This window comes from Acartia tonsa, chromosome 3, assembly GCF_053477335.1.
Source record: "Acartia tonsa isolate MP-2025a chromosome 3, ASM5347733v1, whole genome shotgun sequence".
Classification (NCBI taxonomy): Eukaryota; Metazoa; Arthropoda; class Copepoda; order Calanoida; family Acartiidae; genus Acartia; species Acartia tonsa.
The window spans coordinates 35737313-35881491 of record NC_137262.1 but is presented as its reverse complement, the minus strand read 5'-3'; the positions used below and the strand labels follow the sequence as shown (position 1 = coordinate 35881491).

General features: G+C 30.5%; 3 protein-coding genes across 3 annotated transcripts; 2 read left to right on the top strand and 1 right to left on the bottom strand.

Moving 5' to 3' along the window:
• The first annotated feature begins 40655 nt into the window (after positions 1-40655).
• Positions 40656-124542, top strand: LOC145314016 (uncharacterized). Its single transcript, XM_080153743.1, has 14 exons — positions 40656-40900; positions 43039-43102; positions 43947-43998; positions 45936-45989; positions 97570-97599; positions 99331-99441; positions 104434-104540; positions 108694-108850; positions 109039-109146; positions 109531-109608; positions 112618-112667; positions 116341-116412; positions 121933-122010; positions 123553-124542. Exons 1-14 carry the CDS (start codon positions 40810-40812, stop codon positions 123608-123610), a joined length of 1110 nt encoding a protein of 369 aa, XP_080009869.1. The 5' UTR covers positions 40656-40809; the 3' UTR covers positions 123611-124542.
• On the bottom strand, positions 55588-57808 carry LOC145312926 (uncharacterized). The gene is made up of 4 exons (XM_080152135.1): positions 57340-57808; positions 56994-57158; positions 56122-56624; positions 55588-55607 (listed from the first exon to the last, which is right to left on the bottom strand). The coding sequence occupies exons 1-4, from the start codon at positions 57549-57551 to the stop codon at positions 55588-55590; spliced, it is 900 nt and encodes a 299-aa protein (XP_080008261.1). The 5' UTR covers positions 57552-57808.
• A 10914-nt stretch (positions 124543-135456) lies between the features above and the next one.
• Burs (Cuticle-tanning hormone bursicon) lies at positions 135457-141296 on the top strand. Its single transcript, XM_080155268.1, has 5 exons — positions 135457-135525; positions 137897-138021; positions 138503-138628; positions 139197-139250; positions 141125-141296. Exons 1-5 carry the CDS (start codon positions 135468-135470, stop codon positions 141209-141211), a joined length of 450 nt encoding a protein of 149 aa, XP_080011394.1. The 5' UTR covers positions 135457-135467; the 3' UTR covers positions 141212-141296.
• Positions 141297-144179: the final 2883 nt, after the last annotated feature.

The window sequence follows — 144179 nt, the reverse complement described above, 5'->3', positions numbered from 1 at the left end:
TCAACCTAATAATCAACCAATTAAATTCATCAAAGTCCCCAAAGTTGATAAGCCAACGAATAAGAAAACGTTATTTTAAAACTTGGGGACTATTGTAACAAACAGCCCATTGTCTCTTCTCTCTCTCTGGCCAAACTTACATAAATAGATTTTCTCAAGATGAAATATCTCTTCCAGTTGTTTGTATCCCAGACTTAGATGAAGAACAAACTTCGGAGTCAACATGAGGAGCAACATTTTGGCTTATTTTTATAACTTTATAATAAAGTAACAGGATCTGTGTGTGTGTTTCTGCCCGTGTATACCGAAGGATCTTCTTAACCGCTGAACCTATATGGTTCTTCTTTATAACGTATAAGTTCTTGGAAGGTTTAAAACTATTTTTAGGAAGGTTACCACTTTCTACCCGCCCCCCTCCCCCCCCCTCCCTCTCTTACTCTTTCAAGTGCTTCAAGGGGCCTCTAGAGGCGTAGCCGCAAGTGTATATATAACTTTAAAGGCAAATCTAACATAGTTACACATATGATATGAAGCAAAATTTAACCAAAAAAAGATGAAATATGGCCAATATGTCCAAAAGTAGCGCAGCATTAAATTTTTTGGAAAGGCTTAGATGAAACAAGAGCAGTAAAACAGGACAGTTATCAAATTAAGAAAATGTTATAAAATTGTATGAAGTATAAATGAAAGATATTAAAAGATCACGAAACCTTCTACGCTTTAGCGAGACAAGCATAACCTACTTGTAAAGTAGCTGCAATACTAAATATAATGAATAATCTTATGGAATATAATACTAAAGATGAATTTTATGTGAGTGTGTATTTGGTTGGTCCGTTGAATAATCATTTCTAAAGCAATAGAACAAGACACAACTGTCATACTCTAATTACAGAGTAGCCTACCATATAAAGTACTTTGGTTTTTTGGTCTGCAGCTTAAAATTACCAATATCTACTAAACTGATTGAGTTTTCCTTTACACGGAAGCTTCACATAGGTCACAGGATGGCTTTAGACTTTATAAATTCTATTTTATGTCATCTATCTACCCCCTTTTAAAAATATAGCCTCCTGGTAAGAAGGTAGTAAAGTCATGAAGGAGCAAAAAAGTACAAAAAATGTCAAACAATTTCTTTTATTTACAGCACTTTAACCTCACCGTGACATTTGATATTTCCTTTATCTAAGTACTTTTCTTTTTAGAATTTGAGAAGTTTTATTTTGTTAACCGGAGAAGATTGTTGTACTTTTTTATTCTAAATTTTAGAGCTGAAGTAGTCTAAATTTACAAAATTAGATTACTTTAATACTCTCTAAGTGCAGTAATTTTAAATAAATCCTTGCGGAAAACCTGAAGGGAAAAGAAACATGAATACATTTTACTTGAATTTTGACTTTATTTGTTTTAATTATTATTCGGAGGGAGTGGAGCTCCTTAAAATCCCTCTTCTCTATATGAAAATATTAGATATACTAGAGTTGGCTCGATATAATTATCTCCCTATTGGCTAGTTTTCTATATGCATATCTATTTCTCAATAAATCTATTTTCCTCACCCGGCATTACTATCTAAAAGAAAGTAAATATTTAGTAATTTAAATGATTTTTAAAAGATTTTTTTAAATTATATTTTTTTCTTTACATTACCATCACCAAAGGGTTAATGATGATGATTACAATTTTAGTTTAATATTTGAACACACAAAATGTCGCCACAATCGAATTCTTTTAAAACATAGTTTTCTTAAATTTATCATATTATAAATTTAAATTTTCTTTTTTATGATTAGAAATTAAATACATCAATATAAGGTAAATAGCAACATGAAATGAAAAAAATGAATTTATTTTTAATAAAGTAAAATAATGGGTCTTATCGTTCTGGGCAATGAGAGTTTATTATGGATTATTGGAGCACTATAAGTTTTAATCATATATTCCTTGGAAAACTTGAGCTCGTTTATAGACATTTATTTCCTATATAGATCTGACTTGGATCTTGAAGCAATTAAGCAGGCCGTTTTGTACATGTTAAAAATTGGAAGATTTCATTAAATAAAAGTAATCGCAAATATACTTAGTAAATAATACAAAGTAAAAATTCAAATCTGCCTGTTAGAATAGGGAAGGTTTAAATCTGCTTACCTTACATAATGTTTTCGTATTAATGAGAACCGGTTCTAATCCACTGGATATTGATCGGTTTTAAATTGATACAAGAAACAGTTTTTCACCTTCCCAGAACCTATGGAAATCTACACTGTAAAGGAGAATCATATAATTTCAGCGGTTAGTGCGATTCTTTGCTGCATAAAAACAAATTTCTGGACAGACCTTAGTTATACAGTAGTTGCACTACTAAATAAATCGATATATCAATAATTGGATATTGCACCAGATTTTCATGTACTCTAGTTGAGTGATGCTGGCAGCTGGCTGAGATAACAATTCCTTACACCCACACCCTTTATTATATCCTCTCCCATACTGGATGAAATAACTGACCAATAAACGAGGTCCTTATTAGCAAGGTAAATTGACAACAAGTTTTCCAATGTCAATATATCCACGTATATCCTATATCCATTATTAAATGTCTCAAAGAATACTTTAACTTTACAGGCAAAGCAAACAGAATTGAAACCCAAATTTTAACACTTTCCAAACACTTCAAATCTGAATAAACATTTCATCTCAATTCTATATTGGTAAAATTTAAATATTTTCTAATATATTATGAATTGAACTTTTTTTAAAATAAGAATAAACACATCTTTTTAAGTACGTCTTAAATATGTCTATAATAGGCATAATACAAGTTAATGTTTTTATGATAGTTTATTTAAAATTTTCGTTCAGACTTCTAAAAATGTTTAATATTAAATTATGCTCTAGCGGGTATAGATCATCGCCCCCGCAACCCATCTGCCGTACGCTCATATGTAAATGTAATTTGATAAGTTTTGAATATGACAAGAATATGTACTATAATATACAAGGATCTAAAGAGATAAGATAATGACCGAAAAATTGATGTACGTTCCAAATAATAAAACATTCTATTTTAGATTATTGATTGTTACGTTTGGACACTCAACTTAATGAACCAACCAATCAAAATGTATTAAAAGTCCCCAAAGTAGATAAGCCAACAAATAAGAAAACGTTATTATAAAACATTGGGGACTAGTGTACAAAATAGCCCAATGTTCCCACCCTCCCTGACTATCATCACAGAATACTGTCAAATGATAAAATATATCATAACACAAACATAGAGAATTATTTTTTGTAAAGGAAAAAATTATTTCCAAGTTTTTCCATAAATCACAAAAACATCATAAATAATACTTAATATCATATTGAAAAGAATACAATTTTTAGAATAGTATTGCTTCCAAACCGATAAATATCCGCTGGATTGGAACCAGTTAACAGCCATACTGAAAAATCATGTATAGCATCGAATTAGAGACAATTTCTATGAATATTAAAATAAAAAGCATAATATTAATACCAGATTTGTTAGCTCGGGCCTTCAGACCCTTGGGTCTAACAAGACTGGTTTTAATCTTATAGTTTTTCAATTTAATATCCACGGAAAGCTGTCTATAATTCGATGCGATTAATAGCTATTAGTAATTACAATAATTTTCTCGTAGTTCGCTTCACTATTTATAACCGGTTTTTATCAATCGGAAAATCATGTTTTGGTACATAAGTAGTATTTTAATAAATGACGAAAAATAACTAGGCTGTTATTCACTCTTTTTTCGTACTTTAAAACTAAGTATTTTACTGTACAATATGCATAAAATTAATAACATGCACATTGTAATGTTTAATTCGGCTTCGAAGGTCATTTTTTCGTGTAAAATCACAGTAACTCTCTGGATAACTGAGACCATTATTCTATTGTGATTTGATTAATAAGAAGCTGATGAAACCATCCCTGTGAGAGTATAAATACATGGTGTACATGTGTAGTTCATGGATGAGAGATAATAATAGACTACATATCAAGGCTTTACCACTCTTGTCCAAAAGGGTGTTTTTTCAATCTAACAGATTTTTTTTTGGGGGGGTATAGTCCATTTCGTAGCAACGCTCTTAAGGGGCAATTCGTCGTATTTTTACTTTAGCTTTTTATAGGTTATATTAGGTTAGGTTAAGTTAAGTAGGTTAAGTAATTGTCCCGCAGGGTTAGGCAATTGGCCCCGCAGGGGTAGATCTCCCGCGGACGACGGATCGCCCCTCAAGAGGCGTTGCCACAAAAGGGACTATACCCCAATTTTTTATAATAATTTTGAAGAATAAAATTAAATCATATTAAGGTTGAAGTATCTGTTAGCTAACCACTGAATCTTTGGGTTCTTTTTTTAAATTTATTTTAGTCTTGATACCCTTTATTCCCTAGATTCCATGGTTTCAGCCGCTAGTTTATTAATAATTTTTTTTTTGGGTATAGTTCCTTTTGTGGCAACGCACCTTAAGGGGCGATTCTTCGTATTTTTCACCGTGATTTTCTCCCTATTTCTAGCCCCTGTGGGGGGCTCTAACCCTGCATGGCCAATTGCCTAACCCTGTGGGGCAATCACCTAACCCAATATAATCTATCCTAACCTAAAATAAGCTATAAAAAGCCATTTTAACGATACGACGAATCGCTCCTTAAGGGGCATTGCCACGAAAGGGACTATTCCCGTTTTTTTTTGTCACAAACTAAAAAATATAAATATTGTGTTGTACTTTTCATGGAAGCTACTAGTTTCTAATTTAAAGTTCTACTTTAAAAAAAAAATACTTTTGGTAGTAAAGCTTTACAATGTTTTTCTTGGTTGAAAGAATTTAGTCATTTAGCCCCAATTAGATAAAGGCACACACTATTACTTAGTACTAATTATTATCTAAAATTTGTGTTAATAAAATTCTGCATTTATATTAAAAACAAACATAGGAGTTTCAGATTATACATACATTGATCATTTTCCTCCCCTAGGATATAAAACTTAATTAATAAGGTAAGTTCATTAGTCCTTTAAAAAATTTCAGAATTGTGTGACTGTAAGAGTTGGTTGTCTGTGTGATGTTCATTGAGAATTTGTACTAATATCCAACAAAAACAGTTTTTTTTTTTTTTTTTGGGATGGAACTTTTCTTGGTGTAAACGTATGTTAACCGATGAAAAGAAAGAGAAGGAGTTATATTGAGGTTCTTACACACAAGTACATATTACATACCAAGCCAGTTCCCGCATTTAATATTTGATATAATCACATTTACTTTGGCGGCACTAGAAAAAAAATTGTACTGTCATTAAGTGTATATTTATGATGGTAAAAACTATTCTCACATGCACATACGAACAATATCTCACGCTACTCTTATAATACATTAGATGTTCAATTAATTTAGATATTTAGTGTTTTATTTGTTTTATTATAAGCTAGTGGCTTATCCCCTAGCATACAGGGATAGAGAGAGAGCAGAAAATAGATTAAAACCATCTGAATACTTTATTTTAGCAATAAAATATAAAAAAAAAACTAATCCAAAATCATACATAGAATTATGAGCCCAATCGGTTCAATAGTTATTGAGATCTTAAGCTTCTGAAAAAAACCTAACTACATCATGTAATGGATAAGGATATTAATATTCATTATTGGCCTAGGGTAAACATTAACCTTTGGTTTAAAAAAAAAAGGTATTAAGAATATCCACTATTTTAAGTTTCTATTAAACAAAAAAAGTTTATTAAATTTTAGTTTTAGTCGTACATACAAAACTCGAATTTGAAAGGTACATTAAGCAGACATTAAACTCTAAATTATACCGTCCGTCAAAATTTTATAAACACATATCCAAATCGTTGGCTTAAAAACTTTATTTACAAAGTTATAAAAGGGGTAAAGTGTTTATCTTAATTAGATTGGTATTAGGTTATTTTCTATTTTCTTATCCCTTAAGATCCATAGTAGTTTCGCAATTAAAGATAACTATCATCTTTCTATTTTGTATATTTCTTTTATCTAGACATAAATTCTTCCCTAATTCAGATACTGTTACAAATATCTGTGGTACAATTTGTTTGTTTTTTTTACAACAAGGATGTCAACAACCATTTTTAGTGAAATATATTAAAAACATATTATTTAAAGACAAATGACAAAATTGTCCTTTTCTTAAATTAAGTATCAAATGTCTTAGGAAACTCAATTCTATGAATAAATACACAGATGAAATGAATAAGTAGCAAATAAGACATAAACGTCCCAAAGTGAGGATAAGGGGGTGTTTACTTTGAAATCCCTCATTTTACCCCCTTCAAAGGTTTTTAAAAAACATTAGATTAACCCCCACAAACCCCTGGAACCCCAAATTTTACCAACCACAAAATAAAAAGCTTGGACGTCCCTGATAAAAGATTATCATTAACAGATTAATGAACTTTTAACAAAAGCTTACATAATATAATATTATTTATTCTCAATATTAGCTGTTAATCAAGGAATTAATTTAAACAATTGAATAAATCATTTATCCCCCCCCCCCAAAAAAAAAAATGGTATGACTGGTGTTTGATACTTTAACGTATCTTTGCTAAGAGAACAGCTCAGGTTTACATTTTTATTTTTCTTCAGTTTTGCCAGAATATTATTTATTTACGACATGTGTTTTTCTAGATTTATTTTTATTGTTATTACTTCGCCTCTAGTATTACGAAAAAAAAACATGTATATAGTGTATACACTATAAGATAATTGATTTAAAATTTTTTTTTAAAAATAAGTAAAATTAGGAAATAAGTTTTCTGTTTTAAAAGTAAATGTGGAAATGGAAATCAAGTTATTATGCAATTATTTTTACATTTTTTCGAACTAATTAATTTTGTAAAATATATCTAACTAGAGTTTGCACCCTAGCATCTAGGGAAACTACAGGGTGTTTTTTTTTTAATAAGTTAAAAGTATTGCTTAATTTCCTCATTGATGTAGGGCATCATGTATGAGAAAAAAATATTTGGCGATTTTCAACAAATTCTGCCTTAAAAACCGGTTTTTCCAAATTACCTATTTTGGAAGATTTTTGGATCATGACTAATTTAAAGAGTGTGCAAAAATGCGTACATTTTTAAAAATCATATTGCGCGGCTTGTGTTAGTAGCAGAAAAATGTTACGCATACCGTTAGAATTGTCATAAACTCTAGTTTTTGGAAATATATGTAACACATACAGGCTATTTGTAGTATAGAAGCTACATTGGAAAATGTGAGAAATGTTGAAAATTTTAAGTAAGTTGGAACATTTTACCACGTAGCTCCTAAACTATACGTAGCACAGGAATAGTTCTTAAACACCTAAAAACTAGAGTTTATGACGATTCTAACGATATGCATAACATTTTTCGGGTATAGTCCTTTCCACGACATCCCTCCATAAGAAGCGATTCTTCGTATTTTTAAAATGACTTTTTATAGGTTATTTTAGGTTAGGTTAGGTTATATTGTGTTAGGTAATTGCCCCACAGGGTTACGCAATTGGCCCCGCAGGGTTAGAGCCCCCCGCAGGGGCTAGAAATAGGAGAAAAGCTACTGTGAAAAATACGAAGAATCGCTCCTTATGGAGGGATGTCGTGGAAAGGACTATACCCCATTTTTCTACTATTAACACAAGCCGCGCGATTTGATTTTTAAAAATGTACGCATTTTTGCAAACCCTTCAAATTAGTCATGATCCAAAAATCTTCCAAAAATAGGTACTTTGGAAAAACCGGTTTTTAAGGCAGAGTTTGTTGAAAATCACCAAAAAAGATTTTCTCATACAAAATGCCCCACATCAATGAAGAAATTAAGATATAGATTATTAATTTCTGTAAATGGCAAGTGGGTTAAACTATGCAATAATTTTAACTTATTAAAAAAACACCCTGTATATTCAAAGGGGCAGAAATTGGCTAGAAATAGCTTAAAACCTTCAAAAGACTAAAATCTGACAGTTAAAAAGCTTAAAAATAATCCGAGGACTTAAATCTAAAAATAAGATAACCTAAATCCATCATGTAACCTATGTAAAGCTTGGTCAAAATAGAGAACCCAATCAGATCAGTTGTTATTGAGATCTTAAGCTTTAGACAATAAAAACATTTCTACTTTATTTAATAGGATATGCAATCTTTGCTTGAAATTAAAACGTGAATTCCAAGGTAAAATGAAGATCCACACAACAACATGTGTGAAAAATTCTAAAGCAGTTTCAACAATTCAATGTTGGAAACTTTTCAAATTCATATTTAAACATTTGTACCGACATTAGAAGTTGCTTAGATCGCTTTTATACTAAGATGTAGATAGATTTTTGCGAAAGTTTTGTTTATTAGCGGATGGGCCCCTAGAATCTAAGAACTCTGTATTTGCAATGGTAATAAAAATAGCTTAAAACCAATAAAAGACTTCAATGTGAATAATAAGTCAACCTAAAACCATAGCAGGACTTATGTGAAGCTTCCCTTTAATGGAGAACTCAATCGGTTCAGTAGTCTTTTGCTTTATAATTGGATATTCAGCTTTAAATAAGATTGGATTTGCAAAATAAGTCAAATTTCAATATTATATAAAAAATATTTAAAAACCAAGTTTTGACAAAATTTATTCAATGTTGGTCTTTATGGTCTAATGCCTAAAGCCAACCAGCTGTGTTGAAGTTAATAGATAGATACCATAAGGATTTAGAAAATATTAAAATCCAATAGCTCACTATAATGATTTAATTTTTAAAAGATTAGCTTTTGCGTTTTATTAGTTGTTATAAAGAGAGGGGTAGGTTTCTGGTAGAATCCGTAAAGGTGTGTGTTTTAAGGCTTAAAAATAGTAGTAGAACGATAATATTCATTAAATATGTGTATTTCTTATTGAAAAGAACTATAGACAAATTTGTTTTTAAAAGTTAACATAAATTTTTATCGTTCTACTTCTGTTTTTTACTTATAACACATAACCTTTACGGATTTTACCAGAAACTTACCCCTCTCTTTTGCAAGATGGAGGTGTTATTTTACTGTCCGCTGTTTAGAAGCACTATTTAAGTCGTTACTTGCCTTTGTACTTTTTACATTGCATTCATTCTTGATCTACTGGGCGTCAATCATCTTTTATACCTGAATATAAGCAAAGTATATTTTTAGATAATTTGAATTGCAACTGCTTGTGAATTTAGAGTGTTTTTATGAAAACTTCCATTTCTCACTTTAGTATGTTGAAATTATATACATAGTTTATGTTCTTTTTTTATTTCAAGCTTTTCTATATTTAGGATAGGTAAGTCCGTCCATCTGTCCGTAACGGATAGACATGTTGAAATTGTCTTATAATTTAAAACTTTGCATGATGATTCCTGTGAAAGTTAGGTACTGTTCAGGAAACTTAGAAAATCTAAAATCATTACCAAAAAATAATTACATCCATATTTTATAACAATTTCTTTTATGATCTTTTTTTTTGATAATATTCCTAGAATAACAAGGTACAATATTATCAATGAAGCATCTCTGTAATTAAGTATAAAAAATGTAGGTATGTCCAGAATCTTACATTTAATCAACCAATGTATGAACAATTTTGAATAAACTTATAAATTTATATTTTACTTGTTTATCAGGTTCTGACACTCAACAAAAGTTGAAGTTAGTTTTTCCTTCCATCTGAATGTATATTTTAGCTTTTATTAGTCTTATCATCCTTGTTCAATACTAAAATCATTAAAAAAATAAATAATGCTTATAAATAAATTAAAATTATTTGCATAAGTTCTACTAAACCAATGATAACCTTATCATATTATTTGATATATGTTCCATTCAATACTCTTTTCAAAATAATTTCATAAATGATTTCAAAATATCAATTATTAGAATAATTGCATTAAAATGCATGCATGGAACATTTACGTATTTATATCTGTGTACTTAAATAATATGTAAGTACATTACAAATATAATTTGATTTGTATTGTTATAAGCGAAACAACTTCATAATTAGGATATACTCTAAATGTATGTATGTTAAGTTCATGCACCTTTAAGTCAAATAAAGTAAAAAACAGGGATGGAAAGAAATTTTATTCAACTTTGATAACTTTTTAATAAAGTTTTCATATTTATTGGCTTAACAGCTTTGAGTACTTTAAATGAATTTTGATTGGTTGGTTCATTAGGTTGAGTGTTCAAACGTTTCAACCTCAAATTGTAACCTTAGGGGTAATTTTGTGTATCATCATTGAGAATGTACAGCAATTATCGGCTATCATCTTATCTCTTTAGATCCCTTTGTCAAAATGGATTGCAATGTTTATTGAAAAAAAAACAGACACACATTCATAATTTATAAACAAACAACCAACAAAATTACCCTTTTCTTAGATTATGCTTTTCCAATCGATATACTACTACTTTGATTTTGCACCAGTTTTTCCTACACTATAATAAAGTGTTACTCGGAGCTGGATATCGATATCGAAATATTAATGCTCTTCCATCCACCTCATTTTACCCCAACCCCTCCCCTCCTTTGGATGAACAAACTGACCAATAAATGAGGTCCAAATCAACATGCTAACTTTTCCCTGTTTATATATACACGTATATTCTAAACCATTGCTGTTCTTTTGTCTCTAATAACATGTAATCATGTTGTTGCTGCTTTTATTTTTATTGTCCTTGTTATTATTTACAAAGAATAAGCAACATTTTTGGTAGGAAAGCAAAGACAAATAAAAAATGGCAATCAATCAATAGATTTTTGTCTGCCAGTATGTCTTAAAAAGTTTTACCAGTAAATACCAAAGCTAAAGTATGAAAGTACGTTCCCGTTACAACAATAACTTCCTTGTTTGTTGTTTGGGTTTCCAACTAATAAATCATGTTTAGTGATTTACTGACAATATACAACTCTTCAAAAATTCAGATATAGTAATATAATTTTAGAGCAGCTGTTCCTCATATTTCTAAATTGCTTAAAATTGATTTTAAATAATTTCTGAGAAATACATACGTACATAATATGAAATATAGATTAAAAGCAATGAAAATCAGGGATCTAAAGGGATGAGACAATGGCAGATAAATTGATGTCCGTCCACATAAATAATACACAAACTACAATTTGTGAATTACAATTCGAGGTTGAAACGTTTGGATGCTCAACTTAATTAACCAACCAATAAACATTCAACAAAAGTCCCCAAACTTGTGCAGCCAACGAATAAGAAAAAGTTATTATAAAACTCTGGAGACTATTGTAATAAACATAGCAATGTCCCCTCCCTCCCTGAATGGAAATACAAATAATTGATATGGCTTCTGTAAGTACTTTATATCACAACTAGCGGCTTCGCCCCTAGCCTCTAGGGGCTTTGCCCCAAGAGATGACAACAACAAAAAATTCAAAAAAAAATAAGAAGAATTAAAGAAATCTTCTACAAAAGAAATTTTCTACAAAAGAAATCTTCTACAAAAGAATTCTTCTACAAAAGAATATTTCTACAAAAGAATTCTTCTACAAAAAAAAAAAAAAAAAAAAAAAAAAAATGGGGGGAATTTTTTTTGTTTTTGGGAGGGTTGGGGGTGTCCCACCCCCCAAGAAAATAGCTTAAAACCACCACAGGACCAATAGGTATATACCCTGAAGAGTAGAATCCAATCGGTTCAGCGGTTACCGAGATCTTAAGGGACAGACAGACAGACAGACGGACAGACGGACAGACATCAAGCTACTTTGTATTATAGATACGTGTACTTGCATAATGATAGGAAATATGTATGTATGTAGATGAAAGTAAATAGCTGAATTGAATTGCCTTTTTCTTAGAGAATACATACTTTTTCTATTTAGACTGTTTATGTAGTTGGGTGAGTGACAGGTTCAAATCTCGGCCTTAAACTGCGTTTTAATTACAGACGCTACACGTTATAATGTCATATGCGTTATCTAAATAGTGGGCCAAAACAGTTGCAATTCTTTACCATGCACATTAGGACTTCCATACAAGGGTCGTGCAAACAAAGATATTGTTGTCTGAAATAGTTAGACGACAGTGCCTTAAGACATAATGCAAAGGACATATATTGTTATCAATAAGGACGGATCTCAAATATAACCCTGTTGAGAAAAAAAATAAAAGGAATTAATACTTAAAACAAAAAAAAATAATGTACTTCTTGAAGCTAGTAAAAGTGGCTGACTCAGATTATGACGTCAAAAAAATTAACCAATGAAGGGCCACTATAAATTTTACCATTGGCCAATTACAGTGTATACTGGCCTTTCATTGGTTAATTTTTTTTTTTGACATCATAATCTGAGTCAGCCACTTTTACTAGCTTCGTACTTCCTAGAAGTGACAAACAAAATTTCCCCTTCTGTGACAGTAAAGTTTTGATACTGCTAGTTTATAACGACCAATTGATATCTAAATATAAGTCCCTAGAAATTTTACGCCAACAAATAATAATTGTTTTAGATGTAGCAAGGTTTGGCAAAAGACTAAAACTCTATGTATTTAAAATTTCTTTATTTATAGTAAATTTGTACATGACGATTATTTCAATTTCATAGATTTAGAATATGTTCAAAAAAGGACGACATTTATTTCCTTTTTCTGCTTAATTTTATAATATCCTTTCTCCCGTCAATGTCTTCAACTAAAAAAGAATAAAAAAAAAATTTCACTCCCTATAATCAATAGTTGAAAATTGAACACAGCTTTTGGAAACAACGCATACTAACTACAAGGATGACAACATCCATAAAAACGAAGCTCTGAAACGTCAGGACAAATGAACATAAACACCTGAATAAAGTGTCAGAAATTAATAATCAGAACATAAATCTATTAAAGTCGAACAAAACAAAATTTTAAGTAGATATGTTTAAAAACTGCTTAAATACAGGATATTGTTTAAGGACTTATTTACATTTTGAGGACTTGATTATATAGATGCTTCGCTTATAACAATGTACTTTGTTGTCCTTGGAATCAATATTCCAAAAAAAAACAGACCAATCGGATAATTTGCTTCGCTTTCTAACTCGTACCTAACATCTATAGGATTCATTATGCAAAGTTTGATATCAATAGGACAATTCTAACATGCCCAAATTAACGAAAAGAGTTATCCGTTACGGACGGACCCTAATTATAGAAAAGCTTCGCTTTTAAAAATTACGATTGAGATAAAGTGTTTTACAAACTTTTAAAGATTGGTAAATTTTCAATTCAATGCCCTCTTCCTGAATTTATCTATTTAAAATGTATAATGTATAGACTACACAACTGACTAAATTAAACTCGATTATATAAAGTTTAATTTGCAAGTTTTTTAACTGTTACCAAAAAGAATCCAAAATATAACTTACTTGTTCCGTCGGTCCGCCTATCATGCTTTAAAAGACATATATTATTTTATGAATATCAGCTTTGTTATTATTGAAACGTTTTCTTTTTCTTTTATTTTTTTCTATGGCCAAAGAACATCGGGTATATACTAACACTGGCTGTTTGTCCATCAATGATTTTTAGTTTTGCTACTTATGAATGTTGTCATCCTTGTTTTAAAGACAAAGATAAACATTGAATAAAGAAGAAACAATATGCAAAAATATAAATAAATGCATAAACTAACATACAAATGCATGTCTAATGTCTACCTAGCAGGAATCAAAAGACAATGGGCGATAAATTAATGTACATCCCTAATGCTATTACATAAGATTACCCCTTCTGTAGATAACAGTTGGTGGTTGAAACGTATGGACTCTTAATGAACCAAACAATAATATTCTAAGTCCAAAAATTGTTAAGCCAAAGAATTAGAAAACGTTACTATAAAACCTTAGGGGCTAGTGTAATAAACAGTCCAATGTCCCCTCCCTCCCTCTGTCTACCTAGTCTAGGAGATTAAAATTGTTTTAACATGAAAGAGAATTCTAACTCACCTAAATATAGATTGCTAGTTATAATAATGCTGGCAGACACGCCTCTAGCCACAAGGGGATAAAAATACAATTACTTCACAACATATAGAAAATTATAAGAAAAATCACTTTTGTGCTAATTTTCAGTGAGACAATAGACGATAAATTTATGAACATCCCCCATGATGATACACAAAATTTCTTCTTCTGTAGATTACAATTATTGGTAAATACGTTCGGACACTCAACTAAATAATCAACCAATCAAAATTCATTTAAAGTCCTCAAAGTTGTTAAGCCCAAAAATAGGAAAACGTTATTAAAAATTTTTGGGACTAGTGTAATAAACAAACAGCCCATTGTCCCCTTCCATCCTGTAAAGTTTGCCTTAGTACCTATGTTTTTGAACATATGCACAGCACACTATTAAACTTCAGGGAGTAAGGGAGGGGACAATGGATCGAATATTTAATTTTTAGGAGTCTCAGACTTTAGGTGTATGTATTCCGTATAAATTTTCATTAGACACAAAGACACATATTAACAAACACAGCATACCAAATTATAGACATCAAAATTATACATAATTTTAAAAGGTTCCGCGGACTAATAATGTTAATAATTTAACAGAATAATTTTAAGGTTTCCTACAAAATTAATTTTTCAGTTTCAGAACAAAATGTGTAAAAACCAATTTTCATCAAAATTCTCTTAAAAACGCAAAACCCAAACATTTTCCTGTCCCACAACACTTTCCACTTTCCCGCCAATTTCAGCGGTTTTCCCGCGTTTATTTTCTATCGTGTTGTGAGTGGGAGGAGAGACCAGACTCATGAGAAATAGGTACCTATATAATATATACATAAATATATATATATATATATATGTTTTCTCTCTAGCAAACAAGTGTGTGGACCCCCCCAAAACTTTACTAATTTATACACGGAAGACAGGGAAAAAGGGGAAAGGCTGCTATTTCCAAATTCCAATGGCAGTTTAGCCTCTCTGACGGGGAGAGAGTGGCGGTTGTGGGTGGGGGGTTGTCGCAAAGGGAAAGGGTCTGAAGACAGGTGTGTTATAATAGGAAGAGAAGAGATTTATACCCCCCTAAGGGAATTTGTCCCCTTAAACAATGGGGTGACAGGGGAATGGCTAGCAGAATGAGAAAGTGAGAGAGAAAAAAGAGGAATGGCCTCTACTCAAGGATTCTTTAGTTTGTGAATGAGTTCCTTTATGTGTTGATAACATTGTTGAACTAATTTTTGATATTTTTAATTGAATTAAAATTGCTATTCGTTAAAAATGTTTATAATACTGGTATTATAATTTATATTTTGAAATTTAAGCATGTTAATTTTATTCATGACGTCATTGTTTCTATTTATTTATGTGTATACTGCGGTTTGTGGCTATTTTGATTATTAAAAATTACACCTTGATTACATTAGTGTCATGCGAAGTTTCGGGGGGGGGGGGGGAATATAGAAAAAAGGGAATCAAATTATATGGTGGAAAATTTATTAGCATAAAATGCGGGTTTTTCACTTGTTGCAATTTTTATTATTATTGGGGGAAATATAATTTTGCACTATTAGTTTGTTCTATATATTTTTTGCAATGATTAAATTAAGCTCACATTTCTTTAATGTTATTATAGGTTTATATAAAAAAAAGGGTAAATCATTACCTCATTAATCTAATTAAAGATTGTTCAAGAATATAAATTGACATATAAATAAGTTAGTTTTTAACTAGTGTTACGCCTATTAAGACACACTAGAAAAGCCATTTCAGTCTACTGGTTATTAAGATCTTTTGCTACAGACGGACAATAATATTTTTCTTCTTTAGTGTATAGGTTTAAGAATTAGTTTATATAAGACTAGCGGCTACGCCCCTAGAGGCATCTAGGGACACTAAAGGAGAGGATGTAATTGAATCACATAACCCGTTTTTTTATTTACATTTTTTAAAAGTTAAAAAAAAAATTTTTTTTGGTAGGGGGGAAGGGGGGTATTTTTTTCTTTTCTAGGGGGTTGGTAACTTGGTACCCTACCCAAAATAGTTATGAACCTTCCTGGGCCCTATGAAAAGTTACCCTGTTAAGGAGAACCCGATAGGTTCAGTGGTTAGCGAGATCCTTCGGTACAGACAAATAAACAAACAGACACCCTGTTACTTTATTATAAGAATTGCTAAAAAATTGTCTTTCTTCTTGGTAATAAGGGAATTGATGATGTTTTAGAAAAAACTTCGCTGATATGATAATTCCTTAATTTTAGAATAGCTCCGCTTTTAAAAAGTGTATTTATATCGGCAATTCTAATAAGTAAATGCATTGATTTAATTACACTTAAGTAGTTACAAACTTTCTTTAGATAATTTACCTTTAACCAACAATGGACCACAGAGGAAAAAAATACTTCTGAGGTTTATTTTAGGTTAGGTTAGATTAAGTGAGAGGTATGATTTTTAGTGTCTTGCAGGGATCTAACGGGATAAGACAATGGTCGATAAATTGATGTATACCCCCAATTACTCATTCTGTAGAAAAACAATCAGTAGTTGAAACGTTTGAACACTAAGCTTAATGAACTAACCAATTAAATTCAATAAAAGTCCCCTATGGTACTGGAAAATGATATTGAATAGGGTGGGTGTGTGGTTTCATCAGTCCAGTTACAAATTAGGGGGATAATACCAATACTTTAGTTACATAAAAAACTTTCTTGTTATTAAAAGTGATTGTGGCCGAAATATGATTTAGAAGTCAAAGTATCCATAAAAAGTTGATTTTATGTTGTCAGTCCAGGGGCGTCCAAGCTTTTTATTTTGGGGGGGGTAAATTTTTTTTAAGGGGGGGTAATTCGGTTTTGGGGGGGGAGTAAAATACCCCCTCCTAAATGGTTTGGGGTGCCTACGGCACCCCCAGGGTAGGGGTAAATTTTAAATGGGGGAGGTAAAATGAAAAAAATTTTGGGGGTGCCTACGGCACCCCCAAATTCGTTTGGGGGGGGTAATCGCCCCATTACCCCCCCCTTGGTCTGTAACTTCATAACTCCAAAACGGCTAAATCAAATAAGCTTTGAAAATTGGTAGGATTTAATTGAATTTAAAGTTTTTATCATTCCGTAGTTAGGATCATGGAAAGAAAATGAAGTAGCGGGTTTCGTCTCATGTTCATAGTAGCTTTTCTCCCATTTCTATACCGCGCTGGGGCTCTAACCTTGCTGGGTATTATAACTTTTCTATAAGGTGATTTTGTAATAACTAAACATATTTCAAACATTTTGTGTATTTTTGTAACACCTACCAATACCTCCTTTGTTATTCTACTAAAGATAGAATCTAATTATTTAAGTATAGAGTACCACCCAGGTACTAAAGGGATAAGACAATGGCCTATAGATTGGTATACATTCCCGATGACGATATGCAATATTACCCCATCTGGTGATTACAATTAGTGGTTGAAATTTTGGGACACTCATCTTAATGAAGGAACCAATCAAAATTTAATAAAAGTCCCCAAAGTTGTTAATCCAATGATTATTGTTATTATAAATCTTTGGGTACTAGAATGATAAACAGCCTCTCTCCCTGAGTTCTACACTTCCCTGATAAGCTTGTATGCCCCTATTATATCAACATAGTAGTTATAGGTGTCAATTTTAAAACTAAAATTTATCTTAAACAAGGATGACAACATCCCTAAGAGTAAAGATCAACACAAATAAGACATATGTATAAGAACGTTAACAATCATAGAAGGACTGCATTACAGACGATACCAACAATGAAATTAGCTCGATAAGAAATCACGAAACCTACACGTGTTTTCAGCTGTCGTTGGGGGCAACACATAGTAGAATTGACGACCTTTCCTTCTGCCCCCCAAATAATATTTAATTTATTTCGCTTGTTGGCTATACCTCATTCTTGGCTGCATTCTGTTATTAAAGAAACAGAAAAGCTATCTTTTACAGACAACCCGACGGGCCATCCCAATTTATTAAAACAATCTTCGCTTTTAAAAACAATAAGATTTCATGTCAGTCACATGCATTGAGGTTAGCAGGTTTGCTGATTAGGATAATTAGAATAATGATGGTTATTGCATTATTTAGTTCTCAATTCTCTATCCTTTCTAATTAATTTATATTATTAGCAGCGTAGCTATCATATAAGTAGTCTGTATCCGCTTCTGAACGTCTGTTAGAATAATAGCTTTCTGCGTATATAAATATGAAAGTTATAAGATTAAAGTCAGTTTTGTTATCACCGAAAGGCCGTATGCTTTGGCTAACAAAACATGTATTAATTTTATGAATTTTATTTTAATATTCGTAAAAAATTGTCTGTAATACGATGCTGTACATGATTTTTCAGTATGGTTGAGAACCGGCTCTAATCTAGCGAATATTAATCGGTTTCGAAGCCATCCTATTTCTCCCATTCAATACTTTCCCCTAATAACTACTTTTTATTATTTGTAGTTCAGCTACTCTATAACTAAGATCTGTCCGTACGTACCTGTGCTAACTTTCATGTTTTTATTTTACATACGACATACGTAAAATATAATAATTCAAAACTTGATTTTTAATTATTTTATTCTTATAATACAAAAATTAACAGCAACAAAACAAAATATTTTATTTAAATAGTATTTAAACTAAATATAGCTACACTGTAAGCAGGATTATCATGTATGTAGCTTCTTTTAATATAGAATCACTTTTTTTCTTTATCCTATTATATAAAGTAGTAAGCCTTTTCATTTGAAGCGAAGGATCTCGCTAACCTCTGAACCAATATGTTCTTTTAAAGTTACGCTTCTTTAAGGTCTCAGGATCGTTTCTGGAAATTTTTTAAAGTCTTGATATGATTTAAAGTATACATACGCCATAATAATGGTTTGCCTGTATGCATCATTTGTAATAGATTTCCTAATTTGGGTTTTATTTGTTATCTTTTATTTTTACTAATTTCCTTTTTTTATAATTGGATATATTTTCAAAGCTTTTGTTCTGCGTTAATCAATATGAATATTATTGTTCTTGTTCTAACAAAACTTAGACAATTCTACTCTTTAACCTCTGAAATGATTAGATTTATCCTAGCTTTGTATTTGATTAAAATTAATAATACATCGTCTTCTTATGTAACAAGATGAGTTTAAAAGTTCATTTCTGATTTCTTGTGAATTAGTTAATTGAAAAAGTTTTCATTTTATCTGAATGGAAGAATTTTCTAAAGTTAAAATGAAGAAAACGAAAAGTTGATATTTTATCTTTAATTTTAGATCATGCTTAGCGATGCTGTGAGTATTGGTGCAAAAAATATGACGTAACAAAAAAAATTAGCCAATGAGAGGCCGTTATTGACCAATGGTAAAATTTATAGTGGACTCTCATTGGCTAATTATTTTTGTTACGTCATATTTTTTGCACCAATACTCACAGCATCATGCTTAGCAAGTTAGTGGTATAGGTACTATCATTTGATTCTGATTTTCGACTACCTAAATCCTCCACCCTTAATTCTAATTACCTAACATAAATCTAGTTGCAGTGGTGGTCATTAATCTTGCAGGGCTTTTCTATTCCTACTGAATCTAACCTTACTTAAAATAAGCATCAAAATTACATTTTTTCTTAGAATTTTTGTTTGTGGTACAAATACGATAAAAAAAAACTATATTTTAAACTTGAAAATGATAAGGAAAAGTAAAATTTTAAACATGATTTTATGTATATGGTTTTCATCATTTAATTTGATTTTAATATTTTATGTATTCGAAAACAAGCTTAAAACCATCCTAAGACTTAAGTCTGTCTAACAATATGATAGCCTAAAAACATAACAGGTCCTATCAGTTATCCTAAAACATAAAACCAAATCTTTTCAGTAGTTATTGAGGGGCGTCGTAACTCAGTGGTAACGCACTGAGTTACGGTGATGAGAGTTCGGGTTCTAGTCCCCATGTGGCAACTCGAATTTCTCAGTTGAATACATTCACGCAACTTCTCCTGGTTGTGTAAGAAGGGGATTATTGAGTAAGTTTGGATACTTAATAGTCAAGTACATAATATCAGTACTGCCCTTATCCCAAGCTCCTCTGCGGAGAGCGTCATTCATTACGGTGACTTAATTTGGGACACCTGCCATACTCGGCGAGGGTGAGGTAATAATGAGTAGCTCTCATGAGATAGCGGGTCAAGTCATAATGTGCTTGAACGTGGAGCTTGATAGCCCTAGTGGCTATACAAAAGTGTCTCAGCCTACTCCATGACTACTAAGATCCAAACCCTAAGAGACTATGGCTTATCAATCAATCAAAAAGTAGTTATTGAGATCTCAAGCAAAAATACTAACTTCGTTATTCAATAACTAGCGACTACGCCCCAAGAAGGGGCACGTAAGGTCGGAGGGGGAAAATTCGACCTCATCCCATTTTGAATTTGAGTTTCAAAAGAGTAAAAAAAAAATTTGGGAGGGGAGGGGGGTGAAGACACCCTCCCCACAAATAGTTTAAAACCTTTCCAGGACCTATAAGAAGCTTCACTGTAAAGGAGAACAATATCGGTTCAGCTGTTACCGAGATCCTTCGTGACAAACAAAAAACGCTTACTACTTTACATATTAGGATAGGATTGGTATCCAAAATTATTAATCGGAATAATTGGTTTTATTGTATGTTTGTTAGAATCAAATTTAAACATCGCTTATTTATATCTATTATTTTATAAGTTTCAAAACAATGACGTCATACTTACTTTATTTTAATTATGCCTTATCATGCTGTTAACTTTAACGCAATAGAAATCACTCAAATTTGAGCATTTACTTGTATACTGCGCTTATAAAAAGGATATAGAATATTTTTAAGCTTATTTACTCGTAATTTGAAATTAAATCTTTAAGTTTTTTTCAGAATTACCTCATTTATTTTTTTAACCTCTAAAAAGTGAAGAGAACCATATCGGCCCAGCGGTTAGCGAGAGCCTTCGTTACAAAAACACAGTCAGACATACTGTTACTTTAATATTTAGGATTGTTATTAAATTCTTTTTTTTTATTTGGGCATTATGATAATTTTAATAAAGTGCAAATTTGACATCAAATGCTTTGCTGAAGTTAAACTAACATTAATACTCACTTTTTATCAATTACAAAGAAGCTACCAGAATTATTTCGTGTTGTAGAATTAAAACATTCGTACTTGAAAAAAATGTATTACCCCTTTATACTATCGAAGCTACACTATAATTGACTATGTATGTCAGTCCGTAACGCTATGGAGGAAATGTAATTTTCACGCCTATTTTAAAGTCCGTAATTCATTCTACAAAAATATATACATATTTCTATGAAGGTTTCGTGATCTTCTTTTATTCTCCTATTCTAATATCAGTTTTTTTCTTTCTTTTTTTATTCTCTATTTCCTATGAACACTTAACATTTGCAGTATAATTCAATTCATTCCATGACTATTTTGTGCTCATTTTCTTTTTGATGTAATCATCCGTGTTTTCAATCATATAAATGTTTTGCCTAGGGATATAAAGGGATAAGACAATGGACGATAAATTGATGTACATCCCCAATGATGATATTCAAAATTACCACGTCTGTATTTTACAATTAGTGGTTGAAACGTTGAACGTTTTTGAGCCAACTTATAAGAAAACGTTATTATAAAACGTTGGGGACCAGTGTAATTAACAGCCCAAATCCCCCTTACTTCCTGGTTCTGCCCAAGGATATATAGCTAAAAGATTGAGACCTAAATGGAAAGTTTTGCATATAATATTTTGTAATATTTAGAATATTGGAATCCTAGAGGAAATATTTCCTTATGTCCATTATTTATACCATTACAATTGAGCTGACTTAGACTGTTCCATCCTTATTCTGTTAAATTATTTCAATGAACAAGAGAAATACGATTATGTCCCATAGCAGCGAAGTTGTTTAAACATCCATTGAGAGATTTTAAGTTGAGTGACCTTAAATACAGGGAGGGAGGGGACATTGGACTGGTTACTACACTAGTCTCCAATGTTTTAAAATAACGTTTTCTTATTCGTTGGCTTAACGACTTAAATTACTTTTATTGAAATTTTATTCGATGGTTGATTAGGTTGAGTGTTCAAACGTTTCAACCAGTAATTAAAATCTACAGAAGGGGTAGTGTTGTGAATCATCATTGGGGATTTATAACAATCTATCGTCCATTGTCTTATCCCTTCATATCCCTGTTTTTAATATGTATATTGTAAATGTTAGAAACGAATGAGGAAAGGCTAAAAAAATGGAAAAATTATATGTCCTCAAATTATTAGAAAATGACAGAAAGATATACAGCCATCTAACTCTTTTTATCAATAGAGAAAGTTACGGTTGTTTACTGCTTTTGTAAGGCATAAATTAAAAGATATTACTAGTGAAATTTTCAGCTATGTATGTTTAATGATACAAATTTTTAATAAAAACGATTGATCTAATACAAAGTTTCTATACGACTTCTCTTTTTTGCCTTTACTCTCTAAGATAATTTCCGGTTTTCGCAGGAATTAGGTAATAGGTAGAATTATTATATTTCTAGTCATTTGTAAATAGCTGTGAGAAAGTATTTTGAATTTTAATCAAAATTGTGTCACTTAAAAAAGCTAAGAAATTAATACATTAGATATAAAAATAAACATTTTTTGAAACATCTTTATTTTTAAATAATTGACTTCTTTTGTTAGTTCTTTTGTAAAAACTATTTTATATAAAAAGTATTAACGCTACTTGAAAAGTACTTTAGGTCTTTAGGTAATAATAGTTCTTATATCCAAATCCATATATATAATTTTTTCCCCGGTTGTTTTTAACTCTCTTTCTTCTTTCTCTAACACTCTCAATTTTTGGTCGTATATTTTGCTAATTATTTTACACATTTTCGCTATTAATTACATGATAGTTCATCATTTACTTATTCTTTGATCTTGATTTTAGAAAGATATAAATGGTTTGTTGTCATGTAACCTTGCAACACGATGCTTTCAACTCAAATAATTTAGTTTTATCCATTTACATTATATAGATACTTAAATTTTAAAAAATAAAACAAGAATGTCCCATCATTTGGTAGTTGTAGACGGAATAAAAAGTTATCATAGTGATAATGGATGTAGATTGTAGAATATACAATTACACATTGATTAAATTAACGCATATTGAACTTATTATTACAGTAGGGAGGAGGGAATGTGACAAATGGGGTTATCTTTATTTTAGCTGCGAATGTCACTTTGTTAGATGAAAATCTGGTGTAAGCTTCAAGTAGTAATACATCCATTAGTTAAGTGAATCGTCTCAGAAATTTCAAATTTACATCTCTAAAAGTTTAATTTTTTCCATAGCATTGGTATGATATTTTATTGTATTTCAAATTGTACAGTAGGATATATAAATTGGAAGGAATTTTAATGTTAGTGGGAGATTTGAAAACTGCATCAAATTTTAAGGATTTTTTATAAAATTAGTTTTTTGTATAATTCTTTATCTAAAAGCGGAAATTTAAGTTAATTAATTTTGACATCTGTGATTGGTGGATTGTAAACTATCTGCGTTATGATTGGATTAGCTTGAGTGTCGTACATCATTTACCCAATTAGAGGTGAATTATATATCCTACTGTACAGTATGGTTCTAATTGCTTGATTTTTCAAAGTGTACAGTTTGAAATAATTAATTTATTATCATATATTGGCATGTTTTGTCAGTATGGTCTGAATACATTTAATACATGTTGATTATAACAATTTGTCATATGTATTGTATAAATTATACTGTACAATTAAAAGATTTGGTTAGTTTTTAATATTATTATATAAAATTAGCATTGTTTTCCTTTAGACTGAAACTATTTATATGTCCAGAGAAGGTTTATAACTGTATTTTTTTATGGGGGGGGGAGTACCCTTAGAGGCCTCTAGGGACGTTGCCGCAAGTAGTCTATTGGAGCAGCTAGTCTATAACGACTGATATTTAATAAGGAATATGGAAGGGCACAAAATAGCCTAAGACCATACCCAGACTTTTTATAAAAATGTAATAGCCTAAAACCATTCTGGGACCTTCCATATAAAGAAGGACCATATTAGATCAGCGGTTAGCGAGATCCTTCGCTACAAACAAAAAAGCTTACTACTTTATATAATAGAACATGTGTGTGTTATGGTTCGGTATTTCAAAAAAATGTACGTTGTTAAGGTTCAATTTAAGTATTTTATTAGTACGTTATTTTCAATATAAATATTAAAAAGGCAGTGGTTCTGAAACTGTCTATATATTCCTTTTTTATTGTTTAAAACCATATTTACTTCAGTTGTTTTTTTCTTAATTGCTGCACTACTCCTGAACATAAGTAGTTGGATATTATAGAAAAGCTTTGCTTAATTTCATATCAAGCCTTGATATAATTGGTTTTTATTTTTTGTTCCTTACAATAAAGCTTTAGCTTAATATCCAATTAAAAAGAATAAAGTAAAAATAATTATTTGAATACATTGCATACAACAATGTTAAGCTTAAAGTTTATTGGTTTTAAGAAACATATAAACTAACAAATGGTTTTTAAAAACTTTATCTTAATTTGGTTTTACTTTAAGAATTATATTATAGAAAATGTAACAATTATATTTGCTCTGTATTTTTATTTTTGGTGGTTGGGGAACGGCAGTTTTAAACAACTTTTAAAATCTTTTCAGCAATGAAAAAATCAAGGACAAAGGAAGTTCTTTCTGGTCAACAATTCTAGGAAAATCATGAAACCTACTCTGGAAACCTTCTAGGGTAAAGAGCTACAAAGAAGGTGCAACATACTTGTATTTTGTAGTATTGTTCAATTCAGAAAGTATAAATCATAAGCTATCACCAAACCTCAACTGTCTGTTTACAGAATCAAAACAAAGGCTTCTTACTAAACAATTTAGAATTAGGGAGATTTAAAAAATATTTTATAATAATTCCTGAAATTAAAATCTTTACATTTTTTTCTTATTCATGATATTTGTAACTGTTTACAAACTAAAACAAAATATTTTAACAAATTTTTAATCAAAAGCACTTTGATTAACCCCTCGAGGCAGGTTAAAGCAAAAGTTTCAAAATGATTTAATAACTAAAAAATATCTCACTATATGAATCTATAAAAAATGAAATTGGACAAATTCAACACTAACGAATTGGATCTTTACAGAAAAATTGAAAATAATTAGAAAATAATCTAATTTATGCCTAAAGCTTAAAATTAAATTCATTGTTCATTACTTATTAAACAAGGATGACACCATCTATGAGAACAAAGCTCTGAAACGGTAGGACAAATGGACATTAACACTTGTAGAATGTCAGAACTGAATAATCAGAATATAAATGTATAAGAGTCGAAGCAAAATTGTAAGTAAAAACTGCTTGATACAGGATAATGTTTATGGACATACTTACATTTCTAGGACATGATTATAGAGTTGCTTTGCTTATAATAATGTTGTCACAGAATTCACATAAAAATTTGTCCATGTTTAAAATGGACATACGGACATTCTGGTAACGACTATGGAAGTGCTCCGCTTTCTAAATCATACCTACTACAGGAATCACCTGCAAAGTTTTAAAATGATTGGACAATTCTAACATGCCTAATGACTGACCAATCCTAATTAGAAAAGCTTCTCTTTGAAAAAAAAATAACCCTAAAATATAAAATACTAAATTCAATTTGAAGATCGACTTAATCTAAAATAAGCATAAAAAAGCATATATTGGGGCTTTACCACAAAGTTGCCTATCAAGCACTGTTCCCCTCCTTTTAAATTTTTTTTGTTACCTTTGCTATACCAAAAGGAGTTGTTCCCCTTTGATCGTTTTTAATTTGTTTTACATTAATGGTAGGGAAATGGTGGAGCTCTGTGCTCTACAAGGCACTTTGGGAGAAATTACCCATATTTTAAATGATTAAAAAAGTTTGTAAGTTGTAATATTCAGAGAAGATTAGTAGTTTTTAGGTTTAATTATTGCAGTACTTAATAAATCATGATTTCAGGGAAGCTTTTTTATTTTACTTCCCTAATTCGCCACTTTCCTCCAACATGTTTAGCCATTAGATACAAGAAGTTGCCAAGAAAGTCAAAATTAAACTACAACAAATATCATAAAATGTATGATTGTGAAAATACATAGCAATGTAGTTCAGAATTTTATTGCTAGGTGTCGTAAAAACCTTTTTGAATTTAAATTTGTATATGAGATAAATATTTAAACAATCTTAAATATTTTTCAAAGTATTACAGCTATCCACTCTTTAGGATTTTTAATAAATTTATTCACTATTTAACATATAATTTACGAGTAGTTATGTTTTAGATAAAATACCTAAAAGTTGTAAAAAAAAGTTTAAGTCTGCTCATACATCTTTAAACTAAATGTGCAGACAAAGTCTGACAATCCTTATAGCATGGCTTTTAATAAACAGAGCAAAAAGTATTAAAATAATGCTTGAGTTTCTTATCAAATTCTGTGAAAAGTTGCTTTATCTCATCATCAAGTTTAAACTGGAAATCTAAGAAATCAGCTCTAAAGCATTGTTTGCCAGAATCAGGGGCAGTCCGTCTCGTCAACAATTCTTCAATAATTCTTCAACAATTCTTGGAAATCACCAAACCTACCACGGTAATTGTCAGCTGATATAGCAAAAAGAAAGATGCAACTACTTCTATTATGTACTATTGTTCATTTATCTGAGTATAAATCATAAGTTATCACCAAACCTCGTTAGCTTAGAATTTTAGAATTGCCGTCTGCTGGTGGAATCAAAACAAAGATTTCTTTCTAAAGAATTTAGAATTAGGGAGATTAAAAAAATATTTTTAAAAACTTCTTTAAAGTAAAATCTTAAAATTTTTTTCTTAACTGTTTAAAATCAAAAACAAAATATTTCAAAAAATTTTTAACCCTAAACATTTTCAAGCACTTTGTTTAACCCCCTGAAGTAGGTTAACGCAAAAGTTTCAAAATGATTCAATAACTAATTAATATCTCACTTTATGAATCTATAAAAAATGAAATAGGACAAATTCAATCAAAACAATTTGGATCTTTAAAGAAAAATTGAAAATAATTAGAAAATAATCAAACTTATGCCTAAAGCTCAAAATTAAATTCATTTTTCATTATTTATCAAACAAGGATGACAACATCTATAAGAGCAAAGCTCTGATACGATAGGACAAATGGACATGAACACTTATAGAATGTCAGAACTGAATAATCAGAAGTGAAATGTATAAGAGTCGAAGCAAAATTGTTAGTAAACTTTGTTGAAAAACTGCTTAATACAGGATAATGTTTATGGACATACTCACATTTCTAGGACTTGATTATAGAGTTGCTTCGCTTAAAATATTGTACTTTGTTGTCCCAGGAATCAGTATACCAAATAAATAGGATAATTAGATCACATAAAAATTTGTTATTAAAAAGTAAAAAAAATCAACATAATGTTTAAAATGGACATATGGACATTCTGGTAACAATTATAGAGTTGCTACGCTCTCTAAATTGTATCTAACTACTACAGGAATCACATGCAAAGTTTTAAAACAATAGGACAATTCTAATATGCCGCCCTTTTGATCCTTTTCAATTTGTTTTACATTAATGGTAGGGAAAGGGGGGACTCTGTGCTCTACAAGGCACTTTGGGGGAAATTACCCATATCTTAAATGATTCAAATGTTTGTAAGTTGTAATATTCGGAGAAGATTATAAGTTTTTAGGTTTGATTATTGCAGTACTTATTAAATCATGATTTCAGGAAAGCTTTTTTATTTTACTTCCCTAATTCGCCACTTTCCTCCAAAGTGTTTAGCTATTAGAGACAAGAAGTTGCCAAGAAAGTCAAAATTAAACTACTACAAATATTATAAAATGTATTATTGTGAAAATTCATAGCTATGTAGTTCAGAATTTTATTGTTAGGTGTCGTAAAAACCTTTTTGAATTAAAATATGTATATGAGATAAATTTTTAAATAATCTTAAATATTTTTCAAAGTATCACAGCTATTCACTCTTTAGGATTTTTATAAATTTATTCACTCTTTAACATATAATTTACGAGTAGTTTATGATTTAGATAAAATACCTAAATATTGTAAAAAAGCTTTATTTCTACCAATACATCTTTAAACTGGACGTGCAGGCAAACTCTGTCTATCCTTTTAGCATGGCTTTTAGTAAACAAAGCAAAAAGTGTTAAAATAATGCTTGAGTTAATTATCAAATTCTGCCAAAAGTTGCTTTATCTCATCATCAAGTTTAAACTGGAAATCTAAGAAATCAGCTCTAAAGCATTGTTTGCCAGAATAGCCTTCCCTTGTCCCTGGAAAAAATAAGAGGCGAAATTTCGATATCTTTAATAGCACATATATGTATTTCTTTTAAATGCTGTCTTTTTCAATACTGAGGGAAAAATTAGAATCAAATATTTTCTTATTGATTTAGTGCTGGAGCAAGTAATACTAAATCTTGAGTAATATCAGAAATAAAAGGATAATAAAAACTTGTATAAAATAGTATTTTCTTATAATTCTACATAAAAGTCTTTGATTATAATGGGTAAACTAGCAGAAAAAAAGTAAACTTTAACTACTTACTCACCGATCGTTATAAAAGGCAAAAAAGATGGAACTTTTTTCATGTTATTATCCGCGGAAAGCTGTATATAATACGACGAATCACTATTCTAATATTTACCCCTATGAATTTACAATTTTAATGGTTTTTGTAGACAATTACAATTAATTAAAAGTAGCCCTCGCTGACACGTTATCTTTATTGCATAGCAATTAATTAAATTGGTCTTTGGTGACATACTATCGACTAGCCGTGATTCTAATGACAAAATAAATATTTTATTTATCCCCATTATCCTGGTTTAATCCTAAATCAGGTTGGATAAATGGAAATAAATTGCCTACATGTTCCGTAATTTACAGGAAGTTAGGGAAATGTTAATTTTACCAGTACCCAAAGTAACGTGTATGGGGTAACGTGATTTTCTCGGACCCTATTAAAGATTAAAAGCTGTAATTTTTGGTGAAAACTACTTTGATCTCTGCGCATACATTCTGAAATTGTTTTGTCCGTGTCGTTGTCTTTGCTTTCTTATAGTATTAATGTATTTATAAATTTTATACTACTCTATTTATTTGTTTTGTTTTGTTTTTAAATGTATGATTTAAACTTTAAAACCTTCATTATTTCCAAAACCTAAAAAAAACTTCTGTTTCTGTGTGTAAACATTTTACATTCAGATTAACTAGATTGAATTCTAGTAAAATGGAGATAGGTTTCAACCAACAAACAGCATTTATGATTTTTCTATCCAGTCAGTTTATTTTTATATAGAAAAAGAACTCACATTATAAAATATTTTTTTTAGTATTGACATAACGTATTTGATATTTATTAGACGGCTTAAGTCTAACAAATATTAAGTCTATTTTAGATTAGATCTACAAAGAGGAAATTTAATTTTCTCGGTCGCTATTTGAAATAAATGGTTTTGATTTTAGAAAAATATATTCTTCATACTGTCAAAAATCTTCTCTAACTTATTTGCCTGTTCTTCTATAAACCTACAAAGGAACTTCGCTTCTTAGAATTTTTGTTATTCTTACTTATTTATTGTTAGTTAGACTTAAGTAAAGCTTTTAACAAAATCAAAAACAATATCTTGCAAAGGATAAATTATAGAAAGTGCTTAGAAACAATTTCAACTAACAAAAATAACTTTAGAGGAAGTATAAGTCTATTTTAAAAAACCTTAAAATAGTGCGTAGCAGACTATATGCAGGGACATTAAGGGATAAGACAAAGGAGGTTAAATTGACGTTAAACAAATTATCAGAGCTGGATCTTTAAATCATTTTAGTGATGAGCCAGAACGGGGTGAGCCGAATTTCAGCCAATCACAGCGCGGCATATCATAAAATGCTGTGCTCTCATTGCATTTTGGTGGAAAGTTGGCTCAACCCGATCTGGCTCACCATTTAAATGATTTAAAGATTCAGCTTAGCTAAAGAGATTGGACCGAATAATCACACCAACGAAATAGAGAGCACATATATAAATCCTTGAGTTCCATTAAAATTTACATTCCACTGTCCCCTCCTTGCCTGCTCCATACGTCACAAGATGTTAATGAAATTATCTGGGAAGCTATCAACACGGATATGCACACATTCATAATTTTGGGACAAAGAAAAAGAGAGTACATACATAAATCTTTGGGTGCCATTATAATTTCCAGTCCACTGTCCCCTCCCTGTCTGCTTTGTACGTCACAAGATGTTAATGAAATTATCTGGGAAGCTATCAAACGGATATGCACACATTAATAACCTTGGGACATGCGAGATGTGGTCAAGGATGACAACATAAAGAGAGTCAAATAAACAGTTTTTATATAGTTCTAACTAATTGGTGCGCCAATAGCGTTTACGGACTCTGTATTAGAAGATATTAAAACCATCCCAAGTTTTAAATAAAATAAAAAGCCTAAAACCATCCTGGGACTTATATAAAGACTCAGACAAACAAAAACAACCTTACCACTTTATATAATAGGATTGTTTTTAACTTTGAAATCTAAAATGTAAGAATGCCTAAATTATGTCTAAATAAATTAGTTTTCTACATTTATAAAAACATCAGATTAAAATGATACACAATAACTTTTCAAAGACCCAAATAAAAAGTGCATACATATTACAAATACTTCATTAATTTCTAGATAATAAGTAAATAATCCTTGGAGCTGCTAAGATATTTTATTATGACCTTTTTCTGATTACCAGACAATCAACATATCTCAATATGGCCCACAGGGGTTTAGATGGAGAGAGGGAGGGGGAACTGGGAGGCTCAAGGGAACAGGGAAGAGGAAATAATAGGTTTTCTTACAATATAACAAAATTTATGAGCTTTTTTTAAAAAAAACATATGAATAAAACATTTATTTAAGCTAATCTATTCAATTTATATATTTTATTTATTACACTAATTATTATTGGAATGTAAACTAGCAGACGAAAAAGTGTATCAACTACTTGGGGTAGGTAGTTGAATGGATTATACATCTATATTCATAAATTATTGTTCAAATCGTCAAATGATCATATTGATTAGTTTTGTATGTTAACCCAATATATAATATAAAATGAATTAGTATTCTCTACTGGCAGAAGGATTAATATGTTTTGTGCTGTGAAAGAATTCTTTTCACAAAAATAAAGGAATGGGAAAGTAATTTAATTAATATATATATATATATATTACTATTGGTTACACCCTTTTTATTTTAGTTTCACAAAGAAAAAGTAAAAAATATTTTTTGGGAGGGTCATTTTTTATTTGGAGGGTGGAGATACCCTTCCTCAAAATAGTAAAAATACTTTCTGGACCTATAAGAAGCTTCACTGTAAATGAGAACCATATTGGTTCAGTGGTTAGCGATATCCTTCGCTACAGACAAAAAAAGCTTATAATATAATATGACCTTGGAAACATTGTGATAACCTGTAGAGCCTCTAGAGGACAAGATACGCCATTAGACCTTATTTTGGTGTATCTCTAAACTAAATCTTGCTATTTAATGCATAATCACGCGAGCTACATTTAGCCAACTGATCCTAAATGTTAATGGTAATTTATTATTTCATTGAAAAAGTAAAAGAGATTAAAATAAAGTTTAGCTTACTTTTCTTCTGATATTCCCCTTGTTCATTGCACTGTGAGCCAATAAATAACAGTTTTAATAGTTTCCAATGCACTAAAAACTTTTGTACCTAACGTGTAACTTTAGTTTTGGATTTTTTTAGTTAATTTTCTTTTGAACCAAGAGTCTGCTAAATATATTTATAACTGGGCGTTTCTTACTTACATTCGTTTAGTATAATTAAATAATGAAATGTATTGCCATAAAAGTCGTTGCACCTCGTAAAACTGTCTACCATATTTGGAGAATATAGGGCATGGATTTAATATTCAAACCACAATTTTAATGTATATCATACCAGATATCTAATTGGATAAGATAATGGCCATAAATTGATTTACATTCCCAATGCTGAAACACAAAATTACCCCTTTTCCTTAAGACGCTTGGACACTCAACTTAATGAATCAACCAATCAAACTTTATTAAAAGTCCCCAAAGGTTTTAAGCCAAAGAATTTAAAACGTCATTATAAAACTTTTGGGACAAGTGTAATAAGCTCTCTGATGTCATACATGAAATATGTTAAACTTAGGAATTTCGCCCGCATAATATTGTGATCACCATTTGGGTCAATTGGTCAATTGACTTGCCTTTTTTATCGTTTGACCTATGAACAAATTCAGAAGGTATAAAAGTAGTAACTAATTTTATAGCTTCCCCAAAACATTTGATTATGACTATTCTCGATCAAAAGTAATAGAAAACTTGAGCTGAAGTTTTTGCAGTTTTTTTTAAATTTATTATCATATTATTTTTGTCATATAGGAAAATAATAAACATGTAACCTTCCATTGTTGATAGATTTTTCAGCCTGACTTGGCTCATAGTTCCTTTATAGGATTATATTGGATTTTATCCTATTATCCTACACGCAAATGTGTACACAAAAAACAGCAGGGAAAAAGGAATAAGTGTTTGTATATTTCATCCTATTTTTTTACACGCAAATGTGTACACAAAAAACAGCAGGGAAAAAGGAATAAGTGTTTGTATATTTCATTCTATTTTCCTACACGCAAATGTGTACACAAAAAAAACAGCAGGGAAAAAGGAATAAGTGTTTGTATATTTCATCCTATTTTCCTACACCTAAATGTGTACACAAAAAAAACAACAGGGAAAACGGATATTTGTGTGAATACCTATTATCCTACATGCAAATGTGTACAAAAAAATCATCAAGGAGTAAGGTTTATGTGTATATTATACTTTGTGGTACTGAGTTTCACCTGTTTGGGGCCAAGGCATTACCCCGTACTCTAACTATCAATGTTGCATATCTGACATAGAAGTTTTAGTTATTGGAAATATTATAAGTGTGTAATATGAATGTTCCTTTAATCCTGAGAAAGCAGCTTAAACAAACATACCTATACCAATCTATAATACAAAGTAGAACGATGTCTGTCCGTCTGTCTGTCCGTCTGTCCGTCTGTCCGTCTGAAGCTTAAGATCTCGGTAACCACTGAACCGAATGGATTCTACTCTTCAGGGTATATACCTATTGGTCCTGCGGTGGTTTTAAGCTATTTTCTTGGGGGGTGGGACACCCCCAACCCCCCCAAAAACAAAAAAATCCCCCCCATTTTTTTTTTTTTTTTTTTTTTTTTTTTTTTTTGGTGAAGAATTCTTTTGTAGAAATATTCTTTTGAAGAAGAATTCTTTTGTAGAAGATTTCTTTTGTAGAAAATTTCTTTTGTAGAAGATTTCTTTAATTCTTCTTATTTTTTTTTTGAATTTTTTGTTGTTGTCATCTCTTGTGGCAAAGCCCCTAGAGGCTAGGGGCGAAGCCGCTAGTGTTTATATAATTCTCTACAAATATACAAATAATATCTGGACATAACAGGACGAATGATAATTTTCATTCATCTAAAAACGTTTCAACTTTTAGTTAATTCGCTTGTGGAAGAGGAGTGAAGGGGGTCAAGGACGTCTAAGCTTAATGGGTATAAAAATACTAGGTTTCAATCAGGGATATAAAGGAATAAGTCAATGGCCGACAAATTGATTTATATCCCAAATTATTATCCGCAGAAATACCCCTTCTGTATATTATATTTCTGGATGAAACTTTTGGACACTAAACTTAATAAACCAAACTATCCAAATTCGATGAAGACCCCCAAAGGGAAGGGGGGTTGAAATATTGGGTTTCATAGTTTAGATGCAAGAAAAAAACTTCCTTTTTCACCCCCTACTGGTTTTACACATAACCCTATGAAATCTCTGTACACGTCACTTCTATCCTATGATACATTGTAGCTAAGCAACAAATAACCAATATATAATGTGTTTGAATAAGGATAAAAACCTAAATGTAGGAAAAAGGCGGAAAACAGACATTTAATACCAAAAAAAAAAAAATATTAACAAATTTGATATTTCATTAAAACCTTTCTATTAAATACAATTTAAGGCTTTTTGATTTAGATTCGTCTTAAAGGTTTTATGTCTATCTAAGGTCATGCTATAGGAGAATTTGACTGTTACCGAGTAAATTATATTTACTTTGCTCCTATTCATGATAGAAAAATGAATCTTATTTAGAAAAAAATCCTCACCTGTGAACATCTACTGTTCAACTCAATAGGTCCGTCGGTATGTCTGTAAACTTTGCTACTTATTGATGTTAAATTTATTATTCATATCATTTTTCTCTTTCTTTGAAAATGAATAAGTTTTATATATTTATGTGTGCATTTACAAAATTGAAAATCCATTTTCAAAATCGTTCTCTAAATCCGGTGTTTACATGTTTTTGCAAAGAAATGTTGCTTTGGTGATTTTCTCCTCAAACTGCTTAGCGAGCAAACACTACCTCCATATTTTAGAATAAAATGAAAATATGTGGTGGGCAGTTTTTAATGTGTTTTTTTACCCTAGGTTATATTAGGTATTGGATTGTCCCACGTGGATAGGAAATCCTAGGTATAGGCCCTGCAGGTTTAGGGTTTAGGCTTAAAGAATAAAACCCGCCACCATGACCACCCTATTTCAATTAGTTAGGTAAATGGAAGGCTGAAAAGTACGGATGTTTGTCACTATTAACGTCGATGATTTATGTCAACTTCTCTATTTTTCATTTTTGCCATAACGTGCATTATTACTTAATCATAGCACTAAGATTGATAACCTTGTGTTGATTGCCCAACAACAGATTAAACCTTAACATAAATATATTTGGTGTCCATTGCTGTTTTCAAAACTTTTCATTATTATATGAATATTTCCAAATCTCTCTGTTAAACTAAACATATGCATCAACGTCAATCCCAATATATATTCTATTTCCATGGTCATTATAATAAGGTTTAGTCACAGTACTGTAGAAGATTTTTAGAAGAATAAAACTGGTTTGCCTCTAACTTTTATGCAATTCAATCTATTAATTTTCCAGTATGGCTTCGAAACTGATTAATATCTGCTGGATTAGAACCGGTTTTCAATCATGTATACCTCAGTATTTTAACGAATATTTAAATAAAAATCATAAAATAATATCAGTTTTGTTAGCAAGACCCTTCGGCCCCTAAGGGCAAAAAATGGTTATAATCTTAAAATTTTTCATTTTAATATCCGCAGATTATATATGTTTTCAATTCTCCAATACTGAGAAAAATGAATTTGTTGCTGACTCTGAATGATGAATAATCAAAAAAATAATCCTTTTCTACTAAAAGGTTGTCTCAACCGTTTCAACCAATTTTTATTTTTAGCAAGAGCCTTCTTTTCCTGGAAATTATTGGGAGGAAGGAGGGAAAAAACAGCTTAAGAGATATTTTTAAGATATAACGTTATGGGAAGGGGGATTTTTAAAAGATATAATTTTTCTTTAAGGGTTTATCTAAACATTTCTTTTAAGTTAATTTCTTTAAGTTCCTTATTTATGGCATGAGAATTGATTTTACTGTCATTTATACAGTAAAAAATCAGTTTGTCATAAATACATCCATTGCACTGGCAAAAACACATCCACTGTAAATTTGTTGGATGTGTAAATGGCAGTCCTCCTAGAAAAATAAAAAGGAACATAATATGGCTTAATATATAAAGCAGTAAGGTATATTTTGTCTGATGCTTATGATTTCGATAACTGCTAAAGCGATTGAGTTATTTATCTTAGTGAAGCACCACATATATATCTGGTTTTGGGTTCTTTTTTTCGATTTAAGTCTATGGATAGTTTTAGGCTTTTTAGTATTCATTTTTTTTCGAATACAAAACCATTAGATGCTGATATTGAAGCAGTTAGTATTGTTATAAGGTTAGAAAAAAGGGTTGTAAACTTATAACAATGAAGGTACAAAAAAAGCGAGAAAAAATAAAGTTTGGGTATGACTGCGAAAATACTTTTTTCCTCGCTAAGAGATTTTCCTAATCTGAAACATATTATATGATGATTCAGAAAATACATTTTATTTATATTTCATTTTTATTACATTAAAATATGCATAATAATCCTACTAGTTCCTTTTTTTCTATTTATTCACTAATATTGGATAATTTGTTCTTTTAAACGTTGTTTAAGGGGATATGTAGCTCTTATTTTAGGTATAGTCCCTTTCGTGGCAACGCACCTTATTTTTCACAGTAGCTTTTTTCCTCTTTCTAGCCCCTACGGGGCAATTACCTATCCCTATATAGCCTAACCTAACCTAAAATAACCTTTAAAAAGCCATTTTAATACGACGAATCGCCCCTTAAGGTGCGTTGCCACGAAAGGGACTATTCCCCTTATTTCATTATTTTTATCAATGAAGCATAATTAACCTACGGAGATTTTTTAGATATTGTGAAGATAAATAAAATATATGTTTAATAGCTTTTCTCGTATTCATTCGAATCCGGTGGATAGGAACCGGTTCTCATCCATACGAAAAAACTATGTCTAGCATCGTATTATATCCAGCTTTCTACGAATATAAAAATGTACAATCATAAGATTAAAACCAGTTTTTTTTGCCCGTGCCTACGGCACATAGGGGCTTAAAAACTGGTTTTAATCTTATAATTGTACATTCTATATCAGCGGAAAGCCGTTTATAATACGATGCGAGAAATAACTATTCCAATATGGCTTCAACACCGATTAATAACCAATTCTCAGCTGTACTAAAATCATGTATAGCATAGTATTACCGACGATTTTCTACGAATTTAAGACCAGTTTTATAAGCCCAGGCCTTTAGCACATCATGACAAAAAAACTGATTTCAATTTTATAATTTTTCTTTTTAATATCTGCGGAAAGTTGTCTATACTACAATATCTATAATACAAAGTAGAACGATGTCTGTCCGTCTGTCTGTCCGTCTGTCCGTCTGTCCGTCTGAAGCTTAAGATCTCGATAACCGCTGAACCGAATGGGCTCTACTCTTCAGGGAATATACCTACTGGTCCTGTGGTGGTTTTAAGATATTTTCTTGGGGGGTGGGACACCCCCAACCCCCCCCCCCCCAAAAAAAAAAAATCCCCCCCCATTTTTTTTTTTTTTTTTTTTTTTTCAGGAGATTTCCTTGGTCCTTTTACGAATTTCACCTTAATTTTTTTTTGATAACCTCTTGGGGCAAAGCCCCTAGAGACTAGGGGCGAAGCCGCTAGTATAATACAAAGTAGAACGATGTCTGTCCGTCTGTCTGTCCGTCTGAAGCTTAAGATCTCAGTAACCACTGGACCGATTGGGCTCTACTCTTCAGGTAATATACCTACTGGTCCTGTGATGGTTTTAAGCTATTTTCTTGGGGGGTGGGACACCCCTAACCCCCCCCCCCCCCAAAATCAAAAATACCCCCCCCCCCCCGAAAAAAATGTTAAATCTAAAATACGAAAAATTAGGTTGATCAAAACTCTTTGGGCATAGCCCCTAGAGGCTAGGGGCGAATCCGCTAGTATGATAATAAACTATTAAAGTTTAGTCATGTGATTTAAATAGCAGTCAAGAATTTTATGTTTTTTACTAACTGGACTTACAGATAGACAGACAAACGGACGGACAATTATAAAGTAGCTTTGGTACTAAAAAAAAGGAGAATTGCATGTTGTTGTAAGACTAATTAATATCCAATTATTTGATAATAGGGAAAAGATACATTTTTTCTTGATCATATTTTTACATAGACTGTGATTAAGTCAAGTATGATTAAGGCAATAGATAAAAATTGTGATTTATAATATATTTATGTATTTTTTGTTCATATAAACATAATTGTTTTTTTTATTGATTTTAAACCTTTCATGATAATTCCTGTAAAAATAAGGCACTATAGAGAGGCATAGTAACCTTCAAATCATCATTCAATTTGAACTTCGAAGTTACTTTCACTCAAAATGCCTATGGAGCACAGAAACTCCCTCCCTTACTTTTTTAGTAAAATAAAAATCAGTGGGTTTTCTTTTTTTTTCTTTACAAAAGATACAGACAGAATAACTTATTTAATGCCTCAAAGTTGTCACCCCAGTTTTATTTGTCGCAATATACCTTACTCTTTAGCATACAGATTAAAAAGAATTTGTACTTCAAATGAAAATTTTCTGTTAAGATTAAATGAACTCAAAATAAATTTATTAAGCCGTGGTTACAATGCCAAAATTATTGTAAATGCCTTTGACAAACTCAAAAATATTCCACGCAGTAAAACTTTAGAAAAAGTAATTCATCCAAAACAAAATAATAGAGTAATGTTTTCTTTAACTTATGACCCAAGAATTATAAATGTAAATGATAGTATAAAAAAGCACTATGTTATTGCAAATAAGGATCCCAGTTTTAAAATATCTTTTCCGAAAATGCCTATGGTTGGGTACAAAAGAGCACGCAATTTAGGCGATCACTTGATCCGTGCTAAATTGTATCCCATCCATAGGTATGAAATGAGAAATAGAAATGGTTTCTTTAAATGTAGTAAACGAGATATTGGTTGTGATTTGTGTAACCATAGTCAAAACATAACAGAACATGTTGCTAGTCATTCAAAAAAGAAATATCCTATAAAATCTAAAATTAAATGCTCTGATAGTTATATTATTTATTCAATTCAATGTAAAAAATGTGATATGCAATATGTAGGCCAAACTACGACACCTGTGTGTAGACGCTTTAACAGCCACTCATGGGATATCATAAATAAAAAGAATGAGAAACCTGTACCAAAGCATTTTAACAGTAGAAACCACTCTCATTCAGATATGATTTTTACACCTTTTGAAAAATTAAATAAAAAAGATAAAACTTTATTAGATGTTCGTGAAAAATATTGGATTTTGGAAAAAAATACTGTAATCTTTGGATTAAACAGAAATTATTAATTGCCAGTTGCAACCTAAAAAATTTTTTTCTTGTACCTCCTTTTTTTGTCTTTATTATATATAACATTTTTGTAATAGTTATTTAACCCTTTAAACAGATGATTTTCAACAACCACCCAAATTTTGACCATTTTGACCGCCTGTATTGTTATCAAACTAATTTCCCCCCAAAAAACTCATTCTATTCTTGACAATGCACGAAGATACTGCTAAATTTTATGTGAAAAAATGTATATAAATAACCATGTAAGTTGTTTTATTTTATAGAATTTTTTTATTACATATTTTAAATTTACATAGTCCTGTTGTTACTACGCTTTTTGTTGATATAATTGTCCTTGTTTCTTTAAATTTTGACCATTTTGCTAAAATGATTTGTTATGTTATTGTGTATATAACCATTTCTTATACTTTTTTGTGAAAAAATTTAATATTTTTTTAGACCCTGATGATGTTTATGCCAATAAACGAAAAATTTCGGTGCCTGATGTGTTGATTTTTATCCTTGTTGGGGAATAGAATAGTTGGTGCGCGTCCTTTTTATGAATATACTTTTTTTTTCTTTACAGCTTAACACTGTAGTGCCGTAACCTTCGGGGTTACCCTAAACTAGGGTTGGGCCGGATATCCGGCCATTTTCAATATCTGGCAATATATATAATCTTTTATATTTTACTACAAAAATCCCTACTTTTTAAATTTTAAATGGCTGTAATTTTCTTATTTTTGAAGCTAAATTTTTTTTTCTTCAGAAAGTGTTTATTTATTTGAAACTTTTATAGGCAGTCAGTGGCTTAACTGCAGCCGATTTTTATAAAGAAAATTATTTCTGCTATTTCAATATCTGGTTATCCGGCCGGATATCCGGTATCCGGCCAAAAAATAACCCGGCCCAACCCTACCCTAAACCCAATATAATATAATCTAAAGTAAAACATAATAACACCTAGTAAACCCCTCCATGCTTACTTTTAATTTATTTTCAAATTAGGTGGTTGGGGGAAGTCTGTGCTCTTTGAGGCACCTTAAGGAAAAATCCATTTATAAAAAACAAAACTCAATTTATTGTCTGTTTTGATATACCTTAGGATTTCTAGATATTTGTTGAGATGCTACGCTTATATAAAACTGCAATACAACTTATCATTCACATATATGTACAATATACAGAGTTATAACAATACATTCTCTAATTAGATTATTTTTACGGGATATGATTGAAAGATTTTTGCATTGCAGATTTTCTACTGTAATTTGCTAAATGAATAGATAATACTTTGATTTTTTTTAACTTGTTAAATAGTTATCTATTAGAATATTTTATTAAAAGAAAATAAGAACTTGGAGTAGAAACAATCCCATCTTATTTTTGGTAATTTTCACATTTTATTTTTATCCATTCGTCTCAGATTTTTGTATTCAATCATATGTGATTAAAAATCAACAAAATTTTATTATTTTACAAAACTCAAGGGTTTAGTAAATATTTTTATTGTATATCTCTAAGTTTTTTATAGGTCATGTTTTTCTATTATTTTTCAGATTAAAAATGTGAAATAAAGAACGTGATTTTTGCAAAATATGCTGATTTAAAGTTATCTTAAAGAAATTGTGTCAATATGGTTAAAAAAGCAAAAAAAATTCTTATTTGCGCATACTTTATGGCTGTAGCTGCCAAGTGAAAAGCAGCTTTAATGGCAGGTGCTGCGGCGGCGGCAGCTCAGCTCAGGAAAGAAAGAGAAAAATCTAGGAAAACTACCGAGGCAGCTGCGGCTGAAGCTGCAGGTAAAGGTGAAAATATTTTGGTTTAATACAAATGCGCCTTTAAAAATTACGTCAAACTGGCCTACCATTGTTCAGTTGATATGCATACTGGCCTGCCATTGGCAATTAATTCTGTGTATTTGCCTATCATTGTTTATTTGTAATGTATGACGTCATTTTTTACTATAAAGATATCCTGTTTATTTCACTATTAATGTCAAGTAATTGACTTAGCAGGAAAAAGTATTACTTATAAGCGTTAGTTGGAGGGGACATTGGAAGATATGTAAACATATATTTTCTTGTCGAATGCCTAATGAGTTGTATAAAAATCTTGATTGGTTTGTACAATATAGCAGTAAAAGAAGGGGTAATTCTGTTTATTATTATTAGTGTTGACATCAATTTAGCATCTATTGTCTTATCCCTCAAGATCCCTGAGTACTCCACTCAAACACGATACCTTTCTGGTAAAACGTTTTTATATGACTAATAGCATGGAATTGGACATAGGTAGTATATATTTTAACTATTTTTACCTAATCATAGAAAAACAAGGATGACAACATCCATAAGTAGCGAAGCACAAAAAATCGTTGATGGGAATACGTACAAGTAGATTTAAAAGGTTTTTACTAAAATCAAGAATAGATTTATTGGATAAAATAAACATGAAACCTTGTTTTATTTTGTATGATGACAATGGTCAAAGTAAATTATGTTAAAGATGTTCATAACAATGAGAAAAATCATTTTGATACTGATATCCCAAAAAAGTTTGAAAATTGGATAAAAATAAACAAAGATATGGGGAAATATGTAAAACATATAAAATAGCCAAAAACCTGATAAAAGGCAGTCTGGCCGCCACGGTTGTTTTCTTAAAACGACAAAAAATTAATTTTTAAATCCTTAACTTAGAAAATCAGACCATATACACTGAAGATATGGAAAAAAGTGTTAAATATATAAAAATAGCCTAAAACCTGCCAAAAAGGCAGTCTGGCCATCATGATTATTTTCTCTAAAAGACGGGAAATTTAATTTTGATATAAAAAAAAATTTGAAAATCGGACTATAAACACTGAAGATATGGAGAAAAATGCTAAGAATATAAAAAAACAGCCTAAAACCTGCTAAAAGGCAGTCTGGTCGTCATGGTTGTTTTCTTTAAAAGACGGGAATTAAATTTTGATATGTATAACTGAAAAAATGTTGAAAATCGGACCATAAACACTGAAGATATAGAGGAAAATGTGAAAAATATAAAAATAGCCTAAAACCTGCTAAAATGGCAGTCTGGCCTTCATGGTTGTTTCTTTAAACGACGGGAAATTTAATTTTGATGTCTCTAACTGAAAAAATTTTGAAAATCGGACCATAAACACTGAAGATATGGAGAAAAATGTGAAAAATATAAAAATAGCCTAAAACCTGCTAAAAATCGGTCTGACCGCCAATGATGTTTTATAGTCAATTGTGCTCCTTAATGATGGGAATGTTGTCAAAAAATTTCAGAATTCTATCTTTTATAGGAGCTGAGTAAATCCCATTTCCCCCATAGCGTTACGGACTGACGGACTGACGGACTGACTGACGGACTGACGGACGGACGGACAAAGTGAATTACAGAGTAGCTTCGCTACTAATAATTAGTTAAACAAACAATTTTTACAAAAGTTATATTTAATCCAACTTTGCATTACTAAAACTATAAATATGTAGCCATTCATAATGTTATCATTCATTTTTTAGTTTGGCTATAAAATAAATTTCAAGATTTGATAAAGTCTCGCCAGCCGTGCTTGTATACAAGTATGTTATCTAATTAAAATTTCCTCAATTGCTAAGCAAGATAGTCGGATACACATTTTGTTTACATTCCCATTTGCCTAGTTAAGTCAGAACTCCCTATTCAATTCAATTCAATTTAATATTAATATTAATATATTCAAAAAATAAATTGAAAATAGGGGGGGGGGGGAGAGGATAGATTTTTATTTGTTTTCATTTGTTTGTTTATTACTTTAGGTCAGATTTGAATAGGTTATTTCGCTTACTTGGTAGCCCATTATTAAAAATTCATTTCAAAAGTAAGAGGGGCTTCAGTGCTTGATAGGTAATTTTATGGAAAAAAAGCAAATATTATTATTTTTTAGGTGGTTCATTGACACGGGGAGGACAGAATGCATCTCTAACCAAAGCAGACCAGGCTAATCAAAGGTAATTATATTAAATATATAAAATCTATATTTTTCCTTGCATTGTATAGGAGTTTTCGTAGTAAAGATACAAGTGTACGTTTCTTCTTTTGTCCTTTTGTCTGTCTGTCCCCTTTTTACCTACTATAGGATATAGCCATGCTTGTTAAAATAGTTTTGTTTAACAGTTAGGGAGTTGAATCCATTTTTATAGAAGCAGAAATATAATCTATGATTACGGTTTTGACCCTCTAAAAGCGTAATTTACCATTCCACGTTCCCCTCTCTTGGTGATGATATCATCAACGCTGATACGATTTTTAAAATTTACCATTCAACTTGCATTAGAGGCGAAACTGGAATGGTACATTTACGTTTACATATCAGCGTATTCATAAACATTAATTTCCTTATTTAAATCGGCATAATAGAAAAGGTATATTCTAGTCATTATTTTTATTTTACATAAAAAAAATTTAATTATAAATAGTATTTTATACATTCCTACGATTAACATAATTTAAAAAGGCAAAATTGAAATGATAGATTACAAAAATCCCTATCATCACCAAGAGAGGGGAAAGTGGAATGGTAGGTTACGTTTTTTAGAGGGTCAAACCCGTAATCATAGATTATATTTCTGCTTCTATAAAAATCGATTCAACTCCCTAATTGTTTAAACAAATGATTATTTTAAATTATATCACAAAAGTAGCAATCATCAAATATAGAAATAATATACTCGATCAGACCGAGGGACAAATTTAATTACATACGGGACGCTCAATCATACCGTTTGTAACAGACAGACGATCGGACTTTTCAAATTATAGAGCTGCTTTTCTACTAAAAATTATTTTATTTAGGTTTGATTGGAGAAAGGTTGCGGCTCAAAAACCAGTAAATCAACAGACTGAGGTAAAACATTTTAAGTGGAAAAAATTAAATAAACACAAAATTATGTTTAATCATTGATTTACCACCAAAAAGTCAATTATTGTGTTTATAAATACATTAAAAAATGCATGAAAAAATAGTGGGAAAAGTAATCATTGATAATTTAAAAATCGATCAAAAATTCGACAATTATTTTTAATGGAAAAACTAAAAGTATATGATATTTTATGAAGGTCTTTAAATAAATGTTTAAATAGTTATCAACATATATTTATAATCTATGTACACAATGGCTTTAAATTTTAATCTTAATATCTATTGTTGAAAGGAAGGAATAGTTAATCTAAGAAAAATTATTTTATAAAGACAGTTTTCTTTAGATAATATATACTCCCTGATAACTTTAAATGTTTTTATTCTAAAAATACTCAAAATAAAAACTTTAGAATACAGGTCCTGAAACAACGATTTCAATTCATTTGAAGCAATTACAATAATATTATTGAAATAGTTATGTTAGTTTAGTATAATAATTTATGGCTAAAAAAGTGTTATTTCAAAACATACCTAAAGTATAAACACAAGGAGGGAGGGAAAATTCTACAATAGGTTTTGTTATGTGTATGCTTAATTTCATGGTACTTTTTCAAATCTTTATTAGGAAGTACAAACTATTCAGTGTCTTATATTTTCAACTGATAATTATACAAAAATTTGGTTTTATCCCAAAGAAATCTTAAAGATAGATAGATTTAAAAGGGCATTTGGAATCTTTCTCAATCGTTAAAAAAGAACAATTAATGTTTTTATATAGCCACTCGCTAAAACCATAAGGATTAACAGGCTTAGGAAACAGATAGATTTATATGCATCTTTATTTAGCTGTTCTAAAAGTCAATGGTAAACATAAGAATAACAGCACGTTTTGATGTTTGATAGTCTATAACCTCTACTGTTATACAATAATTTTGATATCTGAAAGAACAGCTTATTGTTTGCCTAAATGCATAAGATGGCTTTTAGAACTTCATCAAATGGTGAGCAGAAAATGGTCACAGTTAGATTTAGTACTGTACAGTTTTTTTAATGTCCGAAATTATGAGAATCTACCCACAAAAATATAAAGGGGATTACTCCTTATATGAGCTGACAATGTTAAACAAATGATGTGTATGTCTAGAGGGACAAAGTCCAAAATGACTCAAAGATTAGCCATATGACGTCATAAAATGAGGGAGACGAGAGGAGAAACCCCTAAAATAAAGAGATGGATAATCCCTCATTTGTATGACGTCATATGGCTGATTTTGAGTCATTTTGGGGTTTGTCTCTAGAGGGGGTTAAAATCGGGAAGGCCGACCTTGTCAAAGTTAAAGTTTGTTAAACAGATAAATATAAAAAGTTATGCTAAACTAACATATCTATATTGTTAACTTAAATTATTCTATAAAATTTCTTATCATGCCTTTTTTAAGCAATAATGGCTAATAGAGTAAATTTTCTTGAAAGATCAAAGTCTAAAGCAGGGTTAGGTAGCCGCTGGTAATCTTTCACTATATATAGTACAGAAAATGTTAAATTTATTGGCAGCTGGCTTGCTGCGGCTGGCTAACCCTGCTGTTTTAAAAGAATTTACCTTCTGTTTTAATCTTTCTTTGACACTCTTGAATCAGGAAGGGATGGGACATTGGACTGAAAATTACACTAGTACCCAAACTTTTGTAGCCAATTATCTCAATTATTGGATCAACAACCATGGGTACTTTTCATTGAATTTTGACTGGTTAATTCAAATCTATTGCTGTCCAAACAAGAATTTTAATATTCTGAAAGGGTTATCTTATTTTTAATCATTGGATATTTTTATCTATTTACCGTCCATTGTCTTATCCCTTAAGATCCCTGACTCTTACTACTGCACGACCTAATGAAAATGTGTGTGTGTTTTGTTTGTTCAGAATTATGCGGATGGCGGCCCAGACAGCGGTCATTCTACGGGACAAGCGGAAACGGTGCGCGCATTACCTTTCACACCACGGCAGTGTCCGCCTTAATGTCTATAAGTATCTCCCATCAAAAATAAAAAATAAAACGGGCACCCATAGTTTTACAAACACGTGTTTTAATATGTTGGCTTGAAAACTGGGGGACTTTCATTTAATCTTGATGGGGCCGGGTGGTACAAAATAACAGTGTCCAAACTTTTCTACCAGTAATATATAGGTTGGGGTAATCTGGTTTATCATATTTGTGGATACACAACAATTTATTTTTCATATAGACATTAAGGGGGAACTTATTATTTTCTTCTTTTATTGATAAAAAATCTAACTATTTCATATTCAATTTCTTAAAAGACATTTGTTGAAATGCATGGGTTTTAAACAATAATGTATTTGTGTATAACAATATATTAAATTTAAAGATATATAAGGCTTTTTTATATCTTAAATTTATAGCTTTGTTAAAAACTTTTTTAAAAAGCATATTTGTCTAAAATGTTTAAAAACACAATTGTCTATGTAAAGCTTTAAAATAGCCAAAAAACTTACCATAAAAATAATAAAAATTGCACTTAGTGAGAAAACGCGAAAAGAATCACTAGCCGTCGAGGAGGATTTAGAAAGCGGCCACGCCAGCGGTCAATCGCGGCCACCCAGCGGCCATTCTAGGCCGGCTAGCGGCCGGTCACGGCTAGGGAGCGAAGCTACTCGTACCTCTGCAAAAACTTCTTTTAAACCGGTTAGTTTAGATTAAGGATGTTGATTGGAGTATTGTTGTTGGTATATTTGGTAGGAGGGAGTCAATTTTTAAAAGTTAGTCTACCGATATTTATTATATTATAAGGTAGTTTACTTTAGAAATATTTTACTTGCACTTCTATTCATTTGAACGTTGTAACTAACGAACATATAATGAAATTATAGAGTAGCTACAAAACACAAAAAAGCGAAGTTTTTCTATAATAAGGGTCGGTCAGTCCGTCCACAACGGTTAGCTATTTTCGTTAATTTAGGCAGGTTAGAATTGTCTTATTGATTTCAAATTTTGCATAGTGATTCATGTAGTAGTTAGGTAGGATTTAGAAAGCATTGCAACTCTATAATCGTTACCAGAATGTTCGTACGTCCATTTTAAACATGTTGATTTTCAACTTTTTTAACAGAAAATTTTTATTTTATATTTTTGATTGGACTGTATTTTGGAATACTTTTTCCTAGAACAACATAGTACAATATTATAAGCGGAGCACATCTATAATCAATTTCTAAAAATGTAAGTATGTCCATAAACAATATCCTGTATTTAAGCAGTTTTTCAACAATTTTACTTAAAATTTTGTTACGACTTTTATACATTTATATTCTAATTATTCAGTTCTAACACTCTACAGTGTTAATGTTTGTTTGTCCTACCGTTTCAGAGATTCGCTTTTATGGATGTTGTCATCCTTGTTACTATAGATATTGGTAGACGAACTTTTGTTATAATTTTTATTCTCAAACATCTTTTTTTTGCTTGCCTATTTTTCCTAAATATTACCCTTATATATAACTCTTGCATTTTCTATCGTAACTTTAATGTTGTATCTTTTTATATTTTTTAGGTATATAATTTATTATCAAAGTGTAGTTACTAATTTTTGAAACTCTAATTAAAGATTTATTGAAAAACAAAATACGTCATAAATGTATCGACCTTAACAACAAGTATGATTATATCCATTAGTTTTGTCTGCGGACATATAAATGAAAAATTTTCCAGTATATAACATCGTATTACAGATAATTTTCAACGAACATTGAGATAAAAATCATAGGATTGATACTAGTGTTGTTAAGCCGGGCCTTCGGCCTTAAATTTTTTAATTTCTATATCCGTGTAGACCTTTCTATAATACGCTACGCTCCTCTAAAACCGAAAATACCTATTATTTACCGATATGAATAACAAATTATCTATATGAATATTTAATTTGGAATTCCATGGCCATATAATCCAAATTTAAAATTGAGGACTTATGGATAAGATATTATATATAAGTACCTTTTTTATATAAAAGTAACATAATATCAAACTGTGTGTGTTTGTAGCAAAGGATCTCGCTAACAGCTTAACCAATATGTTTCTCCTTTATATTGAAGATTTTTAATCGGGAAAGGTTTTAAACGATATTTGGAGAAGAAACAACAACCCTCCGTAGAGAAATCAACACTAGAATAGTTATTTCTCGCATCGTATTATAAACAGCTTTCCGCGGATATAGAATGTACAATTATAAGATTAAAACCAGATTTTTTAGCCTTGAGGTGCCGAAGGAACGGGCTAAAAAAACTGGTTTAAATCTTATGATGGTACATTTTTATATTCGTAGAAAGCTGGATATAATACGATGCTAGAGATAGTTTTTTCGTATGGATGAGAACCGGTTCCTATCCACCGGATTCGAATTAATACGAGAAAAAAATATTACCCCTTAATTTTCAAGCAAAACAAAACTCTTGATAAATGAATGTCTAAATAATTAAATTGCGTATAAAAACCCAAATTTTGTCGGGGTTCGATAGTCGCTCTAGTTAATAAGCCACTATTAAAAGCGTAGCTGCATTATAATCATTACCTTTAAAAAGGCCGTGCATCCTTTTTATGCCTGTTGGTATTTAGGCACGAAACATTGGTTGAAATATTTTGTAATATTATTTAATTGTTTTTAAAATGGGGACTCATTGGACAATTAGACACTATATGTTACTAAATTTCACAAGTTATATATTTCATTACGCATATCTAGTAAGTATATTTTTCATTTATATCCAAAGCATATATCAGACAAGCGAAGGCAGCTACCAAACCCTGAAAAGATAATTGTATTGGTTGTGCATTTATAAAAGTGTTGCATATACTTCTTTCCTACATATTTCTCTCCCCAAAAATTATTGTTATGCAAAAATGATACATTGTTTTTTTTTGCATGTGTGGGGAAATTATGCAATTTTAGTTTGGTTAGGTTATAAAATGTTTTAAAGAGGTGATGGGTTCGATTCCAGAGCCCATTTTTCTAATTAGAGTGTGGCTTATGCCAACCGACAACTAAATGAAGTAGGCAATGATAGTTTTAGTTTATAGTATTTTTCAAAACATACTCAAAATCGTAAACGATGGGTGATTTCGTAGAGAAATGTTACTGTTTTCAATATTTTCAAAATACTAAAATAACCCTAATAATATACAAATTCCCCGATATTTTCAAACGACCGGAAATTGAGACTTCACACCTCTGCTAACATTTTCATACGGAGAGAAGGGGTCAACTTATGCTAGATTTGGGATGTATTTGTAAAATACTACATATGTTCACATATCTTTACGGTCAAACATTGTCCAGAAAATCATAAAAATTCCGGAAAATATTAACATACGAATAAGTTTTACGACCTCACTAGAATTTTATGACTTGAATAATATAGGTTTGGTGAATAGTTTTTTTTTATAGCATCACGCAATCTCGTAGCCAGATTATCAAGATAGTTAATCTTAGTTCTTATTGCTAATTTCGCTTGTTTTTTTATTTCCATTTTGGCAGCATTTCATGCTTAATAAACCAACCAATCACAATTAAAGAAAAAAAGTCTCCAAAGTTGTTATTGCTAATTTATCTTTTGACTTTTCTTACATATTTTTTTGTGAATTAATGTTTTATTAAACCTTAATCTAATTATCTATCCATTAGTTTGTCCATATATCTATCTATTAGTTTGTCCGTATATCTATCTATTAGTTTGTCCGTATATCTATCTATTAGTTTGTCCGTATATCTATCTATTAGATTGTCTGTATATCTATCTATTAGATTGTCTGTATATCTATCTATTAGTTTGTCCGTATATCTATCTATTAGTTTGTCCGTATATCTATCTTTTAGTTTGTCTGTATATCTATCTATTAGTTTGTCCGTATATCTATCTATTAGATTGTCTGTATATCTATCTATTAGTTTGTCCGTATATCTATCTTTTAGTTTGTCTGTATATCTATCTATTAGTTTGTCCGTATATCTATCTTGTAGTTCGTCTGTATATCTATCTATTAGATTGTCCGTATATCTATCTATTAGTTTGTCCGTATATCTATCTTTTAGTTTGTCCGTATATCTATCTATTAGTTTGTCTGTATATCTATCTATTAGTTTGTCCGTATATCTATCTTGTAGTTCGTCTGTATATCTATCTATTAGTTTGTCCGTATGTATTATTTTTTAAAAATGTTATGTAACCCCCCCCCCCCCCCCCCAATCATATTTCTTAAAATATCTTATACGTGAGTCACACACAAAGTAGAGAAACAGGTGCACATATATTGTTAATGAATTCTGGCGTGGGGGGGGGGGGGGTTACAATGATGCATCAGATTCAGAAGTAGCTAATATACCAACCAAAGGTTTTTTTATAATATCTATATGTGATACTTAATTTTTCAAAATATTGCTTGACTTTGATGTATCAATGATCAGAAATAGCTATTTATTTATCTAATATACCAAACAAAATTTTTTTTTATAATAATTAATATAATATCTATATCAGTTACTTAAGTTCTCAAATTTAAAATATAGCTTGAATTTTCTAAAGAATAATTCTTACAACATTTCTGTACGAACACCTTGGCTGACCGTAATATCATGTTACCAGTTACTTACCACCACCCCCCCCCCCATATTCCGTGGGTAATCCCCATAAATCATACATTTAAATAAATACAGGAGAAGACTTTATAATAATAATACTCGAGTCCCCTCCCTCCTCTTTACTACTTACTAGTAATATAAATAAAGACATCTTCTTAGCTTTAACTTTACCAATTCCGAGCCTAACCAAGGAGAGCGCAAAATCTGTCGGACGACACGAAACAAACAGACCAATGAGAGTTCGAGTTGGGTGGGTTAGCGGAGATTGTTAAATAACAAATTAGCTGTAATAAATAATAGGTTTATTTCATATTGTTCAAACAAAATTGAAAAAACAAATACAATACATTATTATGATCCTGTTACTTTCAATTGTATTAATAAGTTTATTTCATTTTATTATTCTTTCATACAAAAAATACAATATTTTGCTAAATGATTGATCTCAAAACAATCTTCATCATGGCTTAACTTAAAAAATCCGTGAGGTTTGATTTGGGAACCAGGTTATTGAATCCGAGGAACATAAGTTCCTTAATCAGATGGCCCTTTAGGTTATACCTCCTTTCGCTGAAAAGCAATTTAAGGTGGGAAAATATTCTTTCCACCCTCGAATTGCTTACAGGCAGAAGAATAAGGTTCGCTAAGAGCTCCCTGATTTGTGCTGGGTACTGGTCTTCTTCAAGCATGTTGGCAACTGTTCCATGGATTAGCTCCAGTGTCGCTGATCTGGAACCTCTCTTCTGTGCTCCTTTATCGTTTGTCCATTTTTTATAATAGTCTGTCAGTTTTACGGCATTTTGAACGCGCCATTTTCTGAGTCCTTGATACAGTTCCGATCTCATGACTGCAAGTTCATCAGTTTTCCTCTTTGCTCTTTCCTGTTGTTGTTTTTGTTCATAGGCCAGCTTTCTTTGTTTGAACACAGCTACGAACAGAGGTGATCCAATAACATTATCATCACTGCTTGTAGTCTCAGTCTCCTCCTGGACCTGTTGTTCTCCTGAATCATCCTCGTCCTCCTCGTCGATGCTGGTATCATCTGCTGGTGGCTCTCCTTCATTCTGTTCTTCATCCTCGCCAGAGTCAGACAATTTAGACAACTGGATCCTTAGTAATCTTTCTCCGATGATTGCTGCACACTGGTAGCCACGTTCAAGGATCCATTCTGCATATTCTTTATCAACCAGCTGACTGGGAAGTAGGCCTTCCTGTAAATATAAAGAAATTAATATTTGATATAAATTACATTTAGGAAAAAAAGTAAATTTCTCATACTTCAACATTTTAAGAAAGCCTAAAACTTTATCTCAATTTCCATCTCTCTATTATGACGAGTTTTTGTTGCAATTTTATTATTATTATACCTGCACCATTTCCAGGTTTTTGTTGCAATTTTATTATTATTATATAATTATACCTGCACCATTTCCAGGTAGGTCTTGCTGAAGGGGTGCAGAAACAACAGAGTTGTCCACCCTTCACTATTCAGCATTTTCTCTACCCTCTTCTTCAGATTGGCATACACTGTGGCAGCAAACCTATACATAAAAAAATAAAAAATAAAATACAAATAAATAAAATAAAATATGTTTTTAGATGGTTTTGTTTGTATATTGCTAATCCCCTCCCCTCTAACTACTACTTTGCTTCAATAAAATTTTATTTTTGATAATGATATCTTTATTAGTATGGCGCATTTTTTCAACTAAAATGCATCTTATTTATTATTAGCAAATAGTAAAACCATAAACACAAACCTGTTGTCACACTTCTGCAGGTTATCCAGATGTTCAAAGACCGTCTCCAAATTACTGAACATGCTGGGGATTGTTGCCTCCAGTCCTTGGGCGCTCTTGGTGATTAGTATGTCCACCCTCTCCAGGACAATTCTGATGTCTGCAAGCAAACCATTCTGAATGGCGGATGGCCATTTTACATCTTTGACTGAAACAAAAAAAATACTTTAAATATTATGTCATCACATAATAAAATAATTTTAACTTTTATTTATAATTTTGTGTCACCATCTTTGACTTAAACATAAAAAATACTTGAAATATTATGTCACCACATCAAAGAATAATTTTTATAATTTTGTGTCACCAAATAAACAAAACTTTAAATATTATTATAACAGATAACTTACTTCCTTGTGCTATCAGAGATTGTTTTACTTCTTGTAACAAGTCCTTATTGTTCAACAACTCGAAGTATCTCACGACCACATTCACTCTGCTGCTCCACCTGGTATCCACTGGTTTTATCAGTCTGAAAAAAAAGATAATTAAAATTAAATGATAAATCTAACTACGTTCAAAAGTTGAACACCCCCCCCCCCCCCAATCAGAAAATTCAAAATAAATACTAATAATTAACACTAATAAATAAACAACACTTACATTCTTTGCTTGTATTTTCTATACAGCTTTCTAATTCTCTTGTTGTTTCTCAGCCTGGACACTAGTTTGTTAAGTATATCCATTGCTGCTTTGTAATCCCTGTTCTCCTAGATACATACAAAAACAAATGAAAACAAATATTCCAAAACCCTTACTATTAAATTTATGAAAATAAATATTTCAACAAAACCCTTACTATTAATTTAAATTAAGCAAGCAAAGTACAAAGTACAACTACAAACTCCCAATAATTATTATATTACCTCACACTTTTCGCAGGAATCACCAAGGGCCAGTTCAGTCTGGTGATTTAGACAGGGAAGCTCTACCATAAACCCGTTCAAACGGGCACTTTCTTCTTGTAACTTTTTCGCTGCCTCGATTGCTGACAAAAAAAAACACATGTTAGTAAAAATTGAAATAAAAATGTTGTTTCTGATTAATATATTAATAATTTGTTGTTTAAATTTCAATGAGATGAGGTGTTATTTGTATCATTCTTACCAGCAGCTCTTTCTTGGGCAGCTAGAAAAGTTACGTCATACCAAGGCAATACAGGCTCTTTCTCAGCAGCAGGCTCTTTCTCAGCAGCAGCACTCAAAGTTCCTTCCCCTGCTCCATCATTATCTTCGACTCCTGACTCATTCCCTCCTGTCAGCTGGATGCCTTCAGAAATCAGGGTTTCTAGCTCTTGTCTGCTCAAGCCATGCTCCTTGTTGAGTAGCTCCATAAACTAGGATAAATAAAAATTTGGAAATTTGGAAATTAGTTTAAGATGCTGTGAGTATTGGTGCAAAAAATATGACGTAACAAAAAAAAATTAGCCAATGAGAGGCCGTTATTTAGAAATACTAGTTTTTAAATGTTTTTTAAAAATGATAAAGAAACTATTAAACTAACCTTTAAACAATTAGATGCACTGTCTGTGGTGCATGATAAGAGTTGTTTGTGCTTAAGTCCAAAAAACTCCATGACTCTATTGACAGCGGCAACAATGCTCTTGCCAGTGGAATCAGGCTCTGGCATCTAAAAACATTTATAAAATTTGATTTATGATTATTAATTTAAATATGAATTTTGAAATAATGAAATGATAATAATAGTTTGTAACTTTGTACCTCTTCACAGGTCAATAACACCTCTCTAGGTTCGTTGTTGTTCTTGTCAAGAAAAGTAGCTGAAACTGAAAATAAAAGATAAGTGTAAGTTCGTGTTGTTTGTGTTATATTATATTATATAATATTATATTAATATTAAAAAATCAAATGAATGAATTTATGATGAAATACCTGCAAGAAAATCTACGAATACTGACCCAAAATCTATCGTCAGGTGTACACCTATAACAAAATAAACAAATTATAAAGTTTTATTTTATATATATAAATTCAAATATCAATGGTAACTAACTCCCCTCCCCCCCATTCTTGACACATAAATTCCTGATTAAGCTTTTACCTGTATCTTTCATCTCAGATTTCAAGATCCCAACAAAATTGTTGTAACAGTTTGACACCCAAGCCTTTAGCTGCTCATCAGTTGGTGCTAATTGACGTGTCCCTTGTTCTAGCAGCTTTACTGTAATAAAATAAAAAAATCAAATTACTAACTTTTTAACTATATTAAATATTTGTTACTTCAACAATTTAAAAGTCTTAATAAGTCTTTTTATATTACTTACCTTTCTTTGCAATGACGTGATCCCAAAAGAATAGGAACGGATCCTTCATTTGTTTTAAGGATATCCGACCTTTTGACAGCTTATACACGTAAGAGTGGATGCAATCGAGCGCAGTAACACCCTCTATTACGATGGTATGTTCTTTTATCTCATTTCCTGAAAAAACGATAGCTTTTTTTACAATCGTTAAAGTCTTTTTAATTTGCATTTCAATTTATACAATTTCAATTCTATAAAGTATAAACGATACCTTGGCACCAACCGTTGAACTCTCTAATCTACTTAAAGATGTGTGTTTGTTTGTGTAACGAAAATGTTCTTGATATTTGATAACTGCTGAAGCCTGAACCGATATGGTTCTTCTATAGGGTATCTTCTCATAGGTCCTGGGCAAGTTTGTGACTATTTTGTATATAAAATTTGTAATAATATAATACTTACGTTTCTTTTGGTCAAAATATTTTCTATATTGTCTCTCGCTTGTGTAGGTCTTAACAGCATTGACGCAGGCCTTCGAGATGGTTGGGTGTTTCAGTCTCCAATGGTCCACGCAGCGCCTCACAAGATTGGTATCATCCTTAGTTTCTGCACTAAAGTCTTCTGTTCGCCAATTAGGACACCCTTAAAAATATATATAGATTAATGAATTAAAATTTGGAAAATATATAAAAATCAGTAATATCCTACTCCCCCCCCCCCCTCCTATGAACTATGGCAAAATATTGGTTTGTCTTGTGGGGGGTGGTGGTTATGAAATTTACAAAATTTATAATTAGAATTAATTATCAAATATTGTAATAAATAATACTTACATAGACATTTCAAATAAGGCTGTTTTCCCTCTACTTCCCGTTTGTAGTTACTGAAATAAATAAATAATGTATGTAAATAATGGTATGATACCGAACGAAAGTAATTTGATATTTCAGCAGACTGTGTAACTGTATTTTATTATTATAAAAAGAAATAATAATATTGACTTACTGTCTAATAAACTGGGTATGTATAATATTTTTTGCTGAGGTATCCATCTGCACCCGTTCGTTATTAAATCTCCAGCGGAAGTCTTGATTGGTTGTCTTTGGGATGTCTAAAATATATTAAAAGAAATAAAAATCTAGGAATAGCAAAACATTTATATTTAAATATATATTTAAATTTTGGGGAGGGGGATTTTTTATTTTTTTGGGGGGTGGGGGTACAGACACACAAACACACAGACAAACAGACATCCTGTTACATTAGTATAAGGATGTTAAGACAATAAATCAATTAACACCTACCTTTCATCTTGAATTCACCCTTGGCGGCTTTTTCCTTCTTTTCCTTAAACAGCATTGAATTATTTTTTCGTAGCTTCGGCCTCCCCCCCCTACCTTTAGGTTTGGTGGGGGTTTCCGTTTCTTCAACTTGTGCCTTAGATTTATTAGATTTAGGCTTAGCTGCCTCTGCCTGTATAGGTGTTGAAGTGTTGAAAAACTGAAATTCTTGTCCATTTTCTGTGGGGGTAACGGGCACAGACTGATTCTGAATCTGTGAAATCTCAGCAGGCAGATATTGATCTTCATATCCAAGTTCTTGTGCCAACTCTGCTACCCGTGGTTTCACTTTTTCGTACAGTTTTTTAGATGGGCCTGGAGTACTCTGTACTTCTTCATGTACGGCGGGTAAGCTGGGCTTCTTTGTTGACCTACCAGTACCAGCATTCATCTTGTTAGGCTTAGATTGCTTAGCTGCATGTACGGTGGGTATGCTGGGCTTCTTTGACCTACCAGTACCAGCATTCATCTTCTTATTCTTAGGTGGCTTAGCTGCCTCTGCTGGCACATTTAACTGGGGAATAACAGGGAGCACATATTCATCTTCTGATTCTGACCGCCTAAATAAATAAAAAAATAACATTATTGGCTTTTAAAAAATTTAAACTTAAAGACTAAAGTTTAAAAATTTTAAAAAATAGGGGCGTAGCCGCTAGTGTTATATATCTTATATATTTTTTATTTATATAACATGATATATGTTTGTATGTTATTTGTTTGTTTTCTTTTAAAATCTACAATAAGAGGCCTCTAGGGGCGTAGTCGCTAGTGTTATATCTCTTACCTATATCTTTTATTTATATAACATGAGTGTATAGGTTTAAAAAATATTATTTAAAAAATTAACACTTAGTTTTCTTAGTTTACTTTTAAAATCTACAATAAGAAATTCCCCCTCCTCTTATCTATTCTATACCTCTATCTCTTACCTATATCTTTTATTCGTTGGATACTGTTCTACTTGTTCTTCATGAAGATACTGTTGATGTTCTTCAATTGATCTCTTTACAACTTGGTCTTGATGAACAGTTTCCTCCTCAGGATCCTGCTCAATTTCTTCAACACCAGAAATATTTTGAGATTCCAAAGTCAAACTGAAATGAAATATTGTATGTAATAATAAAATGCGTCTATTTTATTTATTGGCTTTTAAAAAATTATAAATTTCAAAAAATAGTGTTATATATCTTACCTATATTTTTTATTTAAATCTAAAATCTACAATAAGAAATTCCCCCTCCTCTTATCCTCTTATTCTATACCTCTATCTCTTACCTATATCTTTTATTCGTTGGATACTGTTGAGGTAACTGTTCTACTTCTTCTTCATGATGATACTGTTCTGCAATTGATCTCCTTACAACTTGATGAACAGTTTCCTCCCCGGGTTCCTGCTCAATTTCATTTTCTTCTTGAGATTCCAAACTGAAATAAAATATTGTATGTAATAATAAAATGCGTCTATTTTTAAAATTAGAATCTATCATGAAGGAAAATACGTTTTAATTCGTTTATATTCGTAGAAAGAAATAAAGATTTAAGCATAAGAAAAATGCGTCTATTTTTAAAATTAGAACCTATCATGAAGGAAAATACGTTTCAAAACGAAAAAAAAATTTAAAATTAGAATCTATCATGAAGGAAAATACGTTTTAATTCGTTTATATTCGTAGAAAGAAATAACTATTATATAATAATACAGTGTGTGTTTTTTGAGAACTTTTTGAAACCAATTTTATTTTACCCAAACAAAGTCAACTACAGGAAATCCAATTTTTGTCTTTCAATATGATTATGGGTAGAAGATTTAAGCATAAGAAAAATGCGTCTATTTTTGAAATTAGAATCTATCATATAGGAAAATACGTTTCAAATCTAAAAAAAAATTTAAAATTAGAATCTATCATGAAGGAAAATACGTTTTAATTCGTTTATATTCGTTTTTATATTCGTAGAAAGATGAAAGAAATAATAAAGCCATTAATCGTAAAATTCTGGTAAAATTGCTTTCAAAAAAGTTCTCATAAAAAAACACACTGTATAAATAATATTTAATAATAGATTTGCTTATTAGCTTAGTAGATAGAAATAAATGAAATTGATTTATTGTACCTAAGTAATTTCCGGTCAACTCCAGAGGAATTTAATGTTCCAAAATTGGATCTTCTTGTAGTCATCACTCGATAATTTTAAACAAACTAAATGAAAATTTGTAACCACTTACACAAAGTTAAATTAATCATACCTGTGTGCAAAATGTTACGCTCCGTAAGATTAATGAAATCCCCCCATTTTTTAACACTTCAGCATCAAATTTCCAACCCCCCCCCCCCCCAAGAACACTAACCACTTGGTTACCAAATTTCCAGGACCTCCTCTTATTTGAATATATTTAATCTTTTTTCTCCACCCATCATAACGCAATTTTTTTACCGCCATTATGCCCATAAAATAATCACCGCCCCAAGAACCGCCCACAAATTATTTAAGCATCATGTTAAAAATTTATCCTAAGTAAAATTAATCTTACCTCCTCCCCAAGAACCGCCCACAAATTATGTAACCCTTTTATTCAAGCATCCTAAGTAAAATTAATCTTATTCTTACCCACTCCCCAAGTTAAAAATTAATCGTGACCCCCCCCCCCTCATATATATAAACATAATGAAAATGAAATTATAAGAATCCTTGTTACTCTATAATTAAGGTATGTCCATACGTCCCTCCGTTCGAGTCTTTTTACGGAAATACACTATATTGTTATATATAGAAAAAGATTGTTATAAATGTTTTATCACGTATTTTACAATTTTTTTTGTCCATTTTCACCGCTCATTATGAATATGGGCGGAGTGGTAATGCGCGCTCCCCCCCCCCAAAAAAAAAGGGGGAAAAACATAAATATTAGGAGGGGATAGGACAGTGGACAATAATAATAATCTATATTCTATCTTTATATATTTAGAGGTGTAATTTGTAAAAATCTCAAAATTTTTAACATTTTCTCCATGTAACCCCCTAAAATTGGGGTTGGTGTTGTATGTAATAAATATTAGGAGGTAATAGGATATCTGTTTAGCTCCCCCCCCCCCCAAAAAAAAAAAAGGGGGAAAAACATAAATATTAGGAGGGGATAGGACAGTTGACAATAATAATAATCAAAATGACATTTTTCTCCATGTTCTAATCGACTGACAGAAAAAAAACAACAAATCCAATTTGTTCCTACAAAAAAGTATGAAATGAAATTTTTGTGAGATGAATTTTTAGGGTACTTATTGGGTCTTATTGTATTATTTGAAAAATATACAAAGGCAAAGTGATAATATACGCCAAATAATAAAGAAAATTTCCAAGTGAAAACAATATGGAAATATTATGATAATACATAGTATTTGTTTCCTCATCCGCTATTAAATATTAACTAACATAAAATAACTTATCAAATTATACTGTAAAAAAGTATTGGGTGCTAGGTTTAAGTCCTTATGATTTGCAGGTTCAACAAACCGAAAAAAAAAACACACCGCTTGACCCTACATAATATAATCAATCTTTCTCTATGCTGAACTGATAAGAAATAAACAATTTTAAGTTTAGGCAAATTTAGGATTATGTAATTGTAAATTCAATTGTTTAAGTTTTAACGTTTTTCTATTAGCTTAATGCTTCAAAAGACAACCATACATTGTTCCAAATGGTCTATTTATTATTCATAATTTTAGAGCTTCGCTACTTATGTATGTTTTATTAGGTAGACATGTAAGAATTCTCCTAATTTCCCCTTTGAGGAGGGGGGGAGGATTTGATGCTTAATCTGCAGAATTTATTAATTTATTTAAGAGAAACAACGTAATTTCATGTCCCACGGTCCATGGATAAAAAAACAAATATATAATATCGTAACCAACCTGGTAATGGTATGGTAATAATTGGGATGGGGGGGGGGGAGAAACAAGATTAAATTTGGATTTAATACGATGAAATTATAGTAAATAAATTAGCCGTTAGAGGGTAAATATTTCAAATTGTTCTTAAATTTATACTTTCATCATTCATTGGTAAGAAAAGTTAAAAATTATATTTCAAGTTTTAGAAACCTATTTTTAAGAAAAGTTACATTTGAGACGAATTGATTTCACAAAGTATTCGGTAATGTAGAAAACAAACAAAATTGCTTCAAAGTTACATATTGAAAGTTGGAATATATGAATTTTCAGTGATACTATATTCTCTTTATAACACTTTATGAAGGCTTTTTGGCCAATTATATTATAGATTGATGATAATATCTGATAATATCATTTCATATCTTTTAAGTTTTAAAAACATTCTTTCGCAAGGAAGGGAAATTGAAATTTTTTTAAAAAGGGTCAACTAAATAACATGACACGGATATGAAGCAAAATTGTAAGTGAATTAGTTGGAAGACTCTAATTGCAATAAAACCTACTCTTTAGTCTTTTTGAATAAAACAAATATACAAAGTTTTTACTTTTTAATTCGTTCGTTCTTTAAGACAGATAGCTATTTCTTTCATAGTTAAACGGCTCCTCGGGGCTAAAAAAACTGGTTTTAATAATCAAACGATTGTACATTTCTGTTCTGTCTATATATCATAGTTATCATTGAAAACCAAAGAATAAAATAATAGGATGTCTGTTAATCTCCACGGATAAAAAACAAATGAAAAAAATTATATTTGATTTGCAATAAAAACTACTCTTTTTCTGTTCTGTCTACTCTATATATGTCATAGTTATCATTATGAACCAAAAAATAAAATAATAGGATGTCTGTTAATCTCTCTCTACCAAGGATCTCAAATTGAAATCTGAATCTATTTATATTCATTTCTTTTTTTCATGGCTTGGGGGAGGGGGGAGGCGAGGGGTTATTAATTTATTTAAGAGAAACAACGAAATTTCATGTCCCACGGTCCACGGATAAAAAAATATATTTGATTTGCAATAAAAACTACTCTTTCTATGTAAAACAAATATACAAAGTTTTTACTTTTTAATTCGTTCGTTCTTTAAGACAGATAGCTATTTCTTTCATAGTTAAACGGCTCCTCGGGGCTAAAAAATCTGGTTTTAATAATTAAGTTAAAATTAAAACTATAGAAACTATTTTTTGAAGCGAAGCTATTTCTGATTTATTTACATAAAAACTGATTTATTTAAATAAAGCGGAAAGCTGTCTATAATACGATGCGATAAATCTCTATTTTTGAAGCGAAGCTATTTCATAATTAAGTTTTTTTAAAAATCTTTTCTCTTTTTTACCAGAATCATTTTTAAACTTTTAAATTAAATCTAAAAGCTATCCACCAATATAAAAAGTGTATATAATAAGCAGCCGGTTAGTTTAGGCCGTAAATCCAATAATGCGATATAATTATCCGAAGTTCCTAATCCAAACACAAGTATTAACTGATTTTTTTTTGACATGCAACTCTATAATTAAATTAATCGTTACCAGAATCGTTTTGAAAGTGTTAGTGTCTAATAAAATTAAATCTAAAGACTATCCACCAAAAATGAATATAAAAAGCTATTTTGAGTTTCTATCACATTTATTTTTTACAATATCACGCAAAAGTTATTTTTATAATATTTACAATTTAATTTCAATATAGTTATTTAAGTTTCTATTTACAATACAATTACAAATAGTTATATATATAGTTAATGTTAATTAAGTTATTAATAATTACAATATAGTTACTTAATATAGTTACAGTATATACATATTAATTAAATTGCTGTACAATATAAATGGTATTATTTTGCTGCTGAGGCATGGGGATATGCTGTCCATTTATTACAATAAAATAATTGTTGTTGTTGATCGTTATATTATTTTCAACAACATTCCCCACACCTCGCGGTCCTGGAGGTCCTGGAGGGCCTGGAGGGCCTGGAGGTCCGCCCGCTGGTCCTTGTGGTCCTTGTGGTCCAGGTTGGCCTTCTGGTCCTGGTGCTCCGGGTTGCCCCCTTGCCCCACGAAGGCCTCTTTGACCCCTAGGTCCCATTGGACCAACTGGACCTCCAGGGGGTCCTTGCGGACCAACATCACCCCTCGGTCCCCGTGGTCCTGGAACTGCTGCCGCTGGCGGTGGAGGAACTGGTCCCGCTGGCGGTGGAGGAACTGGTCCCGCTGGAGGATCTGGAACTGCTGCCGCTGGAGGAACTGGAACTGCTGGCTGACCACCATGATGTACTATGTGGTCGCCCAGGATATGCAGGTTCCCCGCTATATTTGCGGCAGCGTTTGCTCTTGCTTGACGATTAGCCGCCGCAAGAGCTTGCCTCCTGGTTACAGGCATGTTGATGAATATAAATATGTTGATGAATATAAATATGAATATAAATTTATAAAATGAAGAATAAGATGCTGACTAAATGAATTTGATGCTGACTGGAATAAAGATTAGAATAAACTAAACTTTACTTGACCGGAACTGGGATATTTATATAAATCTCCGCCCCCTTTTCAGGTTAGTTGAGTTACGTTGTGTGAGTTGGTTTCTAAGTTACGAGAGTTACGATGGTTTTAACGTGGTTTTAAGATTTGAATTTTTATGATATAAAATATAAATTTATTAAGTATAACTATATATATAATCGTTTTACGTTAATACGTTAATACAGTTAATTTTGTAAGTATAACTATTACTATATACGGTTTTTTTTACTTCAGTTGAAAGAAATCGTTTTTACTTTCCGGTCATACACTTAAAGCCGGGATTAAATAAGTCTTTACTATATTTGATAACTCTTACTCTTAGTAGAAATTATAATTCAAATTGTACATACATCCTATATCCGTAAAATTGTGTTTAATACTATTTTAATATAATCTTGAAAAAATAATATTTGAAATAGAAATCATTTAAATTTATGAGAAAGAAAAATCTGTAAGAAATATAAATGCAGGTGTTAACTTAAAACCTTATAAAAAGAGGGGAGAATTTCATTAGATTGGTTTAGCCTGGTGGTAATGGTTAGTTAGAAGGAGGGGTGGGGGAGGGAGATAAACAACAAGATTTAATTTCTCACGGAAATACATTTTGATTTTTGTCTGTCTATCTTTTATGTTGCTTCAGAAAATAGATATTTATCGCATCGTATTATAGACATATTATAGACATTTTCGTTTTTATTTATGTAAATAAATCAGAAATAGCTTCGCTTCAAAAGTTAGTTTCTATAGTTTTACTTTTAACATATTATAGACATTTTCGTTTTTATTTATGTAAATAAATCAGAAATAGCTTCGCTTCAAAAAATAGGTTCTATAGTACTTTTACTTTTAACATATTATAGACATTTTCCGTGGATTTTAATTTTTAAAATATATCTTTAGTTTTTTTTTCACAAAGCCGTAATTTGTCGATATAAGTCGATTTAATTTTTTTTATTAAAAAAAATAGATATCATTCTAGAAATCTACATACAAAGAAATAAAAACTTGACTTAAGTACTCGTTTTTATGGTAAATAAAAATATCGTCTGTACTTTCCTAGGAGTTTTATGAAGGCTTTTTGACCAATTATACAAAGATATGATGATAGTAACCAAATTTAGATAATCACTTTAATAATTTTAGTTCTTTCTTTTTGTCTGTCTATCTTTTATTAAATACAAATCGTAAAATTCGGAATAACTATATACGGTTTTTTTGGACTTCAGTTGAAAGAAATCGTTTTTAATTTCCGGTCATACGCTTATAATACGATGTGATAATTTGATAAATATCTATTTTTTGAATTAAATTTATCGCCTGGACAGACATACTTACAAAGCTATGTTCATATATATTTAAGATTTTAGATTAGTTTGTTTCCCTTCAGTATTTTATTTTTTTTGGAGCGAAGCTATTTCATAATTAAGTTTTTTTAAATTTTTATAGACATTTTTCCGTGCATTTTAAATTTGTTTCAATTTTCCCATAATTACTAAAATAAAAGAATAATGTCAGTTGTCTATAATATGATAGGATAAATATCTATTCCAATATGGCTTCTAAATTACATATACGGCACAATGCGATAAATATCTATTTCAAACCGTTGGGTCAGTAATTATATAGAAATAAAAACTTGACTTAAAAGTACTCGTTTTTATGGTAAATAAAATTAACATATCTTCGCTTAATCGCTGTACAATATTTTTTTTTTTTGGGGGGGGGGGGGGGGGCGGGGAGGAAAAATTTATGTCACCTGATTAAGGAAGGGAAACTGGAAGGGTCAACTTAACTGAACTCACATGAGAAATATGAGATCTTCATACAGAACAATAATTTTCTATAATTAGGGTCAGTTTGTCCGTCGACTATTTGTCGACTATTCTGAACTATTTAAGTGTTATTATCCGTTTGTTATACAGTTTCAGAAATCGTTTTAATCTTACAGAACAATAGCTTTTTTATAATTAGGGCTGGTCAATCCGTAAGAAAGCGGATAGCTTTTTTCATTTCTGGTAATGTAGGCATTTGCTTCCTGTATCCGTTTGTCATAAAGTTTCAGTACTAGTTTTTATGGATGTTTTAATCCTTGTTAATATTCCCCAATATACAAGGTATATTGATAAAAGGGTCAACTTAGTCACGTGAACAAGGACAATATACATTTTAACCCCCCCCCCCCCCTTTCATATTCATATTTGACTTGCAACTTTGGATGGAAATATAAATACCCTTTAGGATTTAACTTTCACTTGACCTATACTCCCCCCCCCCCTCGTTTAGCAAAAGTTGACCGATGACATATCATATCATATATTAGGGGAGGGATCTTTTACAACGAGACTTAAATAAATATAAGAAGAGTAAGTATTTAGAAAAAAATAACCTATATAATAGTAATACTAATAGGATACTAGTTCAGATATTTCTTAATCTTAAGCTACTGACCAAAAAAACAAAAATAACAACACGGCACAAATTTTAAATGTTGAATGTGCGTGTGTGCGTCTGTTTTGATCTAGCTGACCTTTACAGGGTAGCTTCTTATAGTTTAATTCGTATATTTATCTTTCTTTTTTGCTTTTAAAAATTTATGTATTTATTAATGTTAAGCTTCAGACAAAAGCCAACAAAAAAAAACTTTTGCTAGAAATATGCGAAGGTTCCGTGATCATATGAACAGGCTATTTTATTTGAGAAATCCACTATTTTTTAAAAAACTCAAATTGCCCAATAAAATCAAACGGTCTAGCTAAGTTTTTGAAAGGGATAATTAGTGATTTACAACGATATCCTGGCCGTATGAAAATGTATAGCTATTTCAATATTTATCAAATACCTATTTAACCCCTTTCTTTCACACGTTTAACCCCCCGTATGAAAATGAGGGAATTTAGCAATATTTGGCACCAATTTTAATATTTTGAAGCCGTAAATTAGTTTTTGAAACTAACGATATGCCTGGAAGTAGGAGACAATGAACTGTAAATTTTACTGGTGTCAAAAGTTTTTAAAATATTGGGTACTTTTCTTAACTTTTGATTGGTTGTATCAAATTAGCACAAATTTCAAGTAGTAAGGTTTGCTTTGTGTGAAGCTTGAGATTTAAATAAATAATGAATTGATTTAGTTCTCCTTTTCAGGAAAGCTTCATATAGGTCCCAGAATGGATCTAAGTTACTTTATTAGGCTTAGGAAGGTTTTAAGCTAGTTTCTGACCATTTCTTACCAACTTCCATACAGAGTACCTAGATGCTAGGGGCGGAACAGCTATTATATGATATTATATTAAATACATATATTCTTTTACCTTAATAATGATAAGTAAGCAAAAATAAACAAACAACTCTCAACTCTGGTTTACTTACCTAACCTTGCCATGTTTGCACTCTATATTTACTTTTCTCTCTGTCCACAAAAAAAATATTTTTTTCTTAAAACAAATTTGACTTTGAAAGAATCTTTAAAGATTATTATAAAGAATTAAACTATAAAAAGATATTTTTATGTTCTTTTTTTCTCTCTCTCTATCTCTCTCTGTCTTTACCTATTTTTCTATCTTTCTATCCACCTATCTATTTATCTATCAATTAATCTATTTACTTTTTTTTCATTTCAAAATTTAATTCATTTTTACATAACCGTCTCTTTCCACCTTAGTTATCTAATTGCATCTTCCATTTCTAGATATATTTCTATATTGAACCTATCTATCTATTCCTGCTTTATTTATATTTAATAACACTATTGTGTTAATAGAGCGTATAAAAGTATTGGCAAAGAATTCTATCTATTATTCTGATCCATGAATATTTTCACTTAACATATTAGGCGCTTTCCTCATTTTTTCTTCTACCATTATTACATTAGAATTTATTTCTTTGCTTACATCAGTTAGAAGTGTGCCTGATCAAACTAAGAATCATCTCTTTATCTTTCCCACCATAACTTATTTCCTTGTATTATGAGGGGAGATCATGCAGGAATTTTACATTTAAATAATTTTTTTAACTTTTTTCTAGTTTGTTTTCTCAAAAAGACCAAGAAACAGGCGTTGGACAATGGCCGTGAAATAAAATATTCAAATTTTTGGTGCAAAAAATCTCCCCTTGATTAATTTTCTCGATATTGTCGAAGGAAGAGTTATGAAGCTTTGTATAGTGCCTATAAAGAATACTAGCCTTCCATTGGTCAATTAAAATGTATTCTGGCTTACCATTGGTAATTTAATCTGTGTATTGGCCTATCATTGGTCATTTGTATTGTATTTGTATTTGCAATTCCCTTCTTACTGTTGTCTTTGTATCTATCTATATAGGCGACATTTTCATGTATGTATTCTTGTCATTCTTGTTTATTTATTATTGATGGCCAATTGTTTTCCTCATTTCTTTGAAGATACATATATATACTTGTCAGATATATCGAGAGTTTTTTACTCTATAATTTACAATGTCAGTCCGTTAGTTAGTCTGTTCAAATATGGGGAAATGTGATTTTCTTATCTGCTATAGATTATAAAATTAATGGCTGATAAAAAAAATTTTACACCAACCAATCAATATTTAATTCATGTATCCAATTTTTAAATTTTTTAGGCATAAACCAGTGTGTTCATAAAACTTTGGGTACCAGTTAAGTGTCCAATCCCTCCAGTTTAATGACAATATTGTATGACTACAGCAAGCGTGTTGACTTCATTTGTAAGCACTGCCCTGTCAAAATATTTGGCATTTTTAAAGGTTTATGTGTCGACCATATGGTATTAATAAAAAGGGGTCTTGGCTCACATAATATGACATTGGTAATACATACTTATTGTCACAGAAACTGACAAACGCATATGCCTAAGTTATAGAGTAGATGTGCTAATTAAAAGGGGTAAACTAATAGAAACATTGGTAATTTGTTGCACTCAATAAGTTTTTATTAAAAACTACTTTTCTAACAAACTTCTTGATATAGCAAAAAAAGATTAGTTTATATAACTGTTTAGTAAAATTTCTTTGATAAACTCAGTTTCCTTTCATTTACCAGGAATCTAAAGGGATAAGACAATCGACAATAAACTGATGTAAATCATCAACGATGATAAACAAAATTATCCCTTCCGTAGTTTACAAGGTTTAGTCACTGCTAGTTTAATCCAACCAATCAAAATTATAAGTACTCAAAGTTGTAAAACTTAAAGTATTTGCAATAAATGTCTAATGTTCCCGCCCTTCAGGATTTTCCACTCTATTTCAGAATATTAGATCAAACAGTTTTCAGTTTTGCCATTTCTTTTCATTTTGTTAATAAAATGTAAAAGGATATTGCAAAAAATCTTCTTTCCATCAAAAAACATTATTAATTTATTTACAAAGGGAGGAGTAGGTTGCGCTAAAAATCCGTAGATGTTGGGAGTTTTAAGTTAAAAAAGTAGTAGAACAATATCAATTTAAATTAACTTTTTTTTTAATTGTCCATAGTTCTTTTCAATAAGAAATAAACCTATTTAGTGAATATTACCGTTCCACTATTATTTTTAAGCCTTAAAACTCACACCCTTACGGATTTTTAGCGCAACCTTCTCCCCCCTTTATTACTTAAAGTTCTAATCTATATTGCGTAAACACCTTCAATTCAGCTGCAACCAACAACTAAAATGATTTTTTAACAGTTTTTCGTGATTTTTTGGGGGGCAACGCTTCGTAGTAATGGCGATCTTTAATTATGCCAGAGAAGAAGAGGGCATTAGACTTTAAATTATGCTGGTACGTAAAGTTTTTACATATATGCTATCTTGTTAAGTTGCTAAAAATTGTAGGGCACTTTTGTGAAATTTGAATTGGTTCAAAATTTTCAATTAATAATTATAATCTACATAAGGAGTAGTAATTTGGGGGATGTAAATATTTGGGAATAAACCCTTTCGTAACAACGCCCCATAGGGGGCGATTCGTCATATTTTTAAAATGGCTATTTATAGGTTATTTTTAGGTTAGGTTGGGTTAGGTGATGCCCCACAGGGTTAGGTAATTGGCCCCGCAGGGTTAGAGCCCCCCGCAGGAGCTAGAAATAAGAGAAAAGCTATTGTGAAAAATACGAAGAATCGTCTCATAAGTTGCGATGTTACCAAAGGGACTATACCTAAATATTTTATTTTGAAAATTGATTTATCCCTTAATATCCCTGATATATACATTCTTTCTGTGAAAAAATGTCTTTACACAATAATAAGATAATCGTATTAGTGCAGCATCTCATTATTACCTAATTTCCAGGAAGGTAGAGAGGGGACAATGGGCTGTTTATTATACTAGTCCCCAAAGTTTTATAATAACGTTTTCTTATTCGTTGGCAGAACAACTTTGGGACTATATGAAATTTTGATTGGTTGGTTCATTAAGCTAAGTGTCCAAACTTTTCAACCAATAATCATAATTTACAGAAAGAAATTTTTGCATCATGATTGGGGATATACATCAATTTATTGGCCATTGTCTTATCCCTTTAGATCCACGCCTTTTCCAGTGATGTAAAGTTAGATAAAATAATTGATAAATATTAAATTCATGTCATTTGTTTCATATAAATATATTTTCTTAATGCATAAGCCTTGCGGTGAGCTGTAACCAACCTAATAACTAGCCTATATTGTAAAAAAAATATTGGAAATATGACTTTAATGGGATTTTTTATGAAATTTAATTACAGGCAATAGCTTTGTATGATACTAATATTATAAATTACCAATATATCTTCATTTGCCTATTCCTGTATCACTCTCTAATCTAAATATAATTCCCCTTTACTAGAAATAAATGAATGTAATGTTATTTACAACTACAGGGTGCCAAATGGAAAAAAACAAGGATGACAACATCCTTTGCGAAGCAAACAAAATGGATGGACATACTGACAAAGTAAGTTATGGAGAAAATGTTTAAAAAGAATGAGAAAGATTATATTCTTTATAAAGATAAAGTATCTTTGTCTTTTAAAGAATGACAAACAAAAAGACGTACAAAGTAAATTGTATACTGGATGCTCATTGTAACAGTATGCAAAATTACAGCTGACTATCTTAAATATAAGCTGGGAAAATTACATTTTTCCAATAGAATTACGGACGGAAGGGCGGACGGTTAGACGAAATGAATTATAAAGTAGCTTAAATACGGTATTCATTAATATAAAGATGTATATAAACAAACAATGAAATAGCCAAACTTCCAATAACCTGATAGTTTGAATTCTTCAACTTGTTGATTTAACTATTATATTGTATTAAAATGAATGTTAAGTGCACAAATTCTTGATTCTAAAATTGCAAATTTAAGGTTAAGTATGGTGAGATTCAACTTTTTGTGCATTCCATGAGTAGTCAAATTTCAGTGATTCAATTGAAATGATTTTTATTGAATCTATTTCACTAAATACAATTATTTTCAAACCTTAAAAGAAACATGACATTTTTTGTTGATAGAGATGGGATTATATTATGTTTATTACACTAGTGCCCAAAGTTTTATGATAACATTTTTTTATTCGTTGGAGACTTTAAATGAATTTTTAATTGTTTGGTTTGTAAATTTAAGTATCCAAACGTTTTAACCGATTAGTGTAATTTACAGAAAGGGATAATTTTGTAAATCATAATTGTTGATGTTCATCAATTTATTGGCTATTGTATTATCCTTTTAGATCCCTAAAATTATTTACTTCATCACAGTTTTTTTTGTGTTTAAAATATAAACAGAAGAAATGCAACTTTGTGTAAGATAAAGCATCTTGGTCCTTAATTCGTGGAGTAAAGTGTGCAGTCATTTATCTTTAGGTAACTTTGAAACATAAATTATGTACAAAGTGCATTTTAGCTAGGGCATTCACACAATTTTGGTTTTGGGGCATCCATCAAAGACTATCATTCTGAACAATTTAATGAATTTTGATTGTTTGGTGAAGGGTAGCCTAAAATGCCAAAAAAAAAGTTATTTATCACATCATATTAAAGATATCTTTACTCGGATATTAAAATGAAAATTATAAAATTAAATCAAGTTTTGTTGGTCCCAAGGGGTGATTGATTTTAATTTTATAATTTGAATTTTAATATTTGTGGAAAATTATCTGTAATATATGATGCCATACACGATTTTTCAGTATGGCTGAGAATCGGTTATAATTTAGTGGATATTATTTGGCTTCGAAACCATAATGGATATATTATTACTTTCCAGGGGAAATGGTAAGGGAGGGGTCAATGGAATTTACTTTAGCTACTTGTCTTCCCATGTGTATGATCAGATTAGATTAAATTAGATTCTAACAGGATTTATTTTGTTTTATCTTGAACATAAAGAAAATTGGAAAACATTTAGTTTATCCACATTCACAATTAGCACATAGTGTGTATTTCCTAACCTAGAATCTCTCAATCATTCTACATATTACATATAATTCCCAGACAGGCCAAAGTGGATAAGTGATTCAGTTTTCTTCCAGCAAATCTCTTCCTTCCTAATATCTTACTTAACCAGACTTTACATTTTGTACTTTTTACTATACAAGATTCTCATTTTTTACTTGCCAAAGAAAATTAGAACAAACAATAACATCAAATATATGTAAATATTTAACTCTAATAGCATCCGAGAAAATATTGTCTTTCCTTTCATGAAGTTCAAAATTACAACTTAGATTATTTAAAAGAATATAAAATCATTTTCTCTTGTATAAAAAAATATAAATCTAGATTGTAAAAAGGACACACAGAAAACTGTCCCGAATTTGTATTAATTTTGAGGAACAAGACCCAGTAACGTCATATTTTTCTTTCCCGAAAAAGGGAAGGGGGAAAGAAAAAAAAGGGAAGGGGGGAAGAAAAAAGAGATGGGAAAAAAGGGGGTTTTCCCCATCTCTTTTGAAGAGATTTTCTTCCCCCTTCCCTTTTTCGGGAAAGAAAAATATGACGTCACTGGAGTCTTGTTCCTCAAAATTAATACAAATTCGGGACAGTTTTCTGTGTGTCGTAAAAAACGAAAGAGTTTTTACATATAATGTTGGAATTACTCCATCCATCTGCCATATCCTATTACCTGTTTATACAGCTTGAGAATGTTTGATGAATAGCCCTTTCATTCCATTTATATTTGTGTATGTATTTTTTCTATTTGCAGTTTATAAGAATAATAAATGTACAAGTATAGATGTATTGTCCAGACAACTATCTGACCCAAATTACTTTCCATTCTTTTGTAGGGAATTGGCTGTGTTTATATTTCCGATGCCATTATACAAAATTGGGACAGGTTTAATGCAATGTGGGCAGAGTTACATTTAGCTCATGTACCTTCTATTCTTTTACTTTAATATAAGAAACAAAATTTATTTTTTAAACTATTGAATTCTATATCCTTTACTTAATTAGAATATTTTCAAACCTTCTTACTATTCATTTTCTAAACATCCTCATTGATACCACTCTCAATTTCTTTTGTAGTATGAAATTTCAATTTATTTCAGTAAAAAGAATAGCTGATGTGAGAAGAATTTCAATATTGTCCTTTGATGGTGTTATTATTATATCAAATTCTTTCATACAAAGAGTTTGAAAATAATAAAAAGAAGGTTTGAATTAAAATATTTTTACAAAAAGTCCTTTAAACGGAATATCTTTCATTTGCTTAATCATTAAGCCTAATTATTTGCTAATTTCACATCCATTATTAAACTTCTTTTATACAATTTAAAAGGAGAAATAGAACTTTTTTTGTGTTTACACATTACACAAAGCTAACAGAGCAAATTGTTTACATTATGTTTTACCAAAATAGAAGAAAAAAAACAATTTCAAATATGAAAATGTTATAATGCACATATTAGCCTTGTTTATTAATTGATTGCAATTTGGCCATGATAACAATAATTTACACCTTTAAAATGAAATTTATATGTGAAGGAAAACTAATCAAAACTAAATTTTGAAATTTTGAGGTATAATTAGAGTTTGTAGTTAATACAAAAATAGTTTTCACAAAATGCAAGGCTAAACGTAGACATGAATTAAAGTTCCATTAAAAGTAAAAATTAATGAAAAATTTAATTGAACATATTTTTTAATGAAAAGAAATTAAATTCTAATTTAAAAGAATATGAATATCTTATATCAACTGACTGTGTCTGCTTGTCAGCACAGTTTCCTGAAGAAAAAGATGGCTGTTGATGAAATTTGATGTCGTGTGAAAAACTAATAAAAAGTTGTTTTATTTAGTAAAAATTATCTTAGCTCTGACCATCATGCATCTTATGATTCTATAAAAAAGGATAAATCTTTATTCTGAAAATGCCATTGTCATAGCTGCCGAATGAAAATAGCTTTGATATTTCTCTTAGATTCTATCTTTAACTTCATTTGTTTAGTGATATTAATAACTTAAAAGTGCATCACTTCTCATTGATAGTGCCTACTTGTTTTCTCACAACTACATGGAATGTGAAGCATTACCAGACATTTTAAAACTTTTGTGTGTGAACCCGGAAATTTATAAAATATGAAAACTTAAAGATGATTGTTGAGTAAAGAGCAAAGTAAAGTTCCATGCCAAATTAATTTTCACAAACTTGGATTGGGATGTCTGAAAGATTGATCTGGTGTATGTGGACATTGTTGTTTCAATTAAAGGAAGATGATAACTTCTATAAAAAAATTTTATTTCTGCTTATTTCTAAGATTGGCTAATTAACCCGTGAGACCTAGTGAGACCTTAAAGTAAGAGAGAAAAACACCCCACTATAGCCATACTGAAAAGTCACATATAGCATTTTTTACAGACAATTTCCTCAGATATTAAAATAAAAAACTATAAGATTAGAACCAGTTTTACTCTTATGATTTTTATTTTAACATTCATGGAAAATTGTCTGTAATACAAGGCTATACATAATTTTTCAGTATGGCTGGGATCTGGTTGTAATATAGTGGATATTAATCGGTTTCGAAGTAAAACTGTACATGTGTTTATTTTTATATTTTCTAGCAAAATGCAAATAACATTATTTGATGGGCACCCTGTATTTTTAAGAACAAATTGACATTGGCCTTGACATGGCGCAAGTCTTAGTAAATGTGTTTACTTCGGGCAAATATGAAAACAAAAGTAATTTTATGTTTTCATTCAATCCAGCAATTTTTTTTTAAAGAAGGTGTATCAACTATTTTTTTTATAGCTAGCCGGATCTTTTAGTAAGTAGTAGATGTAAAATTTTTCATAGAATTCAGATATGCAATCGGTTTTTTTTGTAGACCTCTTATTTTTTAAGTAATTTAAGTTTTAAAAAAAAAATTAAGTTGATTTTAAGGTACTAAAATGCAACAAAAAAAAGAAAGAAAATGGTCATTATGAACAAAAATAGTAAGATCTTTAATTTGACACCTTACTTTTTCAATTCTGTCAGGTAATTATTGAAAAAATCGATTTTTTTAAACCCACGAGAATAAAAACTTTGAACTTACTTTTATTATTTCACAGGTAAAAAAATATGGGTTCATATATACCTTTAGAATCAGAAAAATATTACGAATCCATTGTAAGCAAAATTGAAAAAAAAAGTTTACAATATAGTATATAAACTACAATAAAAGGAATTATATGAAAATATCATATTATATTGTACAGGCAACGTCTTAATTCTTGAATTGAGTATAAAAATGGGAAGGGGGTAAAGAAGGGGTAAAGAGGGAGTAAAAAAGGGAAGACAATAGTGTTGCCTGAACAAAAAATATAATTAGCCAATTGTTTATTTTTTTACTTTTTTTCAATTTTGCTTACAATGGATTCGTAATATTTTTCTGATTCTAAAGGTATATATGAACCCATGTTTTTTATGTCTGTTTGAGAAAATATTTAGGTCTAAAGTTTTTATTAAACCGAGGTTAAAAAAATAGATTTTTTCAATTATTACTCAACAGAATTTTAAAAGTAAGGTGTCAAATTAAAGATCTTACTATTTTTGTTCTTACTGGCCATTTTCTTCTTTTATTTTGTTGCGTTTTAGTACCTTAAAACCGACTTAATTATTTTTTTAAAAAACTTAAATTACTTAAAAAATAAGAGGTCTACAAAAAACCGATTGCATATCTGAATTCTATGAAAAATTTTACATCTACTACTTACTAAAAGAACCGGCTAGCTATAAAAAAAAAGTTGATACACCTTCTTTCGATAAATTAACAATCACTTTAATCTATAGCTATTTTAGTAGTGCGGACTTTAAAAACTTAAATATATATATCTATAAAGAATTTCACATACAGTAATTCATTTAAGGAATATTCAAAATTTTAATAACTTATTTGTCTCTAATTTTAGCCATTTAATTTTAAAGCTAAATTGTGTATACTTAATTTTACTGTATATTACTTTATTATTATTTTTTCAAAATAAGTTTTGTGTTATTACTGTGCTATAAAGGATATACAATGATTGAATATTCTTAAAACTATACTAAACATTTATAAAATTAATACATTTTTTGTGGACACAATTCTAGTCTAAAGAAAGATAAATATAGACATCTTAGTAGTGGTAGTCTGTATACTTTTAATTAACCTAATTATAAAAGATTTTCCTTGCTTATCTAACTAAGTAAACACAACACACAAACTTTATTGTTTTTCTTCAACTTCTCTGCATTTATAATTACAACATTTGAGAGAGGTTTCGTGAATATGAACCATTTTTATAATCTGAATCCCATAGTTATAGAAAAGATTTTTAGTATTTCAATTATGTTAGGCTTTTCCATTTTCCATTTCATAAGGGTGTTGATACCCACACACCCTTATGTCATACTCTTATGGTTGAAATCTAAAACTTAGCATTATCAAAACATACCTTGTATTTTAAGAAACATGAACCTTATTGATGACTTCTTTCAGCTTTTAGTTTAATTTAATTAGAAAAAGGAGGGGAGTAAATTTTTATTGGTACTTTTGGGGGTTGATTCAACCCCCCTGAAATAAAATTTTCTAAAATGTTTAGACTTATTTAATTAAGTGGTTAGAGAGATCCTAATGGACAATTCCAGCTACTTTAGTATATGTATTTATAGTATATACATAGAAAATATTTTCAATTACAATTCAATTCCTATTCTTTAACATTGGTGAATTTTCCATTTAAATTGTTGAATAGACCCCTAGTAAGTTCTCATCCCATGAAGAGAAATAGAAACTGAAAAAGTTTTGGCTGAGCAGAAAGATAGATCTAAACTTCAATCTCACAAAACAGTTAAAATGTTCAAAGCTATTTAGCTAAAAAAGTTTGTTATTATTAGTAATAGTTTGCAATGAGTTTAAAATTTACTCTAATTCAGTAGATTATAATTATTAGAGGAAAATTTTATATACTTTAACCCTGTCCAATAAAATCCTGACCCAACCTTAAAGTTTAAAACTCCAAATCTCAATTAATCTTTATAATAAACTATATGATAGTACTATGTACAATTATTAAAAGTTGAGCTGTCTCTACACAAATTATGCCTGTCTCTGAGGTCTTTCACAGTTAAATATCAAGTCAGATAATGTATTTCATGCTATTGAATGATCAAAATTTAAATAAAATGGCTTTTGTTGCTATTTAATTTTCGGCCAAACCTTAAATTTGTTTAATATTTTTTTTTACATTAAAATTAGCTACCTAATTGCTTTTCATTAGTAATCAACATTAAAGTAACATCTTCACTATTCCTGCATACAATACAATTAGCTGTTTAGTATAACCATCTAATATTCTATCTGTATAAGGAGATGTTTCAAAGTTGTAATCTGATTTCCATACATCTTATCTTACACACTCTGTAGAAAACTTTATTTCTCTACCTATATTTAGCTTTAGAAGCTATAGTAGCCCTGATTCTTTCAAGTTAGGTTATTATGCACATGGATATTGGTTTTGATTATTCTTAAACTAATCGCTAGATTGGTAAGCTTTGCGCAATAACGTCCAAGTTTTTTGACGGTTGTAAAATAAGGGTTTTCAAAGGTTTGAGAGAGATAATCTAATGTATTTTTTAGCATTGGAATGGCTGTAAAATGAGTGGTTTTAAAGTTTGAGGGGGGGGGGGGGCGGAACACCGATTTAATCCTCCAACCTTCCTGTATGGACTTCTATTTCACAATTTAATCATTTTCATGGAAGCCGTTCAATTTTAAGTTTACAACACCCTGGTGTTTTTAAGTATGGCAGGAGTTTCATTTTTAACCATTTCTTAAATTAGAAACGTTGGGTACTTTTAATTTATCATTTCAAGGGCTCGGAAATCGCGTATAAGCCTCATTTAAATCATCATATTGTAACTTTAAAATTCAGCTGGGTGATTAAACCTGTTCCTAAACAGACAATCCAACTTTTCGAATTTTTTTTTATTTGCACACATGCAGGTTTAATTTTGAGGATTAAGCGCTGCTGTCTAGCCCTATCTTTTTCTTTATTTTATCAGTTTTAACAGTTTATGCGGGTTTCTATAAGAATTGTGTCTATTATATTAATTACTCTTTTTAATTGTCAATTTTGTTTTCATATACCTTTTTTTTTCTTTTCTATTCACCCTCTCTATTGAACTTATCTTGTCTCTACATATATTTTTATTTCTTTCTCTGTTTTGTAAAATCAATTTTACAATAAAATGTCATGAACATTTGCTTATTTTTTAGATGATTGAGATTTATGATCAAAGAATAAGATTTAATCATGTCGTATAACCTTGTAGAATGTCATGTATAAAGTAATTTATTAAGATTAAAAAGTTCACAACCACCTGCTTCCAACTTTTAACTATTTTCTTTGTAAAATTCTTTCTAATATTTGACCGAAGTAAGACGACTTTTTAAACAAGGATTTTTTTATGAAAAAAAAAACTAATATTTTATCTACATTTTTATCATTTTTAGCAATAGGGGTTGTTATATGTACGTCTGTTTTTTAAGATACCGATAACCAATATATTATTACAGAACAAGTTTAAATAGAAAAGGTTTAAGGCTATTTCCTAAGTTTTTGTGTGGTTTTAGTTCTCATGACCTAAAAGAAGCTTCAATGTAAATGAGAATCATATTGGTTTAGCTGTTAGCGAATTGCTATGTATTAGACAGTCACACAGACAGATAGACATTCTGTTACTTTTATGTAAGGATTTATAATCTTTTCACATATTAATAAAAAATATAGATTTTCCTCTACAAGCTTTGATACAGCATCAAAAAAAGGGTCTGTTATTTAATTGTGTCATTTTTCCAAGATTATATTCTATGGAAAAACAGGTTTTTGATACAGTATTTGTTGAAAACTGCTAAATATTGTTTGTTTTACAAAACTCCGTTTCCACAAGCCATTGATTATTGATTTTTACAATGATAAGTGGGCTAAATTAATCAATACCTTTTTTCAATTAAAAAAAACTGCAATATACTGCAATAAGTTTAAATCAATTCTTATATCAAATTCATTGTTTTAAATTATAAGCTTATTAATTGCATACCAGTGATACTACTTGAATCAAAAGCTTTACTAGAGTCAAACTGTTGTATATGTGTATAATTCCCTGAATCTATAATAAAGAAGAAGAAAATAAAAATCTCCGAATTGCAGATGATATAAAGCAAAAAATCCGCCAACAATTTGAACAATCAATCAATCAATGGAACTGTGTTGAAGAATTAAATCGCAATGTTTGGAGCTACTGCCGTCAGACAAAAAAGGGAGAGAGAGAGGAGAGAAAAATTAGGCATGTATTTATCTTTTTTTAATTTTATTTTAAAAAACAGATAACTTTTAACGGCACGGAGAGAGGGGACACTGGGCTGTTTTTAGACTAGTCACCAAAGTTTTACAATAATAACATTTTCTTATTCGTTTCCTTAACAACTTAGGGGACTTTTATCAATTTTAATTAATTGGATTATTAAGTTAAGTGTCCAAAATTTTCAACCACTAATTGTAATCTTCAAAAGGGGTAATTGTGTATTATCATTGGGGATATATATCAATATATCGGCCATTGTCTTATGCATTTAGAACCATGGATCTAAGGACAGGCTAATGAAAGATAAATGTATAAGATAAAAATATATTTTATATAAACTTTTCATTTAAAGATTTGAGAGAAGATTTTTTTTAATTCTAAAATTTGTAGCACGGGGATCTGAGCCGCTAATCTACCCGTACATCCGTCCGTTTGGGCCGCGCTTCCAGCCCGAAGAGGAAATACCCTACCTGAAGTACCGCAAAGCTCTGGAGGAATGTGGGAAGGACCTGAGCGAGCCGTTGCTCGGCCAACACGCCGCCACTGCTGCCCAGGAGCGCCAGAACTCCGGGCCATTGCCTGCCCTACAGACGCGTACAATTGCAATTGAGGTATTGGAGATCACCCCCGTAGAAAATCTGCTGATATCCTGCTTTAGAGAGCCTCTAATAGAATATAGCATAGATACATATAGCAATGGGCAGAAATAATATACAGAAAAACAAATATTAAATTAATAGGTTGTTTAATCTATTAGTTGTTTTTTACTGTCCAAAAATATAAAGCCCATATTTAGTTGTCAAATGTCAAGAGTGTTTTGAGAAAAATCTGATTTTTTCATAGACTTTTAGAGTTTTTATATAGCTTTAGTAGAATTGAAGTTATAAGAAATAACACAAAAATACATTATGATTTTTTATTACAAAAATATTTAACTAAAAACAAAAGTAGCTTATTTAATAAGTAGATAATTATATTTTTATCATTATACATTATACATTTTTTTAGAAAATAAAACAAGATAAACACTAATATTTAGATTAACACTAGAATTTTTATTATTTAGTATAGATTTTAGATTAGAATAGTTTTATTGACTTCAATTTTTCAGATATATGTCGTGTAAACTAAAGCTTGAAATAAAAGGTAACTAATATTAGAATATATTGTAAATTATACAAGAATATTAGTTGAAAGTAGATTTGTAACTTATTAGGAAACTTTTAGTTTACGCTCTTATAATCCAAACTAAGACAAAAATGTATAAACTGGCTGTCTTTCTAAAGTGATAAGGTTTTTTATCTTATGTATCTGTCGTTCAAGATCTCGCTAACCACTGAACTGATTTAGTTCATCATTAGGGTCTCATGTGGCTGTTTTTTTACCCCTTCTCTCTTCATTCAAATTCATTAAATCAAGAAACTAGGGGGGCTGCCACTAGTATATCCTATTAGATGCTCAACACGTAGCGCATCCGCTCGTCGTCGGGAAGGTGATAGGTTCGAATCTCGGCCCGACACCGCGTCATAACTAAAGACGTTAAAAAAGGTTCCCACTACTACTATGTCAGATGCGCGACGTAAATAGTTAGAGTGGGGGGAATGCCTTGGCCCAAAACAGGCGCAACTCGCTACCATGCACAGTTGGGACTTCTCAGACAAAGGTCGTGCATCTCAGAGAGTTGGTTGTCTGATGGGTGAATGGACGCTTTACACCGCAATCATAAGTATTGTATGTATGTTTCAAGGTGCGTGGAGAGAGGTCTAGTTACCTAGTACCCGAAGCGACACCTAGCCCCCTAGAGTCTTAACTCTTATATCCTATTAGATCTAGTAAATAGGTTTTACGTCTATAGCTTAAGATTTATAAAACTACTCAACCTTATGAGTTTTCCTTTATATGGAGGCTTATCATAGGTCACGGGATGATTTTAGGCTATTTCTTTAAGATTTCAGACTATGGATTGTTTATAGTCTACTTTTTTGTTCTAAGATAAAGAACCTTAATGCTAGGGACGCATTAGCTAGTTATAGATAAAATAAAAATGTATGTTAAAACCGCGCTCTTTTCTTTTGAGGAAAAAGATAAGATTTTCGCTGAAAAAGCATCTCAACACGATAAATTGACCTTTTTATATAAGTCCCAGGAATGAAGGGACACGTAAGTTTTTAGGAAGAATATGTATAAATAAAGAAAATTGATTAAGTATCGAAATATTCGTTTAAAAGATAATTCACAATTATAATTATTATCTCTACTGCCCTTCTCTTGAGGCAATTGGCGAAGCAAATGCTAACAAAAAAATAGGACAAATTTATATTAAAAAAATGTTTTAATAATATCTTGAATATATTATAAAAGGCAGTTATCCTAGTTCCAGGATAAACGCATGAGTTCAAAACGTCGGGGCGGACAACTGCAGGAGTGTTAAAATATTAATGAAATTAAGTATTTCTATACAGATTAGGTTAGGTTAAGATTAGAATATACAAATAAGCCCCAACAAGGGGTTAGGCATTTTAAAAAAACCTAAAAGATTGTTTAAATATGTTAGGTTAGGTTAAGTGTACACCACGACGTTTGTCCTAGGACCCTTAGTCTAAATATCATATATCCCTATTCCTCTATTCATGAGGTTGATCATATTGTAAGGAGAGGAAAGATCATTAGATGATAATAAAAAGAGCAAAACTGAAGATAATTTCCTCACCAGGGGAGGATGGGTAAAATAACGCAGGGATCTAAAGGAATAAGATAATATCCAATAAATTGATACACATTCGCAAAAAAAAGATACGCAAAATAAAACAATCAAGTATTAGTGATTGAAACGTTTGGACACTCAACCTAATGAACCAATTAATATCAAAATTCATTAAAAGTATCAAAAGTTATTTGTCAACGAATAAGAGAATGTTATTACAAAACGTTGGGGACTAGTGTAATAAACAGCCCAATGCCCCCTCCATCCCTGAAAAGAATGTTAGATCTTATGTAGCTGAAAAGTTACTGTGATACTTAAATAAAAAACTCTTTTGAACATTTCTCAAATCAGTGTCCAGTCAAAATAAGGTTAGATATAAAAATGGGTAGGAAAAAAAAATCCATAAAGGTATTTGGTTTCACTGATCCATGGAGGGTGTGGGACAATGGACTTTCAATTATAATTTTATATCACTTTTCTTGTTACTTGAATTTTGATTTTTTTAAAATTTAGCAGTGTTCAAACTTTTCAACTAAAAATGTAAATCTACAATCTGTATGAATTCATTGTCCATTGTCTTATCCTTTAAGATTTCTGCATATATCTAATTTAAAAAAAATAAAATTATTAAAAATAATAAAATATTTAGTCTAACTGTATTTAAAACTTTGATTTGACATGTAAATAATATATTATCTTAGAACACAATGTAAAGCATATAAAAAGATCCCTCAAACTTGGCCAAAATATCATAATAATCCACAGCAGATTTTTTTTTTATTTTGACCTGTCTGTTTCAAGTCTAAAGCCTCAGTAATTTAATAAAACATTCAAAAATCTTCTTTGGATTAAAATTAACAATAACCCCTGGTGGGAGGAGACATTTTATTGTTTATTACACTAATCCCCAAAGTTTCATAATTTGTTTGTTTAACATCTTTGGGGACTTTTATCAAAGTTGATTGGTCAGTTTATTAAGTTAAGTAGCACTTCGTTCCAAAAACTAATTGTGATCTACACAAGAATTAATATTGTGTATCATCATTGTCCTACCCCCATGTAGATTCCTGCAAAATACAATAGCAGAGTTCACTAAAGACAAAGGTCGACCTCTGGAAATTTTAGGTCGGCCTATAAAAGCTTTAGATTAAACGATTTCATAAGGGTATTTGTGGGTTATATTTGTTTAGGTTGACCTACAGAAAAAATCGGTCGACCTTTAAAAGTTATTTGTGAACTGGGCAAATAATTTCACATTTAAGGCACATTTAAATGGCACACAAATAAAGAAAAAGATTATGTAATCTAGCATAAAATGCGAAAAACTTGAAAAAACCTCCTATTATTTATCCAAGTCTAAATAACACATGTTATAGGTTATCTTACCCCAAAAATAAAATAAGAATTAGATATTAGTCCATTTATTCATATAAAGTGAGAATAAAATATAGTCCATTCATTAAAACATATCATATAAAATATAAAAAACATATATCATATAAAAACCATGAAAATATAATATAATAAAACATAAAATCCTTAAAAATTTGACAATAACAATGCTGAGCCTGGACCAAAAATAAAATTTAAATTTTTTAGAAAACATCCAAAAACTACAAGGGTGGGTGAACTACAAAAGGAGGGAAGCTATGAATAAAAGACACAAACTGAAAATCTCAACCCGATTAAACCAAACATAACCATCACTCATAAAAACCTGTATTTCAGGGATAAATATTATATAACAAAATAATATAATTTCATTTGAAACCAATACAGTGTCCTAACTATGCGGGGCTAAGTAGCCAATATAACCTAACTAAATTATCAAATAAACTAAATATATGTGTATCCCATCAATAAAAATGTATTTCATAATAACCATGTGGAGGGGGGGGGGGGGGTCAGTGCACTTTAAGGGGTGTTGTCAGTTTTACTCAACAGCATAAAACCATTTAAAAGCTTTATGATAATTAGGTACAATGGAATGTAAAATACCCCCCCCCCACCCAAAAAAAAAGAATATTTATTTTGTTGCTAGTAGTTTTTTATGGAAAAAAAGCGTTTTATACTTTAAAAACCTGAATGTTCATCATTCTTCCTGTAATAACATAGTTTATAGTTTCATAAAACAGATTTCATAATGGAAAATTGTTAAAATGCTGGTTTTACAACATGTTTTAATTTTCAAAACCACTCAAATATGAACATGATAAACATATTTTAGAAAATCCTATGAAATATAGAATTTAGATATAATTTTAAAAAATAAAAACATAAACTTTATAAAGTGTTTAGATGTAGGCAAACTGATTATCTACATTATATAAAAAAGAAACATAACATATATAAATTTATAGCAGATTAGTGCAAAAGGGGGGCAAAATTGAGGGGATTGGATACACCCCCCTAAGAGTACATTATTCTGCACCCCACTTTACAGGGGTTCACAATTCCCTTGAAATTAAGGATAGTTTGAAAATTTACAAATAAATTTCAAAAAGATTTGACATAGTTTTGTTTTTACTCGGAATAAGCAGTACTACATGTTACCTCTTATTAGAACTTTAAAAAAAAACAAGGATGAAGGCTCTTGGTTCACTTTATTTATGAAGCCTGCATTAATGTATGATACAATAAGGAATGAATAATATATATTACATGTAGATTCTCATTAAGATAGTGTAAAGTGCCTTTATCAGTTAGGTGTATCAATATAAAACTGTGTATTGGGACAGTAAATGTATAATACTAACTATTAGCTGTAAATTAGATTTCCTGTATTTGTAATATTGTACAATCCAAGTCAATCAAGTCTTTATAACAAAAGCCCTCCTAATACACTGCAGTTCAATAGAGTACCTTACTGTGTATGTAATGTAGTACAGTCCAAAATATCAATCACGCCTTTAGAACAAGTGTCCAGAGATTAATGGTTTTACCAGCTATGTGGGAAAATTATTAAGAAAATATATTTGAGATCATTGTTAGGGATAAGACAATTGTGGATAATTTGTTGTATACCCAAAATTATAACAATAAAATTTATCCCTTCTGTGATAATGGCGGAAAACATTGAAAACTGTTAGTTTTGTTTAACCCATGAAAGATTTAATAAACTATACAAAAAAAAATTAAGCTAAAGAATGAGAGAACATGTGTTTAAGACAATGAATTATAGTTTATAGTCCATAAACAAATCAGACAAAATCTATTGTATAACAGAATATGCACAGTAAATGACAGACCCTGAAATTGCCTGTCATAGTTTTAGTATACGTTTCTCTTTCACTGAAAATTGTACCTACGTAATACTTTGATAAAAAAAAAGATAAAAATAAACCAATGAATCATGGGTGTATATGTAAGTAATTTAATTTTTAGAAATGACAAATTTCAAACTTTGCAACTATGTAATTAGATCTAAATTAAAAAAGAGCTTAGTTTAAAGATATAAAATATATGTTTAAGATATTATCATCAAACCACGACTCTTATATCATTATGACTTTGACATCAATTAATAAAATGTGCAAAACAGTTATTTTATATTACTTTTATTTTTGAATATTTCTTTTTGCGCTACAAAAAAAATCCAATAATTAAATCGACACGTGAAGGAATAATAAATGATAATTTATCAAATATGATTCTTAAGTACTAGAACCTTTAGAGTCACAGAATATTTGATACTATTAATATAGTATCACGTTTGGTTGACAAAGGTCTAAAGTACTCAAATGTATGGTTTCACCTACGAGTGACCAATATTGTAGAGAGGGAGGGAACATTGGGCTGTTTATTACACTAGTCCCCAAATTTTATAATATCATTTTTGAGTGTCCAAATGTTTCAACCACTAATTGTAATATACAGAATGGGTAATTGTTTATTATTTTTGGGAATGTCCATAGATTTATCGGCCATTGTCTTATCCCTGTAGATCCCTGCAAATAATGTGTCATTGACTTTCTTTTTATTGCAAACATATATAGTATATAATTATACATATTTCAAATTCAATAACAAAATTTATTAGCCATGCAAAAGAAACAATTTGAGAAAATTTTGTTTTTGATCGCTTCAAAATCAATGAAGTTTTAATTTTCAAAAATGACCCAATAATAAATAATATTACAATTATGTAGTAAATTCTACTAAGGATAATGATGGTTTGGCCAAGGGCGTTCAAGCTTTCTTAATAAGGTAAAAATATAGACCCTACAGAATAGCATTTAGGTTTTAAATGAAAAAGTAATTATTTTGATTTTGAAGAGATTATATAAATTTAATTGATTTACGTGCTATTCCTGAAATAACATACAATTTATCTGTATTTTAATGTTTCAAATCAATACAATAATTTTGTTTTTTAATTTTGATATTTAGTTTATTGTAAGAACACCGTCCTTAATTCCATGAGTAACAGAACAGGGCAACATAAAAGTAGATTTCTAAAGATATTCTAATTTACATATCACAAAACAAATACATATCTAGCAATGATGATATCTTCTGTATTTCTTATGTATTAAAATCTGTAGAAACCAACCCTAAAGTGTGTACGTATTTATGGTCAGCGGTACCTCTGTTTTGCTAGAGGATTCTTTCGGAGGATTTCAACGGTGTTTATTCGTTTAAGTAAATTTTACATTATTCCTCTTCATTATAAAGGGTTTTATACTTGATGCTTTAGGTATAGAATCTTATTCATTTATACTGGTGTTTTAGAAAGATTTTTATTTTATACAATTTGCTATTTGCTTAATATTGTCATAATTACATGAACACTTAATTTTTCTCCGTTGCGGAGTGGGTTTTCTATAATATTTTGAGTTTAGTTCCTATCTTTTGTTTGGGTTTAAGAGACCCTAAACATAGTGTATTTAAAATATAATAAATTAAAGCAAACCTTTATTGAATTATAAATAAGTTTTCCTCAATTTATTTCGCCATTCTTAATGCCCTCTATGAATTATTTTATATATTAATTTTACTTATATACTATCTATAATACAAAGTAGAACGATGTCTGTCCGTCTGTCTGTCTGTCTGTCCGTCTGTCCGTCTGTCTGTCCGTCTGAAGCTTAAGATCTCAGTAACCACTGAACCGATTGGGCTCTACTCTTCAGGGAATATACCTACTGGTCCTGTGATGGTTTTAAGCTATTTTCTTGGGGGTGGGACACCCCCAACCCCCCAAAAAAATGAAAAATCCCCCCCCCAAAAAAAAAAAAAATTTTTTTTTTACATTTTCTTTTTAAATCTAAAATACAAAAAATTAGGTTGATCAAAATCTCTTGGGGCAAAGCCCCTAGAGGCTAGGGGCGAAGCCGCTAGTAAATCTATAATACAAAGTAGAACGATGTCTGTCTGTCCGTCTGAAGCTTAAGATCTCAGTAACCGCTGAACCGATTGGGCTCTACTTTTTAGGGATTATACCTACTGGTCCTGTGATGGTTTTAAGCTATTTTCTTGGGGGGTGGGACACCACCAACCCTTCAAAAAATAAAAAAACACCCCCCCCCCAAAAAAAATAAAAATATTTTTTCTTTTTAAAACTAAAATTTAAATAGTGGGGTCGACTACCCACCTTAAAAAAAAAAAATTTCCCCCCCCAATAAAAATTTATTTTTTACTTTTCTTTTAAATCTAAAATACGAAAAATTGGTTTGATTAAACCTCTTGGGGCAAAGCCCCTAGAGGCTAGGGGCGAAGCCGCTAGTATACTATAAAACAATAGATTATGTCGTAGTAATGATTCTTTAGTTAGTAAAAAAACCGCAAAGATGTTCTTTTTAATTGATAATTAAGTTCAAAATTTGTTTAACTATAAACTAAAATTTATGATAAAAATAAAAACTTCTTTAAGAGTTGATAATAATAAAATAAAATTAATTACACTTAGTTCAGTTTATTTTATACATCTAATAGAAAAGCAGTATTTAGAATCTTATATTGAACCCCCTACCACCGCCTTTTTTATAAAAAAAAAACCACGCAGTGCTGTTCTGGACCTTAATTTTCCCGCCTTAATTATCTTTAAAAGCTTTTCTATGACAAGGGTTTGTAAGTTCGTCCGTTCATCCTTACGGTATTCTGTACGTACGTCTGTAACGAGTAGTTTAGTCGTTAATTTAGGCCTTTCATGTCAAAATTATTTAAATAAAGCGAAGCATCTTAATAGTTAACTCATAAACATGTTAGTATGTAAATGTTTAAATATAGTTTAGTTTTGACTAAATTAATACTCTGCTTATAAAGTTATGACACTCTAAAATGGTTAATATTCGTTTGTTTTCATTTTAAAGTGAAAAGGGGGATATAAGAGGTCCACAAATGAATCAAGTGTAATGAACAACAATAATTTGATAACAACAATTCACCTGCCTTGATGTTTCAAGTGTTTACAACAAACTTTCTTATTTTTCTGCAGTATACATACCTTTTTATGTAGGTTTATTATTCATTCAACGTATTTTTTCTGACGTCAACTATGTCACTGTGGGCTAGAATTGAATCAAGACAAAAGTAAGTGCCGAGCCCTGGGACCTATGTATGGTGAAAATAGACATAAAACCATGATGATTCCAGGTAAAACCAAAATATTTCAGCGGGGTCTTTTTGTTTTATTTCAATTTTAAGTTCTGAAAAAAAAATGAAAAAAATATGAAAATCTTTAATAAAAAACAAACAAAAACTGTTTTTCAAAATTTTTTTTCACTAAAAGATACAAACAACTTATATACATACTATAAGCTTTAAAAAAATCAAAATTTTCAAATTTAGGACTGCCTTTCCAAGGTTAGAAGAAAAATCCTAACAACGAATTCTAACATATTTCTGATCAACATAGCAATAAAACGTCTTTTGCTAAATCTTTAACATCAAAATTAAATAGCACTTACTAAAGACTTTTTTTCATTTAAACTTATACTTTTTACATTATTTAACTTTTAAGATTGTGTTTTTTTTCAAAGAAAGGTTGCGTGATTTTTTTTCTCATAATTAATTTATCTTAATATGCTGCATTATAAGTGACTGACATTGTAGGCTGTGATGGCTTAGAAAACTCAATACCAGTTTTGTTAGCCCAGGCCATCGGCCCCTCGGGGCCTACAAAACTAGTTTTAATCTTTTTATTTTTATTTTACTATCTGCTAAAAGCTGTCTATAATCCCATACAATAAATAACTATTAAACATACCAATTAAAGTGAAACAGGGATCTTAAGGGATAAGACAAAGGATGATAAATTGATTACTCCTTCTGTAGATTAATATTATTGGTTAAAAAGTTTGGACTTTGCATGTTTGAACCATCAAATCATTAATCAATTCATAAATTATCAATAAAACATACCAAGACTAATAGTATAAACCAAACAATCAAGATGAAAAATAAAGTTCCCAAAGTTTTTGAACCAATGAATGAGAAAATATTTATAAAGAACTTTGGGTACCGGCAAATTTTACATTCCAATGTCCCCTTGATCCATATTAAATCTACCATTTCATAAATTGAAGAATTTATTTATCAGTATAATTTAATTGTAAACAACAAAACAACAGGGAAGAAGGGGACATAAGAACTGTAAAGATTCTTAGAAATAGGAAAAGTTTTCTTTTGTGTGGACACTGCTAGTTTGAACCATCCAATTAAGATTTAATAAAAGACCAGTTAACTAATTAGATAACGTGTCTATAAAAACTTTTGGTACCAGTATAATTTATAGTCACATGCCATACTCGGCGAGGGTGAGGTAATAAAGAGTAGCTCACTTGTGACAGCGGGTCAAGGTATAATATACTTTAGCGTGGAGCTTAATAGCCCTAGTGGCTAAACAAAAGTGTTTCATCCTTCTTCATTACTACTTAGGTCCAAACACTAAGAAACAATGGCTACACAAACAAATAAACAGTCACATTTTTCCTCCTTTCTTGCCGATTTGCATGTATTTATCATGTATAAAATCAATTATTTATCATACATTGGAGGTAGGGGGCTTTGGACTGTTTATAACACTAGTCTAAAAAGTTCTATAATAATAATTTATTATTCGTTGGCTTATATTTTAGTAAAAATATTTTGTTTTGTTTATTCTAGGTTTTTTTTTAAATGAAACTTATATGGAATGTGTCCCAGAAATAGAGAGGACAATTGACTGTTTAATAAACTAGTCTCTAAACTTTATAAAGACATTTCTTATTCTTTGACTTAACAACTATGGGTACTTTTGAATAGTTTTGTTTTTGTCTGTTTTCAGGGGAAATTTAATTTGTATAGCAGCTATTCAAGACAGACGGCTGCATTTTTTGTGAAGATTCCCTAAACAATTTACTTTGTATATCAGTCAAGGTCTATAAATATTAAAATTATAAAATACGCAAGAAAGGTTTCAGGATTTAAAGAAATTCTTTTTAAAACTGCTTGTCCATATTCCCATCTCATCCATGTTATTGATGTTGTCATCCTTGTTTCTTTCTTTCAGGGATCTTAAGGGATAAGACAAAGGACAATAAAGTGATACATGTAGATTTCCACAAATTATGACAAGGAAACTAACCATTTCTTATGTAAAATTATTGTTTGATTATATGTTTGTAAAATATTAGTTTGAAACCATTCCATTAATTTTAGTAAAAGTACACAATTTTTTTGAGCTAACGTGGGTACTGGTGTGATTTACATCCCAATGTCCCCTCCCTCTTATAATTAGCAAAATAAATTTTAAAACGGCATTCTGCTTTTCAAAACAGGATATTTAAATAATTTGTATGATAGAACAAAAGATCCTAAAACTCTAGACAAAAAGTAACAGGATGTCTTTCTGTCTATATATAAGTGTATATATGTTTAACGAAGGAGGGAGGGAGTGAACTGGACATAGAATTGTAAATCATATCCAAAGTTTTATAAACACATTTTCTCATTCTTTTGATAATTTATGAATTGATTAATGATTTGATGGTTCAAACATGCAAAGTCCAAACTTTTTAACCAATAATATTAATCTACAGAGGGAGTAATCAATTTATCATCCTTTGTCTTATCCCTTAAGATCCCTGTTTCACTTTAATTGGTATGTTTAATAGTTATTTATTGTATGGGATTATAGACAGCTTTTAGCAGATAGTAAAATAAAAATAAAAAGATTAAAACTAGTTTTGTAGGCCCCGAGGGGCCGATGGCCTGGGCTAACAAAACTGGTATTGAGTTTTCTAAGCCATCACAGCCTACAATGTCAGTCACTTATAATGCAGCATATTAAGATAAATTAATTATGAGAAAAAAAATCACGCAACCTTTCTTTGAAAAAAAACACAATCTTAAAAGTTAAATAATGTAAAAAGTATAAGTTTAAATGAAAAAAAGTCTTTAGTAAGTGCTATTTAATTTTGATGTTAAAGATTTAGCAAAAGACGTTTTATTGCTATGTTGATCAGAAATATGTTAGAATTCGTTGTTAGGATTTTTCTTCTAACCTTGGAAAGGCAGTCCTAAATTTGAAAATTTTGATTTTTTTAAAGCTTATAGTATGTATATAAGTTGTTTGTATCTTTTAGTGAAAAAAAGTTTTGAAAAACAGTTTTTGTTTGTTTTTTATTAAAGATTTTCATATTTTTTTCATTTTTTTTTCAGAACTTAAAATTGAAATAAAACAAAAAGACCCCGCTGAAATATTTTGGTTTTACCTGGAATCATCATGGTTTTATGTCTATTTTCACCATACATAGGTCCCAGGGCTCGGCACTTACTTTTGTCTTGATTCAATTCTAGCCCACAGTGATGTTGGATAACAATTTCATTCTATCAAAACTTTATTTTACATATAATTTTAGTGGATGATATTTAATAAATTTGAAGTTTATCCATTAGAGCAAAGTGATAATAAGCAGAAAATAAGATTAAAGTCTAAACATTTTGTTTGTTAATTTGTTGCAAAAGTCTATAAATACAGAATAATATTTAACGAAATACTTATATTTTTAGGATTTCATTATAAAATGCTCACATATAGGTATTATTTTACCTTGTTGCCCTAGGAATAATTGTTCCAGAAATCAGTTGAAAAATTTCACGTTCTAATTGAACCCACTGCCTTTCTGGTAACGCTTATAGAGTTGCTAGGGTTTCTAAATTGTACCTTGCTGTTACAGAAATCATAATAAGTTTGACATCAAAAGGCTAATACTAACATGCCTTAAATAACTATAAATGCTATCAGTTACGAAAAAATAAAGAAATTAGAAATTAGCAATACAATTTTTGGGAATAGTCCCTTTCGTGGCAACGCCCCTTATGGAGCGATTCGTCGTATTTTTTAAATTGCCTTTTCATAGTTATTTTTGTTTAGGTTAGGTTATATTGGGTTAGGTGATTGCCACACAGGGTTAGGCAATTGGCCTCGCTGGGTTAAAGCCCCTCGCAGGTGCTAGAAATAGGAGAAAAGCTACTGTGAAAAATACGAAGAATAGCCCCTTAAGGTGCGTTGCCACAAAAGGGACTTTATCCCAATTTTTAAAACATTTCTTTCACTTTTATAAGAATAAGTAAAATTTTAGTACCAACGTGGTATATTATCATTAACTTATTCAACACTTGGATTTATTAAATCAGTTTCACTCCAATCAACAGGAAATAAACAAACATAATATAACAAAAACATGGCATTACTATATATAGCAGTTAAATATTGTCCTATTACATAAAGTATTTACCTTTGTTGTCTATAGCAAAGGATCTCGCTAACTTCTCAACTGATACGGTCTTTATTTACAGTGTAGCTTGTGGATCCTGAGGTAGTTAAAGGCTATTTTATTTCTATAAATAAGTCTGGGTATAAAAATAGTCCAATTTTCTACCTGTCCATATCTCTGAATCTAGAGCCTCTAGATGCTTGGTCCGCAGCCGCTAGTCTATTTATAAGATACCTGATTTTACAATAATAGTATTTTAGAAATGATTTAATAAAATGGTGAAATAAATAAAAATCTTCGCCATAATGGCAGCCATAGTTGCAAGTAAAGTGAGAAAACAACGAGAATTATCTCCCAACAAACAGGAGGAGTTGGCTGCTTTAGCCGAGGAACATCTGCGCAAAAAATTAGCTCAAGTAAATATTGTAGTAGAAGAGTGTCGAAGGCTTTGTTTAAGTCTAACTTACACAAATTTCAGATTTATAGATTAGTTGAAGTTAGGGTGTAGCTATTTATCGCATTTTATTATAGACAGCTTTCCGTTGATATTAAAATGAAAAAATAAAACCAGTTTTGTTATTTTTATTTCATTATTCGTAGAAAACTGTATGTAATACGATGCTCTACCTGATTTTTCATGATGGCTGAGAACCGGTTCAAATTCAGAGGATCAAAGCCATACTAGAAAATATATCATTAGTCAATTACACAAATTTCTAGTCTCGTAGATTTTTAGACTAGTAGATACTATAATATTACTATGATCGACTATTTTTGGTAATTTGTTTGAAGAAAAAAATCAACTGAAAACATTTTACCATTTTAGAAGATTTTGAAGAAATAAAAATTGATTAGATTAGCATAATATATGTACCGTACCATCAAATATTTTGTACAAAAAGTATACTTATTAACCCCTAAGACATATTAAATTGCATGTTAGTGAATTATAAAGATTATATTTGCATGTCTATTCCCTAATTGCTTGCTGGGAAAACCGGCCAACTCATATTCCAATTCTGTACACTGTTTATTTTGTACAAATTGGCCCTCTTTTTAAACATACAAAACAAAATTAACTAAACATTAGTAAGCAGTATACTAGTTTGTGAGCCCTTGTACTTTTTAAACTTACATAGGTGTACATATTTGGTCTACTGGGTGTCTGTTATCCTTGCTTGCTTTAGCTCAACCACTAGCTATACCACCTAGAATTAAAAGTACACTCTTAATTCTTGATTTTTTCTTAATTTATGAATTTCTTAAAAGCGCAGTTAATCTATAATTAGAGTAGGCCTGTACGTTCGTTATCGCATAATAAATTGATTTAGGATATTATTAACCACAAATCAAATAAAGTTCACCTTTTCTTAGAAATCTTTATATAGAATATCTATCAAAGCTTTCACTTTTTTAACTTTTCAATTCTTTAAAAAAATATTCCACAGCTGGTTATTTAACGTATAAAAAACGGTAATGAATTAAGAGTGTACTATTGAGTTTGCATGGTAGTCTGAAAGGTATTCAATTCTAAATATGTAAAAATTGCGTCAAAAAATGCAACAAAAATATATGTGTAAATGCATAAGAATATTTTTGAACTTAGCAATTATTATTTATATTATAATTGAAGACTTTAGATTTATTAATAATAAATGTTTAGTATAAATATTTTATGCATGTCATTTAATTGTTTAATTATTTATAGTATTAAATATAGCTTTTTAATTAGCTTTAGATTATATAGACAAAACATTTTATACAGTTCATATTAGTTTTTGTTTTATCCTCCAAATTAAAATAAATATTATAGGAAATCAGTGTCCAAAAATTAATTTTCAAATGTCTGTTATAATTCGAAATTAATACATAGTTTTTAGTTATATACAAACTTTATTATGCAATTAATCGAGTTCGACTTCCTCTTTTTTTTGTAGACACCCTTAATATCCCTAAAAGGGAAGGGGGGAGAAAGGGTGGTTTAGGTTATATTGATTAAACTAGGGGGTGGGGGGGTGTTGAGGCACAACACGAGCAATAAGCTGGATACAGCCAGTGTCTCTACTTCACTCGAGGGGGGGGGGGGGTGGTGTCTAACTTGAATTAATTTAGAAATGTTTGTACTTATGCAAACTACACAAATTGGCGCGGAAAGGACAGGTCAACAAAAGAAACAAAAAGCGACTTTTTGCCTTTACAAGTCACTTTCGATATTTTCTTTTTGAATGGTTATCAACCAAAATGAGCTTGGAGCTTTAGATTTTTTGAATAATGATAGAAAGCTAGATCTTTTTAAAAATAATGTTGTTCTCGAGGATTTTAAAGAATTTAATGATTGTATGGACTGCAAATATTTTAATGAAACAACTTTTTCAATTAAATATGCCAATACTAATGACTTAATATTTTTAAACTCAAATATACAAAGTCTTGCAGCTAAATTTACTAATTTATGCTCATTTTTTGATCATTTGAGCAATGCTAACTGTCTGCCTGATATTTTCTCTCTGCAAGAAATTTGGAAAATACAACCTGATTTTTACCAAATAGAAGGCTATAAATTTTTCAGTAAAACTAGAAATGAAGCACAAGGAGGGGGGGTGGGAATTTATACAAAAAGTAATTATAATGTCTCTATTTTGGAGGAAGTTTCTTACTTTATTGAAAATGTTTTTGAGAGCTTGGTGTTAAAAGTTGAAATTCCAAATATTAAGAAATTTATTTGTGTCTCCCTTTACAAGCCCCCTGGCTGTAAATTTATGACAACATCTCGTCACATGGAGATTTTCTTTAACTATTTAAATGAGATGCTTCAAAAATTAGAAAAATTTAAGCTACCAGTATATATTTTAACTGATAGTAATATTGATCTTATGAAAATAGGAGTAAATGAACATTCATCAGATTTATTTAATACTATGCTTGGATTTGGATTTTTTCAGATCATTGGTAAAAGTACTAGAGTTACAAATGAAACTCATACTTTAATTGATCAAATTTATACTAGTGATAAGGTTGAATATTTGAACTCTGGCGTTATTATTGATACTCTCTCTGATCATTTTATAACATTTTGTAGTATTAAACAAAACAAAGCAAAAAATACAAAAGGCCCTAGCTTTGTTTACAAAAGAAATTTTGATGTACATAATAAAGAAGTCTTTAAAAATTACATAAGTACTTTAACATGGAATAATGTCATTGCAAGCAACTGTCCCAACGAAGCCTATGATATTTTTTGGGATGATTTTTATAATATTTTTGAACTTAGCTTTCCTAAGAAAAAAGTAAAGATTAATCGTAATAAACATTGCATAAATAAATTTATGACCAAAGGTTTAATGAAATCTAGGAGAACTAAACTTAATCTTTCAGCCAAAGCTAAAAGGTCAAATGATGACAAACTAAAGTATATATATTATCGTAATTTATACAACTCTATATTAAAAAAAGCAAAAGCCATTTACTATAGAGAGGCAATTGAAAATGCAAATGGGGACAGCAAGAAAATTTGGAAAACTATTAATGAGGCATGTAATAAAACCAATAAATCAAATAAGACTGATAAATTAAATGTAAATGGTGTAATCATTAATGATGAAACTGAAATAGCTAATGCTTTTAATAATCATTTTTCTCAGATTGGGGAAAAAGTTTCAGCTTTTATACCTAATAAAGATATTGATTTTAGACAATACCTACCTAACCCAACAATTCCCTCACTTTTTTTAGCTCCTGTTAGCCCTGGAGAAATTCTTGAAGTCATTATGAACATGGGGAAAAAAACATCACAAGATGTGAATGATATTCCTTTCCCTTTGTTACAATTTGTAGTGTTAGAATTGTTAAAACCTTTAACACATATCTTTAATTTGTCAATTGAAAAAGGTATTTTTCCTGCAAATCTAAAGACCTCAAAAGTTGTGGCAATTTATAAAAATTCTGGCTCTCCACTTGATGTTAACTATCATAGAGGAATAGCAATAGTAAATCAAGTATCAAAAGTTTTTGAAAAATTAATTTGTAGGAGGTTACTAAATTTTTTGTACTCTAATGATTTCTTTGATGAGAATCAATTCGGTTTTCTCAAAGATAGGTCAACTAACCATGCAATTCTTAAAATAATTAATTATATTACTGAATCTATCAATCATGGAGACTATGTTGTCGGAGTATTCCTTGATGCAATGAAAGCTTTTGATTCTGTTAATCATGATATACTTTTAAGTAAGCTTGATAATGCTGGTATACGAGGTAATGCTCTTAACTGGTTCAAAAGCTATCTGAGTGGCAGAAACCAGAAAGTAAAAGTTGGAGAATCTTGGTCTGAATTACAAAACATTAACATTTCCGTTCTTCAAGGTAGCATTTTAGGCGTAATCCTGTTTATAATATTCATTAACGATTTACATAGAGCCTCTGATAAAGCCCTAACTGTATTGTTTGCTGATGATGCAACACCACTGTTTTCACATAGCAATTTAAATGAACTAAATGTATTAGTAAATAAAGAACTTAGTAAAATCTGTGACTGGTATAGTGCTAATAAGCTTGCACTGCATCCAGATAAATCTAAATTTATTTTATTTAAATCCAAATATGACAATTTGGAACAATTGTCTATTAACAATGCAAGCCCATATTTTCCCCTATACCTTAACATGAATGACTCTGATGAATGTAACATAACTAAAATTAAAATGATAAAGCACGTTCCTAATTCTGATGAAAAAAGTGTACGTGCATTAGGAGTTCTATTGGATCAAGATCTAACTCTAGTAGAACATGTTAAATCCTTACACTCAAAATTATCCAGAAATTTATATTCACTTAGACAAATAAGTAATCTATTTCCTACACCAATATTAAAACTGGTATATAATGCTAATTTCCAATCTCATATCAATTATTGTTCAAATATTTTGTCTATGTGTACTAAAACTACACTGGATCCTATTATTAAAATGCAGAAGAAAGCTATAAGATTAGTCTCAAAAGTAAAATATAATGAAAGCACTACACCTCTATTTAAGGAACATAATATCCTTCCAATAATGCAACAAATAGAATATTCATCTCTTATGACTATGCATGACTACTTAAATGAAACTCTTTCTCCTTCTTTTTATCCCACCTGGATTAGAAATAATCACCTAAATGGTAATTACAATCTTAGAAATGGCAATGATATTCATATAAGGCCTCATAGATATGAATATCTTAAAAAACATCCAATTTTCAACTTTGGCATTCTTTGGAATAATCTAAGTGATGAACTTAAATCTATTGAAGATAGAAACCTTTTTGCTAAATCTATCAAGTCTAAACTAATTAATGCCTTGCAATAGCTAATTTTATCAAATAATCTAAATCTCCAGCTCTGTAAACTCTGTAAATTTTGTAATTTTTTTTATGTTATTTTTATTTTGGCGATACTACCTAGGTTCTATAAGTTTAAAGGGATCCAGGATACCTTTGTTTAATATATTTTGGGCAAAGTAGACAGATCCTTAGTGATCTATTCATGGTTACCCGGGCAGAACTGATTAGGATTTAGGTTGTTTTATTGTTATAGTAATTTGAATTGTGTTTTATATTTTGTTTTTTATTTTATGACTATGTTTAATTTTTATGCCCAAATAAATATGTTTATGTTTATGTTTATGTTAATCAACAACAAAAATTTTAAATTTTTTTTGAGGTACAAAAAGGTTTAATATTTGTGTATTTTAGAGGTTCTTTTTTATCTTCTTTCTTTCCCCAATTTTTACCCATTTCATAAAGTATTCCCTAGATTGATGATTTACTAAAAATTAAATTAATGATGCTTATTTTTAGATACCTGGACAGAATGGCAGAAGAAGAAAGGTAATTTGTTTGTTATAACTAGCGGAAACGCCCCAAGAATATATGTAAGAGCTCATTATTTTAAGGGGAGAAGGGTGGTTCTATGGTCAGTAATATTATAAAAGGCAAAAACCTTCTACTTTATAAAAAAGAATAGATTTACTTTCGTCACAAAAAAAAGTTGAAATATATTTTTACCTTTTCAGGAACATACTTTAGTTACAATACATCCGGCCCTAAATAGTGTCATTTTAAGAATATTTGGGGGTTTTTTTTGGGAGAGGGGGCCGGGGGGGTTAAATAGGATTACTAAGCCCCAATTTATGGAGTAAAATATTCAAAATCTCTTTGGATGACGTTAATCTTTTTATATTGGGCAGTATTATTCTAACATGACAATGGGTAGACTTGATATTGTTCATACTTTACAGTTAATATTTTCATATTGAGTAGTATTTTTCTAACATGACAATGGGAAGATTTGACATTGTTCATACTTTACAGTTATTATTTTTATATTGGGTAGTATTATTCTAACATGACAATGGGAAGATTTGACATTGTTCATACTTTACAGTTATTATTTTTATATTGGGTAGTATTATACTAACATGACAATGGGTAGACTTGGCATTGTTCATACTTTACAGTTAATATTTTTATATTGGGTAGTATTACTCTAACATGACAATGGGTAGACTTGACATTGTTCATAATTTACAGTTATTATTTTTATATTGGGTAGTATTATTCTAACATGACAATGGGTAGACTTGACATTGTTCATACTTTACAGTTAATATTTTTATATTGGGTAGTATTACTCTAACATGACAATGGGTAGACTTGACATTGTTCATAATTTACAGTTATTATTTTTATATTGGGTAGTATTATTCTAACATGACAATGGGTAGACTTGACATTGTTCATACTTTACAGCCAATTTTATTTAAGTAACAAAATGTCTGTGTGTCTAAATCTTAGGATCCCACTGGACTGATATGGGTCTCATTGACAGTGATATCTTCAACTACTATAAAGGATAGAAGTCTGATTTTTCTCTGTGTAGATTCACCTGCCAATGATTCATATTTAGCATAGATATTCAACATGCTTACAGCATAAACCATTTGTTTTATATCTATCACCTTTGGTATTTTTTAACAATTGTAAAAGAATTTTGTAGAAACACCCAAACAAAATAAAGAATTGAATGACTAGAAAAGTCCACATTTTGGGTTGGCAAAACGAGCCACTTTATCTTATCCCCATTGTTAGTGTGGGTGGGTGTGTTTGTGTGTGTGAGTGTGCAAATTTGTGGGTATGTAGAAAATGGGCCAACGCAAAAGATTTAAGAATCAAAGTCATGCAATTTTTCAAGAATTAAATAACTTTTAAAGAAATTTTGCTTTTTTTCTAATAAGAAAAAACATAGTTTTATTAATTCCTGGCTTATTTTTAACCATTTAATTTCCATATTAACCAATGGATATAAAATACGTGGATACATTGACAGGGGAAAATTGTTGTGAATTTAGGTTACTAATATGTATCTTATCTATTGGTCAGTTTGTTCATCCATTAGGAGAGGAGATGATTTGATAGAGAAGTTGGATTGGTGGGGAGTATCGTTGTTAATTTAGCCAACTGCGAGTATCACTTTGTTAGAATACATTCAAATATCTGGTGCAACATCCAAGTAATACCAAATCTATTTATTAGCTTTGTATCTTATAAAGTTTGTTTCAGGACTTCCCGAACGGAGATTACGACAGTGGCGGGGCCAACGTCATATTGTACATTGGCCTGGGGATGGTCGCCATGGGGCTCGTCATCACATTCGTGGGCCTGGGGGATAAGGTAACATTCATTTTGTTGATTTTAAAATTGTGATTCCTTTGATTATTAGGAATAAAGTTTTAATTATAAATCTCTATTAATTCCGCCTTAAAATTGTTAAGAATTAACGGATAATTTTATATAAAACCATAAATATATATGCTAAACTGTTCCTTTATTTTGAAATAATGTAAAAAGAACATTTCCAGACTTTTATGTTGAAGTTGAAACCTTAATTACTTTTACTTTTATACTCTGGAGGTCAGAGAAGTAACTCATACCATCCAGCAAAAAAAAAAAATTTCAAAAGTCCAAAACCATTCAAAACATTTGAAACATTTACAACTGAAGGTTTTTATTTGTATGTATGACTTTAATAAAAGATTAAATAGTTTATTTCTTTGTTTAAAAGATGGTATACTTTATCTTCTTTGCTTATTTATTAAATTATGATTTTCAAATATTTAATTATCTGTTGTTTTGTGAAACAACCCTACTTTCTTGAACTCGTACAATCATAGGAACATTAGCTATAAATCCATACGGTAATAAAGAACTTAGACCATTAGGGAACTAGGCTTAGCACGAATTATGCTTTGAAAAATATGCAATTTGTTTTTAAAGGAGGATTTTATTATAAAGATTTCACATGCAAAGTAATTCTAAGTATAGGAATAAACTAATATTTGAATATTATTGTCTAAATGAATGATTTATATGGAAAAAATCGTAAGAGTATTTTTGGAGTAAAACAATAGAGAGGGAAGGAATTAAACAGCTGTATGTCCCCACCCCAAGGATCCTGTACAGACTTTCAATTGGGTCTATAAAATCAACCAATAGAGTCGGGAATATTAACATAGCCAGAAGCTACAAAAATTTGCTAGCAGACGAAAATGGTCCCCAACAAGGGGACCTAGGTAGTTGTTAATTTGTACATCTATATTTATAGAGACGTCTGAGAAAATTGATGTAATTACTACCCAAATATTCGATTCATCAATATTGCAAAATACCACAAAGGCAAAGAAAAGGTTTATTAATGTGTAGGTATATGTTTTCTGTTTTTCAAGTTTTACGCTGTAAATAAAATAATTTGAACTTATGATATTTATATAAGGTAGATTTGTTTTTAATTTCAATTATAAGATAAACCTTTCGAAAAAATTTTGCACATTTTTTCAGACTTTAAGTTTGTTAATGGTAATGTCAATGGTATTTTCTTTAAAAAATATTTGTTTTATCTATAATACAAATTAGAATGATATCTGTCCGTCTGTCTGTCCGTCCGTCTGTCTGTCTGTCAGTCCATCCGTCCGTCCCTTAAGATCTCGGTAACCGATTGGATTCTACAATTCAGGGTATATACCTATTGGTCCTGTGGTGGTTTTAAGCTATTTTCTTGTAGTGTGGGACACCCCAAACCACCCCAAAAACAAAAAATCCCCCCCATTCTTTTTTTAATTATGGGGAAGTTAGTGCCATAAAACTACTGGCAGCACCAGTAGTACTTATTTAATTTTTTTTTATTTCCTCTTGGGGCAAAGCACCTAGAGGGTAGGGGCGAAGCCGCTAGTATTTTAAAAGTAAGTCATAATTGTGTGTTATTTTTACACTGGTTTATTAAATTAAACAAAACTTTTCAAACTAAGCTCTTATGTTGTCATGTTCGTAAACAGATAGCTATTGCGTGGCGTTAAAAAAAACAATTAATAATCGCCCTTTCTAATTCAGACCATGTATATTTTTTCACGATAAAAGATCTCAGTATTTAAATTAATCCAAGAAAGTACATTTTAAACGCGTGGGTCTTTTATAGATTTCTTAAACGATTAGACGCTATAATATACATTTACTTAATTGTTTTAAATGAACATGATTGTTAAACAGAAAAAATACGTTGTGTTAAAGTCACACTTCAATGCAAACTTTTTAAATCTTGTTACCGTGCAGTCACACTTAAAAATCAAGTATTCTTACATTTCAACCAATTATTAAAAAAAAAAGAAAACAATTATACGTTATCTGTTATACGATAATGGAAAAATATATAGTTCATTTAGAACAATATTATCAAATATATTTATGGCAATTTTTAAAATTGCTTAATTTTAAGATACTTTATAAGTTCATTATTAACAGTTCATTCATTTCAAATACTTGTTGAATTGTCTATTTAATATATCTATAGAGTTGCTATGCTCCCTAATAATAATCGATATTTTACTATTTGGATGTTGCATCAGGTTTTATTTACTCTAATAAAGTAATAATCGCAGCTGGCTAAAATAGTTATTCCCCCTTACCACCCCTTTTATCCAATTCCCCCTCTCTTACTGGATGAACGATTTGACAAATAAATGAGGTTCATATAAGCAAGCTAACTCGACGACAAATTTTTTCCAGTCATTTATCCACATATATCCTTTATTTATATATGCAATACATAAGGAAAAAGGATAAGAGGATGAATACTCACCCCTTTTTCATGGTAAAATACTACTTCCCCATCCCTAAATTTAGAAGCAGACGAAAATCAAAAACCGCCCAGGGCTTTTTGTAAGTCAATCATAAATAATAATGTGAATAAAAAGAAAAGCGATATTTAACAAACAGCCGTGGGCGGTCAGAATCAGCTGAATGTTCATTATGAAAAAAATTTCCCCCTTTTTAGAAATAGAAGGATTCATCTTTCATGAAAAAATTTTTTTAAATAAAAATAAAATTCTATGTAATTTTTAATTAAAACATTAAAACGAAAATATCTAATCTAATATTCTTGCCCTAAATATGGAAATAGTAAGAAGTAAAAAAATATTTTTTTAAATAATTTTTAATCCTCCCATTTGAAAAGTAGTGGAATAGCAATAAATTTTAGCGCGGCAACAGCGCTGAGTAGGCCTCTAGGCCCACTGCCTATTTTCGTCTTCTAGTTGCTTCGATTCCTCTCTTTTATTTTTTTCTCTATGATGCAATAAAAGCTTACAGACACGATTTTTCAAAATTTGGTTGTAAGCAAATTATGCAGTTTTAAATAAATACTAAAAAATGGAGAGAAAATAAGGCTTTAGTGATTTAGTTGCTACGCTTTCTGGAATATACAGCAGTGCTAAAAAAAAGACACAAAACAATTTAGCTAATAACAAATATCAGAAAATTATGCAGTTTTTGTTGAATACTTAAAAATGCAGAGAAAACAAGGCTTTAGTGATTTAGTTTAACTTTTTAATAGAATTTACTGTGCACTGCTTTTCAGGTAAACATCACGAGTAAAGGATTATTTTAAATTTGCCTAAAATTGATCAAATTTTTGTCATCTACTTATTGCTTTAGTTTAACCTAATTGATTTTGATTGGGTTCTACTGATTTTTTGATAAAGCAATTTACTTGAGTTATTATTATATATCATATTATACCTGCGCTCCTAATATAAAGGGACTCAAACGTGTAAGAAAGGTACATAAAGATAACCATATGCCAGGGGATAAATCTAAAAATATATAGCCTAAAACCACCTTAGGACCTATGTAAAGCTTACCTAAAAGAGGTAACTCAATCATATTTAAGGAAATCTTGGGCTTCAAACAAAATTTCTAATCCTTTATCTCTGCATAAACCCGTTAAAAGTTAAAGTAAAGCTTTTGGAAAGGTGCAAATTAGATTTTACCATTGTAAAGAGTTACAACTATAAATAGATTACAGGTCCGTATTTAGCGCAGCAATGACAATTTGAATTGTTTTAAAATTAATGTATAATATAAATAAGATATATTCAAAGCCAATATTTCTTATTTTATTGTATAAATAAGGGCTCGGCAGCCGCGCGTCAGTCGCCTGTAAGCCTTAGAGAAATCAACCTTTTGCAATTATAAAATGTAGCTCGTAGTATAAACCTAATCCAAATGTGGCAATCCTGTTTTTAAAAAGTGTTCATAGCATCCACCCGATTTCAAATTTGAGGCTTAGCTGTGGCTAACGTGTGGCTGCCGAGGCTAGGTATAAATTATAACAGTTATTGTCCAATAATTAATTAAAAGTCTTATATAGCTTCCATAGAATAAGGAGGAATAGAAATGAAAACCCTAAATATTTCTGGGAAATTTGAAGGAATCTTTGACTTGCGCAGTAAAGACAATAATGATAAAGTACAAATCACAATGACTAGTTGGACAAAACTAGAAAAGTTTAATTTGTATCAACATCTAATATAAGAAACATAAGAGCGCAACTTAGTTTTATAATATAAATACTGAGACCAATATTTTTTTGTAAATTTTCTTACATAATTATTTTTTTAAGGCTTAATATGCACATTAAATTCATTTTTAATCCATTGTGAATAGGGAAGAGGAAGCTGGCTTCTCGGCTACATGGCTTTAAGTAAATCATTGGAAAAGAAATTTATTTTGAATATTTTTTCTGAATAATTACTGAAATCATGTTATTTACTAACAGCCTTGTAGCCGTTTTGGTCTTTCAAAAGTTCCAATTTTACTTCAGGCTAGCCAGGCAGAATCTTCTACCTGGATTCTATTCTATACTTTATCTTCTTTGATAGCTTCTTTAATCAAATATTCGATAGTCAATAAAAATTACATTAGTTTCAGAGGAGCTTTTCAGCATTGAAGTTGGCATTTTGGCATTGTTTGAAAGTAATTCACTAATTATATCTTTTAAAGATTAAAGAGGTTTAATTGTGTATGCCAAAATGCAACGAGCATTATAAAAGATTAAGTTCCCTCATTTTTACAGGATACTTTAATTTTGTTTTCTTAAGAAATCTCAGGGTTTGAATTTCGGTTGAAAGAGGTTTACCGTGATAAAATTTTACGTACTTTAGATGTCAGATTATAAACGAGAGTTGTAACTCTTTATATATAACTAGCGGATTCGCCCCTAGACTCTAGGGGCTTTGCCCCAAGAGGTTTGTTCAACCTAATTTTTCGTATTTTACAAATTATTAAAATCATCTTAAAATTTTGAATCAATAATCTTAATTTTCTTATTTTCAGGGGTTTCGAACCTTGGAGTTGAAGTTGATAGGGCCGAGTTTGGTGGGGTGTGGCATGTTCTTCGCCCTCCTTAGAGTTCTCTTCTGTACACTGCCGTCTTGTTTCAAGTAAGAATTACTTTTTTAACAGCAAAGGGAAGGTAAAGGAATAAATGTATAACCAAGATTACCACCTGGCCCAAGTCATGGGTACCTTTTTAGTATAAATGCCGTCTGCTCTCTTGAAGCTAATTGGCTGTTTTTATATTTGCGATGCTTAAGGCTGAAATTCAAAGACCAGAGTAGAGTTAAATGTAGCTCCTACCTCCTCTATTCTTTTACTTTAATGGTAAAGGCGAGGAATATATGGATTGTAGTGGCTTTTTTATCTTGGGTGGGTAGAAGATTAATGTAAAAGAATAGAGGTACATGTAACTATACACACAGAATGGGGACCCTGTGCCAACTTTCAATTGGGTCTTTGAATATCAGCCAATAGCTTTAGAAATATAAACACAGGCAAGTCACTGCAAAAGAACGGAAAGCAATTTGCTAACAGATAAAAATGGTCTTCACCATTAAGGTCAGGAGTTATCTGGGATCAATTCATTTGTCACAACACTTATTGGAAGAAGTTTTCTTTCAGAGAAGAAAGATATAAAACTTCAAAAGACCTACGAAAATCTCCCCGGAAAAGATAGCTACGTCAAAAGAGCTACCTTTTATATTCAAACATTCAGACGCACATCAAGTATTTTTACGAAAAGAAGAGGAATATTTCACCTTTGTATAAATAACATTTTACAAAATATATATTTTAAAATTTCAAGTTTTTGTAACAAAAATCTATATATAGAACAGTAAAAACATACATTCAAACTTACAAAGTAATAATGTTTATTTTTAACATAATCTAAATTTTTAAAATAGAATTATATTTTTAAAATTTATGTCATATGAGTTTAAAGTATAGGACAAGTACATTGTAGATAAAATGAAAAGGCCTTATCTAAAAATGGCCAGACAATTTTGAAGCCCTAGGGGAAAGAGGATAAATCTCAGGGATCTAAAGGGATAAGACAATGCTTGATAAATTGATGTACATCCTCAATAATAATACACAAAACTACCCTTATCTAAAGATTACAATAAACTAACAATCACTTGATTACAATCAATCTAACCAATCAAAATACAACAAAAGTCCCCAAAGTTGTTGAGCCAACGAAAAAGAAAACTTTGGGGTCTAGTCTAAAAAACATCCCACTGTCCCTTCCCTCCATGATAAATCAGGGAAATAGGGCTAGGACAATGTATCTTTAATTTGACTCCCTGCAAGTTAAAACTTATTTAAAAACTTAACATAGGTTATTTTTAGTATTTTAAGGACTTATCTAAGGACATTGGACTGTAAATAACACTGGTACCTAAAGTTTTACAACCACGTGTTGGTATTTTCTCTCTTTCTTTACCAATTTAAAATATTTTAATAGTTATTTCTCGCATCGTATTATAAACGGCTTTCCGCGGATATAGAATGTACAATTATAAGATTAAAACCAGCTTTTTAGCCCCGAGGTGCCGAAGGCAAGGGCTAAAAAAACTGGTTTTAATCTTATGATTGCACATTTTTATATTCGTAGAAAGTTGGATATAATACGATGCTAGACATAGTTTTTTCGTATGGATAAGAACCGGTTCCTATCCACCGGATTCGAATGAATACGAGAAAATGATTTTCTGGAGTTGTATCGTCCCTAGGACCTCTTTTTGGATATTTTTATACTATTTTTTTTTGGATTAAAACCTGCATTAGTTAATTCTTGATTAATAGTATTTATTGAAAAGTTGGACACTTACAATAGTTTGTACTAACTAATCCTTATAATAAAGTAACAGGATGTCTCTCTGTCTATTTGTGTGTCTGTTTGTTTGTACCGAAGTCTGTACCTGTATGGTTCTCCTTTGCAGGGTAGCTTCTCATAGGTCCCGGAAAGGTTTATAAATATTTTGTGAAGGGTACCACCTCCCTCCCAAGAGAAATCATTTTTTTTACCATTCTCGATTTTACTTAGAGACTTGAACGCAACATAGACATAATTGAAATAAAAACAAACAAACATTTAGAGGCCTCTAGGGGCGTAGTTTGAGAACGAGTTTGTTCATTTTACAATACCATGTTATCTACCTTCCTAGTGTATTGAGATAAGTGTAAACATATTTCACATAAAATTCTAAATCTGTAATAAATCATGTTAAAACAAATTCTATTGATGTAAGGACAAAGCACAAAATTTATCATGGGTATTGACAAGCTTAAGCCTTATTTCATTGGTTATTACAATGGATGTAGGTAGAATATACGTGGATATTATGAAAGGGGATAAATTGTAGTCAACTTAAGCGGCTATTTATTTCCACTGCCATTCATTGGTCAATTCGTTAATCCAGTAGAAGGGATGGGGAAAATCGTTATTTTTTCCGCTAAATTGTACACTTTATTTGAAAACATGATAATCTGATGTAAGATTTAAGTAATACTAAATATATTATTACAATATTGAGGAACAATTTTTAATATCAAACAAACATTTTTTAAAGTTTAAAAAAAAAGAATGAAGGCTTATCTAATAGACAGCTCTCCGAGGATATTAAAATGAACAATTTTAAGATTATAACCAAGTATATCAGCCCCGAGCTAACACAACGGGTATTAATTTTATAAATTTTATTTTGATATTTGTGGAAAATTTTCTATAATACGATGCTATACATATTTTTTTGGTATGGCTGAGAACCGGTTATAATCTAGCGGATATTAATGGGTTTCGAAGGCATAATGGAAAAATGTTTATTCTTTTTAACTGTTTGGTATTTACAAAATTCAGAACACAGTAATAGTGTCTGACTGATTATGACGTAACAAAAAAAATTAGCCAATGAGGGGCCGTTATTGACCAATGGTAAAATGTATAGTGGCCTCTCATTGGCTAATTTTTTTTGTTACGTCATAATCAGTCAGACACTATTACTGTGTTCCAAAATTCATCAACAAAAATTAATTCTTTAATATTTTCAACAAAAAGTCACTTTTGTTATTCCTTTTGATAAATGATGTGAGTGAAAATCTGGGCTCAGCAGCCGAACATTTTTATGACGGCTTGATTGTGTCCGCAGATTATCAAAGGAGAGGACAGCTTAGCTGCGGCTGCTGATAGCTGATAGCTACTGTAAGCAACGATCATCGGCTGCAAATTATATGTATAGCTCTATGTGTACATTTTTAAACTAAAGACAGCCCTATGTATTCTAAGAGAGGGGGAGGACATCGGGTTGTTTATACTAGTCCCCAAAGTTTTATAATAACCTTTTATTATTGGTTGGCTTAACAAATTTAGGACTTTTATTAAATTTTTATTGTTTGGTTTCATAAGTTCAGTGTCAAAAAAAAGTATAATCTACATAATGGGTGTTTTTTTGTATCATCAATGGGGATGTACATCAATATATCGGACATTGTCTTATCCCTTTAGATCCCTGAAATATTCTACAACTGGTTATGCTGCAGTTTTTTTAAATATGCTGCAGCTACAGGTGCCGAGCCTTTGTCAAAATTGAGGGGAATTTTTTGGTTGCTTTGTTACCATGTATTTAAAATGTGTTTGTAATAACAGCTTTGTACGCCAGGGAGGGAGGGGACATTGGGCTGTTTATTACACTAGTCCTCAATGTTTATAATAATGTTTTCTAATTTGTTTGCTCAACAACTTTCGGGACATTTATTGGATTTTGATTGGTTGATTTATCAAGTTGAGTGTCCAAATTTTTCAAACATTAATTGTAATCTACAGAAATGTACAATGATTTATCGGCCATTGTCTTATCCCTTTAGATCCCTGTTTGTACGAAAATTATACACTTTTATATTCATTGTCCCTGATATTCATAAATAATAATATTTGCAGTTTTTCTAGTAGTGCAGCTACTCTATACTTTTTAATTGTTGTTTGAGAAGATAATTATGATTAATTAATAATTAGTAATAATCATCATAGCTTAATTAATCTTTTGGTATGTAGGTTAGTTTTATTAGGGAAAACTATAAAAATAAAATCATAGGTTAAAACAATAAGACACTACTATGTAGTTTTGAACTAACCAATCTCAAAATTAAGTAAAAGTACCCAAAGTTTTAGAGTCGATGATTAATATAGCGTGGTTTGAAAACTTTGGGTACCAGTGTAATAAATGTCCCCTCCCTCATTTCTGTTTAAATTTGTAGGTCCTGTATGAAATGTTGCGGTAAAGCTGAGGAGACAGAAAAGCTATTGAAGGATGGAGGGGACAGCAAAAATAAAGCACAGGCCTCCAAATTGGAGGCTGGAGACGGCAAAGTGTCCGCCAGACCTCCAGGTCCTGGCCCTGGAAGGGCTGTACAGGTAAATATTTAAATTCTTCCAAGAGAAAAAAAATTTCACCTTAATAAAATCTTTAAAATGTCAGAATGTTTATTAGACCGGACCTTAGTCTCCTCGGTTCTAACAAAACTGGTTTTAATATCATAATTGTACATTTTTATATCCGCGGTAAGCTGTCTAGAGTACGATGCAATAAATAAATATTCCAGGTTGCAGCTTCTGGAGGTTCCTCTGATCCTGGAGCAGCCCGGCGGGGATCCTTGATGGCCTCCATGCCGGGGGGAAGTGATTGGAGACCTCCTTTTGATCATAGAGAGGTAGAGCAATCATTAATTAGATTTTTATTAATATATAAAAAGTTAACAGTAAGGGCTTAGATTGTTTATGTTAAAACAGTGACTTTGCCCGTAGTATTTCTATGCAGCTTCTATCAATAACAAAATTAATTATTACTATTACTAGCGATTTTGTCAATAAAGGCCTCTAGAGGCACTTGGGGGAGGAATTTTTTCTATGGTGGATTTATGTAAGGAGGATGATAATACCCCGTACCCGAAAAAAAGATAAAAAAACTTCCCTGAACCTATGAAAAGATGCGATGCATAGGAGAACCGCATCGGTATTGCGGTTGGTGAAATCCTTTGGTGCACGCATACAGACAGACAATCATTATGTTACTTTAATAAATGTTTTTGTTTCAGATTGATCCCAGATCTCATATTCAATCAGCTCCGCATTATGTATCAGATAGTGAGGAAGATATAGGTCCTATACAACAGGTATCTATCTATCTATTTATCTATCTATCTATCTATCTATCAATCTATCTATCTATCTATTTATCTATATATATATATATATATATATATATATATCTATCTATATTATATTATCTGATAGTAAGGAAGACATAGGTCCTATACAACAGGTATCTATCTATCTACCTATTATCTATTTGTCTATCTATATTATGTATCAGATAGTAAGGAAGATATAGTTCCTGTACAACAGATATCTATCTACCTATCTATATATATTATGTATCAGATAGTGAGGAAGATATAGGTCCTATACAACAGGTATCTATCTACCTATCTATATATATTATGTATCAGATAGTAAGGAAGATATAGTTCCTGTACAACAGGTATCTATCTATTTATCTATCAATCTATATATCTATCTATTTATCTATCTATATATCTATCTGTCTATCTATATTATGTATCAGTTAGTAGGGAAGATATAGTTCCTGTACAACAGGTATCTATCTATTTATCTATATATATGCAAAAGTTTCATTTTAACCACTCCCTGAAGAACATTCCCTTGGGTAACAAGAAGCAGTATCAGTCTATCATCATCGCCAAGGTAGAAAGTTTTATTCAAAGAATGAGATGGAAGCTATTTGCTGTCAAAGAAAAACCAACCAACACCAACAACAACTATGGATTCAAAACTACCAACAGGGCTCCCCAGATGGACGAGTTGAAAGCCTTTGAGGAAGATTTTTACAAGCTCATTACATCAATTGAATTCAGGCAAGTCAACAATGAATTCCAAACATCTTTACAAAGAACAATCAAAACAATTAAAGATTCTAAAGACATCATCATTGAATCTGATAAAACTGGAAACTTGTACACAGTACCTATTAATGAATATAAAACAATCCTGCATAACAATGTGACAAGTGAATACAAGAAAGCTGACAAATCTGATGTTGACAATGTAAATAAAGAAGCTGCTGAACTTACATCTACGTTGGGTATAGCTGATAGGGTTGATGAATACATAAAACAAGAAGCCTTTGTAACTGTTAAAGATCACAAACCGAATTTTCCTGATAGAAAGGTGTACAGACTTCTCAATCCTGCTAAGTCAAATGTTGGTAAAGTCAGTAAAACCATCCTTGAAACTGCAGTCAGCAAAGTTAAATCAGCAACAAATCTCAACCTTTGGCAAAATTCTGATCAGGTTATTGAATGGTTCAGTGGCCTACGAAATAAGACAAAGCTAACATTTTTCAAATTTGATGTTGTCTCTTTTTACCCTTCAATCAGCAAAGAACTTTTTGATATTGTTATCAACTGGTCAAAACAGTACCATAATTTTACATCTGTGGAACTCAAAGCTTTACAAAACACAAGGAAATCATTTTTGTACCTGAATGAAGATCCTTGGATCAAAAAATCACAATCAAACTTTGACATAACCATGGGAAGTTTTGATGGTGCTGAATGTTGTGAACTGGTTGGTCTCTACATCCTTAGCAAGCTGGGTGACGTCATTGAACAACCTCAAATTGGTCTGTACCGAGATGATGGTCTTGCTGTCCTTGATGGTTCTGGTCCACAGGTTGAACAAGTAAGAAAACGAGTTTTTCAACTTTTCAAAGATTTAGGACTGAAAGTAACAATAGAATGCAATATCACAAGCACCGAATTTTTGGATGCCTTTTTTGACCTGAGAGCCAACACTTTTCGACCTTTTAAGAAACCAAATACTGATCTCAGCTACATAAACTCGAAATCTAACCATCCTGCTAACATCAAGAAAGAAATACCCAAAATGGTTTCAAGTAGAATTTCCAAACTTTCAAGTTCAAGAGAGATCTTTGAAGCTGAGAAAATACCTTTCAAAAATGCATTGAATTCAGCTGGCTACAATGATGACTTCACCTACTCACCCAACCAACAACGTCATCCTACTACAAGGTGCAGGAGAAGAAAGGTTATTTGGTTTAACCCTCCTTTCTGTCAAACAGTGAAAACTAATGTTGCAAGGAAATTCTTACTACTGATTGATAAACATTTTAAGAACACACCTCTTCAACAGTACTTCAACCGTTCTACAGTTAAAGTGTCTTATTGTTGTATGCCTAGCATCAAAGCCATCATAGCTGGACATAACAAATTCTTACTTAAAGATACAGCTGCTGCAAACACTCAACCTGCAAGATTGTGCAACTGCCGTGGTGGCCAAGCTGTGTGTCCCGTTGGAGGCCAGTGCTTGAAGTCTTCCTTGGTCTACAAAGCAGAAGTCATCAATGCAGTCAAACCTGCCACATACATTGGCCTGACTGGTAACACTTTTAAAGAAAGATTTACTGGTCACAAGTCATCCTTTAACAATGCCAATGCAGAGCACAAAACCAGCCTATCATCATTCATTTGGTCATTAAAACGAAATCAAACTAATTTTGATATTAGATGGTCCATCCTGCAGCAAGCACCAACCTACAACCCTAGCTCCGGTGCATGCAAACTCTGCAACCTAGAGAAGGTGAAGATCATGTTCAACAATGACGTCACCATGCTCAACAAGAGGTCTGAGATCAACAGCAAGTGCAGACACAGAGACAAGTTCCTTCTGATTGAACACCTGGCTGCTAATGATACCTGATACTGCCGTTTCAAGATAGTTTTTTTAAAATTATGTATTTGTAATTTCAATATTTAAAAAATCCTCTAAATTTAATTGAAAAAATCTATTAATTCTAATATTATTGTCAGTATTAAATTGTAACTGAAGATTGCTTAATGCATGAAACATGATGTTTTACAAATAAACTTTTGTTCATTCTATGTGGACTATATCTATATATATATCTACATTATGTATCTATAGTGATGAAGATATAGATCCAACACACCAGTTATCTATCTATCCATGTATCTATCTATCAATTGACCAATCTATCTATATATCTAACTAACTATCTAATTATCTGGACATCTAGTTATCAATTATCTATTCTATGATTATTACTAACTATTAAATTTTAGTATCATGGAAAGTTGAGTAATGTGTCAGACAGGCCTTTAAGAAATCACAGGTAAAATTATATTTCTCATTGTCATTTTTATATTATATTACACTTGCGGCCATGCTCCTGAGGGCATCTTAGGACACTTATAAATTCGACCCCTCTACCCTGAAAAGTCAACAAAAGAATTAGGGGAATGAAGGTGGGCATTTGCAAAAGTGATTTTTCTTGGGAGGGTCGCAGTAATCTCTCAAAAAAAAGTTTTAAAACCTATGAGAAGAAGAAACCTATCAGTTCAGCTGTTAGCGAGATCCTTCGGAACAAATTGACAGATAGACATCCTATTACTTTGAAATAAGGATAAATACTATGTCTAAGAAGAAAGTATCATAAGTAATAATAGTCTTGGTTTCTAATCAAATCCTTGTAATAAAGTAACAGGATGTGTGTTTGTCTTTGTGTCTGTACCAAATGATCTCTATGACCACTGAACCAATCGGGTTCTCCTTAACAGGATAGCTTTATATATTATAGGTTTATAACTATTTTTGGGGAGTGTACCACCATCCTCCAAAGAGAAATTGCCCCTAGAAAAAAATTACCCCCTCCCAAAATAAAGATAATTTAATTTTTTTACTAAAATTAAAAATGAGGCGGGGGGGCCCAATATTTTTTTTTACTTTTTCTTTTAATATCTAAAATAAGAAATTGGGTTATCAAATTCGACTTCCTTCCCTCAATTGCCCCTAGAGGCCTCTAGGGGCGAAGCCGCTCGTACTAAATATAATAATTTTGAATAGCAACAAAGTTGCAAAATATCAAACAATGACATGTACAAAATTAAATTTATTTAACACAGGACTTTATGTCTAATTTCATCCATTAGGAAAATTAAAAATTAGAAATCAAATTTTGCCGTAGTGCTTGCTGTTTTTGTATGTGTCGATTGAGAAATTAATTTTGATAAAACTCTATAAACACAAGGAAAATGAGGGAACATTGGACTGCAAATTATTGCAGTACCCAAAGATTTTTATTAAAGCTTGATTGGGTCCTTCAAACTCAAAATGTCTACACTTCTTAACCAATAATTTTAATCAACAGAAAAGGGCACTTTTACACTATTATTGGAAGGCAGTTTGTAGACATTTTTGGGAAATGTACACAATTGAACATCTTTCTATCATAGCTGCTGAGAAAATCGAAAGGGTTTCAGTAGTTTCAGCTATACAGACGGACAAACGCATTTTTACAGTAGCTGTGAAAAAAAAATTATATTATCATTTTTCCATCATTAATATATTTTGACATAAATAATAAATTATAAATCAATATTTATTCCTATATTGTTTATGACTTTGTAATTGTACATTGCCGGATTTTTTTGTTTGCTATATTTGTATGTTTTAAAAACAAGGATAGTTTTTTCCAAAAAAGCACGGTTCGGAAAGATAAGTGTAAAATAACACATACACATTTTGATCCCTGTAGGTTTCTCCTCTACCCTCTGGGAATCTTCATGAGAAATTTCAGACATCTATCATTAACATCAGCTAAGAAAATGAATATCAATTATGATGACAAGCAAAATTAACCCTTCGAAAGTTTAGACAAGTTTTGAACCAACTAATCAAGAATCGATGTTAGTACCTAAAATCTTTAATAAACTTTGAGTATCTGTATTATTTACAGTCTCCTCCTCCCTCCCTGAAAATTGTTTACCTCCCGTTGAGATTCCAACAAACTTCCACATACTTTAAAACTAGAAAAATTATCCTATAAATGGAATATAGGAAGATGAGAATAGTTATTTCTCGCATCGTATTATAAACAGCTTTCCGCGGATATAAAATGTTTAAAAACCAGTTTTTTTAGCCCCGAGATTCCAAAGGCACGGGCTAAAAAACTGGTTTCAAGGTTATGATTGTACATTTTTATATTCGTTGAAAATGGATATAATACGATGCTAGACATAGTTTTTTCGTATGGACGAGAACCGGTTCTAATCCACCGGATATTAATCGGTTTCGAATGAATACTAGAATAAATATTGAAATAATTTTGGTGCGAGTGCCAGCTTTGATCCTAAATATTTATAGTTTATGCTTGAGAACATTTAAAAAGTGAAACTTATGATTAGAAAACTTTTGAAAATCTAATTCTTAGTTGCGCATCTACTTTATAATTGTCAATATTTTTACCATTTTTAAGGTCTTGCTAAATTACATAAGAAATATTTCAAATTTGAAATTATACAATTCAAATTAATTCCTAAATGATAAGAAAGCTATACATTTTTAAAAAATTGGCCATTTCTATATTACAAGAAAGACATCTCATGACTATATGAATACCTATTTGAATTATACATTTTCTATATCTTTATTTAGTAGCATTTAGGGGCTCTGTATTTTAAGGTTAAAAATAGCATTAAACTAATTCCAAGACTTAAATCTTAAAGCAAAGTAACCTAAAAACCTCCTGTGACCTATGTAAAATTACTCTTTAATGGTTAACTCAATTATTAATTAAAAATCTAAATTTCAGACAAAAAACCTGACTACTTTATAAAATGAGATATAAAACTAGAAGTCACAACGTTAAACTCCTGGAGGCTCCTTTTATCACAGGAAAATTTATGCCCAATATTCTGTCAAATCTGTCCACCAATAAAACTAAATTTTAAACTATTTCATATTTCAATTTTATGTTTTGCTTGTCATGGGAAAATAAATCCTTATAGAAGTTTTAATTATAAAAAGACAGTAATTGTATAATCTATTTATAGTCTGCCCTTTTCATAAAAAGGCTGTTAAGTTTCACTTTTTACACCTATTCAAAAATATTTTAGGATCATCTCAAAAAGCGGATATTTCGATGCTAACATAATTTTCTAGTGTGGCTTAAAACCGATTCTAATCCAGTGGATTCTAATTTATTTCAAAGACTTACTGGAAAGAAGTATAAAGTGATATTTTTAAAAATTATTGGAAAAAGGGATCTTGGTCAATCCATAACAAACAAAAAAATTCTATTTATCTTCTTTAGTAAATATAAAATTAAATAAATTATATGTTTGTGTATGAGCTAGAAAACTGCATTTATAAACCATTAAACACAGACAAACAATTTTATTCCATGTATAATGACAAAACATAATATACTTTTTCTAGCTTTTATTAAATTTTCTGCTTGTATGAATTTATATAATGTGAATATTCAAAAAAGAAAGATAAGAAATATCTATCTACCTAATTATATATCTTTGCTTTCATCTATCTATCTATCTATTTAATTACATATCTATCTATCTATCCAGCTATCTATGATTTAATCTATATATCCTCTACATATTTATCTATCTATCTATTTAGGAATGGTATAGATATTGAGCCTGTACCTCAACCCTTGTATTGCATATCAAACTATCTATCCAGCTATCTCTGCATCCATCTATATATCCATTTATTTATTTATATATCTATATATTTATTTAGGAATGGTATAGACATTGAGCCTATACCTAAGCCCTTGGATTTCATATAAAACTATCTATCGAGCTATCTATGTGATCATCTATCTATCCATCTACATAATTATATATCCATCTATCTATTTAGGAATGGTATAGATATTGAGGCTGTACCTAAGCCCTTGGATTCCATAAAAACTATCTATCCAGCTATCTCTGCATCCATCTATATATCAATTTACCTAATTATATATCTATCTATCTATTTAGGAACGGTATAGATATTGGGCCTATACCTAAGCCCTTGGATTCCATATCAAACTCCTCAAGTTCTACATTCAGGAATTTATAGCAAATGCTTTGGTAAAATCAAACTGATTGAAATTAGCCTATAAATAATATCTAAGTAGTGTAGCTATACCTATAAGTAGGGTGTATCAGTAAGCATGTCCTATGGTCCGTTATCTAAATATCATTTTGATTCGACTGTAAACATTCTTATTAGCTATTTTCTAGAGTTTAGAAAAATAAAATGCTTGAACTATTGAACATAAAAAATTCATATTAAGTAATTGCAAATACCTGGAAAAATTACTGGGTATACTAACTATTTTATCCTTCAAAATTATTATAATGCTTTTTTTAGAAGGCCAATACATATATTAATATATATTATTGTTTATTCTTTAAAGGAACTTCATACCTTTTGGCATAAACTCAAATGTATATATGTTCATTTCTTACTGATGGTGCATTATCCTTTTGTTTTTAGTTTATGTTTATTGACCTTTTACAACTGTTGGTTTTATTTTACAGGATTCTAAAAGGACAATGACCGATAAAATTAAATACATCCCCAATAATGATACACAAAATTACCCCTTTTATAGATTACAATTATTGGTTGAAACATTTGGACACTCAACCAAGTAATCAAAATTCAATAATAGTCAACAAAGTTGGTAAGCCAACGAATAAGAAAACGTTAAACTTTGGGGACTTTTGTCCCATTGTCCCGTCCTTCCCTGTTTATTTTACCTTCTTTCAACTAAAGTACACTGACAGGGTTCCTTATTCTCAAGAAAAATAATTTATAATAAACAAATCAAAAAAAAGGAGAAAAAGTACTTTTTTTTACAAATTTGTTACATTAGAATCATAATAAATTACATAGTTTTCAACCAAAAAAAAAAAATTGACCAAAAATAGATAAAACATATGACCTCTTCTACTATGCTTGTAATATCATGGTAAAAATTAGAATAGATAGTTCAATAAAATGTCTGAGGTGTGTCGAATATATAAAATCTTGCCTCAAAAAAAGTTTTTTTCTTAAAACTTAGTAGAAATGTTATAATATGATATTTTTGTATGTATATTTGTTTCAAGAATATTTCTCCCTGACTGAAATAGATAGCGCAAGTGCAAATCTACAACATTGTAAAAATAAAACAAATTGGAAAAAGATAACACACACAAAAACAAACAAGGAAAACTGTGCTCATTCATAATACAGCTCAAGAAAAATGTTGAATATAAAATAAACTGTAGAGTTAAGAAATGTATAGTTTTAAAAGGTACTTCTACTAAAGGAACTTATATCATCAAAAATTAGCCGCCACAGTAAATCATATAATAGCTACGCTTTTTACAATCAGATACACACACACAAACAAAAGTGAGATGGGCTGTAAAACTGTAAAACCTGAACATTTTATGTTTGTACAAGGCAGGGAGTGAGGGGTCATTGGGCTGTTAATTATCATGGCAACCAAAGCATTATGATAAGCTCTCTCATTCGTTGGCTTAAAACTTTAAGTGTTTTATTAAAGCTTGCCTTGTTTAAAATGTTCCTCTAATCATGAGGGGTATTTTTTCATCACCATTGGGGATGTACATCCATTGTCTTATCCCTTTAGATCCCTGGTACGAAGTGTACTTGAGGATATAGATGAGGTATTTTCATTATTTGTTTCAGAAGAAGATGATTTAAGTCCCTCCACAATGGTAAAATTTATGCTGGCCTCTCATTGGTTATTCTATCTCATGACGTCATAATCTGTGGAGTGACTTTAATATTCGTTTCAGAAAAGCGAAACATAGTATATTTATAGGACACACTATATTTTGAGATGTATTGTTTATATTTTGTTTTGTTATGTGTATGGTTTCAAGGACAAAAACTCGACAGTTTCCAGCCCGTATTTCATGGATAATGAGATAAGCATTCTTAGAGGAAAATTAATCTTTTGAAAATATTTTATCTCCAACATTTTCAAATAATCCTAGTTTGCCCAATAAAACCAAAGAAATTAGATGAAAAAGTATAAAAGATTTGGATAAAATCACACAAAAAGAATTTTGAGTATGACCACTAAAGCATGTTTTTAAATTGTATAAATTTCTGATATAATAATTAACAACAATGAAGTTAATTTGATTTTTTAGCAATCTTTATGAAGTCAAATTAGCCAAAATACTGCATTAGATATTCTTAACAATTTTACTTTTCTTTTAAACCATGTTAAAAATCGAAGGCAAAGATTTATATGTGTGGGACCTTTGGTTGGGTTTTATTGATGATATAGACAACACAGACATATATACCAGGGTTCAAGAATAGGCATTCAAAGATTAGTTTTTTGTTGATTATATTAGGGATACAGGGAAAGATAATGGAAAATAAATTAGTTTTTTATTTGTATTAATTTTTTTTATTTGTATTAATTATTTAATAGTAATCAAAAAAAAAATTTTTGTTGGCTTTTAATTATAAAAAAAAGTCAAGAGATACATATATGCCAATCTTAAACAGATAGGTTAATTTTTATTAAGATTCCAAAAATATTTTGCGGATTATTTTAAGTATGATGACTTTAATATACTTAATCTAAAAATGGGATTATATTTGACATGTTGCCGTTTGTTTAATGGCATTATTGATATCGACAATTTGACAAATTATATTGATTTAATAAAAACAAAAAGATTGAACTAACATTATTTTAAGAACCACTTACCTTTCCCTTGGCCTTCATCCTTAGAAATTGAGACAACAAAATAAGAACAATATATGTAAGAAAAATCAAAACGTAAAATTTAAAATCTTCAGAAAGAAAGGTCAAGGATAACATCCATTTAGTACGAAGCTCATATTAAAAATAAAAAAAAGTTTGAAACTATTAGTAAAAGAAATATGTACAAGAATTACGTCATAGAGACATGCAAATTATATGTATTTAACAATAATCTTGTTGTCTCCTTATTTTTTCCCCATACTGACTTTTATAACAGCTTTGCTACTAAATTATAGGACTTAAATCAAAATTATATCATCTTATTGACTGGCAAATATTGGCAAATATATATTTCTAGAAATCATTTTTCTACCTCCATAAATGGCGAAAGTTTAAAAAGTTTTGTAAGCTTTGTAAAGTAATAAAGAAGAAATAAATGCAGGCACAACCAAGTAAAACTTGTAAAAAGCGCAGCTACCCTTAAATTCACTTTTTTATTAGAATAGTTATTTATCGCATCGTATTATAAACAGCTTTCCGCGGATATAAAAAATGTACAATCATAAGAATAAGACAAGTTTTGTTAACCCCGAGATAACAAAACTGGTTTTATTATACTTTTTCATTTTAACATCCACGGAAAGCTTTCTACAATACGATGGGATAAATAACTATTAAACAATGGATATTTAAAAGCTGTGCTATTAACAGAACATGGATATTATTACCCTTGTGTTAATGCTAAGGTATAATGCATTTTTTCATGCAGCATATCACATCATCATATATATCTATCTATCTAATAAATGTATAAGTATAGATGTATATTACAGACAACCACCTCCCCCAAATAGTAAGATTTCTTACGCTAGCAGACGAAAATATTGCTTTTTCAATTAAGCTGTTAGAAGATTTAGTATATGAATTTGGCTAGCTTTTCCTTGAAGGGTTAAAATGGCGGCAAATTATCCAATTGAGTTTTTGTTTTTATAAGATCAGTATGTATTTTTCAGAACTATTTAGTTCATATTTTGCCTGTTGTTCTCTTGTATGAACCTGACATGGTTATGATTACATAGTAACTTTAGATTTTAATTTTCCAGTTGATTTTGAAGATTCATTACAAAAAAAGAACCCTCGCCTTATAGGGAAAGACACATATAGTTCTTGCCCCCTTTATTATTTTACTGGAATATCTATCTACTAATATATGATTGTAAAACTATAACTATATCCCTATTTATTCTAGCTTTTAACTAGATGTTAAATCAAGAATGTATCATAGGAGTAAGTGTGTACATTCCAGTAGGGAAAAGGTCTATATATGAGTAATACCGTTCTTATTGCAAATAAAAAAAATACTTCAATTAACTGTGACTTTTACATAAATTTTGTATTCAATATACCTGTCTCTATATCTCTGTAAAACCAGCAAATGTTGAAAGGTCAGCCAAAAAAAAGTTTGCAGAAAAAGTGAATCAATCTCTAGCGCTGACAAGCGCGGACTAAATTTTTATTCAAAAGAGTTTGCTCAACCAGAGATTCATAAAAACGTTGATAAATGTACTTCTAGTATTTTTGGATGATAAGAAAGGCAATCAAACATTGTTTTATGAATCGCCATTTCAAAATTCATTGGATGTCAAATAGTTAAATTATCATAAGTTTTGAATTTAGCTTTATAGTCAAAAATTTATGTTTCCTATTGTGATACTGGAATCCCAATCCAGGGTTTAGAACCAATAAGACGATCTAAAATGTTTTAAAATACGGAAAGGTCCATAAGTAAGAATCGAGGGTAAAACTATTGGACTTACTCTCTTAATTAACTTAAACTTAATTAATTAAATAAACTTTTAAAAGGTAAATAGTAGTGCAATAAGATAAATTAAATTTCAGTTTGTTTACAGTGAATACAACTAACTTTTACGGACAGACATACATTAATTTTATAAGAGCTTCGCTTAACCATGTTTATGTGGCATTCTTTAAAAATGGACATCTAAAGGCCCAATCAATATTTTTATTATCTAATAAATTTGTTTTGCAATAAAAAATCAATTCTGAGCTACCTGATCCTGCCAAAATTGAGTTGTTAATAGAAAATAAAAGTTTATCAGATATATCTTGGCTAGGATGCACACAATTTTTTTTTGTTGAAAATACTTCATATTTTAGAAAAATAATATTTTTTTATATTAATATTAACGTTTGACAATCATGTAAGCTATTTTAGGGTAGTAAAATAGCTTATTGGAAATAGGACTATAATTATATTGATAGCAAAACTCAAAAGTTTATGTTCATAGGGTTACTAATTAAAAATTCTTAAATATCTAATATTATATTTCACTTTGTGTTTGTGTTTGATCCTGCCTCTAGCAGCATGTTATTGTGTTATCAATGATTTTATTAAAACTTTGATATTATGTAAATTTACATAATTTGACATTATCATTGTATTTCAATAAGTTGACTGAAATAAGAAAAATAAATAATTCATGTAAGGAATAATATTATTTATCACCTTGGGGATCCACATTAATTATTGTCCATCGTCTTATTTGAAATGATGAGCACTTGATTGGTCCTGTGTTAGAGATCTAAACGGACAAACAAGCTACTTTATAATAGGACTAGAAGATTCGCCCCTAGCCTGTGGGGAAGGCGGGGTAGGTCAGAAAAATAAACTAAAACCAACCCAAGATATTTATTAAGCTTCCCTTAAAAGTAAAACCAATACGGACCAGTAATTTCTAAGATCTTAAGCTTCTGAAATAAAACCTTAACACTTTATCTAATAGGATTGTAAGTAATAATTGTTATAAATAAACTGATAAACCAGTGTGAATGATCTGGAGGGAGGTTTGGGTGGAGGTCCTCCCGGAATTACAAAATTTGATGGAAGCACAGTCAATCTCAGGAACTAAAAATTACAACAAAAATGAATACAAACAAATTGCTCAAAATCCCAAATATCCTAATTTAGATTTGTTATCATCCTTATAATAAAGTAACAGGATCTCTCTGTGTATGTGTCTGTACCGAAGGATCTTGCTAACCGCTGGACTGATATAGTTCTCCTTTACAAAGTATCTTCTCATTATTCCTGGGAAGGTTTATACATAAATATTTTTGGGGAGAAATTTACAACAACAAAAAAATTCCCCCCCCTAAAAAAATTTTCTATTGAAAACTATTTATAAAAAAATGAATTGTCGAATTCTAACCTACTCCCCCCTTAAGTGAATGAGTTTCTAACTGTAGAATAACCTCCCCTTTTTAAAAGCGAAGCTTTTCTATAATTAGGGTCGGTCTGTCCGTCCGTCCGTCGTCCGTCCGTATGTCCGTTCGAGATAGATAGCTTTTATTCGTTAATTTAGGCATGTTAGAATTGTCCTATCGATTTCAAACTATGCATGGTGATTCCTGTAGTAGTTAGGTACGATTTAGAAAGCGTAGCAACTCTATAATCATTACCAGAATGTCCGTACGTCCATTTTAAACATGTTGATTTTTCTACTTTTTTTAACAATAAATTTTATGTGATCTAATTATCCGTTTGATCTGATTTTTTATTTTTGGTGTATTGATTCCTGGGACAACAAAGAACAACAATTTTATAAGCGAAGCAACTCTATAATCAAGTCCTAAAAATGTATGTCCATAAACATTATCCTGTATCAAGCAGTTTTGCAACAAATTTACTTACAATTTTGCTTCGACTCTTATACTTTTATATTCTGATTATCCAGTTCAGACACTATACAAGTGTTAATGTCCGTTTGTCCTACCGTTTCAGTGCTTCACTTTTATGGATGTTGTCATCCTTGTTGAATATATTTTATACAAGGATCTATGTAAACAGTTTTTATCACCATCTAAAGTTTCCATTATAAACATTGAAAATAAAACAAATCAAAGAAGGAGAAATAGAAGACTTATTTACATAGACTGCTAAAACCATAAAATTTAAGTTATTTTTTTTAATTTGTATTTTTTAAAAAAATTTCCCTTGTTAAAACTTTTATATATTTTATTTCCAGTAACTTGATACTTATATATTCTAGTAAGATGTTAGTCTATTTATTTTAGTGTTATTGTATTAAATTTGTCATTTAGGGATTGATTAGTACTTTCAGATTTCAGGCTTCCTTAATCTTTAAAACTGTCGTTTTCTCAAATAAATAATTTCGGTTAAGGAGAAATTTTATAGTTCCTATTAAAAATACCTCATACTGGCCTTCCATTAGTCTATTAGTCTATTAAAATGTAAACTGGCCAGTCATTAGTTATTTAGTCTGTGTATTGGTAATTTGTATTTTTCTTCTTAGACTTTATTAGCCGGTAAGAGGTATATCTTTTTAGGATGCTAGGGGCAAAGCCACTAGTTATTTGAAACCGGAGCAAAACAAATGAAATTAGGAAATGTTCCAAGTAAAGTAATTTTTCTTCAATGGCTCAGAACTGGGGAAATAATCCTCAATGCGACAAAACTTGAAGTCAACGAGCAAACAAAATAATTTGCCCGACAGAAGAAGAAAAAACTGCAATGTTATTGTTGAAAGTGATTCATACCTACCCAGCTAAACAGACAATAATTGTTTTATACAATTAAATAAAGTAAAATAGAACAATAAATAAATGTGATATTATTAAGAAGTGAAATAAAGTATTGTAATATAAGTGACTTTAAAAATGCAATAATGTAAAGATAAAGAGAAGTTTTGATAAGTGGCGTAGCAATAACAAGATGGGACATTTCATATCCTAAAAGAACAATAAACTGTAATAAAGTTTTGAAGTCTGGACTATGTAAATACTGTTAATTCTAAAAGTCATGATTTTACATGAATATTTAAGAACACACTCTAACTATAGAGAAGCTGCGATATTACAAAAATATCTTTTTAAGAAATATTTTTATGTTTAAAAATTGTTGTAAGTGATTATAAGCAAGGACAATTATGCCTATAAGAGTGTAGCAATAACAGCTATATCAATTTAGATTTTAAAAATCTAGTACTATGTAGTTATCAGGTAAAGAATGACAAACATGTTGGCCATTTGATATCTAAAAGTGATAAATTCAATTGATGTTCACAGGCTGAGTTACGGATATACAGACAGACACAATAGTAGAGTAGCTGCGTCACTAATAAAAATAAGGCAAAGAATACTTAATGAATGAGATGATCATTTGATTTAAAACCTTTTAATGCATTAAACGAGCATTGCATGCAGTAATTTATTTGAAATTGATAATTCCATTTGTTTGTACTAATTTATTATTTATTAGTTTTGAGCAGTATTGTTTTTTTTTCATAGCTAGGCTGTGTCTATATTAATTTAGAGATAATCGGATAAGTAAATGTTGCAAAAATGAATTAAATATATTATTGTTTTTTTAATATTGATATTTGTATAACATATAATAAACATTCTTACCCCAAAATCATAGTATTTGGAACTAATTTTCTATTAAATTTCAAAGTCTAAATATTTGTTTTTGAAAGAAAATCATTCGTCCCTAGTTTCTAGTTATAAACCTTCCTTGTATCTACGAAAAGCTACGCTGTAAAGGAAAACCATATCGGCTTAGCGGTTAGCGAGATCCTTCGGTACACACAGACAGATAGCCCTCCTGAGACCTATCTAACATGGATATACATGATAATGAGAAAATAAGCAAAAATGTAACTTTTTAATTCATCTATTTACATATCTAATTATTCCTAAAATTTATGAAGGTCAATAACGGCGCTGTTTTTATTTTTTTCAGAGCTCGGCAGCCGCGCGTCAGCCGCTTGTAAGCGTCAGTTAATTTGACATACTAAAACTTTAAAATGTCTAAACCTTATCATTAACAGACAATCCGTCTTTTCAGAATTTTATGTTTTGCACACAAGCTGGTTTAGATTTGAGTCTTATGCGCGGCTGAGGCGCGGATGCCGAGGCCCTGATTTTTATGATAAATAATTACTGTGTAAGTTTTTACTTCCTTAGTTTGATTAAATTTTATTGAATGTTTTATATTTATTTTATAAGTCTTAAATCAATACCTCATCATTTTTTTAAATATTTGTTTAAAATGTCTCTGTTTTATGAGACATTAAAGATTATTTTAGAAAATTAAAAGAATAATTTAATAGCCATTTCCAGTATGGCTTCGAAGCCGTATAATATTTGGTGGATTAGAACTGGTTCTTAGCCATACTGAAAAATTATGTATAACATTGCATTATATCAAGTTTTTTACGAATATAAAAATTTATGATCATAAGATTAAAACCAGTTTTTTAGCCCGTGCCTTTGGCATCTGATGGCTAAAAAACTTGTTTAATCTCATACTTTTTTATATCCGCGGAAAGCTTTTTATAATACGATGCGACAAATTAGTATTATCGTATCGTATATAGACAGCTTTCCTCGGATATTAGAACGAAAAATAATAAGATTAAAACCAGTTTTGTTAGACCCTATGGCCCGAAGGCACCGACTGACAAAACTGGTAAATATTTTCTGATTTTTATTTCAATATTCGTGGTAAACTGTCTGGGATACAATGCTAAACATGAATTATCAGTAGTGCTGAAAACCCGTTGTAATCCAGCGTACATAAATCAGTTTTGAAGCCATAATGTAAAATATATAAAATGGAAATATTAGCGGATTTTCTGATACAAATTTACTTTCTGACATCTAAGTGATCTCAAAATATATTTCAATGCAAAGTAATGTATTATATATATTGGTTATATTCCCTTTTTAATCCTTAGTTGATCATATAAACCCCCCTTTGAATTTAGAAAACAACCTAACCTTAAATCCTAATATTTCGATTCATTATCAATAAGAGGGATATTACCAAATATTTTGTGTAATAGATATTGTGATATGTTATTTATTATGTTATTTTCATGTCCCATTCTGATAAATATACACATTTAATAACACTATTTATTTTCATCTATCTATTCAATTGATAAATCTATACGTAATGATGTTTAATCCAGACAACTACTTGGATCCAGTCGGAGGAACCTTGTTCGTCTGCTAGCAAATTATTTTCTGCTATTTTGTAGCGACTTGGATGTGTTAATATTCACAACGTTTTTAATGATATTCAAATACCCAAGATGGGGTGGGGACATACAGTTATTTATTAACCCGATCCTCCTCTATTGTTTTAATATTTAATTATTGCTTTAATCAATGCATTATATTCAACTTTCAGCTCGCTAGATACCTCGTAAGAGGAATCTCTTTTTTTGTCTAAATACCCGGGGTATGGGCTTAAGCAACACCCAACAGACCCTAACTGTTTGATTGCTCGACCTTTGTCCTAACTTTGCATCTTTTCTGGGGCAAGGCATTCCTCCTCCTCTAATTTTCATTGGCGAGCATTTGACATAACAGCAGAAGGAACCATTTTCTACGTCTTTTATTATTCACATAGTTTTGTCGCAATGTTCAGTTAACATTTTTGAAATTAAAACCTGCATGGATAAAAATGATTTGTATTTAAAATAAGTTATAAGGTATATTGATTCAATTTAAGATGAAGAACACAATTATTAAGATGTTCTAAAAATATAGTTTTGTGTCTAATCGTCTGGAGAATCAATCTCTTTATTCTAGAAATATTGAAGATTGTAATTTTGTCAACATATTCCTTATGTCAAGTGTCTTTGAAGTTAAATATAAGTAAAATAGGATACAGGAATAGGTCAATTGGATGGGCATAAACAAAACAAATTTGCTTATTTCAAAATTAGGATCTACTGCAGTTCATGGTAAAATATTGCTGGTAAGCAATATTTCCAAAAATCTATGAATTTTAAAGGCTGCTAGCTGCTAAACGGCTGAACGTACAGATCATGCCCGCACAATGTTTTAAGCGGCATAAGAAGGCCTACAAATAATCTGGAATATCCATAAATCAATAATGCATAATTATCTCGCAGTGCAGAGAAATGCGCGAAAAAGACCTAATTTACGCGTTTTTCTTCAGTAAAGCTTTCCCTGTGCATAATTGGATCTTGGCTATTCCAGATTATTTGTAGTCCTTCTTATGCCGCTTAAAATGGTGTGCGGTTTTGATCTGTACGTTCAGCCGATTGGCAGCTAGCAGCCTTTAAAATTCATAGATTTTTGGAAATATTGCTTACCAGCAATATTTTACCGTGAACTGCAGTAGATCACAAAATTTTAATGTCTTGGAAAAGCCAAACAATTTACTCTAAAACAACAACTAAAACATTTAATTATTATGAAATATATGCCTCTGCTTTTTGTGTTGATTTCTCTGGGCATGTATTGTATATTCCTAAAATAACATGTAATTGTACAAAGTTAGTAATTATTTTCTATAGAAATATAATTTCATTATAAGGTTGTTATTGCTGATCTACTTATAAACATTAGCTGCCACTTGATCTGTATAAAAATGTTATACCTATTTCTAGGTAGGGAGGGGACATTGGATTATAGATTTCACTTTTTCTCAATGTTTTATAACCTTATTATCTTATTTGTTGTTTTTAAAACTTTGGGTTCTTTAATTAAATTGTGATTGGTCGGTTCATGTTTTAATTATGGGTAATTATGTTCATCGTCAATTATCTTATCCCTTTGGATCCTTAATTTTCACCTATATTATGCTACTCCTCTATCCCTGAATGGAGATACATGTACTGAAATATGTCTAATCAATCGTGAACTGATCAAATATAAAGTTACTAGAAGATGCACCCCTAGCATCTAGGGGCTCTATATTCGAAGGGATATTGAAGGGAAGAAATATAGCCTAAAACCATACCCAGACTTGAAATATATTAAATCAAAATAGCCTAAAACCATCTCAGGATCTCTAAGCAGCCTTACTGTAAAGGAGAATCACATCGGTTTAGCAGTTGGCGAGATCCTTCGCTACAGACAAAAAAAAGCTTACTACTTTTTATAATACTAGCGGCTTCGCCCCTAGCCTCTAGGGGCTTTGCCCCAAGAGGTTTGATCAACCTAATTTTTCGTATTTATAAAGAAAAAGTAAAAAAAAAAATTTTTTTTTTTGGGGGGGGGTATTTTTCATTTTTTGGGGGGGTTGGGGGTGTCCCACCCCCCAAGAAAATAGCTTAAAACCATCACAGGACCAGTAGGTATATTCCCTGAAGAGTAGAGCCCAATCGGTTCAGTGGTTACTGAGATCTTAAGCTTCAGACGGACAGACAGACGGACAGACGGACAGACGGACAGACAGACGGACAGACATCGTTCTACTTTGTATTATAGATAGCGACTGTGCCCCTAGCATCTAGCGGATTTTTTACATACAGGGTTATACATAGGGCAAAAACCAACTGACGGGTTAACTCTAAAATTAAAATAGCCTAAAACCATCCCTAGACATATAAGAAACTTCACTCTAAAGGAGAAAATATCGGTTCAGTGGTTCACAAGATCAAAAAAGCTTGCTACTTATGTAATAGTAAAATGGATAAAGAACAATATATATATCTTGGAAAAATCTTTGACTTATATTTGGAAAAATCTACCAGTCATTTTTAGAAAAATCCGCGAATTGTTTAACAAATTCAGCGTATCAACGGAAGCTGTCTATAATGCGAAGTGGAAAATAATTATTCCAGTATGGCTAAATTAGAACCTCTCATTGTATTACAGACAATTTCCCACAAAAAATACAAATTTTAGCCTCGGGGATAACAAAACTGTTTTTAATATTATACTTTTCATAACAATATCCTCGGAAAGCTGTTTATAATACGCTGCAATAAATAACTATTCTAAAGTAAAGATTTTTAAACATGTTAGATATAATAAAACACAGAAATGCGGTTGGACATACAATAGTTTATACAATTCTACTTTTTTTTGTAGATTAAATTTATTGCTTGGGAAGTTTTGACACTAATACGTAGTTTTGAACAACCAACTAATTAAAATCTAATAAAATTAGCCAAAGTTTATAAGATAACGTGGTTGTAAATTCGGGTACCATTTCAGTTTACAGACCAATGTCTCCCCCCCCCCCCCCTCTCAGCTTTATATGACCAATAGAACAGTTTATAACTAGCCATACTAAAACTTTACATGTGAATTGTAGCTATATTATATTTAAAAATCACCAAATCTATTGCTAAAGTAAAACAATTAGGATTGCTTCGTCATGGAGGGAGGGGACACATGACAGTAAATTATATCAATCTCCAAATCTTTATTAATACATTTTCTTAACACTGTGGGTTCAAACTTACAGTATCCAAACATTTCAACAAATAAATTTTCGTAGTGTAATGCCTTTTCCCTTAAAATCCCTGATATGTAATATAAATCTGTATCAGGGGAGCAATAGGGATAAACTTGTACATGGAATTCAGATATATACAATTTGACTAGAAATTATTCTTTATCCTGATTCATATTTGAGAAAGTGGTGATTCCTATGACGTTTTCATTCACGTAGCATCTCACTAAAATCAAATGAATAGAGCCTCGCATATAGTGATGTTGTCATCCTTGTATAAAGATATTTATTCCAATGGATATATTGTGAGATATCCTCTCTTACCCTGATAAAAGGTTTTTCCAAGCTGGATAATAAAACGATATACTTAAGACTTTATCCCATCCCATGCCCTGACTATGGAGGAACGTCTTGACCAATATATAAGGACTATATTAGCAATCTAAATTAATGAGAAAAAATTCTACTCTACATCCATTGTTCTATATTCCTGTATCTACAACTCAGGGAGGGAGGGGACTTTGGGCTGTTTGTTACATTAGACCCCAAAGTTTTATAATAACGATTTCTTATTCGTTAACTCGACACAATTGGAGATATTTATGGAATTTGATTAAGTTGAGTGTCCAAACGTTTCAACCACTAATTGCAACCTTCAGAAGCTGTATTTTGTGTATCATCATAGGGGATTTACACCAATTTATCGGCCATTGGCTTATCCCTTTCTACAACTACATATTAAACTTTATAATGTAATAATTCCCTGGGGACAAATTTAAATTATGTAATTCTCAACATTTACGTTTCAAATTTTAACCACATAGAAGCCAAATTTATGTTAGATGGAATTGTTCTGTAGATTTTAAACATTCAGGGATGATTCCTGTAACGATAAGGCAGTAAATAACCTTTATCTAGATGTGAGTACTTCTATTCAACAATATGTATTTTTGTTATGTTAAATTGTAATGTTAACTTCTGACCTGGCATCTAGAAAAGGGTGGGTTGGGTCAAGAAAATAGCCTAAAACCGAATAACCAATCCCGACTAGAGTTTTCCGAACTTTATATACTTTATTTTAATAGGACTAGCTGTTTCGACCCTTTATTCTAGAGGACGAGGGGGACGTGTGAGAAAAATAGCCTTAAACCAAACTAAGGTGTTTAAAAAGGTTTCCAGAAAAGCACTAGATATTCAGACAAGCCATGTCCGAGATCTTAAGCTTCAAAAGGAAATAAATACTACTTTTTATTATAGTACATGAAAGAAATGTTCACATATAATAGAAATCATGTTGCAATCAAAAAAAAAGTTTTTAATCACTACGGACTCTAATTATATAGAAACTTTGCTCTTAAGTTTAGATAAAAGAGTTTTAAAATATATAAACTCAAATCTAAACTCCAAACATTTATGTGAATTATAAATAGGTGTAGCTATTTTAAAGTTTAATAGAATTTGTTTTAAAAGGACATTGTGCAACTTTGTTTTATTTACATTTTATGATAAAATAGCGAATTGAGACAAAATGTTTTGATTTTTAAGAATAAAACATTGCTGTCAAAAGGTTAAAAACAAAATGTTTAAAATGTACGCACGGACATTCTGGTAACGATTATAGGCTTGCTAAATCGTACCTAAGAATCAGCAAATAAAGTCTTTATAAGAATCAGCATATAAAGTCTGAAATCAACAGGACAATTCTAGCATGTCTAAATTAACGAAAAGAGCTTACCGTTACGGACAGACCGGCCGTAATTATGGAAAGGCTTCTTTTTTAAAAAATCATACTATAATTGACACATTATCATTTAGAATACGATTAAATGAGAAGAGTAGAAGGGTAAAATGAGGGGTTTCAAGTTTAGAAGGGGATAATCTAATGTAAATAAAAAAATTGGACGACTATAATAAAAAAGTATCTAAAAAATATTAAAAAGTATGGCCTTTGAGAATTCAATCTTGTTCAGTTTGTTCAATGTTCAATTTAAGCTAGATACTGATAGAAAATACCCAAGAAAAAAATTCATGTGTTTACTTTTACAGTAGGTTTATGTAGCAGTAGATTATTGACCTCTTCCTTCTTTAAAATGAAACAATCCTTTTTTTTCGATTGAGTTTTTTTAAAATCAATTCTTTGCTTTGTGGTGAAAGTACTAAATTTGAGACAGGCTTCTGAATTTTCATATGTATGTAGATTTAACAGACCAAGAAAGTAATTTTAAGTTTTGTCACTAAGTTTTGCATCCTATAGATATTTAGTTTTTTTTCTGTTCGTTCCTTAAATAAACTTTTTGACTTTAGATAGTGTTTAAACACACTAATGTAGAGCATCCGCTCGTCGTCGGGACGTTAGGGACGTTATAAAATGGTTCCTACTGCTGCTAGTAGGGGTTAGAGAAGGAAAAAATGCCTTGGTTCAAAACAAGCGAAACTAATTAACATGCACAGTTGGGACTACCAGACAAAGGTCTTGCAATCAAAGATTAGTTTTTTTTTATGTGTGATAAATGTATTTAAAAACTGATCTTAAGTGAAACTATTATTAGAGCATATAATATTAGATTGGTTAAAAGGTATCTCCACAGGATATTAATATCATATTTTTCACTACTGTTGTTCCTACAGTAATACAAATTCACAAATGTATCGTTAAAGATCCTAATTCTTAATTTAATTATGTCCAAAATCAATAAGTGTTTTATTTGTTTACAAAACACTTCCCAAGGGATTATAAATAAAGCGAAGCTCTAAAATTAGAAGTTAGGACAAATGACCAATAACTATTTTTATAGAAAACCATTGCCATTTTAGCTGCCGGCAGCTAAATTAGTTTTTTCCAGCACTTTTATTTAATACTAGTGGCTTCGCCCCTAGCCTCTAGGGGCTTTGCCCCAAGAGGTGATAAAAAAAATTAATATTTATTGTTTTTAGTGAGAGAATGTTGCTATTCTTTCATTCAAAATAAATGCTGGAATAAAAAATAATAAAGGGCAGCCTGCGGCAGCCTGTAACAGAGCAAAATAAAAAATAAGGGGGGAATTTTTTGTTTTTGGGGGGGTTAGGGGTGTCCCACCCCCAAGAAAATAGCTTAAAACCACCACAGACCAATAGGTATATACCCTCAAGAGTAGAATCCGATCGGTTCAGTGGTTACCGAGATCTTAAGCTTCAGGACGGACAGACAGACAGACAGACATCGTACTACTTTGTATTATTGATTGTTTATTTATTTAGCCCCTTTCTGGCGTTTTTGCATTAACACCATTTTATTTGACTATTGACCTGTGGACTATTACTTGTCAGGTAGGAAGGGGACATTGGGCTAGTCCACAATGTTTTATAATGATGTTTTCTTATTCGTTGGCCTAACAAACTTTGGGGACTCTTTTTAATTTTGGTTTAAGTTGAGAGTCCAGACGCTTCCTCATTTATTGTAATCCTCAAAAGGGGTAATTTTGTTGATCATTGCGAATGTACAGCAATTTATCAGCTAATGTTTTATCCCTTTAGATCCCTGATTAATTGCATACTTTATTTCCAAAGTGTTATGGTTATAGTCTGGTTAGTTATACAACAATCATCATCACATATACATCTCTTTATTTTAATTCTTGAATATATTATGCTTTTCATTTTGAGTTATCATGTTTTTGACTCTGTCTTTGGTAGCTTCTTTACTTTACCTTACATGATATAAGCTACACGTTTATAATTTTTTCCCTCATGTTATTCTATTATAGAAGTATCTTTGTCTGTGTGTACCGAAAGATCTCACTAACTGCAGGTCCTTAGATGGTTTAAAACTATTTTTGAGGAGGTTATCTATTTTACTGCAGTTCTTACCTAAGTTACATATTAATTAAAAATATATTACTTGATTGAACATTTTCTTTATTTTGTCTGTAGAGAATGATCTTGCTATCCGATGAACCGATATAGTTCTCCTTTACAGTGAGGCTTCTTATAGGTCCTGAGATGGTTTTAGACAATTTTTCTGCCCTTTTATATCATTTCGAATATAAAGCCCCTAGATGCCGCTATTCCTCATATATAAAGTGGCAATGTTTTTTGTTTCCGTTAAGATCTAGATAAATACTGAATTGTTTGAGTTCTACATTTTTTTAGCCCGTTAAGATTTCGCTAACCACTAAACTTAAATTATAAGAGTCTGAAGTTGATTAAAGTTTATTTATGCCCTAAATGATAGGGGCGCTCTGCTTGCATAAATAAAAGTAAATGAAACAAAAATATTTATCTAATGTACAAAAATTATATTATATCTATCATGATTCAATAGTAAAAGAAAGAAATAATTATTTTTTTATCTTGTCTTTTAAAGCTTAGTTTTTAAAAAGAATTTTCTTTTTTCCGTTTACACATTGTAAATGTAAAATGGTGTAAACATAGCTTAAACATAGAAAAGTAGTGCTATTAAGCGAAGCTTTTCTATAACTTCAATCTGTCCTTACGTCTTATCGTTAATTTGGGCATGTTATAATTGTCCCATCGATTTCAATATTAGTAAATTTGATTCCTGTAACATGTACGATTTAGAAAGCGTAGCAACCGTTACCAGAAGAAAGTTCATTTAAAACATGCTGATTTTAACTTTTTGACAATGATTTTTTGTATGATATAAATATTCTTTCATAATTTGGAAGAATGATTCCAACGACAATATACAATGTTTAAGCAAAGCATCTCTAATATCATCAAGTACTAAAAGTGTAAGTATGTCCATAAACGGTACTCTGTACTTAGGCAATTTTGCAACAAATTTGCAAAACAAAAATTAGACTTTATGATTTTTGTCATATCTTTAAACATTTTCTTTTTTTTATATGCTATTCTTAGATTTTTTAGAAATATTTGTCCACTAATTTGATTAAACCTCGGACACTAACAAGATGCTCTATTAATAAATATTGACGTTCAAACAAGCCAGTTAATTATTAGAAAACACAGCTTATAAGAATATTGAAATTGATTTTCTTTGTAACAAAAAAAAATCCTTTAAAAAATTCAGGAAATTTTGGTTTAGTTTAGGTTAATTTGAAATATTAAAAGCCCTACAGGAAAAACAGGTTTTACCTAACCATCAGCAAATATTCAATATTTTCTTCAAATCAAATACAGTTATTAGTAAATTAAAAATTCTAAGATTTACACCAGATTTGTTAGTCCCGAGGGGTCGAAGGCTCGAACTAACAAAATTTATTCTATGACTATAAATTTGGTGGAAAATTGTCTGCAATTCTATGCTATACATGATTTATCATTATGGGAGAACCGGTTCTAACTGGATTTTTAATAAATTTTTACATTTTTGCTCTGGTGAAAAAACACTAGTATACAGCATGCAACCATCCATAAAGCATATGAACACATTATAGAGATTAGTTATATATGGGTGTGCCTACAATAGTTTTAATACATTCAGTAGTATCTTTACCTAAAATCAAAGAGGGAAAAGCTTCAGTTATAAAAACCGATTGATTTATCCATTCAAGGAAGCGTTACTACTGTTCTCGGGTGGTTTTAGACTATTTAGGTTTCTTGTGATGGTTTAAGGCTATTTTCTGCCTTTAACTACCTTTCGAATACAAAGCTACTAGATGCTGGAATTGTATACGCTGGTATTCATGTATAGACAATTTATTATTTATGATATTGTTACAATTTATATTATCAAGTAAACTACAGCTGCAGTCCGTTAAACTGACGGACGTACAGACATACCCCAACTATAGAACTCCTGCATTACTTGAAAACATAACTGTATTGTATGATATGATTGTATCTGAGGGATGTGCTGAAAATGGATTGCCTATTTCTTCAATAATTTCCAAATGTGTACAGCAGATAGCCCAATTATTGCATACACTACTTTCAGCTAATCCGGTCAAAAGGAAAAGCGATATAATGTATAAACGATTTGTATATTATACATTCAAAATTTTAATTTTTCAAATTTTTATTTTTTTGGGGAAGTTTGAAGCTTTTTTAGCTAGTAGCAAATATTGAGATAGGACGCGGATGCTAAGTACACTTTCGGAAACTAAAATTCAGTACATCATCTGAGGAGTGTGTAATAGATTATGATATATTAGAATATGAAGATGAAAGCAATGATGAGCTGCTGGACAACACTAGCTGGAGTACTCGCAATAGGTATCATTATAACCAGGGATCTTAAGGGAAAAGACAATTGACGATTAATTCATATAAATACTCAATGATGATAAACAGGATTACCCCTTCTGCAGATTAAAATTATTAGTACTAATCAATTAAAAGTTTAATATTAAGGTATCCATATTTTTTGAGCTAACGAATAAGAAAACTTAGTTATAAAACTTTGGGTACCAGTTTAATTTGGTACCCTAAAATCAGTGGGGTAGGGGGGGGGTGTATCACGTTTTACATATCTGACTTTTTTACAATAAATTTTATTCCAAACTGGTTTTAACATATTCGTATTTGGGCCATTATAGATTTTTATTGGTCAAAAGTATTATTTTAAGTAACTCAGGGAGGTAGGGGACATTGTACAGTAAATTACACTGGTATCCAAAGCTTTATAACCAAAGCTTATTCGTTGGCTGAAAAACTTTTATACTTTTATTGAATTTCTATCTGAAACTAATAATAATTAAAATTTATACCTACAGAAGTGGTAATTTTGTTTATATATTGATATTTTGATATATTTCAATTTATTGACCATTGTCTTATTCCTTTAGAAGCCTGAAGTAAACTATAATCTATATTACATAACCATAACTTATTATTAATATTTCTTATTAACAAACTTATCATAAAAAAAAACATATTAATAAACAAGTAGGACAACATCCATAAAAGTCAAGCTCAACCAATCATATAAACGAACAATCAAATATATTTTTAAAAATTTAACAAATAGTATGTTGTAAAAAAGCTTTGGTATTGTACTTAATCAACTTAGGAATTATTATTTTAAAGGTGAATGTATCCGAGATCGTTTAAAGAGTTAATAAAAAATTTGTTTGACCCAATTATCCCAGAAATCTACTTGCAAAATTAACAATTTTTTTAAATTTTATTAAGGTATCTATGCATGTAGGGAAACATAGTTGTTTTTATAGATTTTTATTCTTACATATTAAAGAATAGTAGTTATTCTACTAATAAGAAGGTAGGTAGAGGACAAAGGACTGTAAATTTTGGTGGCTCGAAAACTTTTGATACCTTTATTGAATTTTTATTGAATGGTCCCAAATATTTTAACCAATAGTTTTAATTTACAAGAGTGGTAATTTTGATTATCATCATTGGGGTTATACAATCAATTTATCATCCTTAAGATCACTGGTAAAAAAAAACTTTGTGCATAATATGTATGTTTTATGTACATATGTTGATAGCTGTTTCCATTAGAAATTAAATAAGATATTAACAGCATATTACCATTCCTCAAAGATTCAATTTTATTGTTATTATAGGTGTCTAAATGATTCACGAACCCCGCTATTGTATATCATTGAGTCGCCTTATTATCTGATTATTGGTTTATACAATAGAATACAGGAAGACATAAATAGAAGAAAAAATATTCTTAATCATCAAAGCTAAAAGATAAAGCATATTAATACAAATTCATGCTTTTGTAATTAGGGAAAGATTAATTTATATTTATTTGTTCTATCCCTGTAAATTTAAACGTACTGTATATTGTATCAGGGATCTAAAGGGATGAGACAATGGCCGATAAATTGATGTACATATCCAATGATGATACACAAAATAACCCATTCTGTAGCGTAAAATTGGTAGTTAGAACGAATGGACACTGAAGTTCATAAACCAACCAATCAAATTTAACTTAAGTCTCCAAAGTTGTTAGGCCAACGAGTAAGAAAACGTTAGTAAAAATCTTTTTCGGACTAGTGTAAAAAATAGCCCATCGTCCCCTCTCTCTCTAATATTGTATGCATATTATTGTTAGTATGCTATTGTTAGTTTAGATGCACTTATAGATTAAAACAAGGATGACAACATTATTAAAAGCAAAGCCCATCAAATTTTAAAAATTTAATACCTGATTTAAATATGTTACGCTCCTAAAACTGTTCAAAATTGACCTATAAATCACCTTTAAAGTTAAGTATATATTATTTAAAATAGCTAAAAATATACATAGTTGAAATTTTGAAAATTAATCTTGCATTGAAAAAAAAAATCATAAATTGGGTGTCCTTGGATAGCTCCTAGAAAACAGAATACACTACAAGATCTTATTTTTAGACAAACAACCCTTTAATTACACATTACACGAACTTTGTCTGGAAGTTTTAGCTGTGCATAGGAATAAGTTGCGCCTGTTGAGGGCCAATGCATTCTTCCTACTCTAACTATTTATGTTGCACATGGCAACAGTAGAAAACATTTTTAACATCATTCTATTTCTTAACATGTCTTAAGCCCTAGGGGACAAGTGTCACCTGACCCCTGGGATCCACGTGCTGAAACATCCTGACTATATTCCTATCTATCTATTCAGTGTCTCAAGCCCTAGGGGACGAATGTCACCTGACCCCTGTGATCCATGTGCTGCAACATCCTGGCTGTATTCCTAAACCCATCCCCTCATTCGCCTGCTCTGGAAAGTGTACATCATATGTTCAGGTACTGTTGCATTTTATAAATTTGTTAATTGTTCAAATTCAAGTTCGTTTTCGGGAAGGTAAAAGCTTCGAACTTCGGCCAAACACTGCGTTAAGTGCCCGACATGAATAGTTAGGACTTCCAGACAGAGGTCGTGCAATTAAAGAGTTAGGGTGTTTTACCGTATTTTTTTTCATGCACATCATTAAGCACCCACCTTTTTTTGTTTTACCTACCAAAATAAGATCTCATGGTCTATACCGTTATATATATGCAATTCGTTTGGATTAATGTAGGTTTGACTTTGAAATCATGTTTAATATACAATATTACCTTTTAAAAAAGATATTAGCACATATACTAATTGTCATAGTAGCCTATACTAATACAAATATGATATAGGTTTCTGGTAGTAATATCTGACAGACAGAGCGTAGCTGTATGTGTTGTCAGGAGAGAGAGAGAGGAAATAGTAGCCTATACTAATACTAATATGATATAGGTTTCTGGTAGTAATATCTGGCAGACAGAGCGTAGCTGTATGTGTTGCCAGGAGAGTGGAGAGAGAGAGGCAACAGTGGCATTGTTCTGTCCTAAAGCAGCCTATGATGAACCTAAGATTAGAAAGGTATCCAGACTTTTTCCTATTATTTTAACAACCCCCAAAGGTCTCTAGAGGCGCCTGTCGACAAAAGTGGACGGGGGGGAGGGGGTAGAAGTCGAATCTCAACTCTTCAAAATTTTAGTTTTGAAAATGTAAAAATTAAAAGTTGGCTGTTTTTTTCTTCAGAGGTAGATTTAACCTTCTAAAGAAGTAGTTACAGTTACCATTCACTATAAACACACAAACAGACAGACATCATGTTGCATTTAATATTACCAATTTAATATTACCAAGGATCTCAAACAATTGGACAAAGGCGATAAATTATTTCATTCTTAAATGTAAAAACACATTATGTAGATTAAAATATTTTTTGTAAAATCTTGAACTCAAGATTTAATAAAAGACCGCTAAAGTGTGTAAGCTAACGAATAAGATATATTCTTAATATAAGTAACTGTCTATCTAATGCCCTCCTCCTTCCTGCTTTGTCATATAAACAAAGCTAGAGCTTTTTTCATGATTTACCATTATTTGCTTTTTATTGTCTTACTCTTGCTGAATGGACCTTGTCATCCTTGTTGTTTTTTAGATTGTTACTCGCGCTCCTGCCAACTGTATGTGCCGTCCTTGTACTAAAGTCGAGGTTAGATAGATAGATAGATACATAGATAGATAGTTAGATAGATAGACAGATATATTGATAAATTGATAGATAGATAGATAGATAGATAGATAGATAGATAGATAGATAGTTAGATAGATAGTTAGATAGATAGATAAATAGATAGATATATAGATAAGTAAATAGATTTTCAGTGTACTTTCTTAGTGCATTAATAATGTTAAAATAGCTGATGTATGTCATACTTTTTTTAGCAAAGCTTGTATATATATATTTGATATGTTTGTAAATATCTGTCTGTTTGGCCGTAACGGATAGCTCTAATTCAATATGGTATGTAAAAATAATTCAATATGATATCCTAATTCAATTTTCAATATGACTAAGAAACCGATTGATATATGCTAAATTAGATCTGGTTCCGAGCCTTCAAGAAAAATCTTGTATAGCATTGTATTACAGATAATTTTCCACGAATTTTGAAATAAAAATCATAGATTAGTTTTGTTATCTCATGTCTTATAAATCATATGATTTTAATATCCGCGGAAAACTGTCTTTATTACTTTTCGATAAGTAACTATTAATCTTGAGTATTTCTAGGTGACATTCAATTAATTTTATAATTAAATTTGTTTAGCTTTGTTATTATGAATATTTTCATCCTTATTGTGTAATAAGATACGTTTATATAACAGTTAATGTTATTTTTTGCCTATATTTTTAAGTTGCTAGCTCGTTTATATTTTAGTCCATTTACATAATAAATTTAAATCTGTTTAAAATTCTCAGACAGATTTTTTTATCGTTTAGCTATATGTACCGAACATTGCAGTAAATTTTACTAAATAGCTAAATTTGATCATGTCCTAAAATTTAACGTGTCCTCCATACAGAATAGCGTTAGAAACTTCAGAAAAATGTCTTTCCATAAATTGGTTGATTGTCTGACTTATAACATAAATAAATTAATATAAATGATCTTAATTAAGAGATAAGATAATGGATAAACACAAATAATAATAATCAAAATATTATCCCTTGAAATTAAAATTATTATTTTTGAACTAACCAATCAAAATTTAATAAAAGTACTCACAGTGTGTATTAGTGTACTTTAAAGTCCTATGTGCCTACCTCCTTGGTTGGTTATCAGTAATGCATTCTTTACACAATTGCTGTTTAATTTGAATCAATTCAAGGAACTATTTTATCCCATTTAAATAGAGCGCAATCCCATTTAAATAGAGCGCCTGCTAATTAAAATAAAGTAAGAAAATCAGCATTCCTAAATCGTACCTAACTGTTATAGGAATTATCACGAACGGAAGGACGTAAGAACCGAACCTTATAATAGAATGGCTTTGCCTAAAAAATCAATGTTTATAATTTGCTGTATTGAACAAACGTATCATTTATCTCTTAAGGAATTGCACGCATAATTGAAATTAATAGTTTTCATGCTAAAAATAGATTCTACATATCATAATAGATTTTACCTATTTTTAGAGGTCATAAACGTTGTTTATTATAATTATACCTTGTTTTATGGTATTTATTTTGAAAATTTCTTAAATATAGCTTCAAAGTCACAAAACCTTTGTTTAAAGCGAGGCTTTTCTATAATTAGGGTCTCTACGTCCTTGCGTATGTAACAGATAGATAATTAGAATCTATATTATAAAACAAGCATATATTTAATTTTTTGACAACTAATTATTCTATCCATCTAAATTTAAAAAAAAAATTATTCATAGGACGACAAGAAACAATATATTAACCAAGGTTCTATGGATGTTGTCATCCTTATTTTCTTTTATGAAAATTCTGAAGAGCATTCTTACAATTGAAAATATATAACACATGTTAAATATAATATTGTTTAATTTAACTAGGACGGTTCTATCATGCCAAGTGAGATAGCAGCCTACGCTACTGGTGGAGAGATCATCAAGACCTTTGGACCAGTCAGCTTCCAGTAAACATTGCAGGGATGGATGGATATCACAGTTTTATACACAATTGATAAAGGAATAATTCATTGGGATTATAAATCCATAGTATTTACGTATAAGCAGACAACTACCTGATCCCTCTTATTTGTCTGATAGCAAATTGCTTTCTGCCCTTTCCTAGTGACTTGGCTGTTTTAATATTCCCGACGATATTGGTTGGTTTTCAAAGACCCATTCGAAAGTCTGCACAGGGTCCTCCTGTTATTTAACCTTCTTCCCCTCTATTGTAAAATTCTAATATTAGGAGATTAGAAGCACAGCTACTCTATTAAAAAAAAGGATGTACGTCACAAAAATAGCATAAAATTTAAGAGCTATAAGTGAAAAGTGAAATTAAATCAAAGTTTTAGTTTCAACAAAAATGTATTAAATTTTTAATGTTGCAAAACAATTGCAAAGTTTTGCTATTTTCAAGTATTTTTTTAAACATCCATGTGAATTATTTAGCAAAGAAATTTGCAAAACAGCAGCAAGCAAAAAAATCCAGTATAAAATCAGCTACATGATCAGCCTTAAAAAACAGTTCTAATAATTATTTGTTTTTTATGTGTTATTTTTTTATAATTAATAATTGTAGTATGATGATATTTTGAATGCCTATTATATTAATTTTATTGTCATTTTTATAATGTTTGAATATATTTTCTATTTATCAAATGCGTTTTTAATTCTTTTGCAGTGGATGATTATAGGAATGGAATTACTATTACTTGGATCCTACACCAGATTATCATGTGCTCTAATAAAGTGAAACTTGTAACTGGCTAAAATAACTAAATCCCCTCCTACTAAATCCCCTCCTACTGGATAAACTGACAAAAACATAATGTTCATGTTAACAATCTAAATTGGCGACCATTTTTCCCCTTTCATAATATTTACGTATATTCTACATCCATTATTAAAATAACCATTTCAGCATTTACTAGCAGCTGCTTTTAAAGTTGCAGTCACACAAGGTCGCTGTTTTTGCCGTAGTTGATAACTGCTGATTTCAAGATGCAGCAGCCAAATATAGCTGTAGCCGTCCTTTTGCAACATCCACAGCCTCATTCCTTATTCGTTGAATTAACAACTTTAAGAACTTTCATTGAATTTGATTGGTTAGTTCAATAAGTTGAGTGTCCAAACGTTTCAACCACTTATTGTAATCTAAACAGTATTTTGTGTATTATCATTGAAGATGTACATCATCGGCCATTGTCTTATACCTTTTGACAAGGACATCGTATGTAAAAATCAAACAAATTTAGCCTTTTCGTTGAGAACAGACTTATTTTCTTTTTATTGAGAAATTAATTATCAACCTTGCCTTTCAGACTGTTGAAACATTTGTCAACATATCCTTAAGACTTTGCATCCACGAATATAAGGATAACAAAAATCTTAACAAAATATATATTTATAAAATCACGTATTTCAGCAGTTGTCAACTATCAAGAAAATTAGGATGATTTGAGTTATTCCTATTATTTTCCGGAAAAGTCTTTATAGTTTTTAATTTTAACCCTGCGGAAATTTATCGTATTCGGTGTAGTAAAGGAATAAATAATACATCATTATAATTATCAGTCTTGTCTAACATTGGATATATTATTTCTTGGAGGTTATACCAGATTTTTATGTTCTCTAATAAAGTAATACTCGCAGCGGGCTAAAATAATGATAACTCCCTCCCCATCCATCTTCTTTTTCCTATTCCTTACTCTCCTACTGGATGAATAACTGACCAATAAATGAGTTTCATGTTAGCAACCTAAATTGGCGAAAATTTGTCCGTTGTGATAATATCCATGTATATTCTACATCCATTTACATTTTGAAGGATAAAAAACTAACAAAATCCTGCCTCTTAATTTCTGCTTTGACAAGAAGATATTTGCGTCACTAGACTTTGTTTATATCTAGTAAGGAATAATAAAGTATTCAATTAGAAAATAAGGAAAATGTGAAATAACAATTATAAAATCAATCATATTCAATTGTATATAGAAGATACATTTTTCCAGTATAGCTTAAAAACCGATTAATATTCGCTGGGTCAGAACCGGTTCTAAGCCATATTAAAAAATATCGTGTTATATCCAGTTTTCTACGGATATTAAAATGAAAAAAGATAATGTAATAATTTTTCATTTTGATATCCGAAGAAATCTGTCTATAATACGATGCGATAAATAACTATTCTATAAGCGATAATTAGAATATACTAATAAGTAATGGAAAACTAAAATGCTTGTATTTAATAAATTATTTCTTGTACATGGTTGATACATATTCAATACAATCCTTATAAAAAAGTAACAAGATGTGTGTTTGCCTGTTTGTTTGTACCGAAGGGTTCTCCTTAACAGGGTGGCTTCTCATAGGTCACAAGAAGGTTTATAACTATTTTGGGGGATGGTACCAACACCCTCCCAAGAAAGATCACAAAAAATCGAATTTTGTTTACTATTCTCGATTTTACGTAGAGAGTTCAACGCAACATAGACATATTTGAAATATAAAAAAAAACATTTAAAGTGCCGCTAGAGGCCTCTAGTGGCGTAGCCGCTATCATATATCTATGGGGTTATTGAAAATTGACTGCATATCGCAAATGGATATAGAATACGTGGATATTGAGACAGCAGAATTTTTATTGTTATCAATTTCGTTAGCTAATATAGACCTTAGATAATGTTCAATACGTTGAAGTGAAAGGGTAAATGGGAGGTATAATTTTATTAGCCAGCTGGGAGAAACATTTTTTATGGTAGGCGAGAATCTATCACAATGTCCACATGTTAAATATCTATTTAGTCGAAATATGAAGAAAAATGTGGAATTAATTACTGTTTTGTCTTTTTTGGATATAAATTTAAAAACCCATATTTTTGAGGTTTTTAAAAAAGCGAAGCTTTCCTATAACTAGGGTCGGTTCGTCCGTACGTCC

What these genes read in the sequence shown, in the direction of transcription:
- LOC145314016 (XM_080153743.1), top strand. Translation starts at nt 40,810, where the DNA reads ATGGCAGGTGCTGCGGCGGCGGCAGCTCAGCTCAGGAAAGAAAGAGAA. An exon ending in AGAATGGCAGAAGAAGAAAG is followed by an intron (nt 97,600 to 99,330) that starts GTAATTTGTTTG and finishes AGTTTGTTTCAG; the next exon opens with GACTTCCCGAACGGAGATTA. An exon ending in ATATAGGTCCTATACAACAG is followed by an intron (nt 109,609 to 112,617) that starts GTATCTATCTAT and finishes ATTAAATTTTAG; the next exon opens with TATCATGGAAAGTTGAGTAA.
- LOC145312926 (XM_080152135.1), bottom strand. Translation starts at nt 57,551, where the DNA reads ATGATAGATTCTAATTTTAAAAATAGACGCATTTTATTATTACATACA. An exon ending in CCAACGAATAAAAGATATAG is followed by an intron (nt 56,625 to 56,993) that starts GTAAGAGATAGA and finishes TTATTTATTTAG; the next exon opens with GCGGTCAGAATCAGAAGATG. An exon ending in AACCCCCACCAAACCTAAAG is followed by an intron (nt 55,608 to 56,121) that starts GTAGGGGGGGGA and finishes TATTTATTTCAG; the next exon opens with TAACTACAAACGGGAAGTAG.
- Burs (XM_080155268.1), top strand. Translation starts at nt 135,468, where the DNA reads ATGAAGATGAAAGCAATGATGAGCTGCTGGACAACACTAGCTGGAGTA. An exon ending in AGCTGGAGTACTCGCAATAG is followed by an intron (nt 135,526 to 137,896) that starts GTATCATTATAA and finishes CTATCTATTCAG; the next exon opens with TGTCTCAAGCCCTAGGGGAC. An exon ending in GTCCTTGTACTAAAGTCGAG is followed by an intron (nt 139,251 to 141,124) that starts GTTAGATAGATA and finishes TAATTTAACTAG; the next exon opens with GACGGTTCTATCATGCCAAG.